The sequence below is a fragment of the Macaca mulatta genome, chromosome 1, assembly GCF_049350105.2.
Source record: "Macaca mulatta isolate MMU2019108-1 chromosome 1, T2T-MMU8v2.0, whole genome shotgun sequence".
Classification (NCBI taxonomy): domain Eukaryota; kingdom Metazoa; phylum Chordata; class Mammalia; order Primates; family Cercopithecidae; genus Macaca; species Macaca mulatta.
This window is the reverse complement of record NC_133406.1, coordinates 102,937,414-103,081,592: the sequence shown is the minus strand read 5'-3', so window position 1 is coordinate 103,081,592 and position 144,179 is coordinate 102,937,414.

Genomic DNA, 144,179 nt, shown 5'->3' with positions numbered 1-144,179 from the left:
ACACAAAGAAGTTTCTCATAAAGCTTCTTTCTCTTTGTTATAAGAGGATATTTCCTTTGGCCCTATAGGCTTCAAAGGGATCCGAAATATCTGTTCTCAGATTCCACAGAAATAAGGCTAGCAAAGAGATCCACGAAATACAAATGTAACACTGTGAGATGAATGAACAGAACACTAAGCATTTTCTCAGAAAGCTTCTTTCCAGATTTCATCTGAGGATAATTCCTTTTTCACCATAGCCCTCTATGGGCTTCCAAATATCACTTTGCCAATTCCACAAGAACTGTCTGAGCGAAAGGCTTCTTGAGGGGAAAGCTGTAACTCTGTGAGATGATTTCACATAACACAAAGAAGTTTCTCAGAAATCTTCTTTCTCTTTGTTTTCGGAGGATATTTCCTTTGGCCCTATAGTCTTCAAAGGGATCCGAAATATCTCTTCTCAGATTCCACAGAAATAAGGCTAGCAAAGAGATCCACGAAATACAGATGTAATTCTGTGAGATGAAATAACAGAACACTTAGCAGTTTCTCAGGAAGCTTCTTTCCAGATTTCATCTGAAGATATTTCCTTTTTCACCATAGCCCTATAGGGGCTTCCAAATATCACTTTGCCAATTCCACAAGAACTGTCTTAGCGAAAAGTTTCTTGAGGGGAAAGCTGTAACTCTGTGAGATGATTTCATAGAACACAAAGATGATTCTCAGAAAGCTTCTTTCTCTTTGTTATCGGAGGATATTTCCTTTGGCCCTATAGTCTTCAAAGGGATCTAAAATATCTGTTCTCAGATTCCACAGAAATAAGGCGAGCAAAGAGATCCACGAAATACAGATGTAACTCTGTGAGATGAATTAACAGAACACTTAGCAGTAGCTCAGAAAGCTTCTTTCCAGATTTCATCTGAGGTTATTTCCTTTTTCACCGTAGCCCACTATGGGCTTTAAAATAATACTTTGCCAATTCCACAAGAACTGTCTTAGCGAAAAGCTTCTTCAGGGGAAAGCTGTAACTCTGTGAGATGATGTCACAGAACACAAAGAACTTTCTTAGAAAGCTTCTTTCTCTTTGTTATCGGAGGATATTTCCTTTGGCCCTATAGTCTTCAAAGGGATCTGAAATATCTGTTCTCAGATTCCACAGAAATAAGGCTAGCAAAGAGATCCACGAAATGCAGATGTAACTCTGTGAGTGGAAGTCACACATCTCAGAGTAGTTTCTCTGAAATCTTCTTTTCAGATTTCATCTGAGGATATTTCCTTTTTCACCATCGCCCTCTATGGGCTTCCAAATATCACTTTGCCAATTCCACAAGAACTGTCTTAGTGAAAGGCTTCTTGAGGAGAAAGCTGTAACTCTGTGAGATGATTTCACAGAACACAAAGAACGTTCTCAGAAAGCTTCTTTCTCTTTGTTATCGGAGGATATTTCCTTTGGCCCTATAGTCTTTAAAAGGATCCGAAATATCTGTACTCATATTCCACAGAAATAAGTCTAGCAAAGAGATCCACGAAACACAGTTGTAACTCTGTGAGTGGAAGTCAAACATCACAGAGCAGTTTCTCAGAAAGCTTCTTTCCAGATTTCATCTGAGGAAATTTTCTTTTTCACCATAGCCCTCTAAGGGCTTCTAAATATCAGTTTGCTAATTCCACAAGAACTGTCTTTTCGAAAGGCTTCTTGAGGGGTAAGCTGTAACTCTGTGAGATGATTTCACAGAACACAAAGAAGTTTCTCAGAAATCTTCTTTCTCTTTGTTATCGGAGGATATTTCCTTTGGCCCTATAGTCTTCAAAGGGATCCGAAATATCTGCTCTCAGATTCCACAGAAATAAGGCTGGCAAAGAGATCCTCGAAATACAGATGTAACTCTGTGAGTGGAAGTCACACATCACAGAGAAGTTTCTCAGAAATCTTCTTTCCAGATTTCATCTGAGGATAATTGCTTTTTCACCATAGCCCTCTATGGGCTTCCAAATATCACTTTGCCAATTCCACAAGAACTGTCTTAGCGAAAGGCTTCTTGAGGGGAAAGCTGTAGCTCTGTGAGATGATTTCACAGAACACAAAGAACTTTCTCAGAAAGCTTCCTTCTCTTTGTTATCAGAGGATATTTCCTTTGGCCCTATAGTCTTCAAAGGGATCTGAAATATCTGTTCTCAGATTCCACAGAAATAAGGCTAGCAAAGAGATCCACGAAATACAGATGTAACTCTGTGAGATGAATTAACAGAACACTTAGCAGTTTCTCAGAAAGCTTCTTTCCAGATTTTATCTGAGGTTATTTCCTTTTTCACCATAGCCCTCATTGGGCTACAAAATATCACTTTACCAATTCCACAAGAACTGTCTTAGAGAAAGGCTTCTTGAGGGGAAAGCTGTAACTCTGTGAGATGATTTCACAGAACACAAAGAACTTTCTCAGAAAGCTTCTTTCTCTTTGTTATCGGAGGATATTTCCTTTGGCCCTATAGTCTTCAAAGGGATCTGAAATATCTGTTGTCAGATTCCACAGAAATAAGGCTAGCAAAGAGATCCACGAAATACAGATGTAACTCTGTGAGTGTAAGTCACACATCTCAGAGTAGTTTCTCTGAAAGCTTCTTTTCAGATTTCCTATGAGGATATTTCCTTTTTCACCATAGCCCTCTAAGGGCTTCCAAATATCACTTTGCCAATTCCACAAGAACTGTCTTAGCGAAAGGCTTCTTGAGGGGAAAGCTGTAACTCTGTGAGATGATTTCACAGAACACAAAGAACGTTCTCAGAAAGCTTCTTTCTCTTTGTTCTCGGAGGATATTTCCTTTGGCCCTATAGTCTTCAAAGGGATCCGAAATATCTGCTCTCAGATTCCACAGAAATAAGGCTAGCAAAGAGATCCACGAAATACAGATGTAACTCTGTGAGCGGAAGTCAAACATCACAGAGCAGTTTCTCAGAAAGCTTCTTTCCAGATTTCATCTGAGGGTATTTCCTTTTTCACCATAGCCCTCTATGGACTTCCAAATATCACTTTGCCAATTCCACAAGAACTGTCTTAGCGAAAGGCTTCCTCAGGGGAAAGCTGTAAATCTGTGAGATGATTTCACAGAACACAAAGAAGTTTCTCAGAAAGCTTCTTTCTCTTTGTTATCGGAGGATATTTCCTTTGGCCCTATAGTCTTCAAAGGGATCTGAAATATCTCTTTTCAGATTCCACAGAAATAAGGCTAGCAAAGAGATCCACGAAATACAGATGTAACTCTGTGAGTGGAAGTCACACATCACAGAACATTTTCTCAGAAAGCTTCTTTCCAGATTTCATCTGAAGATATTTCCTTTTTCACCCTAGCCCTCTATGGGCTTCCAAATACCACTTTGCCAATTCCACAAGAACTGTCTTAGCGAAAGGTTTCTTGAGGGGAGAGCTGTAACTCTGTGGGATGATTTCACAGAACACAAAGAAGTTTCTCATAAAGCTTCTTTCTCTTTGTTATAAGAGGATATTTCCTTTGGCCCTATAGGCTTCAAAGGGATCCGAAATATCTGTTCTCAGATTCCACAGAAATAAGGCTAGCAAAGAGATCCACGAAATACAAATGTAACACTGTGAGATGAATGAACAGAACACTAAGCATTTTCTCAGAAAGCTTCTTTCCAGATTTCATCTGAGGATAATTCCTTTTTCACCATAGCCCTCTATGGGCTTCCAAATATCACTTTGCCAATTCCACAAGAACTGTCTGAGCGAAAGGCTTCTTGAGGGGAAAGCTGTAACTCTGTGAGATGATTTCACATAACACAAAGAAGTTTCTCAGAAATCTTCTTTCTCTTTGTTATCGGAGGATATTTCCTTTGGCCCTATAGTCTTCAAAGGGATCCGAAATATCTCTTCTCAGATTCCACAGAAATAAGGCTAGCAAAGAGATCCACGAAATACAGATGTAACTCTGTGAGATGAATAAACAGAACACTAAGCAGTTTCTCAGAAAGCTTCTTTCCAGATTTCATCTGAGGATTTTCCTTTTTCACCATAGCCCTGTATGGGCTTCCAAATATCACTTTGCCAATTCCAGAATATCTGTCTTAGCGAAAGGCTTCTTGAGGGGAAAGCGGTAACTCTGTGTGATGATTTCACAGAACACAAAGAAGTTTCTCAGAAAGCTTCTTTCTCTTTGTTATCGGAGGATATTTCCTTTGGCCCTATAGTCTTCAAAGGGATCCGAAATATCTGTTCTCAGATTCCACAGAAATAAGGCTAGCAAAGAGATCCACGAAATACAGATGTAACTCTGTGAGATGAAATAACAGAACACTTAGCAGTTTCTCAGGAAGCTTCTTTCCAGATATCATCTGAAGATATTTCCTTTTTCACCATAGCCCTATAGGGGCTTCCAAATATCACTTTGCCAATTCCACAAGAACTGTCTTAGCGAAAAGTTTCTTGAGGGGAAAGCTGTAACTCTGTGAGATGATTTCATAGAACACAAAGATGATTCTCAGAAAGCTTCTTTCTCTTTGTTATCGGAGGATATTTCCTTTGGCCCTATAGTCTTCAAAGGGATCTAAAATATCTGTTCTCAGATTCCACAGAAATAAGGCGAGCAAAGAGATCCACGAAATACAGATGTAACTCTGTGAGATGAATTAACAGAACACTTAGCAGTAACTCAGAAAGCTTCTTTCCAGATTTCATCTGAGGTTATTTCCTTTTTCACCGTAGCCCACTATGGGCTTTAAAATAATACTTTGCCAATTCCACAAGAACTGTCTTAGCGAAAAGCTTCTTCAGGGGAAAGCTGTAACTCTGTGAGATGATGTCACAGAACACAAAGAACTTTCTTAGAAAGCTTCTTTCTCTTTGTTATCGGAGGATATTTCCTTTGGCCCTATAGTCTTCAAAGGGATCTGAAATATCTGTTCTCAGATTCCACAGAAATAAGGCTAGCAAAGAGATCCACGAAATGCAGATGTAACTCTGTGAGTGGAAGTCACACATCTCAGAGTAGTTTCTCTGAAATCTTCTTTTCAGATTTCATCTGAGGATATTTCCTTTTTCACCATCGCCCTCTATGGGCTTCCAAATATCACTTTGCCAATTCCACAAGAACTGTCTTAGCGAAAGGCTTCTTGAGGAGAAAGCTGTAACTCTGTGAGATGATTTCACAGAACACAAAGAACGTTCTCAGAAAGCTTCTTTCTCTTTGTTATCGGAGGATATTTCCTTTGGCCCTATAGTCTTTAAAAGGATCCGAAATATCTGTACTCATATTCCACAGAAATAAGTCTAGCAAAGAGATCCACGAAACACAGTTGTAACTCTGTGAGTGGAAGTCAAACATCACAGAGCAGTTTCTCAGAAAGCTTCTTTCCAGATTTCATCTGAGGAAATTTTCTTTTTCACCATAGCCCTCTAAGGGCTTCTAAATATCAGTTTGCTAATTCCACAAGAACTGTCTTTTCGAAAGGCTTCTTGAGGGGTAAGCTGTAACTCTGTGAGATGATTTCACAGAACACAAAGAAGTTTCTCAGAAATCTTCTTTCTCTTTGTTATCGGAGGATATTTCCTTTGGCCCTATAGTCTTCAAAGGGATCCGAAATATCTGCTCTCAGATTCCACAGAAATAAGGCTGGCAAAGAGATCCTCGAAATACAGATGTAACTCTGTGAGTGGAAGTCACACATCACAGAGAAGTTTCTCAGAAATCTTCTTTCCAGATTTCATCTGAGGATAATTGCTTTTTCACCATAGCCCTCTATGGGCTTCCAAATATCACTTTGCCAATTCCACAAGAACTGTCTTAGCGAAAGGCTTCTTGAGGGGAAAGCTGTAGCTCTGTGAGATGATTTCACAGAACACAAAGAACTTTCTCAGAAAGCTTCCTTCTCTTTGTTATCAGAGGATATTTCCTTTGGCCCTATAGTCTTCAAAGGGATCTGAAATATCTGTTCTCAGATTCCACAGAAATAAGGCTAGCAAAGAGATCCACGAAATACAGATGTAACTCTGTGAGATGAATTAACAGAACACTTAGCAGTTTCTCAGAAAGCTTCTTTCCAGATTTTATCTGAGGTTATTTCCTTTTTCACCATAGCCCTCATTGGGCTACAAAATATCACTTTACCAATTCCACAAGAACTGTCTTAGAGAAAGGCTTCTTGAGGGGAAAGCTGTAACTCTGTGAGATGATTTCACAGAACACAAAGAACTTTCTCAGAAAGCTTCTTTCTCTTTGTTATCGGAGGATATTTCCTTTGGCCCTATAGTCTTCAAAGGGATCTGAAATATCTGTTGTCAGATTCCACAGAAATAAGGCTAGCAAAGAGATCCACGAAATACAGATGTAACTCTGTGAGTGTAAGTCACACATCTCAGAGTAGTTTCTCTGAAAGCTTCTTTTCAGATTTCCTATGAGGATATTTCCTTTTTCACCATAGCCCTCTAAGGGCTTCCAAATATCACTTTGCCAATTCCACAAGAACTGTCTTAGCGAAAGGCTTCTTGAGGGGAAAGCTGTAACTCTGTGAGATGATTTCACAGAACACAAAGAACGTTCTCAGAAAGCTTCTTTCTCTTTGTTCTCGGAGGATATTTCCTTTGGCCCTATAGTCTTCAAAGGGATCCGAAATATCTGCTCTCAGATTCCACAGAAATAAGGCTAGCAAAGAGATCCACGAAATACAGATGTAACTCTGTGAGCGGAAGTCAAACATCACAGAGCAGTTTCTCAGAAAGCTTCTTTCCAGATTTCATCTGAGGGTATTTCCTTTTTCACCATAGCCCTCTATGGACTTCCAAATATCACTTTGCCAATTCCACAAGAACTGTCTTAGCGAAAGGCTTCCTCAGGGGAAAGCTGTAAATCTGTGAGATGATTTCACAGAACACAAAGAAGTTTCTCAGAAAGCTTCTTTCTCTTTGTTATCGGAGGATATTTCCTTTGGCCCTATAGTCTTCAAAGGGATCTGAAATATCTCTTTTCAGATTCCACAGAAATAAGGCTAGCAAAGAGATCCACGAAATACAGATGTAACTCTGTGAGTGGAAGTCACACATCACAGAACATTTTCTCAGAAAGCTTCTTTCCAGATTTCATCTGAAGATATTTCCTTTTTCACCCTAGCCCTCTATGGGCTTCCAAATACCACTTTGCCAATTCCACAAGAACTGTCTTAGCGAAAGGTTTCTTGAGGGGAGAGCTGTAACTCTGTGGGATGATTTCACAGAACACAAAGAAGTTTCTCATAAAGCTTCTTTCTCTTTGTTATAAGAGGATATTTCCTTTGGCCCTATAGGCTTCAAAGGGATCCGAAATATCTGTTCTCAGATTCCACAGAAATAAGGCTAGCAAAGAGATCCACGAAATACAAATGTAACACTGTGAGATGAATGAACAGAACACTAAGCATTTTCTCAGAAAGCTTCTTTCCAGATTTCATCTGAGGATAATTCCTTTTTCACCATAGCCCTCTATGGGCTTCCAAATATCACTTTGCCAATTCCACAAGAACTGTCTGAGCGAAAGGCTTCTTGAGGGGAAAGCTGTAACTCTGTGAGATGATTTCACATAACACAAAGAAGTTTCTCAGAAATCTTCTTTCTCTTTGTTATCGGAGGATATTTCCTTTGGCCCTATAGTCTTCAAAGGGATCCGAAATATCTCTTCTCAGATTCCACAGAAATAAGGCTAGCAAAGAGATCCACGAAATACAGATGTAACTCTGTGAGATGAATAAACAGAACACTAAGCAGTTTCTCAGAAAGCTTCTTTCCAGATTTCATCTGAGGATTTTCCTTTTTCACCATAGCCCTGTATGGGCTTCCAAATATCACTTTGCCAATTCCAGAATATCTGTCTTAGCGAAAGGCTTCTTGAGGGGAAAGCGGTAACTCTGTGTGATGATTTCACAGAACACAAAGAAGTTTCTCAGAAAGCTTCTTTCTCTTTGTTATCGGAGGATATTTCCTTTGGCCCTATAGTCTTCAAAGGGATCCGAAATATCTGTTCTCAGATTCCACAGAAATAAGGCTAGCAAAGAGATCCACGAAATACAGATGTAACTCTGTGAGATGAAATAACAGAACACTTAGCAGTTTCTCAGGAAGCTTCTTTCCAGATTTCATCTGAAGATATTTCCTTTTTCACCATAGCCCTATAGGGGCTTCCAAATATCACTTTGCCAATTCCACAAGAACTGTCTTAGCGAAAAGTTTCTTGAGGGGAAAGCTGTAACTCTGTGAGATGATTTCATAGAACACAAAGATGATTCTCAGAAAGCTTCTTTCTCTTTGTTATCGGAGGATATTTCCTTTGGCCCTATAGTCTTCAAAGGGATCTAAAATATCTGTTCTCAGATTCCACAGAAATAAGGCGAGCAAAGAGATCCACGAAATACAGATGTAACTCTGTGAGATGAATTAACAGAACACTTAGCAGTAGCTCAGAAAGCTTCTTTCCAGATTTCATCTGAGGTTATTTCCTTTTTCACCGTAGCCCACTATGGGCTTTAAAATAATACTTTGCCAATTCCACAAGAACTGTCTTAGCGAAAAGCTTCTTCAGGGGAAAGCTGTAACTCTGTGAGATGATGTCACAGAACACAAAGAACTTTCTTAGAAAGCTTCTTTCTCTTTGTTATCGGAGGATATTTCCTTTGGCCCTATAGTCTTCAAAGGGATCTGAAATATCTGTTCTCAGATTCCACAGAAATGAGGCTAGCAAAGACATCCACGAAATACAGATGTAAATCTGTGAGTGTAAGTCACACATCTCAGAGTAGTTTCTCTGAAAGCTTCTTTTCAGATTTCATCTGAGGATATTTCCTTTTTCACCATAGCCCTCTATGGGCTTCCAAATATCACTTTGCCAATTCCACAAGAACTGTCTTAGCGAAAGGCTTCTTGAGGGGAAAGCTGTAACTCTGTGAAATGATTTCACAGAACACAAAGAACGTTCTCAGAAAGCTTCTTTCTCTTTGTTATGGGAGGATATTTCCTTTGGCCCTATAGTTTTCAAAGGGATCCGAAATATCTGTACTCAGATTCCACAGAAATAAGGCTAGCAAAGAGATCCACGAAATACAGATGTAACTCTGTGAGTGGAAGTCAAACATCACAGATCAGTTTCTCAGAAAGCTTCTTTCCAGATTTCATCTGAGGATATTTCCTTTTTCACCATAGCCCTCTAAGGGCTTCCAAATATCACTTTGCCAATTCCATAAGAACTGTCTTAGCGAAAGGCTTCTTGAGGGGAAAGCTGTAACTCTTTGAGATGATTTCACAGAACACAGAGAAGTTTCTCATAATGCTTCTTTCTCTTTGTTATAAGAGGATATTTCCTTTGGCGCTATAGGCTTCAAAGGGACCTGAAATATCTGTTCTCAGATTCCACAGAAATAAGGCTAGCAAAGAGATCCACGAAATACAAATGTAACACTGTGAGATGAATGAACCGAACACTAAGCATTTTCTCGGAAAGCTTCATTCCAGATTTCATCTGAGGATAATTCCTTTTTCACCATAGCCCTCTATGGGCTTCCAAATATCACTTTGCCAATTCCACAAGAACTGTCTGAGCGAAAGGCTTCTTGAGGTGAAAGCTGTAACTCTGTGAGATGATTTCACATAACACAAAGAAGTTTCTCAGAAATATTCTTTCTCTTTGTTATCGGAGGATATTTCCTTTGGCCCTATAGTCTTCAAAGGGATCCGAAATATCTCTTCTCAGATTCCACAGAAATAAGGCTTGCAAAGAGATCCACGAAATACAGATGTAACTCTGTGAGTGGAAGTCACACATCACAGAGAAGTTTCTCAGAAAGCTTCTTTCCAGTTTTCATCTGAGGATATTTGCTTTTTCACCATAGCCCTCTATGGGCTTCCAAATATCACTTTGCCAATTCCCCAAGAACTGTCTTAGCGAAAGTCTTCTTGAGGAGAAAGCTGTAGCTCTGTGAGATGACTTCACAGAACACAAAGAACTTTCTCAGAAAGCTTCTTTCTCTTTGTAATCGGAGGATATTTCCTTTGGCCCTATAGTCTTCAAAGGGATCCGAAATATCTGTTCTCAGATTCCACAGAAATAAGGCTAGCAAAGAGATCAACGAAATACAGATGTAACTCTGTGAGATGAATTAACAGAACACTAAGCAGTTTCTCAGAAAGCTTCTTTCCAGATTTCATCTTAGGGTATTTCCTTTTTCACCAAAGCCCTCCATGAGCTTCAAAATATCACTTTGCCAATTCCACAAGAACTGTCTTAGCAAAAGGCTTCCTCAGGAGAAGCTGTAACTCTGTGAGATGATTTCACAGAACACAAAGAAGTTTCTCAGAAAGCTTCTTTCTCTTTGTTATCGGAGGATATTTCCTTTGGCCCTATAGTCTTCAAAGGGAACCGAAATATATGTTCTCAGATTCCACAGAAATAAGGCTAGCAAAGAGATCCACGAAATGCAGATGTAACTCTGTGAGTGGAAGTCACATCACAGAACATTTTCTCAGAAAGCTTCTTTCCAGATTTCATCTGAAGATATTTCCTTTTTCACCATAGCCCACTATGGGCTTCAAAATATCACTTTGCCAATTCCACAAGAACTGTCTTAGCGAAAGGCTTCTTGAGGGGAAAGCTGTAACTCTGTGAGATGATGTCACAGAACACAAAGAACTTTCTCAGAAAGCTTCTTTCTCTTTGTTAACGGAGGATATTTCCTTTGGCCCTATAGTCTTCAAAGGGATCTGAAATATCTGTTCTCAGATTCCACAGAAATAAGGCTAGCAAAGAGATCTGCGAAATACAGATGTAACTCTGTGAGTGTAAGTCACACATCTCAGAGTAGTTTCTCTGAAAGCTTCTTTTCAGATTTCATCTGAGGATATTTCCTTTTTCACCATAGCCCTCTATGGGCTTCCAAATATCACCTTGCCAATTCCACAAGAACTGTCTTAGCGAAAGGCTTTTTGAGGGGAAAGCTGTAACTCTGTGAGATGATTTCACAGAACACAAAGAACGTTCTCAGAAAGCTTCTTTCTCTTTGTTATCGGAGGATATTTCCTTTGGCCCTATAGTCTTCAAAGGGATCCGAAATATCTGTACTCAGATTCCACAGAAATAAGGCTAGCAAAGAGATCCACGAAATACAGATGTAACTCTGTGAGTGGAAGTCAAACGTCACAGAGCAGTTTCTCAGAAAGCTTCTTTCCAGATTTTATCTGAGGATATTTCCTTTTTCACCATAGCCCTCTAAGGGCTTCCAAATATCACTTTGCCAATTCCACAAGAACTGTCTTAGCGAAAGGCTTCTGGAGGGGAAAGCTGTAACTCTGTGAGATGATTTCACAGAACACAAAGAAGTTTCTCAGAAAGCTTCTTTCTCTTTGTTATCGGAGGATATTTCCTTTGGCCCTATAGGGTTCAAAGGGATCCGAAATATCTGCTCACAGATTCCACAGAAATAAGGCTAGCAAAGAGATCCACGAAATACAGATGTAACTCTGTGAGTGGAAGTCACACATCACAGAGAAGTTTCTCAGAAAGTTTCTTTCCAGATTTCATCTGAGAATATTTGCTTTTTCACCATAGCCCTCTATGGGCTTCCAAATATCACTTTGCCAATTCCACAAGAACTGTCTTAGCGAAAGGCTTCTTGAGGGGAAAGCTGTAGCTCTGTGAGATGATTTCACAGAACACAAAGAAGTTTCTCAGAAAGCTTCTTTCTCTTTGTTATCGGAGGATATTTCCTTTGGCCCTAAAATCTTCAAAGGGATCCGAAATATCTGTTCTCAGATTCCACAGAAATAAGGCTAGCAAAGAGATCCACGAAATACAGATGTAACTCTGTGAGATGAATTAACAGAACACTAAGCAGTTTCTCAGAAAGCTTTTTTCCGGATTTCATCTGAGGATATTTCCTTTTTCACCGTTGCTCTCTAAGGGCTTCCAAATATCACTTTGCCAATTCCACAAGAACTGTCTTAGCGAAAGGCTTCTTTAGGGGAAAGCTGTAACTCTGTGAGATGATTTCACAGAACACAAAGAAATTTCTCAGAAAGCTTCTTTCTCTTTGTTATCGGAGGATATTTCCTTTGGCCCTATAGTCTTCAAAGAGATCCGAAATATCTGGTCTCAGATTCGACAGAAATAAGGCCAGCAAAGAGATCCACGAAATACACATGTAACTCTGTGAGATGAATTAAGAGAACACTAAGCAGTTTCTCAGAAAGCTTCTTTCCAGATTTCATCTGAGGATATTTCCTTTTTCACCAGAGCCCTCTATGGGCTTCCAAATATCACTTTGCCAATACCAAGAACTGTCTTAGCGAAAGGCTTCTTGAGGGGAAAGCTGAAACTCTGAGTGATGATTTCACAGAACACAAAGAAGTTTCTCAGAAAGCTTCTTTCTCTTTGGTATCGGAGGATATTTCCTTTGGCCCTATAGTCTTCAAAGGGATACGAAATATCTGTTCTCAGATTCCACAGAAATAAGGCTAGCAAAGAGATCCACGAAATACAGATGCAACTCTGTGAGATGAATTATCAGGACACTAAGCAGTTTCTCAGAAAGCTTCTTTCCAGATTTCATCTGAGGATATTTCCTTTTTCACCATCGCCCTCTATGGACTTCCAAATATCACTTTGCCAATTCCACAAGAACTGTCTTAGCGAAAGGCTTCTTGAGGGGAAAGCTGTAACTCTGTGAGATGATTTCACAGAACACAAAGAAGTTTCTCAGAAAGCTTCTTTCTCTTTGTTCTCGGAGGATATTTCCTTTGGCCCTATAGTCTTCAAAGGGATCTGAAATATCTGTTCTCACATTCCACAGAAATAAGGCTAGCAAAGAGATCCACGAAATACAAATTTAACTCTGTGAGATGAATTAACAGAACACTAAGCAGTTTCTCAGAAAGCTTCTTTCAAGATTTCATCTGAGGATATTTCGTTTTTCACCTTATCCCTCTAAGGGCTTCCAAATATCACTTTGCCAATTCCACAAGAACTGTCTTAGTCAAAGGCTTCTTGAGGGGAAAGCTGTAACTCTGTGAGATGATTTCACAGAACACAAAGAAGTTTCTCAGAAAGCTTCTTTCTCTTTGTTATCGGAGGATATTTCCTTTGGCCCTATAGTCTTCAAAGGGATCCGAAATATCTGTTCTCAGATTCCACAGAAATAAGGCTAGCAAAGAGATCAACGAAATACAGATGTAACTCTGTGAGTGGAAGTCACACATCACAGAGCAGTTTCTCAGAAAGCTTCTTTCCAGATTTCATCTGAGGGTATTTCCTTTTTCACCGTAGCACTCTATGGGCTTCCAAATATCACTTTGCCAATTCCACAAGAACTGTCTTAGCGAAAGGCTTCCTCAGGGGAAAGCTGTAACTCTGTGAGATGATTTCACAGAACACAAAGAAGTTTCTCAGAAAGCTTCTTTCTCTTTGTTCTCGGAGGATATTTCCTTTGGCCCTATAGTCTTCAAAGGGATCCGAAATATCTGTTCTTAGATTCCACAGAAATAAGGCTAGCAAAGAGATCCACGAAATACAGATGTAACTCTGTGAGATGAATTAACAGAACACTAAGCAGTTTCTCAGAAAGCTTTTTTCCAGATTTCATCTGAGGATATTTCCTTTTTCACCATAGCCCTCTATGGGATTCCAAATATCACTTTGCCAATACCACAAGAACTGTCTTAGTGAAAGGCTTCTTGAGGGGAAATCTGTAACTCTGAGAGATGATTTCACAGAACACAAAGAAGTTTCTCAGAAAGCTTATTTCTCTTTGTTATCGGAGGATATTTCTTTGGCCCTATAGTCTTCAAAGGGATCCCAAATATCTGTTCTCAGATTCCACAGAAATAAGGCTAGCAAAGAGATCCACGAAATACAGATGTTACTCTGTGAGATGAATTAACAGAACACTAAGCAGTTTCTCAGAAAGCTTCTTTCCAGATTTCATATGAGGATATTTCCTTTTTCACCATCGCAGTCTATAGGCTTCCAAATATCACTTTGCCAATTCCACAAGAACTGTCTTAGCGAAAGACTTCTTGAGGGGAAAGCTGTAACTCTGTGATATGATTTCACAGAACACAAAGAAGTTTCTCAGAAAGCTTCTTTCTCTTTGTTCTCGGAGGATATTTCCTTTGGCCGTATAGTCTTCAAAGGGATCCGAAATATCTGTTCTCTGATTCCACAGAAATAAGGCTAGCAAAGAGATCCACGAAATACAGATGTAACACTGTGAGATGAATTAACAGAACAATAAGCAGTTTCTCAGAAAGCTTCTTTCCAGATTTCATGTGAGGCTATTTCCTTTTTCACCATAGCCCTCTATGGGCTTCCAAATATCACTTTGCCAATTCCACAAGAACTGTCTTAGCGAAATGCTTCTTGAGGGGAAAGCTGTAACTCTGTGAGATGATTTCACAGAACACAAAGAAGTTTCTCATAAAGCTTCTTTCTCTTTGTTCTCGGAGGATATTTCCTTTGGCCCTATAGTCTTCAAAGGGATGCGAAATATCTGTTCTCAGATTCCACAGAAATAAGGCTAGCAAAGAGATCCACGAAATACAGATGTAACTCTGTGAGATGAATTAACAGAACACTAAGCAGTTTCTCAGAAAGCTTCTTTCCAGATTTCATCTGAGGATATTTCCTTTTTCACCATAGCCCTCTAAGGGATTCCAAATATCACTTTGCTAATACCACAAGAACTGTCTTAGTGAAAGGCTTCTTGAGGGGAAAGCTGTAACTCTGAGAGATGATTTCACAGAACACAAAGAAGTTTCTCAGAAAGCTTCTTTCTCTTTGTTATCGGAGGATATTTCCTTTGTCCCTATAGTCTTCAAAGGGATCCCAAATATCTGTTTTCAGATTCCACAGAAATAAGGCTAGCAAAGATATCCACGAAATACAGATATAACTCTGTGAGATGAATTAACAGAACACTAAGCAGTTTCTCAGAAAGCTAGTTTCCAGATTTCATCTGAGGATATTTCCTTTTTCACCATCGCCCTCTATAGGCTTCCAAATATCACTTTGCCAATTCCACAAGAACTGTCTTAGCGAAAGACTTCTTGAGGGGAAAGCTGTAACTCTGTGAGACGATTTCACAGAACACAAAGAAGTTTCTCAGAAAGCTTCTTTCTCTTTGTTATCGGAGGATATTTCCTTTGGCCCTATAGTCTTCAAATGGATCCGAAATATCTGTTCTCAGATTCCACAGAAATAAGGCTAGCAAAGAGATCCACGAAATACAGATGTAACTCTGTGAGTGTAAGTCACACATCTCAGAGCAGTTTCTCTGAAAGCTTCTTTTCAGATTTCATCTGAGCATATTTCCTTTTTCACCATAGCCCTCTACGGGCCTCCAAATATCACTTTGCCAATTCCACAAGAACTGTCTTAGCGAAAGGCTTCTTGAGAGGAAAGCTGTAACTCTGTGAGATGATTTCACAGAACACAAAGAAGTTTCTCAGAAAGCTTCTTTCTCTTTGTTATCGGAGGATATTTCCTTTGGCCCTATAGTCTTCAAAGGGATCCGAAATATCTGTACTCAGATTCCACAGAAATAAGGCTAGCAAAGAAATCCACGAAATACAGATGTAACTCTGTGAGATGAAATAACAGAGCACTTAGCAGTTTCTCAGAAAGCTTCTTTCCAGATTTCATCTGAGGATATTTCCTTTTTCACCATAGCCCTCTATGGGCTTCCAAATATCACTTTGCCAATTCCACAAGAACTGTCTTAGCGAAAGGCTTCTTGAGGGGAAAGCTGTAACTCTGTGAGATGATTTCACAGAACACAAAGAAGTTTCTCAGAAAGCTTCTTTCTCTTTGTTATCGGAGGATATTTCCTTTGGCCCTATAGTCTTCAAAGGGATCCGATATATTTGTACTCAGATTCCACAGAATTAAGGCTAGCAAAGAGATCCACGAAATACAGATGTAACTCTGTGTTTGGAAGTCACACATCACAGAACATTTTCTCAGAAAGCTTCTTTCCAGATTTCATCTGAAGATATTTCCTTTTTCACCATAGCCCTCTATGGTCTTCCATATATCACTTTGCCAATTCCAAAAGCACTTTCTTAGCGAAAGGTTTCTTGAGGGGAATGCTGAAACTCTGTGAGATGATTTCACAGAACACAAAGAAGTTTCTCAGAAAGCTTCTTTCTCTTTGTTATCGGAGGATATATCCTTTGGCCCTATAGTCTTCAAAGGGATCTGAAATATCTGTTCTCAGATTCCACAGAAGTAAGGCTAGCAAAGAGATCCACGAAATACAGATGTAACTCTGTGAGATGAATTAACAGAACACTTAGCAGTTTCTCAGAAAGCTTCTTTCCAGATTTCATCTGAGGTTATTTCCTTTTTCACCATAGCCCACAATGGGCTTCAAAATATCACTTTGCCAATTCCACAAGAACTGTCTTAGGGAAAGGCTTCTTGAGGGGAAAGCTGTAACTCTGTGAGATGATGTCACAGAACACAAAGAACTTTCTCAGAAAGCTTCTTTCTCTTTGTTAACGGAGGATATTTCCTTTGGCCCTATAGTCTTCAAAGGGATCTGAAATATCTGTTCTCAGATTCCACAGAAATAAGGCTAGCAAAGAGATCTGCGAAATACAGATGTAACTCTGTGAGTGTAAGTCACACATCTCAGAGTAGTTTCTCTAAAAGCTTCTTTTCAGATTTCATCTGAGGATATTTCCTTTTTCACCATAGCCCTCTATGGGCTTCCAAATATCACCTTGCCAATTCCACAAGAACTGTCTTAGCGAAAGGCCTTTTGAGGGGAAAGCTGTAACTCTGTGAGATGATTTCACAGAACACAAAGAACGTTCTCAGAAAGCTTCTTTCTCTTTGTTATCGGAGGATATTTCCTTTGGCCCTATAGTCTTCAAAGGGATCCGAAATATCTGTACTCAGATTCCACAGAAATAAGGCTAGCAAAGAGATCCACGAAATACAGATGTAACTCTGTGAGTGGAAGTCAAACGTCACAGAGCAGTTTCTCAGAAAGCTTCTTTCCAGATTTTATCTGAGGATATTTCCTTTTTCACCATAGCCCTCTAAGGGCTTCCAAATATCACTTTGCCAATTCCACAAGAACTGTCTTAGCGAAAGGCTTCTTGAGGGGAAAGCTGTAACTCTGTGAGATGATTTCACAGAACACAAAGAAGTTTCTCAGAAAGCTTCTCTCTTTGTTATCGGAGGATATTTCCTTTGGCCCTATAGGGTTCAAAGGGATCCGAAATATCTGCTCACAGATTCCTCAGAAATAAGGCTAGCAAAGAGATCCACGAAATACAGATGTAACTCTGTGAGTGGAAGTCACACATCACAGAGAAGTTTCTCAGAAAGTTTCTTTCCAGATTTCATCTGAGAATATTTGCTTTTTCACCATAGCCCTCTATGGGCTTCCAAATATCACTTTGCCAATTCCACAAGAACTGTCTTAGCGAAAGGCTTCTTGAGGGGAAAGCTGTAGCTCTGTGAGATGATTTCACAGAACACAAAGAACTTTCTCAGAAAGCTTCTTTCTCTTTGTTATCGGAGGATATTTCCTTTGGCCCTATAGTCTTCAAATGGATCCGAAATATCTGTTCTCAGATTCCACAGAAATAAGGCTAGCAAAGAGATCCACGAAATACAGATGTAACTCTGTGAGTGTAAGTCACACATCTCAGAGCAGTTTCTCTGAAAGCTTCTTTTCAGATTTCATCTGAGCATATTTCCTTTTTCACCATAGCCCTATACGGGCTTCCAAATATCACTTTGCCAATTCCACAAGAACTGTCTTAGCGAAAGGCTTCTTGAGAGGAAAGCTGTAACTCTGTGAGATGATTTCACAGAACACAAAGAAGTTTCTCAGAAAGCTTCTTTCTCTTTGTTATCGGAGGATATTTCCTTTGGCCCTATAGTCTTCAAAGGGATCCGAAATATCTGTACTCAGATTCCACAGAAATAAGGCTAGCAAAGAAATCCACGAAATACAGATGTAACTCTGTGAGATGAAATAACAGAACACTTAGCAGTTTCTCAGAAAGCTTCTTTCCAGATTTCATCTGAGGATATTTCCTTTTTCACCATAGCCCTCTATGGGCTTCCAAATATCACTTTGCGAATTCAACAAGAACTGTCTTAGCGAAAGGCTTCTTGAGGGGAAAGCTGTAACTCTGTGAGATGATTTCAGAGAACACAAAGAAGTTTCTCAGAAAGCTTCTTTCTCTTTGTTCTCGGAGGATATTTCCTTTGGCCCTATAGTCTTCAAAGGGATCCGATATATTTGTACTCAGATTCCACAGAATTAAGGCTAGCAAAGAGATCCACGAAATACAGATGTAACTCTGTGTTTGGAAGTCACACATCACAGAACATTTTCTCAGAAAGCTTCTTTCCAGATTTCATCTGAAGATATTTCCTTTTTCACCATAGCCCTCTATGGTCTTCCATATATCACTTTGCCAATTCCAAAAGCACTTTCTTAGCGAAAGGTTTCTTGAGGGGAATGCTGAAACTCTGTGAGATGATTTCACAGAACACAAAGAAGTTTCTCAGAAAGCTTCTTTCTCTTTGTTATCGGAGGATATTTCCTTTGGCCCTATAGTCTTCAAAGGGATCTGAAATATCTGTTCTCAGATTCCACAGAAGTAAGGCTAGCAAAGAGATCCACGAAATACAGATGTAACTCTGTGAGATGAATTAACAGAACACTTAGCAGTTTCTCAGAAAGCTTCTTTCCAGATTTCATCTGAGGTTATTTCCTTTTTCACCATAGCCCACTATGGGCTTCAAAATATCACTTTGCCAATTCCACAAGAACTGTCTTAGGGAAAGGCTTCTTGAGGGGAAAGCTGTAACTCTGTGAGATGATGTCACAGAACACAAAGAACTTTCTCAGAAAGCTTCTTTCTCTTTGTTAACGGAGGATATTTCCTTTGGCCCTATAGTCTTCAAAGGGATCTGAAATATCTGTTCTCAGATTCCACAGAAATAAGGCTAGCAAAGAGATCTGCGAAATACAGATGTAACTCTGTGAGTGTAAGTCACACATCTCAGAGTAGTTTCTCTAAAAGCTTCTTTTCAGATTTCATCTGAGGATATTTCCTTTTTCACCATAGCCCTCTATGGGCTTCCAAATATCACCTTGCCAATTCCACAAGAACTGTCTTAGCGAAAGGCCTTTTGAGGGGAAAGCTGTAACTCTGTGAGATGATTTCACAGAACACAAAGAACGTTCTCAGAAAGCTTCTTTCTCTTTGTTATCGGAGGATATTTCCTTTGGCCCTATAGTCTTCAAAGGGATCCGAAATATCTGTACTCAGATTCCACAGAAATAAGGCTAGCAAAGAGATCCACGAAATACAGATGTAACTCTGTGAGATGAATTAACAGAACACTAAGCAGTTTCTCAGAAAGCTTTTTTCCGGATTTCATCTGAGGATATTTCCTTTTTCACCATAGCCCTCTATGGGCTACCAAATATCACTTTGCCAATTCCACAAGAACTGTCTTAGCGAAAGGCTTCATGAGGGGAAAGCTGTAACTCTGAGAGATGATTTCACAGAACACAAAGAAGTTTCTCAGAAAGCTTCTTTCTCTTTGTTATCGCAGGATATTTCCTTTCGCCCTATAGTCTTCAAAGGGACCCAAAATATCTGTTCTCAGATTCCACAGAAATAAGGCTAGCAAAGAGATCCTCGAAATACAGATGTACCTCTGTGAGTGGAAGTCACACATCACAGAGCAGTTTCTCAGAAAGCTTCTTTCCAGATTTCATCTGAGGATATTTCCTTTTTCACCGTTGCTCTCTAAGGGCTTCCAAATATCACTTTGCCAATTCCACAAGAACTGTCTTAGCGAAAGGCTTCTTGAGGGGAAAGCTGTAACTCTGTGAGATGATTTCACAGAACACAAAGAAATTTCTCAGAAAGCTTCTTTCTCTTTGTTATCGGAGGATATTTCCTTTGGCCCTATAGTCTTCAAAGAGATCCGAAATATCTGGTCTCAGATTCGACAGAAATAAGGCCAGCAAAGAGATCCACGAAATACACATGTAACTCTGTGAGATGAATTAAGAGAACACTAAGCAGTTTCTCAGAAAGCTTCTTTCCAGATTTCATCTGAGGATATTTCCTTTTTCACCAGAGCCCTCTATGGGCTTCCAAATATCACTTTGCCAATACCAAGAACTGTCTTAGCGAAAGGCTTCTTGAGGGGAAAGCTGAAACTCTGAGTGATGATATCACAGAACACAAAGAAGTTTCTCAGAAAGCTTCTTTCTCTTTGGTATCGGAGGATATTTCCTTTGGCCCTATAGTCTTCAAAGGGATACGAAATATCTGTTCTCAGATTCCACAGAAATAAGGCTAGCAAAGAGATCCACGAAATACAGATGCAACCCTGTGAGATGAATTATCAGGACACTAAGCAGTTTCTCAGAAAGCTTCTTTCCAGATTTCATCTGAGGATATTTCCTTTTTCACCATCGCCCTCTATGGACTTCCAAATATCACTTTGCCAATTCCACAAGAACTGTCTTAGCGAAAGGCTTCTTGAGGGGAAAGGTGTAACTCTGTGAGATGATTTCACAGAACACAAAGAAGTTTCTCAGAAAGCTTCTTTCTCTTTGTTCTCGGAGGATATTTCCTTTGGCCCTATAGTCTTCAAAGGGATCCGAAATATCTGTTCTCACATTCCACAGAAATAAGGCTAGCAAAGAGATCCACGAAATACAAATTTAACTCTGTGAGATGAATTAACAGAACACTAAGCAGTTTCTCAGAAAGCTTCTTTCAAGATTTCATCTGAGGATATTTCCTTTTTCACCTTATCCCTCTAAGGGCTTCCAAATATCACTTTGCCAATTCCACAAGAACTGTCTTAGCGAAAGGCTTCTTGAGGGGAAAGCTGTAACTCTGTGAGATGATTTCACAGAACACAAAGAAGTTTCTCAGAAAGCTTCTTTCTCTTTGTTATCGGAGGATATTTCCTTTGGCCCTATAGTCTTCAAAGGGATCCGAAATATCTGTTCTCAGATTCCACAGAAATAAGGCTACCAAAGAGATCAACGAAATACAGATGTAACTCTGTGAGTGGAAGTCACACATCACAGAGCAGTTTCTCAGAAAGCTTCTTTCCAGATTTCATCTGAGGGTATTTCCTTTTTCACCGTAGCCCTCTATGGGCTTCCAAATATCACTTTGCCAATTCCACAAGAACTGTCTTAGCGAAAGGCTTCCTCAGGGGAAAGCTGTAACTCTGTGAGATGATTTCACAGAACACAAAGAAGTTTCTCAGAAAGCTTCTTTCTCTTTGTTATCGGAGGATATTTCCTTTGGCCCTATAGTCTTCAAAGGGATCCGAAATATCTGTTCTTAGATTCCACAGAAATAAGGCTAGCAAAGAGATCCACGAAATACAGATGTAACTCTGTGAGATGAATTAACAGAACACTAAGCAGTTTCTCAGAAAGCTTTTTTCCTGATTTCATCTGAGGATATTTCGTTTTTCACCATAGCCCTCTATGGGATTCCAAATATCACTTTGCCAATACCACAAGAACTGTCTTAGTGAAAGGCTTCTTGAGGGGAAAGCTGTAACTCTGAGAGATGATTTCACAGAACACAAAGAAGTTTCTCAGAAAGCTTCTTTCTCTTTGTTATCGGAGGATATTTCTTTGGCCCTATAGTCTTCAAAGGGATCCCAAATATCTGTTCTCAGATTCCACAGAAATAAGGCTAGCAAAGAGATCCACGAAATACAGATGTCACTCTGTGAGATGAATTAACAGAACACTAAGCAGTTTCTCAGAAAGCTTCTTTCCAGAATTCATCTGAGGATATTTCCTTTTTCACCATCGCCCTCTATAGGCTTCCAAATATCACTTTGCCAATTCCACAAGAACTGTCTTAGCGAAAGACTTCTTGAGGGGAAAGCTGTAACTCTGTGATATGATTTCACAGAACACAAAGAAGTTTCTCAGAAAGCTTCTTTCTCTTTGTTCTCGGAGGATATTTCCTTTGGCCGTATAGTCTTCAAAGGGATCCGAAATATCTGTTCTCTGATTCCACAGAAATAAGGCTAGCAAAGAGATCCACGAAATACAGATGTAACACTGTGAGATGAATTAACAGAACAATAAGCAGTTTCTCAGAAAGCTTCTTTCCAGATTTCATGTGAGGATATTTCCTTTTTCACCATAGCCCTCTATGGGCTTCCAAATATCACTTTGCCAATTCCACAAGAACTGTCTTAGCGAAATGCTTCTTGAGGGGAAAGCTGTAACTCTGTGAGATGATTTCACAGAACACAAAGAAGTTTCTCATAAAGCTTCTTTCTCTTTGTTCTCGGAGGATATTTCCTTTGGCCCTATAGTCTTCAAAGGGATCCGAAATATCTGTTCTCAGATTCCACAGAAATAAGGCTAGCAAAGAGATCCACGAAATACAGATGTAACTCTGTGAGATGAATTAACAGAACACTAAGCAGTTTCTCAGAAAGCTTCTTTCCAGATTTCATCTGAGGATATTTCCTTTTTCACCATAGCCCTCTATGGGATTCCAAATATCACTTTGCTAATACCACAAGAACTGTCTTAGTGAAAGGCTTCTTGAGGGGAAAGCTGTAACTCTGAGAGATGATTTCACAGAACACAAAGAAGTTTCTCAGAAAGCTTCTTTCTCTTTGTTATCGGAGGATATTTCCTTTGGCCCTATAGTCTTCAAAGGGATCCCAAATATCTGTTTTCAGATTCCACAGAAATAAGGCTAGCAAAGAGATCCACGAAATACAGATATAACTCTGTGAGATGAATTAACAGAACACTAAGCAGTTTCTCAGAAAGCTAGTTTCCAGATTTCATCTGAGGATATTTCCTTTTTCACCATCGCCCTCTATAGGCTTCCAAATATCACTTTGCCAATTCCACAAGAACTGTCTTAGCGAAAGACTTCTTGAGGGGAAAGCTGTAACTCTGTGAGACGATTTCACAGAAGACAAAGAAGTTTCTCAGAAAGCTTCTTTCTCTTTGTTATCGGAGGATATTTCCTTTGGCCCTATAGTCTTCAAATGGATCCGAAATATCTGTTCTCAGATTCCACAGAAATAAGGCTAGCAAAGAGATCCACGAAATACAGATGTAACTCTGTGAGTGTAAGTCACACATCTCAGAGCAGTTTCTCTGAAAGCTTCTTTTCAGATTTCATCTGAGCATATTTCCTTTTTCACCATAGCCCTCTACGGGCTTCCAAATATCACTTTGCCAATTCCACAAGAACTGTCTTAGCGAAAGGCTTCTTGAGAGGAAAGCTGTAACTCTGTGAGATGATTTCACAGAACACAAAGAAGTTTCTCAGAAAGCTTCTTTCTCTTTGTTATCGGAGGATATTTCCTTTGGCCCTATAGTCTTCAAAGGGATCCGAAATATCTGTACTCAGATTCCACAGAAATAAGGCTAGCAAAGAAATCCACGAAATACAGATGTAACTCTGTGAGATGAAATAACAGAACACTTAGCAGTTTCTCAGAAAGCTTCTTTCCAGATTTCATCTGAGGATATTTCCTTTTTCACCATAGCCCTCTATGGGCTTCCAAATATCACTTTGCGAATTCCACAAGAACTGTCTTAGCGAAAGGCTTCTTGAGGGGAAAGCTGTAACTCTGTGAGATGATTTCACAGAACACAAAGAAATTTCTCAGAAAGCTTCTTTCTCTTTGTTCTCGGAGGATATTTCCTTTGGCCCTATAGTCTTCAAAGGGATCCGATATATTTGTACTCAGATTCCACAGAATTAAGGCTAGCAAAGAGATCCACGAAATACAGATGTAACTCTGTGTGTGGAAGTCACACATCACAGAACATTTTCTCAGAAAGCTTCTTTCCAGATTTCATCTGAAGATATTTCCTTTTTCACAATAGCCCTCTATGGTCTTCCATATATCACTTTGCCAATTCCAAAAGAACTTTCTTAGCGAAAGGTTTCTTGAGGGGAATGCTGAAACTCTGTGAGATGATTTCACAGAACACAAAGAAGTTTCTCAGAAAGCTTCTTTCTCTTTGTTATCGGAGGATATATCCTTTGGCCCTATAGTCTTCAAAGGGATCTGAAATATCTGTTCTCAGATTCCACAGAAATAAGGCTAGCAAAGAGATCCACGAAATACAGATGTAACTCTGTGCGATGAATTAACAGAACACTTAGCAGTTTTTCAGAAAGCTTCTTTCCAGATTTCATCTGAGGTTATTTCCTTTTTCACCATAGCCCTCTATTGGCTTCAAAATATCACTTTGCCAATTCCACAAGAACTGTCTTAGCGAAAGGCTTCTTGAGGGGAAAGCTGTAACTCTGTGAGATGATTTCACAGAACACAAAGGAGTTTCTCAGAAAGCTTCTTTCTCTTTGTTATCGGAGGATATTTCCTTTGGCCCTATAGCCTTCAAAGGGATCTGAAATATCTGTTCTCAGATTCCACAGAAATAAGGCTAGCAAAGAGATCCACGAAATACAGATGTAACTCTGTGAGTGTAAGTCACACATCTCAGAGCAGTTTCTCTGAAATCTTCTTTTCAGATTTCATCTGAGCATATTTCCTTTTTCACCATCGCCCTCTACGGGCTCCCAAATATCACTTTGCCAATTCCACCAGAACTGTCTTAGCGAAAGGCTTCTTGAGGGGAAAGCTGCAACTCTGTGAGATGATTTCACAGAACACAAAGAACGTTCTCAGAAAGCTTCTTTCTCTTTGTTATCGGAGGATATTTCCTTTGGCCCTATAGTCTTCAAAGGGATCCGAAATATCTGTACTCAGATTCCACAGAATTAAGGCTAGCGAAGAGATCCAAGAAATAGAGATGTAACTCTGTGAGATGAAATAACAGAACACTTAGCAGTTTCTCAGAAAGCTTCTTTCCAGATTTCATCTGAGGATATTTCCTTTTTCACCATAGCCCTCTATGGGCTTCCAAATATCACTTTGCGAATTCCACAAGAACTGTCTTAGCGAAAGGCTTCTTGAGGGGAAAGCTGTAACTCTGTGAGATGATTTCACAGAACACAAAGAAGTTTCTCAGAAAGCTTCTTTCTTTTTGTTCTCGGAGGATATTTCCTTTGGCCCTATAGTCTTCAAAGGGATCCGAAATATCTGCTCTCAGATTCCACAGAAATAAGGCTAGCAAAGAGATCCACGAAATACAGATGTAACTCTGTGAGTGGAAGTCACACATCACAGAGAAGTTTCTCAGAAATCTTCTTTCCAGATTTCATCTGAGGATATTTGCTTTTTCACCATAGCCCTCTATGGGCTTCAAAATATCACTTTGCCCATTCCACAAGAACTGTCTAAGCGAAAGACTTACTGAGGGGAAAGCTGTAACTCTGTGAGATGATTTCACAGAACACAAAGAAGTTTCTCAGAAAGCTTCTTTCTCTTTGTTATCGGAGGATATTTCCTTTGGCCCTATAGTCTTCAAAGGGATCCGAAATATCGGTTCTCAGATTCCACAAAAGTAAGGCTAGCAAAGAGATCCACGAAATACAGATAAAACTCTGTGAGATGAATTAACAGAACACTAAGCAGTTTCTCAGAAACCTTCTTTCCAGATTTCATCTGAGGATATTTCCTTTTTCACCAGAGCCCTCTATGGGCTTCCAAATATCACTTTGCCAATACCAAGAACTGTCTTAGCGAAAGGCTTCTTGAGGGGAAAGCTGAAACTCTGTGAGATAATTTCACAGAACACAAAGAAGTTTCTCAGAAAGCTTCTTTCTCTTTGTTATCGGAGGATATTTCCTTTGGCCCTATAGTCTTCAAAGGGATCCGAAATATCTGTTCTCAGATTCCACAGAACTATGGCTAGCAAAGAGATAAACGAAATACACATGTAACTCTGTGAGATGAATTAACAGAACACTAAGCAGTTTCTCAGAAAGCTTCTTTCCAGATTTCATCTAAGGATATTTCCTTTTTCACCATAGCCCTCTATGGGCTTCCAAATATCTCTTTGCCAATTGCACAAGAACTGTCTTAGCAAAAGGATTCTTGAGGGGAAAGCTGTAACTCTGTGAGATGATTTCACAGAACACAAAGAAGTTTCTCAGAAAGCTTCTTTCTCTTTGTTATCGGAGGATATTTCCTTTGGCCCTATAGTCTTCAAAGGGATCCGAAATATCTGTTCTCAGATTCCACAGAAATAAGGTTAGCAAAGAGATCCAGGAAATACAGATGTAACTCTGTGAGATGAATTAACAGAACACTAAGCAGTTTCTCAGAAAGCTTTTTTCCAGATTTCATCTGAGGATATTTCCTTTTTCACCATAGCCCTCTATGGGCTTCCAAATATCACTTTCCCAATTCCACAAGAACTGTCTTAGCGAAAGGCTTCTTGAGGTGAAAGCTGTAACTCTGTGAGATGATTTCACAGAACACAAAGAACTTTCTCAGAAAGCTTCTTTCTCTTTGTAATCAGAGGATATTTCCTTTGGCCCTATAGTCTTCAAAGGGATCTGAAATATCTGTTCTCAGATTCCACAGAAATAAGGCTAGCAAAGAGATCCACGAAATACAGATGTAACTCTGTGAGTGTAAGTCACACGTATCAGAGCAGTTTCTCTGAAACCTTCTTTTCAGATTTCATCTGAGCATATTTCCTTTTTTACCATAGCCCTCTACGGGTTTCCAAATATCACTTTGCCAATTCCACAAGAACTGTCTTAGCGAAAGGCTTCTTGAGGGGAAAGCTGTAACTCTGTGAGATGATTTCACAGAACACAAAGAACGTTCTCGGAAAGGTTCTTTCTCTTTGTTATCGGAGGATATTTCCTTTGGCCCTATAGTCTTCAAAGGGATCCGAAATATCTGTACTCAGATTCCACAGAAATAAGGCTACCAAAGAGATCCACGAAATACAGATGTATCTCTGTGAGATGAAATAACAGAACACTTAGCAGTTTCTCAGAAAGCTTCTTTCCAGATTTCATCTGAGGATATTTCCTTTTTCACCATAGCCCTCTATGCGCTTCCAAATATCACTTTGCGAATTCCACAAGAACTGTCTTAGCGAAAGGCTTCTTGAGGGGAAAGCTGTTACTCTGTGAGATGATTTCACAGAACACAAAGAAGTTTCTCAGAAAGCTTCTTTCTCTTTGTTCTCGGAGGATATTTCCTTTGGCCCTATAGTCTTAAAAGGGATCCGATATATTTGTACTCAGATTCCACAGAATTAAGGCTAGCAAAGAGATCCACGAAATACAGATGTAACTCTGTGAGTGGAAGTCACACATCACAGAACATTTTCTCTGAAAGCTTCTTTCCAGATTTCATCTGAAGATATTTCCTTTTTCACCATAGCCCTCTATGGGCTTCCATATATCACTTTGCCAATTCCAAAAGAACTTTCTTAGCGAAAGGTTTCTTGAGGGGAATGCTGAAACTCTGTGAGATGATTTCACAGAACACAAAGAAGTTTCTCAGAAAGCTTCTTTCTCTTTGTTATCGGAGGATATATCCTTTGGCCCTATAGTCTTCAAAGGGATCTGAAATATCTGTTCTCAGATTCCACAGAAATAAGGCTAGCAAAGAGATCCACGAAATACAGATGTAACTCTGTGCGATGAATTAACAGAACACTTAGCAGTTTCTCAGAAATCTTCCTTCCAGATTTCATCTGAGGTTATTTCCTTTTTCACCATAGCCCTCTATTGGCTTCAAAATATCACTTTGCCAATTCCACAAGAACAGTCTTAGCGAAAGGCTTCTTGAGGGGAAAGCGTAACTCTGTGAGATGATTTCACAGAACACAACGAACTTTCTCAGAAAGCTTCTTTCTCATTGTTATCGGAGGATATTTCCTTTGGCCCTATAGTCTTCAAAGGGATCTGAAATATCTGTTCTCAGATTCCAAAGAAATAAGGCTAGCAAAGAGATAAACGAAATACAGATGTAACTCTGCGAGTGGAAGTCACACATCACAGAGCAGTTTCTCAGAAAGCTTCTTTCCAGATTTCATCTGAGGATATTTCCTTTTTCACCATAGCCCTCTAAGGGCTTCCAAATATCACTTTGCCAATTCCACAAGAACTGTCTTAGCGAAAGGCTTCCTCAGGGGAAAGCTGTAACTCTGTGAGATGATTTCACAGAACACAAAGAAGTTTCTCAGAAAGCTTCTTTCTCTTTGTTCTCGCAGGATATTTCCTTTGGCCCTATAGTCTTCAAAGGGATCCGAAATATCTGTTCTCAGATTCCACAGAAATAAGGCTAGCAAAGAGATCCACGAAATACAGATGTAACTCTAGGAGTGGACGTCACACATCACAGAGCAGTTTCTCAGAAATCTAGTTTCCAGATTTCATCTGAGGATATTTCCTTTTTCATCATAGCCCTCTATGGGCTTCCAAATATCACTTTCCCAATTCCACAAGAACTGTCTTAGCGAAAGGCTTCTTGAGGTGAAAGCTGTAACTCTGTGAGATGATTTCAAAGAACACAAAGAAGTTTCTCAGAAAGCTTCTTTCTCTTTGTTATCGGAGGATATTTCCTTTGGCCCTATAGTCTTCAAAGGGATCCGAAATATCTGTTCTCAGATTCCACAGAAATAAGGCTAGCAAAGAGATCCACGAAATACAGATGTAACTCTGTGATTTGAATTAACAGAACACTAAGCAGTTTCTCAGAAAGCTTCTTTCCAGATTTCATCTGAGGATATTTCCTTTTTCACCATAGCCCTCTATGGGCTTCCAAATATCACTTTGCCAATTCCACAAGAACTGTCTTAGCGAAATGCTTCTTGAGGGGAAAGCTGTAACTCTGTGAAATAATTTCACAGAACACAAAGAAGTTTCTCATAAAGCTTCTTTCTCTTTGTTCTCGGAGGATATTTCCTTTGGCCCTATAGTCTTCAAAGGGATCCGAAATATCTGTTCTCAGATTCCACAGAAATTAGGCTAGCAAAGAGATCCACGAAATACAGATGTAACTCTGTGAGATGAATTAACAGAACACTAAGCAGTTTCTCAGAAAGCTTTTTTTCAGATTTCATCTGAGGATATTTCCTTTTTCACCATAGCCCTCTATGGGATTCCAAATATCACTTTGCCAATACCACAAGAACTGTCTTAGTGAAAGGCTTCTTGAAGGGAAAGCTATAACTCTGAGAGATGATTTCACAGAACACAAAGAAGTTTCTCAGAAAGCTTCGTTCTCTTTGTTATCGGAGGATATTTCCTTTGCCCTATAGTCTTCAAAGGGATCCCAAATATCTGTTCTCAGATTCCACAGACATAAGGCTAGCAAAGAGATCCACGAAATACAGATGTAACTCTGTGAGATGAATTAACAGAACACTAAGCAGTTTCTCAGAAAGCTTCTTTCCAGATTTCATCTGAGGATATTTCCTTTTTCACCATCGCCCTCTATAGGCTTCCAAATATCACTTTGCCAATTCCACAAGAACTGTCTTAGCGAAAGACTTCTTGAGGGGAAAGCTGTAACTCTGTGATATGATTTCACAGAACACAAAGAAGTTTCTCAGAAAGCTTCTTTCTCTTTGTTATCGGAGGATATTTCCTTTGGCCGTATAGTCTTCAAAGGGATCCGAAATATCTGTTCTCAGATTCCACAGAAATAAGGCTCGCAAAGAGATCCACGAAATACAGATGTAACTCTGTGAGTGGAAGTCACACATCACAGAACATTTTCTCAGAAAGCTTCTTTCCAGATTTCATCTGAAGATATTTCCTTTTTCACCATAGCCCTCTATGGGCTTCCATATATCACTTTGCCAATTCCAAAAGAACTTTCTTAGCGAAAGGTTTCTTGAGGGGAATGCTGAAACTCTGTGAGATGATTTCACAGAACACAAAGAAGTTTCTCAGAAAGCTTCTTTCTCTTTGTTATCGGAGGATATATCCTTTGGCCCTATAGTCTTCAAAGGGATATGAAATATCTGTTCTCAGATTCCACAGAAATAAGGCTAGCAAAGAGATCCACGAAATACAGATGTAACTCTGTGCGATGAATTAACAGAACACTTAGCAGTTTCTCAGAAAGCTTCTTTCCAGATTTCATCTGAGGTTATTTCCTTTTTCACCATAGCCCTCTACGGGCTTCCAAATATCACTTTGCCAATTCCACAAGAACTGTCTTAGCGAAAGGCTTCTTGAGGGGAACGCTGTAACTCTGTGAGATGATTTAACAGAACACAAAGAACGTTCTCAGAAAGCTTCTTTCTCTTTGTTCTCGGAGGATATTTCCTTTGGCCCTATAGTCTTCAAAGGGATCCGAAATATCTGTACTCAGATTCCACAGAAATAAGGCTAGCAAAGAGATCCACGAAATACAGATGTAACTCTGTGAGATGAAATAACAGAACACTTAGCAGTTTCTCAGAAAGCTTCTTTCCACATTTCATCTGAGGATATTTCCTTTTTCACCATAGCCCTCTATGGGCTTCCAAATATCACTTTGCGAATTCCACAAGAACTGTCTTAGCGAAAGGCTTCTTGAGGGGAAAGCTGCAACTCTGTGAGATGATTTCACAGAACACAAAGAAGTTTCTCAGAAAGCTTCTTTCTCTTTGTTATCAGAGGATATTTCCTTTGGCCCTATAGTCTTCAAAGGGATCCGAAATATCTGCTCTCAGATTCCACAGAAATAAGGCTAGCAAAGAGATCCACGAAATACAGATGTAACTCTGTGAGTGGAAGTCACACATCACAGAGAAGTTTCTCAGAAAGCTTCTTTCCAGATTTCATCTGAGGATATTTGCTTTTTCACCATAGCCCTCTATGGGATTCCAAATATCACTTTGCCAATTCCACAAGAACTGTCTTAGCGAAAGGCTTCTTCAGGGGAAAGCTGTAGCTCTGTGAGATGATTTCACAAAAAACAAAGAACTTTCTCAGAAAGCTTCTTTCTCTTTGTAATCAGAGGATATTTACTTTGGCCCTATAGTCTTCAAAGGGATCCGAAATATCTGTTCTCAGATTCCACAGAAATAAGGGTAGCAAAGAGATCCACGAAATACAGAGGTAACTCTGTGAGATGAATTAACAGAACACTAAGCAGTTTCTCAGAACGCTTCTTTCCAGATTACATCTGAGGGTATTTCCTTTTTCGCCATAGCCCTCAATGGGCTTCCAAATATCACTTAGCCAATTCCACAAGAACTGTCTTACCGAAAGGCTTCCTCACGGGAAAGCTGTAACTCTGTGAGATGATTTCACAGAACACAAAGGAGTTTCTCAGAAAGCTTCTTTCTCTTTGTTATCGGAGGATATTTCCTTTGGCCCTATAGTCTTCAAAGGGATCCGAAATATCTGTTCTCAGATTCCACAGAAATAAGGCTAGCAAGAGGATCCACGAAATGCAGATGTAACTCCGTGAGTGGAAGTCACACATCACGGAACATTTTCTCAGAACGCTTCTTTCCAGATTTCATCTGAAGATATTTCCTTTTTCACCGTAGCCCTCTATGGGCTTCAAAATATCACTTTGCCAATTCCACAAGAACTGTCTTAGCGAAAGTCTTATTGAGGGGAAAGCTGTAACTCTGAGAGATGATTTCACTGAACACAAAGAAGTATCTCAGAAAGCTTCTTTCTCTTTGTTATCGGAGGATATTTCCTTTGGCCCTATAGTCTTCAAAGGGATCCGAAATATCGGTTCTCAGATTCCACAAAAGTAAGGCTAGCAAAGAGATCCACGAAATACAGATAAAACTCTGTGAGATGAATTAACAGAACACTAAGCAGTTTCTCAGAAAGCTTCCTTCAGATTTCATCTGAGGATATTTCCTTTTTCACCATAGCCCTCTATGGCCTTCCAAATATCACTTTGCCAATTCCAGAAGAACTGTCTGAGCAAAAGGCTTCTTGAGGGGAAAGCTGCAACTCTGTGAGATGATTTCACAGAACACAAAGAAGTTTCTCAGAAAGCTTCTTTCTCTTTGTTATCAGAGGATATTTCCTTTGGCCCTATAGTCTTCAAAGGAATCCGAAATATCTGTTCTCAGATTCCACAGAAATAAGGCCAGCAAAGAAATCCACGAAATACAGATGTAACCGTGTGATATGAATTAACAGAACACTAAGCAGTTTCTCAGAAAGCTTCTTTCCAGATTTCATCTGAGGATATTTCCTTTTTCACCATATCACTCTATGGGCTTCCAAATATCACTTTGCCAATTCCACAAGAACTGTCGTAGCGAAAGGCTTCTTGAGGGGAAAGCTGTAACTCTGTGAGATGATTTCACAGAACACAAAGCAGATTATCAGAAAGCTTTTTTCTAGTTGTTATCGGAGGATATTTCCTTTGGCCCTATAGTCTTCAAAGGGATCCGAAATATCTGTTTTCAGAATCCACAGAAATAAGGCTAGCAAAGAGATCCACAAAACACACATGTAATTCTGTGAGATGAATCAACAGAACACTAAGCAGTCTCTCAGAAAACTTCTTTGCAGATTTCATCTGAGGATATTTCCTTTTTCACCATAGCCCTCTATGGGCTTCCAAATATCACTTTGCCAATTCCACAAGAACTGTCTTAGCGAAAGGCTTCTTGAGGGGAAAGCTGTAACACTGTGAGATGATTTCACAGAACACAAAGAAGTTTCTCAGGAAGCTTCTTTCACAAAGAACACAAAGAAGTTTCTCAGAAAGCGTCTTTCTCTTTGTTATGGGAGGATATTTCCTTTGGCCCTATAGTCATCAAAGGGATCCGAAATATCTGTTCTCAGATTCCACAGAAATAAGGCTAGCAAAGAGATCCAAGAAATACAGATGTAACTCTGTGAGATGAATTAACAGAACACTATGCAGTTTCTCAAAAAGCTTCTTTCCAGATTTCATCTGAGGATATTTCCTTTTTCACCATAGCCCTCTATGGGCTACCAAATATCACTTTGCCAATTCCACAAGAACTGTCTTAGCGAAAGGCTTCATGAGGGGAAAGCTGTAACTCTGAGAGATGATTTCACAGAACACAAAGAAGTTTCTCAGAAAGCTTCTTTCTCTTTGTTATCGGAGGATATTTCCTTTGGCCCTATAGTCTTCAAAGGGACCCAAAATATCTGTTCTCAGATTCCACAGAAATAAGGCTAGCAAAGAGATCCTCGAAATACAGATGTACCTCTGTGAGTGGAAGTCACACATCACAGAGCAGTTTCTCAGAAAGCTTCTTTCCAGATTTCATCTGAGGATATTTCCTTTTTCACCGTTGCTATTCAAGGGCTTTCAAATATCACTTTGCCAATTCCACAAGAACTGTCTTAGTCAAAGGCTTCTTGAGGGGAAAGCTGTAACTCTGTGAGATGATTTCACAGAACACAAAGAAATTTCTCGGAAAGCTTCTTTCTCTTTGTTATCGGAGGATATTTCCTTTGGCCCTATAGTCTTCAAAGGGATCCGAAATATCTGTTCTCAGATTCCACAGAAATAAGGCTAGCAAAGAGATCCACGACATACAGATGTAACTCTGTGAGATGAATTAACAGAACACTAAGCAGTTTCTCAGAAAGCTTCTTTCCAGATTTCATCTGAGGATATTTCCTTTTTCACCTTAGCCCTCTATGGTCTTCCAAATATCACTTTGCCAATTCCACAAGAACTGTCTTAGCGAAAGGCTTCTTGAGGGGAAAGCTGTAACTCTGTGGGATGATTTCACAGAACACAAAGAAGTTTCTCAGAAAGCTTCTTTCTCTTTGTTATCGCAGGATATTTCCTTTGGCCCTATACTCTTCAAAGGGATCCGAAATATCTGTTCTCAGATTCCACAGAAATAAGGCCAGCAAAGAGATCCACGAAATACAGATGTAACTCTGTGAGATGAATTAACAGAAGACTAAGCAGTTTCTCAGAAAGCTTCTTTCCAGATTTCATCTGAGGATATTTCCTTTTTCACCATTGCCCTCTATGGACTTCCAAATATCACTTTGCCAATTCCACAAGAACTGTCTTAGCGAAAGGCTTCTTGAGGGGAAAGCTTTAACTCTGTGAGATGATTTCACAGAACACAAAGAAGTTTCTCAGAAAGCTTCTTTTTCTTGGTTATCGGAGGATATTTCCTTTGGCCCTATAGTCTTCAAAGGGATCCTATATATCTGTTCTCAGATTCCACAGAAATAAGGCTAGCAAAGAGATCCACGAAATACAGATGTAACTCTGTCAGATGAATTAACAGAACACTAAGCAGTTTCTCAGAAAGCTTCTTTCCAGATTTCATCTGAGGATATTTCCTTTTTCACCATAGCCCTCTATGGGCTTCCAAATATCACTTTGCCAATTCCACAAGAACTGTCTTAGCGAAAGGCTTCTTGAGGGGAAACCTGTAACTCTGTGAGATGATTTCACAGAACACAAAGATGTTTCTCAGAACGCTTCTTTCTCTTTGTTCTCGGAGAATATTTCCTTTGGCCATATAGTCTTCAAAGGGATCCGAAATATCTGTTCTCAGATTCCACAGAAATAAGGCTAGCAAAGAGATCCACTAAATACAGATGTAACTCTGTGAGATGAATTAACAGAACACTAAGCAGTTTCTCAGAAAGCTTTTTTCCAGATTTCATCTGAGGATATTTCCTTTTTCACCGTAGCCCTCTATGGGATTCCAAATATCACTTTGCCAATACCACAAGTACTGTCTTAGTGAAAGGCTTCTTGAGGGGAAAGCTGTAACTCTGAGAGATGATTTCACAGAACACAAAGAAGTTTCTCAGAAAGCTTCTTTCTCTTTGTTATCGGAGGATATTTCCTTAGGCCCTATAGTCTTCAAAGGGATCCCAAATATCTGTTCTCAGATTCCACAGAAATAAGGATAGCAAAGAGATCCACGAAATACAGATGTAACTCTGTGAGATGAATTAACAGAACACTGAGCAGTTTCTCAGAAAGCTTCTTTCCAGATTTCATCTGAGGGTATTTCCTTTTTCACCATAGCCCTCTATGGGCTTCCAAATATCACTTTGCCAATTCCACAAGAACTGTCTTAGCGAAAGGCTTCCTCAGGGGAAAGCTGTAACTCTGTGAGATGATTTCACAGAACACAAAGAAGTTTCTCAGGAAGCTTCTTTCACAAAGAACACAAAGAAATTTCTTAGAAAGCGTCTTTCTCTTTGTTATGGGAGGATATTTCCTTTGGCCCTATAGTCATCAAAGGGATCCGAAATATCTGTTCTCAGATTCCACAGAAATAAGGCTAGCAAAGAGATCCACGAAATACAGATGTAACTCTGTGAGATGAATTAACAGAACACTATGCAGTTTCTCAAAAAGCTTCTTTCCAGATTTCATCTGAGGATATTTCCTTTTTCACCATAGCCCTCTATGGGCTACCAAATATCACTTTGCCAATTCCACAAGAACTGTCTTAGCGAAAGGCTTCATGAGGGGAAAGCTGTAACTCTGAGAGATGATTTCACAGAACACAAAGAGTTTCTCAGAAAGCTTCTTTCTCTTTGTTATCGGAGGATATTTCCTTTGGCCCTATAGTCTTCAAAGGGACCGAAAATATCTGTTCTCAGATTCCACAGAAATAAGGCTAGCAAAGAGATCCTCGAAATACAGATGTACCTCTGTGAGTGGAAGTCACACATCACAGAGCAGTTTCTCAGAAAGCTTCTTTCCAGATTTCATCTGAGGATATTTCCTTTTTCACCGTTGCTCTCCAAGGGCTTTCAAATATCACTTTGCCAATTCCACAAGAACTGTCTTAGTCAAAGGCTTCTTGAGGGGAATGCTGTAACTCTGTGAGATGATTTCACAGAACACAAAGAAATTTCTCAGAAAGCTTCTTTCTCTTTGTTATCGGAGGATATTTCCTTTGGCCCTGTAGTCTTCAAAGGGATCCGAAATATCTGTTCTCAGATTCCACAGAAATAAGGCTAGCAAAGAGATCCACGACATAGAGATGTAACTCTGTGAGATGAATTAACAGAAGACTAAGCAGTTTCTCAGAAAGCTTCTTTCCAGATTTCATCTGAGGATATTTCCTTTTTCACCTTAGCCCTCTATGGTCTTCCAAATATCACTTTGCCAATTCCACAAGAACTGTCTTAGCGAAAGGCTTCTTGAGGGGAAAGCTGTAACTCTGTGAGATGATTTCACAGAACACAAAGAAGTTTCTCAGAAAGCTTCTTTCTCTTTGTTCTCGGAGGATATTTCCTTTGGCCCTATAGTCTTCAAAGGGATCTGAAATATCTGTTCTCAGATTCCACAGAAATAAGGCCAGCAAAGAGATCCACGAAATACAGATGTAACTCTGTGAGATGAATTAACAGAACACTAAGCAGTTTCTCAGAAAGCTTCTTTCCAGATTTCATCTGAGGATATTTCCTTTTTCACCGTAGCCCTCTATGGGCTTCCAAATATCCCTTTGCCAATTCCACAAGAACTGTCTTAGCGAAAGGCTTCTTGAGGTGAAAGCTGTAACTCTGTGAGATGATTTCACAGAACACAAAGAAGTTTCTCAGAAAGCTTCTTTCTCTTTGTTATCGGAGGATATTTACTTTGGCCCTATAGTCTGCAAAGGGATCCGAAATATCTCTTCTCAGATTCCACAGAAATAAGGCTAGCAAAGAGATCCACGAAATACAGATGTAACTCTGTGAGATGAATTAACAGAACACTAAGCAGTTTCTCAGAAAGCTTCTTTCCAGATTTCATCTGAGGATATTTTCTTTTTCAACATAGCCCTCTATGGGCTTCCAAATATCACTTTGCCAATACCAAGAACTGTATTAGCGAAAGGCTTCTTGAGGGGAAAGCTGAAACTCTGAGAGATAATTTCACAGAACACAAAGAAGTTTCTCAGAAAGCTTCTTTCTCTTTGGTATCGGAGGATATTTCCTTTAGCCCTATAGTCTTCAAAAGAATCCGAAATATCTGTTCTCAGATTCCACAGAAATAAGGCTAGCAAAGAGATCTACGAAATACAGATATAACTCTGTGAGTGGAAGTCACACATCACATAGCAGTTTCTCAGAAAGCTTCTTTTCCGATTTCATCTGAGGATATTTCCTTTTTCACCATAGCCCTCTAAGGGCTTCCACATATCACTTTGCCAATTCCACAAGAACTGTCTTAGCTAAAGGCTTCTTGAGGGGAAAGCTGTAACTCAGAGAGATGATTTCGAAGAACACAAAGAAGTTACTCAGAAAGCTTCTTTCTCTTTGTTATCTGAGGATATTTCCTTTGGCCCTATAGTCCTCAAAGGGATCCGAAATATCTGTTCTCAGATTCCACAGAAATAAGGCTAGCAAAGAGATCCACGAAATACAGATGTAACTCTGTGAGATGAATCAACAGAATACTAAGCAGTTTCTCAGAGAGCTAGTTTCCAGATTTCATCTGAGGATATTTCCTTTTTCACCATCGCCCTCTATGGGCTTCCAAATATCACTTTGCCAATTCCACAAGAACTGTCTTAGCGAAAGGCTTCTTGAGGGGAAAGCTGTAACTCTGTGACATGATTTCACAGAACATAAAGAAGTTTGTCAGAAAGCTTCTTTCTCTTTGTTAACGGAGGATATTTCCTTTGGCCCTATAGTCTTCAAAGGGATCCGAAATATCTGTTCTCAGATTCCACAGAAATGAGGCTAGCAAAGAGATCCACGAAATACAGATGTAACTCTGGGAGATGAATTAACAGAGCACTAAGCAGTTTCTCAGAAAGCTTCATTCCAGATTTCACCGGAATATTTCCTTTTTCACCATAGCCCTCTAAGGGTTTCCAAATATCACTTTGCCAATTCCACAAGAACTGTCTTAGCGAAAGGCTTCTTGAGGTGAAAGCTGTAACTCTGTGAGGTGATTTCAAAGAACACAAAGAAGTTTCTCAGAAAGCTTCTTTCTCTTTCTTATAGGAGGATATTTCCTTTGGCCCTATAGTCTTCAAAGGGATCCGAAATATCTGTTCTCAGATTCGACAGAAATAAGGCTAGCAAAGAGATCCACGAAATACAGATGTAACTCGGTGAGATGAATTAACAGAACACTAAGCAGTTTCTCAGAAAGCTTCTTTCCAGATTTCATCTGAGGATATTTCCTTTTTCACCTTAGCCCTCTAAGGGCTTCCAAATATCACTTTGCCAATTCCACAAGAACTGTCTTAGCGAAAGGCTTCTTGAGGGGAAAGCTGTAACTCTGTGAGATGATTTCACAGAACACAAAGAAGTTTCTCAGAAAGTTTCTTTCTCTTTGTTATCGGAGGATATTTCCTTTGGCCCTATAGTCTTCAAAGGGATCCGAAATATCTGTTCTCAGATTCCACAGAAATAAGGCCAGCAAAGATATCCACGAAATACAGATGTAACTCTGTGAGGTGAATTAACAGAACACTAAGCAGTTTCTCAGAAAGCTTCTTTCCAGATTTCATCTGAGGATATTTCCTTTTTCACCATAGCCTTCTATGGGCTTCCAAATATCCCTTTGCCAATTCCACAAGAACTGTCTTAGCGAAAGGCTTCTTGAGGTGAAAGCTGTAACTCTGTGAGATGATTTCACAGAACACAAAGAAGTTCCTCAGAAAGCTTCTTTCTCTTTGGTATCGGAGGATATTTCTTTGGCCCTATAGCCTTCAAAGGGATCCGAAATATCTGTTCTCAGATTCCACAGAAATAAGGCTAGCAAAGAGATCCACGAAATACAGATGCAACTCTGAGAGATGAATTATCAGGACACTAAGCAGTTTCTCAGAAAGCTTTTTTTCCAGATTTCATCTGAGGATATTTCCTTTTTCACCATCGCCCTCTATGGGCTTCCAAATATCACTTTGCCAATTCCACAAGAACTGTCTTAGCGAAAGGTTCATGAGGGGAAAGCTGTAACTCTGTGAGATGATTTCATAGAACACAAAGAAGTTTCTCAGAAAGATCTTTCTCTTTGTTCTCGGAGGATATTTCCTTTGGCCCTATAGTCTTCAAAGGGATCCGAAATATCTGTTCTCAGATTCCACAGAAATAAGGCTAGCAATGAGAGCCACGAAATACACATGTAACTCTATGAGTGGACGTCACACATCACAGAGCAGTTTCTCAGAAAGATAGTTTCCAGATTTCATCTGAGGATATTTCCTTTTTCACCATAGCCCTCTATGGGCTTCCAAATATCACTTTGCCAATTCCACAAGAACTGTCTTAGCGAAAGGCTTCTTGAGGGGAAAGCTGTAACTCTGTGAGATGATTTCACAGAACACAAACAAGTTTCTCAGAAAGCTTCTTTCTCTTTGTTATCGGAGGATATTTCCTTTGGCCCTATAGTCTTCAAAGGGATCCGAAATATCTGTTCTCAGATTCCACAGAAATAAGGCTAGCAAAGAGATCCACGAAATACAGATGTAACTCTGTGAGATGAAATAACAGTACACTTAGCAGTTTCTCAGGAAGCTTCTTTCCAGATTTCATCTGAGGATATTTCCTTTTTCACCATAGCCCTCTATGGGCTTCCAAATATCACTTTGCCAATTCTATAAGAACTGTCTTAGCGAATGGCTTCTTGAGGTGAAAGCTGTAACTCTGTGAGATGATTTCACAGAACATAAACAAGTTTCTCAGAAAACTTCTTTCTCTTTGTTATCGGAGGATATTTCCTTTGGCCCTATAGTCTTCAAAGGGATCCGAAATATCTGTTCTCATATTCCACAGAAATAACGCTAGCAAAGAGATCCACGAAATACAGATGTAACTCTGTGAGATGAATTAACAAAACACTAAGCAGTTTCTCAGAAAGCTTCTTTCCAGATTTATTTTGAGGGTATTTCCTTTTTCAACATAGCCCTCTATGGGCTTCCAAATATCACTTTGCCAATTCCACAAGAACTGTCTTAGCGAAAGGCTTCCTCAGGGGAAAGCTGTAACTCTGTGAGATGATTTCACAGAACACAAAGAAGTTTCTCAGGAAGCTTCTTTCACAAAGAACACAAAGAAGTTTCTCAGAAAGCGTCTTTCTCTTTGTTATGGGAGGATATTTCCTTTGGCCCTATAGTCATCAAAGGGAACCGAAATATCTGTTCTCAGATTCCACAGAAATAAGGCTAGCAAAGAGATCCACGAAATACAGATGTAACTCTATGAGTGGACGTCACACATCACAGAGCAGTTTCTCAGAAAGCTAGTTTCCAGATTTCATCTGAGGATATTTCCTTTTTCACCATCGCCCTCTATGGGCTTCCAAATATCACTTTGCCAATTCCACAAGAACTGTCTTAGCGAAAGGCTTCTTGAGGGGAAAGCTGTAACTCTGTGAGATGATTTCACAGAACACAAAGAAGTTTCTCAGAAAGCTTCTTTCTCTTTTTTCTCGGAGGATATTTCCTTTGGCCCTATAGTCTTCAAAGGGATCCGAAGTATCTGTTATCAGATTCCACAGAAATAAGGCTAGCAAAGAGATCCACGAAATACAGATGTAACACTGTGAGTGGAAGTCACACATCACGGAGCAGTTTCTCAGAAAGTTAGTTTCCAGATTTCATCTGAGGATATTTCCTTTTTCACCATAGCCCTCTATGGGCTTCCAAATATCACTTTGCCAATTCCACAAGAACTGTCTTAGCGAAAGGTTTCTTTAGGGGAAGGCTGTAGCTCTTGGAGATGACTTCACAGAACACAAAGAAGTTTCTCAGAAATCTTCTTTCTCTTTGTTATCGGAGGATATTTCCTTTGGCCCTATAGTCTTCAAAGGGATCCGAAATATCTGTTCTCAGATTCCACAGAAATAAGGCTAGCAAAGAGATCCACGAAATACAGATGTAACTCTGTGAGATGAGTTAAGAGAACACTAAGCAGTTTCACAGAAAGCTTCTTTCCAGATTTCATCTGAGGATATTTCCTTTTTCACCATAGCCCTCTATGAGCTTCCAAATATCACTTTGCCAATTCCACAAGAACTGTCTTAGCCAAAGGCTTCTTGAGGGGAAAGCTGTAACTCTGTGAGAGGATTTCACAGAACACCAACTAGTTTCTCAGAAAGCTTCTTTCTCTTTGTTATCGGAGGATATTTCCTTTGGCCCTGTAGTCTTCAAAGGGATCCGAAATCTCTGTTCTCAGATTCCACAGAAATAAGGCTAGCAAAGAGATCCACGAAATACAGATGTAACATTGGGAGTGGAAGTCACACATCACAGAGCAGTCTCTCAGAAAGCTTCTTTCCAGATTTCATGTGAGGATATTTCCTTTTTCACCATAGCCCTCTATGGGCTTCCAAATATCACTTTGCGAATTCCACAAGAACTGTCTTAACGAAAGGCTTCTTGAGGGGAAATTGTAACTCTGTGAGATGATTTCACAGAACACAAAGAAGTTTCTAAGAAAGCTTCTTTCTCTTTCTTATCGGAGGATATTTCCTTTGGCCCTATAGTCTTCAAAGGGATCCCAAATATCTGTTCTCAGATACCACAGAAATAAGGCTAGCAAAGAGATCCACGAAATACAGATGTAACTCTGTGAGATGAATTAACAGGACACTAAGCAGTTTCTCAGAAAGCTTCTTTCCCGATTTCATCTGAGGATATTTCCTTTTTCACCATAGCCCTCTAAGGGCTTCCAAATATCACTTTGCCAATTCCACAAGAACTCTCTTAGTGAAAGGCTTCTTGAGGGGAAAGCTGTAACTCAGAGAGATGATTTCAAAGAACACAAAGAAGTTACTCAGAAAGCTTCTTTCTCTTTGTTATCTGAGGATATTTCCTTTGGCCCTATAGTCTTCAAAGGGATCCGAAATATCTGTTCTCAGATTCCACAGAAATAAGGCTAGCAAAGAGATCCACGAAATACAGATGTAACTCTGTGAGATGAATTAACAGAACACTAAGCAGTTTCTCAGAAATCTTCTTTCCAGATTTCATCTGAGGATATTTCCTTTTTCACCTTAGCCCTCTATGGGCTTCTAAATATCACTTTGCCAATTCCACAAGAACTGTCTTAGCGAAAGGTTTCTTTAGGGGAAGGCTGTAGGTCTTGGAGATGACTTCACAGAACACAAAGAAGTTTCTCAGAAAGCTTCTTTCTCTTTGTTATCGGAGGATATTTCCTTTGGCCCTATAGTCTTCAAAGGGATCCGAAATATCTGTTCTCAGATTCCACAGAAATAAGGCTAGCAAAGAGATCCACGAAATACAGATGTAACTCTGTGAGATGAATTAACAGAACACTAAGCATTTTCTAAGAAAGCTCCTTCCAGATTTCATCTGAGGATATTTCCTTTTTCACCTTAGCCCTCTATGGTCTTCTAAATATCACTTTGCCAATTCCACCAGAACTGTCTTAGCCAAAGGATTCTTTGGGAGGAAAGCTGTAAATCTGTGAGATGATTTCACAGAACACAAAGAAGTTTCTCTGAAGTTTTCTTTCTCTTTGTTATCGGAGGATATTTCCTTTGGCCGTATAGTCTTCAAAGGGATCCCAAATATCTGTTCTCAGATTCCACAGATATAAGGCTAGCAAAGAGATCCACGAAATACAGATGTAACTCTGTGAGATGAATCAACAGAACACTAAGCAGTTTCTCAGAAAGCTAGTTTCCAGATTTCATCTGAGGATATTTCCTTTTTCACCATCGCCCTCTATGGGCTTCCAAATATCACTTTGCCAATTCGACAAGAACTGTCTTAGCGAAAGGCTTCTTGAGGGGAAAGCTGTAACTCTGTGAGATGATTTCACAGAACACAAAGAAGTTTCTCAGAAAGCTTCTTTCTCTTTGTTAACGGAGGATATTTCCTTTGGCCCTATAGTCTTCAAAGGGATCCGAAATATCTGTTCTCAGATTCCACAGAAATGAGGCTAGCAAAGAGATCCACGAAATACAGATGTAACTCTGTGAGATGAATTAACAGAGCACTAAGCAGTTTCTCAGAAAGCTTCTTTCCAGATTTCACCGGAATATTTCCTTTTTCACCTTAGCCCTCTAAGGGCTTCCAAATATCACTTTGCCAATTCCACAAGAACTGTCTTAGCGAAAGGCTTCTTGAGGGGAAAGCTGTAACTCTGTGAGATGATTTCACAGAACACAAAGAAGTTTCTCAGAAAGTTTCTTTCTCTTTGTTATCGGAGGATATTTCCTTTGGCCCTATAGTCTTCAAAGGGATCCGAAATATCTGTTCTCAGATTCCACAGAAATAAGGCTAGCGAAGAGATCCACGAAATACAGATGTAATTCTGAGAGACGAATTAAAAGAACACTAAGCAGTTTCTCAGAAAGCTTCTTTCCAGATTTCATCTAAGGATATTTCCTTTTTCACCATATCCCTCTATGGGCTTCCAAATATCACTTTGCCAATTCCACAAGAACTGTCTTAGCGAAAGGCTTCTTGAGGGGAAAGCTGTAACTCTGTGAGATGATTTCACATAACAAAAAGAAGTTTCTCAGAAAGATTCTTTCTCTTTGTTATCGTAGGATATTTCCTTTCACCCTATAGTCTTCAAAGGGATCCGAAATATCTGTTATCAGATTCCATAGAAATGAGGCTAGCAAAGAGATCCACGAAATACAGATGTAACTCTGTGAGATGAAATAACAGTACACTTAGCAGTTTCTCAGGAAGCTTCTTTCCAGATTTCATCTGAGGATATTTCCTTTTTCACCATAGCCCTCTATGGGCTTCCAAATATCACTTTGCCAATTCTATAAGAACTGTCTTAGCGAATGGCTTCTTGAGGTGAAAGCTGTAACTCTGTGAGATGATTTCACAGAACACAAACAAGTTTCTCAGAAAACTTCTTACTCTTTGTTATCGGAGGATATTTCCTTTGGCCCTATAGTCTTCAAAGGGATCCGAAATATCTGTTCTCATATTCCACAGAAATAACGCTAGCAAAGAGATCCACGAAATACAGATGTAACTCTGTGAGATGAATTAACAGAACACTAAGCAGTTTCTCAGAAAGCTTCTTTCCAGATTTATTTTGAGGGTATTTCCTTTTTCAACATAGCCCTCTATGGGCTTCCAAATATCACTTTGCCAATTCCACAAGAACTGTCTTAGCGAAAGGCTTCCTCAGGGGAAAGCTGTAACTCTGTGAGATGATTTCACAGAACACAAAGAAGTTTCTCAGGAAGCTTCTTTCACAAAGAACACAAAGAATTTTCTCAGAAAGCGTCTTTCTCTTTGTTATGGGAGGATATTTCCTTTGGCCCTATAGTCATCAAAGGGAACCGAAATATCTGTTCTCAGATTCCACAGAAATAAGGCTAGCAAAGAGATCCACGAAATACAGATGTAACTCTATGAGTGGACGTCACACATCACAGAGCAGTTTCTCAGAAAGCTAGTTTCCAGATTTCATCTGAGGATATTTCCTTTTTCACCATCGCCCTCTATGGGCTTCCAAAGATCACTTTGCCAATTCCACAAGAACTGTCTTAGCGAAAGGCTTCTTGAGGGGAAAGCTGTAACTCTGTGAGATGATTTCACAGAACACAAAGAAGTTTCTCAGAAAGCTTCTTTCTCTTTTTTCTCGGAGGATATTTCCTTTGGCCCTATAGTCTTCAAAGGGATCCGAAGTATCTGTTATCAGATTCCACAGAAATAAGGCTAGCAAAGAGATCCACGAAATACAGATGTAACACTGTGAGTGGAAGTCACACATCACGGAGCAGTTTCTCAGAAAGCTTCTTTCCAGATTTCATCTGAGGATATTTCCTTTTTCACCATAGCCCTCTTTGGGCTTCCAAATATCACTTTGCCAATTCCACAAGAACTGTCTTAGCGAAAGGCTTCTTGAGGGAAAAGCTGTAGCTCTTGGAGATTATTTCACAGAACACAAAGAAGTTTCTCAGAAAGCTTCTTTCTCTTTGTTATCGGAGGATATTTCCTTTAGCCCTATAGTCTTCAAAAGGGTCCGAAATATCTGTTCTCAGATTCCACAGAAATAAGGCTAGCAAAGAGATCTACGAAATACAGATATAACTCTGTGAGTGGAAGTCACACATCACATAGCAGTTTCTCAGAAAGCTTCTTTTCCGATTTCATCTGAGGATATTTCCTTTTTCACCATAGCCCTCTAAGGGCTTCCAAATATCACTTTGCCAATTCCACAAGAACTGTCTTAGCGAAAGGCTTCCTCAGGGGAAAGCTGTAACTCTGTGAGATGATTTCACAGAACACAAAGAAGTTTCTCAGGAAGCTTCTTTCACAAAGAACACAAAGAAGTTTCTCAGAAAGCGTCTTTCTCTTTTTTATCAGAGGATATTTCCTTTGGCCCTCTAGTCTTCAAAGGGATCCGAAATATCTGTTCTCAGATTCCACAGAAATAAGGCTAGCAAAGAGATCCACGAAATACAGATGTAACTCTGGGAGTGGAAGTCACACATCACAGAGCAGTTTCTCAGAAAGCTTCTTTCCAGATTTCTTCTGAGGATATTTCCTTTTTCACCATAGCCCTCTAAGGGCTTCCAAATATCACTTTGCCAATTCCACAAGAACTGTCTTAGCGGAAGGCTTCTTGAGGGGAAAGCTGTAACTCTGAGAGATGATTTCACAGAACACAAAGGAGATTCTCAGAAAGCTTCTTTCTCTTTGTTATCGGAGAATATTTCCTTTGGCCCTATAGTCTTCAAAGGGATCCGAAATATCTGTTCTCAGATTCCACAGAAGTAAGGCTAGCAAAGAGATCCACGAAATACAGATGTAACTCTGTGAGATGAATTAACAGAACACTAAGCAGTTTCTCAGAAAGCTTCTTTCCAGATTTCATCTGAGGATATTTCCTTTTTCACCATAGCCCTCTAAGGGCTTCCAAATATCACTTTGCCAATTCCACAAGAACTGTCTTAGCGAAAGGCTTCTTGAGGGGAAAGCTGTAGCTTTGTGAGATGATTTCACAGAACACAAAGAAGTTTCTCAGAAAGCTTCTTTCTCTTTTTTATCAGAGGATATTTCCTTTGGCCCTCTAGTCTTCAAAGGGATCCGAAATATCTGTTCTCAGATTCCACAGAAATAAGGCTAGCAAAGAGATCCACGAAATACAGATGTAACTCTGGGAGTGGAAATCACACATCACAGAGCAGTCTCTCAGAAAGCTTCTTTCCAGATTTCATCTGAGGATATTTCCTTTTTCACCATAGCCCTCTATGGGCTTCCAAATATCACTTTGCCAATTCCACAAGAACTGTCTTAACGAAAGGCTTCTTCAGGGGAAATTGTAACTCTGTGAGATGATTTCACAGAACACAAAGGAGTTTCTAAGAAAGCTTCTTTCTCTTTGTTCTCGGAGGATATTTCCTTTGGCCCTATAGTCTTCAAAGGGATCCCAAATATCTGTTCTCAGATACCACAGAAATAAGGCTAGCAAAGAGATCCACGAAATACAGATGTAACTCTGTGAGATGAATTAACAGGACACTAAGCAGTTTCTCAGAAAGCTTCTTTCCCGATTTCATCTGAGGATATTTCCTTTTTCACCATAGCCCTCTAAGGGCTTTCAAATATCACTTTGCCAATTCCACAAGAACTCTCTTAGTGAAAGGCTTCTTGAGCGGAAAGCTGTACCTCAGAGAGATGATTTCAAAGAACACAAAGAAGTTACTCAGAAAGCTTCTTTCTCTTTGTTATCTGAGGATATTTCCTTTGGCCCTATAGTCTTCAAAGGGATCCGAAATATCTGTTCTCAGATTCCACAGAAATAAGGCTAGCAAAGAGATCCACGAATTACAGATGTAAATCTGTAAGTGGAGGTCACACATCACAGAGCAGTTTCTCTGAATTCTTCTTTTCAGATTTCATCTGAGGATATTTCCTTTTTCACCATAGCCCTCTATGGCCTTCCAAACATCACTTTGCCAATTCCAGAAGAACTGTTTTAGCGAAAGGCTTCTTGAGGGGGAAAGCTGTAACTCTGTGAGATGATTTCACAGAACACAAAGAAGTTTCTCAGAAAGCTTCTTTCTCTTTGTTACCGGAGGATATTTCCTTTGGCCCTATAGTCTTCAAAGGGATCCGAAATATCTGTTCTCAGATTCCACAGAAATAAGGCTAGCAAAGAGATCCAAGAACTACAGATGTAACTCTGTGAGATGAATTAACAGAACACTAAGCAGTTTCACAGAAAGCTTCTTTCCAGATTTCATCTGAGGATATTTCCTTTTTCACCATAGCCCTCTATGAGCTTCCAAATATCACTTTGCCAATTCCACAAGAGCTGTCTTAGCGAAAGGCTTCTTGAGGGGAAAGCTGTAACTCTGTGAGATGATTTCACAGAACACAAAGAAGTTTCTCAGAAAGCTTCTTTCTCTTTGTTATCGGAGGATATTTGCTTTGGCCCTCAGGCTTCAAAGGGATCCGAAATATCTATTCTCACATTCCACTGAAATAAGGCTAGCAAAGAGATCCACGAAATACAGATGTATCTCTGTGAGTGGAAGTCACACATCACAGAGCAGTTTCTCAGAAAGCTTCTTTCCAGATTTCATCTGAGGATATTTCCTTTTTCACCATAGCCCTCTAAGAGGTTCCAAATATCACTTTGGCAATTCCAAAAGAACTGTCTTAGCGAAAGGCTTCTTGAGGGGAAAGCTGTAACTCTGTGAGATGATTTCACAGAACACAAAGAAGTTTTTCAGAAAGCTTCTTTCTCTTTGTTCTCGGAGGATATTTCCTTTGGCCCTATAGTCTTCAAACGGATCCGAAATATCTCTTCTCAGATTCCACAGAAATAAGGCTGGCAAAGAGATCCACGAAATACAGATGTAACTCTGTGTGATGAATTAACAGAACACTAAGCAGTTTCTCAGAAAGATTCTTTCCAGATTTCATCTGAGGATATTTCCTTTTTCACCATCGCCCTCGATGGTCTTACAAATATCACTTTGCCAATTCCACAAGAACTGTGTTAGCGAAAGGCTTCCTGAGGGGAAAGCTGTAGCTCTTTGAGATGATTTCACAGAACACAAAGAAGTTTCTCAGAAAACTTCTTTCTCTTTGTTATCGGAGGATATTTCCTTTGGCCCTATAGTCTTCAAAGGGATCCGAAATATCCGTTCTCAGATTCCACAGAAATAAGGCTAGCAAAGAGATCCACGAAATACAGATGTAACTCTGTGAGTGGAAATTACACATCACAGAGCAGTTTCTCAGAAAGCTTCTTTCCAGATTTCATCTGAGGATATTTCCTTTTTCGCCATAACCTTCTAATGGCTTCCAAATATCACTTTGCCAATACCACAGGAACTGTCTTAGCGAAAGGCTTCTTGAGGTGAAAGCTGTAATTCTGTGAGATGATTTCACAGAACACAAAGTAGTTTTCAGAAAGCTTCTTTCTCTTTGTTATGGGAGGATATTTCCTTTGGCCCTATAGTCTTCAAAGGGATCCGAAATATCTGTTCTCAGATTCCACAGAAATAAGGCTAGCAAGGAGATCCACGAAACACAGATGTAACTCTGTGAGATGAATTAACAGAACACTAAGCAGTTTCTCAGAAAGCTTCTTTCCAGATTTCATCTGAGTATATTTCCTTTTACACCGTAGCCCTCAATGGGCTTCCAAATATCACTTTGCCAATTCCACAAGAAGTGTCTTATCGAATGGCTTCTTGAGGGGAAAGATGTAACTCTGAGAGATGATTTCACAGAACACAAAGAAGTTTCTCAGAATGCTTCTTTCTCTTTGTTCTCGGAGGATATCTCCTTTGGCCCTAGAGTCTTCAAAGGGATCCGAAATATCTTTTCTCAGATTCCACAGAAATAAGGCCAGCAAAGAGATCCACGAAATACAGATGTAACTCTGATAGTGGAAGTCACTCATCACAGAGCAGTTTCTCAGAAAGCTTCTTTCCAGATTTCATCTGGGGATATTTCCTTTTTCACCATAGCCCTCTATGGGCTTCCAAATATCACTTTGCCAATAACACAAGAACTGTCTTAGCGAAAGGTTTCTTTAGGGGAAGGCTGTAGCTCTTGGAGATGAATTCACAGAACACAAAGAAGTTTCTCAGAAAGCTTCTTTCTCTTTGTTATCGGAGGATATTTCCTTTGGCCCTATAGTCTTCAAAGGGATCCGAAATATCTGTTCTCAGATTCCACAGAAATAAGGCTAGCAAAGACATCCACGAAATACAGATGTAACTCTGTGAGATGAATTAAGGGAACACTGAGCAGTTTCACAGAAAGCTTCTTTCCAGATTTCATCTGAGGATATTTCCTTTTTCACCATAGCCCTCTATGAGATTCCAAATATCACTTTGCCAATTCCACAAGAACTGTCTTAGCGAAAGGCTTCTTGAGGGGAAAGCTGTAACTCTGTGAGAGGATTTCACAGAACACAAAGTAGTTTCTCAGAAAGCTTCTTTCTCTTTGTTATCGGAGGATATTTCCTTTGGCCCTGTAGTCTTCAAAGGGATCCGAAATATCTGTTCTCAGATTCCACAGAAATAAGGCTAGCAAAGAAATCCACGAAATTCAGATGTAACTCTGTGAGATGAATTAACAGAACACTAGGCAGTTTCTCAGAAAGCTTCTTTCCAGATTTCACCGGAATATTTCCTTTTTCACCATAGACCTCTAAGGGCTTCCAAATATCACTTTGCCAATTCCACAAGAACTGTCTTAGCGAAAGGCTTCTTGAGGGGAAAGCTGTAGCTCTTGGAGATTATTTCACAGAACACAAAGAAGTTTCTCAGAAAGCTTCTTTCTCTTTGTTATCGGAGGATATTTCCTTTAGCCCTATAGTCTTCAAAAGGTTCCGAAATATCTGTTCTCAGATTCCACAGAAATAAGGCTAGCAAAGAGATCTACGAAATACAGATATAACTCAGTGAGTGGAAGTCACACATCACATAGCAGTTTCTCAGAAAGCTTCTTTTCCGATTTCTTCTGAGGATATTTCCTTTTTCACCATAGCCCTCGAAGGGCTTCCAAATATCACTTTGCCAACTCCACAAGAACTGTCTTAGCGATAGGCTTCTTGAGGGGAAAGCTGTAACTCTGTGAGATGATTTCACAGAACACAAAGAAGTTTTTCAGAAAGCTTCTTTCTCTTTGTTCTCGGAGGATATTTCCTTTGGCCCTATAGTCTTCAAACGGATCCGAAATATCTCTTCTCAGATTCCACAGAAATAAGGCTGGCAAAGAGATCCACGAAATACAGATGTAACTCTGTGAGTAGAATTAACAGAACACTAAGCAGTTTCTCAGAAAGATTCTTTCCAGATTTCATCTGAGGATATTTCCTTTTTCACCATCGCCCTCGATGGTCTTACAAATATCACTTTGCCAATTCCACTAGAACTGTCTTAGCGAAAGGCTTCCTGAGGGGAAAGCTGTAGCTCTTTGAGATTATTTCACAGAACACAAAGAAGTTTATCAGAAAGCTTCTTTCTCTTTTTTATCGGAGGATATTTCCTTTGGCCCTATAGTCTTCAAAGGGATCCGAAATATCTGTTCTCAGATTCCACAGAAATAAGGCTAGCAAAGAGATCCACGAAATACAGATGTAACTCTGTGAGTGGAAGTCACACATCACAGAGCAGTTTCTCTGAATTCTTCATTTCAGATTTCATCTGAGGTATTTCCTTTTTCACCATAGCCCTCTATGGGCTTCCAAATATCACTTTGCCAATTCCACAAGAACTGTCTTAGCGAAAGGCTTCTTGAGGGGAAAACTGCAACTCTGTGAGATGATTTCACAGAACACAAAGAAGTTTCTCAGAAAGCTTCTTTCTCTTTGTTATCGGAGGATATTTCCTTTGGCCCTATAGTCTTCAAAGGGATCCGAAATATCTGTTCTCAGATTCCACAGAAATAAGGCTAGCAAAGAGATCCACGAAATACAGATGTTACTCTGTGAGATGAATTAACAGAACACTAAGCAGTTTCTCAGAAAGCTTCTTTCCAGATTTCATCTGAGGATAATTCCTTTTTCACCATAGCCCTCTATGGGCTTCCAAATATAACTTTGCCAATACCACAAGAACTGTCCTAGCGAAAGGCTTCTTGAGGGGAAAGCTGTAGCTCTTGGAGATGATTTCACAGAACACAAAGAAGTTTCTCAGAAAGCTTCTTTCTCTTTATTATCGGAGGATATTTCCTTTGGCCCTATAGTCTTCAAAGGGATCCGAAATATCTGTTCTCAGATTCCAGAGAAAGAAGGCTAGCAAAGAGATCCATGAAATACAGATATAACTCTGTGAGTGGAAGTCACACATCACAGAGCAGTTTCTCTGAATTCTTCTTTTCAGATTTCATCTGAGGATATTTCCTTTTTCACCATAGCCCTCTATGGGCTTCCAAATATCACTCTGCTAATTCCACAAGAACTGTCGTAGCGAAAGGTTTCTTGAGGCGAAAGCTGTAACTCTGAGAGATGATTTCACAGAACACAAAACAGTTTCTCAGAAAGCTTCTTTCTGTTTGTTATCGGAGGATATTTCCTTTGGCCCTATAGTCTACAAAGGGATCCGAAATATCTGTTCTCAGGTTCCACAGAAATAAGGCTAGCAAAGAGATCCACGAAATACTGATGTAACTCTGTGAGATGAATTAACAGAACACTAAGCATTTTCTCAGAAAGCTTCTTTCCAGATTTCACCGGTATATTTCCTTTTTCACCATAGCCCTCTATGGGCTTCCAAATATCACTTTGCCAATTCCACAAGAACTGTCTTAGCGAAAGGCTTCTTGAGGGGAAAGCTGTAGCTCTCTTAGTTTATTTCACAGAACACAAAGACGTTTCTCAGAAAGCTTCTTTCTCTTTGTTATCGGAGGATATTTCCTTTGGCCCTATAGTCTTCAAAGGGATCCGAAATATCTGTTCTCAGATTCCACAGAAATACGGCTAGCAAAGAGATCCACGAAAAACAGATGTAACTCTGTGAGATGAATTAACAGAACACTAAGCAGTTTCTCAGAAAGATTCTTTCCAGATTTCATCTAAGGATATTTCCTTTTTCACCATATCCCTCTATGGGCTTCCAAATATCACTTTGCCAATTCCACAAGAACTGTCTTAGCGAAAGGCTTCTTGAGGGGAAAGCTGTAACTCTGTGAGATGATTTCACAGAACAAAAAGAAGTTTCTCAGAAAGATTCTTTCTCTTTGTTATCGTAGGATATTTCCTTTCGCCCTATAGTCTTCAAAGCGATCCGAAATATCTGTTATCAGATTCCACAGAAATAAGGCTAGCAAAGAGATCCACGAAATACAGATGTAACTCTGTGAGATGAATTAACAGAACACTAAGCAGTTTCTCAGAAAGCTTCTTTCCAGATTTCATCTGAGGATATTTCCTTTTTCACCATAGCCCTCTATGGGCTTCCAAATATCACTTTGCCAATTCCACAAGAACTGTCTTAGCGAAAGGCTTCTTGAGGGAAAAGCTGTAGCTCTTGGAGATTATTTCACAGAACACAAAGAAGTTTCTCAGAAAGCTTCTTTCTCTTTGTTATCGGAGGATATTTCCTTTAGCCCTATAGTCTTCAAAAGGATCCGAAATATCTGTTCTCAGATTCCACAGAAATAAGGCTAGCAAAGAGATCTACGAAATACAGATATAACTCTGTGAGTGGAAGTCACACATCACATAGCAGTTTCTCAGAAAGCTTCTTTTCCGATTTCATCTGAGGATATTTCCTTTTTCACCATACCCCTCTGAGGGCTTCCAAATATCACTTTGCCAATTCCGCAAGAACTGTCTTAGCTAAAGGCTTCGTGAGGGGAAAGCTGTAACTCAGAGAGATGATTTCGAAGAACACAAAGAAGTTACTCAGAAAGCTTCTTTCTCTTTGTTATGGGAGGATATTTCCTTTGGCCCTATAGTCTTCAAAGGGATCCGAAATATCTGTTCTCAGATTCCACAGAAATAAGGCTAGCAAGGAGATCCACGAAACACAGATGTAACTCTGTGAGATGAATTAACAGAACACTAAGCAGTTTCTCAGAAAGCTTCTTTCCAGATTTCATCTGAGGATATTTCCTTTTTCACCGTAGCCCTCAATGGGCTTCCAAATATCACTTTTCCAATTCCACAAGAAGTGTCTTATCGAATGGCTTCTTGAGGGGAAAGATGTAACTCTGAGAGATGATTTCACAGAACACAAAGAAGTTTCTCAGAATGCTTCTTTCTCTTTGTTCTCGGAGGATATCTCCTTTGGCCCTAGAGTCTTCAAAGGGATCCGAAATATCTTTTCTCAGATTCCACAGAAATAAGGCCAGCAAAGAGATCCACGAAATACAGATGTAACTCTGATAGTGGAAGTCACTCATCACAGAGCAGTTTCTCAGAAAGCTTCTTTCCAGATTTCATCTGGGGATATTTCCTTTTTCACCATAGCCCTCTATGGGCTTCCAAATATCACTTTGCCAATAACACAAGAACTGTCTTAGCGAAAGGTTTCTTTAGGGGAAGGCTGTAGCTCTTGGAGATGACTTCACAGAACACAAAGAAGTTTCTCAGAAAGCTTCTTTCTCTTTGTTATCGGAGGATATTTCCTTTGGCCCTATAGTCTTCAAAGGGATCCGAAATATCTGTTCTCAGATTCCACAGAAATAAGGCTAGCAAAGACGTCCACGAAATACAGATGTAACTCTGTGAGATGAATTAAGGGAACACTGAGCAGTTTCACAGAAAGCTTCTTTCCAGATTTCATCTGAGGATATTTCCTTTTTCACCATAGCCCTCTATGAGATTCCAAATATCACTTTGCCAATTCCACAAGAACTGTCTTAGCGAAAGGCTTCTTGAGGGGAAAGCTGTAACGCTGTGAGAGGATTTCACAGAACACAAAGTAGTTTCTCAGAAAGCTTCTTTCTCTTTGTTATCGGAGGATATTTCCTTTGGCCCTGTAGTCTTCAAAGGGATCCGAAATATCTGTTCTCAGATTCCACAGAAATAAGGCTAGCAAAGAAATCCACGAAATTCAGATGTAACTCTGTGAGATGAATTAACAGAACACTAGGCAGTTTCTCAGAAAGCTTCTTTCCAGATTTCACCGGAATATTTCCTTTTTCACAATAGACCTCTAAGGGCTTCCAAATATCACTTTGCCAATTCCACAAGAACTGTCTTAGCGAAAGGCTTCTTGAGGGGAAAGCTGTAGCTCTTGGAGATTATTTCACAGAACACAAAGAAGTTTCTCAGAAAGCTTCTTTCTCTTTGTTATCGGAGGATATTTCCTTTATCCCTATAGTCTTCAAAATGTTCCGAAATATCTGTTCTCAGATTCCACAGAAATAAGGCTAGCAAAGAGAACTACGAAATACAGATATAACTCAGTGAGTGGAAGTCAGACATCACATAGCAGTTTCTCAGAAAGCTTCTTTTCCGATTTCTTCTGAGGATATTTCCTTTTTCACCATAGCCCTCGAAGGGCTTCCAAATATCACTTTGCCAATTCCACAAGAACTGTCTTAGCGATAGGCTTCTTGAGGGGAAAGCTGTAACTCTGTGAGATGATTTCACAGAACACAAAGAAGTTTTTCAGAAAGCTTCTTTCTCTTTGTTCTCGGAGGATATTTCCTTTGGCCCTATAGTCTTCAAACGGATCCGAAATATCTCTTCTCAGATTCCACAGAAATAAGGCTGGCAAAGAGATCCACGAAATACAGATGTAACTCTGTGAGTAGAATTAACAGAACACTAAGCAGTTTCTCAGAAAGATTCTTTCCAGATTTCATCTGAGGATATTTCCTTTTTCACCATCGCCCTCGATGGTCTTACAAATATCACTTTGCCAATTCCACAAGAACTGTCTTATCGAAAGGCTTCCTGAGGGGAAAGCTGTAGCTCTTTGAGATTATTTCACAGAACACAAAGAAGTTTATCAGAAAGCTTCTTTCTCTTTTTTATCGGAGGATATTTCCTTTGGCCCTATAGTCTTCAAAGGGATCCGAAATATCTGTTCTCAGATTCCACAGAAATAAGGCTAGCAAAGAGATCCACGAAATACAGATGTAACTCTGTGAGTGGAAGTCACACATCACAGAGCAGTTTCTCTGAATTCTTCATTTCAGATTTCATCTGAGGATATTTCCTTTTTCACCATAGCCCTCTATGGGCTTCCAAATATCACTTTGCCAATTCCACAAGAACTGTCTTAGCGAAAGGCTTCTTGAGGGGAAAACTGCAACTCTGTGAGATGATTTCACAGAACACAAAGAAGTTTCTCAGAAAGCTTCTTTCTCTTTGTTATCGGAGGATATTTCCTTTGGCCCTATAGTCTTCAAAGGGATCCGAAATATCTGTTCTCAGATTCCACAGAAATAAGGCTAGCAAAGAGATCCACGAAATACAGATGTTACTCTGTGAGATGAATTAACAGAACACTAAGCAGTTTCTCAGAAAGCTTCTTTCCAGATTTCATCTGAGGATAATTCCTTTTTCACCATAGCCCTCTATGGGCTTCCAAATATAACTTTGCCAATACCACAAGAACTGTCCTAGCGAAAGGCTTCTTGAGGGGAAAGCTGTAGCTCTTGGAGATGATTTCACAGAACACAAAGAAGTTTCTCAGAAAGCTTCTTTCTCTTTATTATCGGAGGATATTTCCTTTGGCCCTATAGTCTTCAAAGGGATACGAAATATCTGTTCTCAGATTCCAGAGAAAGAAGGCTAGCAAAGAGATCCATGAAATACAGATATAACTCTGTGAGTGGAAGTCACACATCACAGAGCAGTTTCTCTGAATTCTTCTTTTCAGATTTCATCTGAGGATATTTCCTTTTTCACCATAGCCCTCTATGGGCTTCCAAATATCACTCTGCTAATTCCACAAGAACTGTCGTAGCGAAAGGTTTCTTGAGGAGAAAGCTGTAACTCTGAGAGATGATTTCACAGAACACAAAACAGTTTCTCAGAAAGCTTCTTTCTGTTTGTTATCGGAGGATATTTCCTTTGGCCCTATAGTCTACAAAGGGATCCGAAATATCTGTTCTCAGATTCCACAGAAATAAGGCTAGCAAAGAGATCCACGAAATACTGATGTAACTCTGTGAGATGAATTAACAGAACACTAAGCATTTTCTCAAAAAGCTTCTTTCCAGATTTCACCGGTATATTTCCTTTTTCACCATAGCCCTCTATGGGCTTCCAAATATCACTTTGCCAATTCCACAAGAACTGTCTTAGCGAAAGGCTTCTTGAGGGGAAAGCTGTAGCTCTCTTAGTTTATTTCACAGAACACAAAGACGTTTCTCAGAAAGCTTCTTTCTCTTTGTTATCGGAGGATATTTCCTTTGGCCCTATAGTCTTCAAAGGGATCCGAAATATCTGTTCTCAGATTCCACAGAAATACGGCTAGCAAAGAGATCCAAAAAACAGATGTAACTCTGTGAGATGAATTAACAGAACACTAAGCAGTTTCTCAGAAAGCTTCTTTCCAGATTTCATCTGAGGATATTTCCTTTTTCAACATAGCCCTCTATGGGCTACCAAATATCACTTTGCCAATTCCACAAGAACTGTCTTAGTGAAAGGCTTCTTGATGGGAAAGCTGTAACTCTGTGAGATGATTTCACAGAACACAAAGAAGTTTCTCAGAAAGCTTCTTTCTCTTTGTTATCGGAGGATATTTCCTTTGGCCCAATAGTCTTCAAAGGGATCCGAAATATCTGTTCTCAGATTCCACAGAAATAAGGCCAGCGAAGAGATCCACGAAATACAGATGTAACTCTGAGAGACGAATTAAAAGAACACTAAGCAGTTTCTCAGAAAGCTTCTTTCCAGATTTCATCTAAGGATATTTCCTTTTTCACCATATCCCTCTATGTGCTTCCAAATATCTCTTTGCCAATTCCACAAGAACTGTCTTAGCGAAAGGCTTCTTGAGGGAAAAGCTGTAGCTCTTGGAGATTATTTCACAGAACACAAAGAAGTTTCTCAGAAAGCTTCTTTCTCTTTGTTATCGGAGGATATTTCCTTTAGCCCTATAGTCTTCAAAAGGATCCGAAATATCTGTTCTCAGATTCCACAGAAATAAGGCTAGCAAAGAGATCTACGAAATACAGATATAACTCTGTGAGTGGAAGTCACACATCACATAGCAGTTTCTCAGAAAGCTTCTTTTCCGATTTCATCTGAGGATATTTCCTTTTTCACCATACCCCTCTGAGGGCTTCCAAATATCACTTTGCCAATTCCACAAGAACTGTCTTAGCTAAAGGCTTCGTGAGGGGAAAGCTGTAACTCAGAGAGATGATTTCGAAGAACACAAAGAAGTTACTCAGAAAACTTCTTTCTCTTTGTTATCTGAGGATATTTCCTTTGGCCCTATAGTCCTCAAAGGGATCCGAAGTATCTGTTCTCAGATTCCACAGAAATAAGGCTAGCAAAGAGATCCACGAAATACAGATGTAACTCTGTGAGATGAATTAACAGAACACTAAGCAGTTTCTCAGAAAGCTTCTTTCCAGATTTCATCTGAGGATATTTCCTTTTTCACCTTAGCCCTCTATGGGCTTCTAAATATCACTTTGCCAATTCCACAAGAACTGTCTTAGCGAAAGGTTTCTTTAGGGGAAGGCTGTAGCTCTTGGAGATGACTTCACAGAACACAAAGAAGTTTCTCAGAAAGCTTCTTTCTCTTTGTTATTGGAGGATATTTCCTTTGGCCCTATAGTTTTCAAAGGGATCCGAAATATCTGTTCTGAGATTCCACAGAAATAAGGCTAGCAAAGAGATCCACGAAATACAGATGTAACTCTGTGAGATGAATTAACAGAACACTAAGCATTTTCTAAGAAAGCTCTTTCCAGATTTCATCTGAGGATATTTCCTTTTTCACCATCGCCCTCTATGGGCTTCCAAATATCACTTTGCCAATTCCACAAGAACTGTCTTAGCGAAAGGCTTCTTGAGGGGAAAGCTGTAACTCTGTGATAGGATTTCACAGAACACAATGAAGTTTCTCAGAAAGCTTCTTTCTCTTTGTTAACGGAGGATATTTCCTTTGGCCCTATAGTCTTCAAAGGGATCCGAAATATCTGTTCTCAGATTCCACAGAAATAAGGCTAGCAAGGAGATCCACAAAATACAGATGTAACTGTGTGATGTGAATTAACAGAACACTAAGCAGTTTCTCTGAATTCTTCTTTTCAGATTTCATCTGAGGATATTTCCTTTTTCACCATAGCCCTCTATGGGCTTCCAAATATCACTTTGCCAATTCCACAAGAACTGTCTTAGCGAAAGGCTTCTTGGGGGAAAGCTGTAACTCTGTGAGATGATTTCACAGAACACAAAGAAGTTTCTCAGAAAGCTTCTTTCTCTTTGTTAACGGAGGATATTTCCTTTGGCCCTATAGTCTTCAAAGTGATCCGAAATATCTGTTCTCAGATTCCACAGAAATGAGGCTAGCAAAGAGATCCACGAAACACAGATGTAACTCTGTGAGATGAATCAACAGAACACTAAGCAGTTTCTCAGAAAGCTAGTTTCCAGATTTCATCTGAGGATATTTCCTTTTTCACCATCGCCCTCTATGGGCTTCCAAATATCACTTTGCCAATTCCACAAGAACTGTCTTAGCGAAAGGCTTCTTGAGGGGAAAGCTGTATCTCTGTGAGATGATTTCACAGAACACAAAGAAGTTTCTCAGAAAGCTTCTTTCGCTTTGTTAACGGAGGATATTTCCTTTGGCCCTATAGTCTTCAAAGGGATCCGAAATATCTGTTCTCAGATTCCACAGAAATGAGGCTAGCAAAGAGATCCACGAAATACAGATGTAACTCTGTGATATGAATTAACAGAACACTATGCAGTTTCTCAGAAAGCTTCTTTCCAGATTTCACCGGAATATTTCCTTTTTCACCATAGCCCTCTAAGGGTATCCAAATATCACTTTGCCAATTCCACAAGAACTGTCTTTGCAAAAGGCTTCTTGAGGTGAAAGCTGTAACTCTGTGAGGTGATTTCAAAGAACACAAAGAAGTTTCTCAGAAAGCTTCCTTCTCTTTCTTATAGGAGGATATTTCCTTGGCCCTAGAGTTTTCAAAGGGATCCGAAATATCTGTTCTCAGATTCCACAGAAATAAGGCTAGCAAAGAGATCCACGAAATACAGATGTAACTCTGAGAGACGAATTAAAAGAACACTAAGCAGTTTCTCAGAAAGCTTCTTTCCAGATTTCATCTGAGGATATTTCCTTTTTCACCATCGCCCTCTATGGGCTTCCAAATATCACTTTGCCAATTCCACAAGAACTGTCTTAGCGAAAGGTTTCTTTAGGGGAAGGCTGTAGCTCTTGGAGATAACTTCACAGAACACAAAGAAGTTTCTCAGAACGCTTCTTTCTCTTTGTTATCGGAGGATATTTCCTTTGGCCCTATAGTCTTCAAAGGAATCTGAAATATCTGTTCTCAGATTCCACAGAAATAAGGCTAGCAAAGAGATCCACGAAATACAGATGTAACTCTGTGAGATGAATTAAGAGAACACTAAGCAGTTTCACAGAAAGCTTCTTTCCAGATTACATCTGAGGATATTTCCTTTTTCACCATAGCCCTCTATGAGCTTCCAAATATCACTTTGCCAATTCCACAAGAACTGTCTTAGCGAAAGGCTTCTTGAGGTGAAAGCTGTAACTCTGTGAGAGGATTTCACAGAACACAAAGTAGTTTCTCAGAAAGCTTCTTTCTCTTTGTTATCGGAGGATATTTCCTTTGGCCCTGTAGTCTTCAAAGGGATCCGAAATATCTGTTCTCAGATTCCACAGAAATAAGGCTAGCAAAGAGATCCACGAAATACCGATGTAACTCTGTGAGATGAATTAACAGAACACTAGGCAGTTTCTCAGAAAGCTTCTTTCCAGATATCACCGGAATATTTCCTTTTTCACCATAGCCCTCTAAGGGCTTCCAAATATCACTTTGCCAATTCCACAAGAACTGTCTTAGCGAAAGGCTTCTTGAGGGGAAAGCTGTAGCTCTTGGAGATTATTTCACAGAACACAAAGAAGTTTCTCAGAAAGCTTCTTTCTCTTTGTTATCGGAGGATATTTCCTTTAGCCCTATAGTCTTCAAAAGTTTCCGAAATATCTTTTCTCAGATTCCACAGAAATAAGGCTAGCAAAGAGATCTACGAAATACAGATATAACTCAGTGAGTGGAAGTCACACATCACATAGCAGTTTCTCAGAAAGCTTCTTTTCCGATTTCTTCTGAGGATATTTCCTTTTTCACCACAGCCCTCTAAGGGCTTCCAAATATCACTTTGCCAATTCCACAAGAACTGTCTTAGCGAAAGGCTTCTTGAGGGGAAAGCTGTAACTCTGTGAGATGATTTCACAGAAAACAAAGAAGTTTTTCAGAAAGCTTCTTTCTCTTTGTTCTCGGAGGATATTTCCTTTTGCCCTATAGTCTTCAAACGGATCCGAAATATCTCTTCTCAGATTCCACAGAAATAAGGCTGGCAAAGAGATCCACGAAATACAGATGTAACTCTGTGAGATGAATTAACAGAACACTAAGCAGTTTCTCCGAAAGATTCTTTCCAGATTTCATCTGAGGATATTTCCTTTTTCACCATCGCCCTCGATGGTCTTACAAATATGACTTTGCAAATTCCACAAGAACTGTCTTAGCGAAAGGCTTCCTGAGGGGAAAGCTGTAGCTCTTTGAGATTATTTCACAGAACACAAAGAAGTTTATCAGAAAGCTTCTTTCTCTTTTTTATCGGAGGACATTTCCTTTGGCCCTATAGTCTTCAAAGGGATCCGAAATATCTGTTCTCAGATTCCACAGAAATAAGGCTAGTAAAGAGATCCACGAAATACAGATGTAACTCTGTGAGTGGAAGTCACACATCACAGAGCAGTTTCTCTGAATTCTTCTTTTCAGATTTCATCTGAGGATATTTCCTTTTTCACCATAGCCCTCTATGGGCTTCCAAATATCACTTTGCCAATTCCACAAGAACTGTCTTAGCGAAAGGCTTCCTGAGGGGAAAGCTGTAGCTCTTTGAGATTATTTCACAGAACACAAAGAAGTTTCTCAGAAAGCTTCTTTCTGTTTGTTATCGGAGGATATTTCCTTTGGCCCTATAGTCTTCAAAGGGATCCGAAATATCTGTTCTCAGATTCCACAGAAATAAGGCTAGCAAAGAGATCCACGAAATACAGATGTAACTCTGTGAGATGAATTAACAGAACACTAAGCATTTTCTCAGAAAGCTTCTTTCCAGATTTCACCGGTATATTTCCTTTTTCACCATAGCCCTCTATGGGCTTCCAAATATCACTTTGCCAATTCCACAAGAACTGTCTTAGCGAAAGGCTTCTTGAGGCGAAAGCTGTAGCTCTCTTAGTTTATTTCACAGAACACAAAGACGTTTCTCAGAAAGCTTCTTTCTCTTTGTTATCGGAGGATATTTCCTTTGGCTCTATAGTCTTCAATGGGATCCGAAATATCTGTTCTCAGATTCCACAGAAATACGGCTAGCAAAGATATCCACGAAAAACAGATGTAACTCTGTGAGATGAATTAACAGAACACTAAGCAGTTTCTCAGAAAGCTTCTTTCCAGATTTCATCTGAGGATATTTCCTTTTTCACCATAGCACTCTAAGGGCTTGCAAATATCACTTTGCCAATACCACAAGAACTGTTTTAGCGAAAGGCTTCTTGAAGGGAAAGCTGTAACTCTGAGAGATGATTTCACAGAGCACAAAGAAGTTTCTCAGAAAGCTTCTTTCTCTTTGTTAACGGAGGATATTTCCTTTGGCCCTAGAGTTTTCAAAGGGATCCGAAATATCTGTTCTCAGATTCCACAGAAAAAAGGCTAGCAAAGAGATCCACGAAATACAGATGTAACTCTGTGAGATGAATTAACAGAACAATAACCAGTTTCTAAGAAAGCTTCTTTCCAGATTTCATCTGAGGATATTTCCTTTTTCAACATAGCCCTCTATGGGCTTCCACATATCACTTTGCCAATTCCAGAAGAACTGTCATAGGGAAACGCTTCTTGAGGGGAAAGCTGTAACTCTGTGAGATGATTTCACAGAACACAAAGAAGTTTCTCAGAAAACTTCTTTCTCTTTGTTATCGGAGGATATTTCCTTTGGCCCTATAGTCTTCAAAGGGATCCGAAATATCTGTTCTCAGATTCCACAGAAATAAGGCTAGCAAAGAGATCCACGAAATACAGATGTAACTCTGTGAGATAAATTAAGAGAACACTAAGCAGTTTCTCAGAAAGCTTCTTTCCAGATTTCATCTGAGGATATTTCCTTTTTCACCGTAGCCCTCTAAGGGCTTCCAAATATCAATTTGCCAATTCCACAAGAACTGTCTTAGCGAAAGGCTTCTTCAGGGGAAAGCTGTAACTCTGTGAGATGATTTCACAGAAGACAAAGAAGTTTCTTAGAAATCTTCTTGCTCTTTGTTCTCGGAGGATATTTCCTTTGGCCCTATAGTCCTCAAAGGAATCCGAAATATCTGTTCTCAGATTCCACAGAAATAAGGCTTGCAAAGAGATCCACGAAATACAGATGTAACTCTGTGAGTGGAAGTTACACATCACAGAGCAGTTTCTCAGAAAGCTTCTTTCCAGATTTCATCTGAGGATATTTCCTTTTTCGCCATAGCCCTCTAATGGCTTCCAAATATCACTTTGCCAATACCACAAGAACTGTCTTAGCGAAAGGCTTCTTGAGGGGAAAGATGTAACTCTGAGAGATGATTTCACAGAACACAAACAAGTTTCTCAGAATGCTTCTTTCTCTTTGTTCTCGGAGGATATTTTCTTTGGCCCTAGAGTCTTCAAAGGGATCCGAAATATCTTTTCTCAGATTCCACAGAAATAAGGCCAGCAAAGAGATCCACGAAATACAGATGTAACTCTGAGAGTGGAAGTCACTCATCACAGAGCAATTTCTCAGAAAGCTTCTTTCCAGATTTCATCTGGGGATATTTCCTTTTTCACCATAGCCCTCTATGGGCTTCCAAATATCACTTTGCCAATACCACAAGAACTGTCTTAGCGAAAGGTTTCTTTAGGGGAAGGCTGTAGCTCTTGGAGAAGACTTCACAGAACACAAAGAAGTTTCTCAGAAAGCTTCTTTCTCTTTGTTATCGGAGGATATTTCCTTTGGCCCTATAGTCTTCAAAGGGATCCGAAATATCTGTTCTCAGATTCCACAGAAATAAGGCTAGCAAAGAGATCCACGAAATACAGATGTAACTCTGTGAGATGAATTAAGAGAACACTAAGCAATTTCACAGAAAGCTTCTTTCCAGATTTCATCTGAGGATATTTCCTTTTTCACCATAGCCCTCTATGAGATTCCAAATATCACTTTGCCAATTCCACAAAAACTGTCTTAGCGAAAGGCTTCTTGAGGTGAAAGCTGTAACTCTGTGAGAGGATTTCACAGAACACAAAGTAGTTTCTCAGAAAGCTTCTTTCTCTTTGTTATCGGAGGATATTTCCTTTGGCCCTGTAGTCTTCAAAGGGATCCGAAATATCTGTTCTCAGATTCCACAGAAATAAGGCTAGCAAAGAAATCCACGAAATACAGATGTAACTCTGTGAGATGAATTAACAGAACACTAGGCAGTTTCTCAGAAAGCTTCTTTCCAGATTTCACCGGAATATTTCCTTTTTCACCATAGCCCTCTAAGGGCTTCCAAATATCACTTTGCCAATTCCACAAGAACTGTCTTAGCGAAAGGCTTCTTGAGGGGAAAGCTGTAGCTCTTGGAGATTATTTCACAGAACACAAAGAAGTTTCTCAGAAAGCTTCTTTCTCTTTGTTATCGGAGGATATTTCCTTTAGCCCTATAGTCTTCAAAATGTTCCGAAATATCTGTTCTCAGATTCCACAGAAATAAGGCTAGCAAAGAGATCTACGAAATACAGATATAACTCAGTGAGTGGAAGTCACACGTCACATAGCAGTTTCTCAGCAAGCTTCTTTTCCTATTTCTTCTGAGGATATTTCCTTTTTCACCATAGCCCTCTATGGGCTTCCAAATATCACTTTGCCAATTCCACAAGAACTGTCTTAGCGAAAGGCTTCTTGAGGGGAAAGCGGTAACTCTGTGAGACGATTTCACAGAACACAAAGAAGTTTCTCAGAAAGCTTCTTTCTCTTTGTTATCGGAGGATATTTCCATTGGCCCTATAGTCTTCAAAGGGATCCGAAATATCTGTTCTCAGATTCCACAGAAATCAGGCTAGCAAAGAGATCCACGAACTACAGATGTAACTCTGTGAGTGGAAGTCACACTTCACGGAGCAGTTTCTCAGAAAGCTTCTTTCCAGATTTCATCTGAGGATATTTCCTTTTTCACCATAGCCCTCTAGGGGCTTCCAAATATCACTTTGCCAACTCCACAAGAACTGTCTTAGCGAAAGGCTTCTTGAGGGGAATGCTGTAACTCTGTGAGATGATTTCACAGAACACAAAGAAGTTTCTCAGAAAGCTTCTTTCTCTTTGTTCTCGGAGGATATATGCTTTGGCCCTATAGGCTTCAAAGGGATCCGAAATATCTGTTCTCAGATTCCACAGAAATAAGGCTAGCAAAGTGATCCACCAAATACAGATGTAACTCTGTGAGATGAATTAACAGAACCCTAAGCAGTTTCTCAGAAAGTTTCTTTCCAGATTTCATCTGAGGATATTTCCTTTTTCACCATAGCCCTCAAAGGGCTTCCAAATATCACTTTGCCAATTCCAAAAGAGCAGTCTTAGCGAAAGGCTTCTTGAGGGGAAAGCTGTAACTCTGAGAGTTGATTTCACAGAACACAAAGAAGTTTCTCAGAAATCTTCTTTCTCTTTGTTCTCTGAGGATATTTCCTTTGGCCCTATAGTCTTCAAAGGGATCCGAAATATCTGTTCTCAGAGTCCACAGAAATAAGGCTAGCAAAGAGATCCACGAAACACAGATGTAACTCTGTGAGATGAATTAACAGAACACTAAGCAGATTCTCAGAAAGCTTCTTTCCAGATTTCATCTGAGGATATTTCCTTTTTCACCATTGCCCTCTATGGGCTTCCAAATATCACTTTGCCAATTTCACAAGAATTGTCTTAGCGAAAGGCTTCTTTAGGGGAAAGCTGTAACTCTGTGAGACGATTTCACAGAACACAATGAAGTTTCTCAGAAAGCTTCTTTCTCTTTGTTATCGGAGGATAATTCCATAGGCCCTAAACTGTTCAAAGGGATCCGAAATATCTGTTGTCAGATTCCACAGAAATAAGGCTCGCAAAGAGATCCACGAAATAAAGATGTAATTCTGTGAGTGGCAGTCACACATCACAGAGCAGTTTCTGAGAAAGCTTCTTTCCAGATTTTATCTGAGGATATTTCCTCTTTCACCATAGCCCTGCATGGGCTTCAAAATATCAATTGCCAATTCCACAAGAACTGTCTTAGCGGAAGGATTCTTAAGGGGAAAGCTGTAATTCTGAGAGATGATTTCACAGAACACAAAGGAGATTCTCAGAAAGCTTCTTTCTCTTTGTTATCGGAGGATATTTCCTTTGGCCCTATAGTCTTCAAAGGAATCCGAAATATCTGTTCTCAGATTCCACAGAAATAAGGCTAGCAAAGAGATCCACGAAATTCAGATGTAACTCTGTGAGATGAATTAGCAGAACACTAAGCAGTTTCTCAGAAAGCTTCTTTCCAGATTTCATCTGAGGATATTTGCTTTTTCACCATAGCCCTCTATGGGCTTCCAAATATCACTTTGCCAATTCCACAAGAACTGTCTTAGCGAAAGGCTTCTTGAGGGGAAAGCTGTAACTCTGTGAGACGATTTCACAGAAAACAAAGAAGTTTCTCAGAAAGCTTCTTTCTCTTTGTTATCGGAGGATATTTCCATTGGCCCTATAGTCTTCAAAGGGATCCGAAATATCTGTTCTCAGATTCCACAGAAATAAGGCTAGCAAAGAGATCCACGAACTACAGATGTAACTCTGTGAGTGGAAGTCACACTTCACGGAGCAGTTTCTCAGAAAGCTTCTTTCCAGATTTCATCTGAGGATATTTCCTTTTTCACCATAGCCCTCTAGGGGCTTCCAAATATCACTTTGCCAACTCCACAAGAACTGTCTTAGCGAAAGGCTTCTTGAGGGGAATGCTGTAACTCTGTGAGATGATTTCACAGAACACAAAGAAGTTTCTCAGAAACCTTCTTTCTCTTTGTTCTCGGAGGATATATGCTTTGGCCCTATAGGCTTCAAAGGGATCCGAAATATCTGTTCTCAGATTCCACAGAAATAAGGCTAGCAAAGTGATCCACCAAATACAGATGTAACTCTGTGAGATGAATTAACAGAACCCTAAGCAGTTTCTCAGAAAGTTTCTTTCCAGATTTCATCTGAGGATATTTCCTTTTTCACCATAGCCCTCAAAGGGCTTCCAAATATCACTTTGCCAATTCCAAAAGAGCAGTCTTAGCGAAAGGCTTCTTGAGGGGAAAGCTGTAACTCTGAGAGTTGATTTCACAGAACACAAAGAAGTTTCTCAGAAATCTTCTTTCTCTTTGTTCTCTGAGGATATTTCCTTTGGCCCTATAGTCTTCAAAGGGATCCGAAATATCTGTTCTCAGAGTCCACAGAAATAAGGCTAGCAAAGAGATCCACGAAACACAGATGTAACTCTGTGAGATGAATTAACAGAACACTAAGCAGATTCTCAGAAAGCTTCTTTCCAGATTTCATCTGAGGATATTTCCTTTTTCACCATTGCCCTCTATGGGCTTCCAAATATCACTTTGCCAATTTCACAAGAACTGTCTTAGCGAAAGGCTTCTTTAGGGGAAAGCTGTAACTCTGTGAGACGATTTCACAGAACACAAAGAAGTTTCTCAGAAAGCTTCTTTCTCTTTGTTATCGGAGGATAATTCCATAGGCCCTAAACTGTTCAAAGGGATCCGAAATATCTGTTGTCAGATTCCACAGAAATAAGGCTCGCAAAGAGATCCACGAAATAAAGATGTAATTCTGTGAGTGGCAGTCACACATCACAGAGCAGTTTCTGAGAAAGCTTCTTTCCAGATTTTATCTGAGGATATTTCCTCTTTCACCATAGCCCTGCATGGGCTTCAAAATATCAATTGCCAATTCCACAAGAACTGCCTTAGCGGAAGGATTCTTGAGGGGAAAGCTGTAATTCTGAGAGATGATTTCACAGAACACAAAGGAGATTCTCAGAAAGCTTCTTTCTCTTTGTTATCGGAGAATATTTCCTTTGGCCCTATAATCTTCAAAGGGATCCGAAATATCTGTTCTCAGATTCCACAGAAATAAGGCTAGCAAAGAGATCCACGAAATTCAGATGTAACTCTGTGAGATGAATTAACAGAACACTAAGCAGTTTCTCAGAAAGCTTCTTTACAGATTTCATCTGACGATATTTCCTTTTTTACCATAGCCTTCTATGGGCTTCCAAATATCACTTTGCCAATTCCACAAGAACTGTCTTAGCGAAAGGCTTCTTGAAAGGAAAGCTGTAACTCTGTGTGATGATTTCACAGAACATAAAGAAGTTTCTCAGAAAGCTTCTTTCTCTTTGTTATTTGAGGATATTTCCTTTAGCCCTATAGTCTTCAAAGGGATCCGAAATATCTGTTCACAGATTCCAGAGAAATAAGGTTAGCAAAGAGATTCACGAAATACAGATGTAACTCTGTGAGTGGAAGTCACACATCACAGAGCAGTTTTGAGAAAGCTTCTTTCCAGATTTCATCTGAGGATATTTCCTTTTTCACCATAACACTCTATGGGCTTCAAAATATCACTTTGCCAATTCCAGAAGAACTGTCTTAGCGAAAGGCTTCTTGAAGGGAAAGCTGTAACTCTGTGAGATGATTTCACAGAACACAAAGAAGTTTCTCAGAAAGCTTCTTTCTCTTTGTTATCGGAGGATATTTCCTTTGGCCCTATAGTCTTCAAAGGGATCCGAAATATCTGTTCTCAGATTCCACAGAAATAAGGCAAGCAAAGAGATACACGAAATACAGATGTAACTCTGTGAGTTGAATTAACAGAACACTAAGCAGTTTCTCAGAAAGCTTCTTTCCAGATTTCATCTGAGGATATTTCCTTTTTCACCATAGCCCTATAGGGGCTTCCAAATATCACTTTCCCAATTCCACAAGAACTGTCTTAGCGAAAGGCTTCTTGAGGGGAAAGCTGTAACTCTGTGAGACGATTTCACAGAACACAAAGAAGTTTCTCAGAAAGCTTCTTTCTCTTTGTTATCGGAGGATATTTCCATTGGCCCTGTAGACTTCAAAGGGATCCGAAATATCTGTTCTCAGATTCCACAGAAATAAGGCTAGCAAAGAGATCCACGAAATACAGATGTAACTCTGTGAGTGGAAGTCACACATCACGGAGCAATTTCTCAGAAAGCTTCTTTCCAGATTTCATCTGAGGATATTTCCTTTTTCACCATAGCCCTCTAGGGGCTTCCAAATATCACTTTGCCAATTCCACAAGAAATGTCTTAGCGAAAGTCTTCTTGAGGGGAAAGCTGTAACTCTGTGAGATGATTTCACAGAACACAAAGAAGTTTCTCAGAAAGCTTCTTTCTCTTTGTTATCGGAGGATATTTCCTTTGGCCCTATAGTCTTCAAAGGGATCCGAAATATCTGTTCTCAGATTCCACAGAAATAAGGCTAGCAAAGAGATCCACGAAATACCGAAGTAACTCTAAGAGTGGAAGTCACACATCACAGAGTAGTTTCTGAGAAAGCTTCTTTCCAGATTTCATCTGAGGATATTTCCTCTTTCACCATAGCCCTGCATGGGCTTCAAAATATCAATTGCCAATTCCACAAGAACTGTCTTAGCGAAAGGCTTCTTGAGGGGAAAGCTGTAACTCTGTGAGATGATTTCACAGAACACAAAGATGTTTCTCAGAAAGCTTCTTTCTCTTTGTTCTCGGAGGATATTTGCTTTGGCCCTATAGGCTTCAAAGGGATCCGAAATATCTGTTCTCAGATTCCACAGAAATAAGGCTAGCAAAGTGATCCACCAAATACAGATGTAACTCTGTGAGATGAATTAACAGAACACTAAGCAGTTTCTCACAAAGCTTCTTTCCAGATTTCATCTGAGGATATTTCCTTTTTCACCATAGCCCTCAAAGGGCTTCCAAATATGACTTTGCCAATTCCACAAGAACAGTCTTAGCGAAAGGCTTCTTGAGGGGAAAGCTGTAACTCTGAGCGTTGATTTCACAGAACACAAAGAAGTTTCTCAGAAATCTTCTTTCTCTTTGTTCTCTGAGGATATTTCCTTTGGCCCTAAAAGTCTTCAAAGGGATCCGAAATATCTGTTCTCAGAGTCCTCAGAAATAAGGCTAGCAAAGAGATCCACGAAATACAGATGTAACTCTGTGAGATGAATTAACAGAACACTAAGCAGTTTCTCAGAAAGCTTCTTTCCAGATTTCATCTGACGATATTTCCTTTTTTAACATAGCCTTCTATGGGCTTCCAAATATCATTTTGCCAATTCCACAAGAACTGTCTTAGCGAAAGGCTTCTTGAAAGGAAAGCTGTAACTCTGTTTGATGATTTCACAGAACACAAAGAAGTTTCTCAGAAAGCTTCTTTCTCTTTGTTATCGGAGGATATTTCCTTTAGCCCTATAGTCTTCAAAGGGATCCGAAATATCTGTTCACAGATTCCACAGAAATAAGGCTAGCAAAGAGATCCACGAAATACAGATGTAACTCTGTGAGTGGAAGTCACACATCACAGAGCAGTTTTGAGAAAGCTTCTTTCCAGATTTCATCTGAGGATATTTCCTTTTTCACCATAACACTCTATGGGCTTAAAAATATCACTTTGCCAATTCCAGAAGAACTGTCTTAGCGAAAGGCTTCTTGAGGGGAAAGCTGTAACTCTGTGAGATGATTTCACAGATCACAAAGAAGTTTCTCAGAAAGCTTCTTTCTCTTTGTTATCGGAGGATATTTCCTTTGGCCCTATAGTCTTCAAAGGGATCCGAAATATCTGTTCTCAGAGTCCACAGAAATAAGGCTAGCAAAGAGATCTACGAAATACAGATGTAACTCTGTGAGATGAATTAACAGAACACTAAGCAGTTTCTCAGAAAGCTTCTTTCCCGATTTCATCTGAGGATATTTCCTTTTTCAACATAGCCCTCTAAGGGCTTCCAAATATCACTTTGACAATTCCACAAGAACTGTCTTAGCGAAAGGCTTCTTCAGGGGAAAGCTGTAACTCTGTGAGATGATTTCACAGAACACAAAGAACTTTCTCAGATAGCTTTTTTCTCTTTGTTATCAGAGGATATTTACTTTGGGCCTATAGTCTTCAAAGGGATCCGAAATATCTGTTCTCAGATTCCACAGAAATAAGGCTAGCAAAGAGATCCACGAAATACAGATGTAACTCTGTGAGTGTAAGTCACACATCACAGAGCAGTTTCTCTGAAAGCTTCTTTTCAGATTTCGTCTGAGGATATTTCCTTTTTCACCATAGCCCTCTATGGGCTTCCAAATATCACTTTGCCAATTCCACAAGAACTGTCTTAGCGAAAGGCTTCTTGAGGGGAAAGCTGTAACTCTGTGTGATGATTTCACAGAACACAAAGAACTTTCTCAGAAAGCTTCTTTCTCTTTGTTTTCCGAGGATATTTCCTTTGGCCCTATAGTCTTCAAAGGGATCCGAAATATCTGTACTCAGATTCCACAGAAATAAGGCTAGCAAAGAGATCCACGAAATACAGATGTAACTTTGTGAGTGGAAGTCACACATCACAGAGCAGTTTCTCAGAAAACTTCTTTCCAGATTTCATCTGAGGATATTTCCTTTTTCACGATAGCCCTCTTTGGGATTCCAAATATCACTTTGCCAATTCCACAAGAACTGTCTTAGCGAAAGGCTTCTTGAGGGGAAAACTGTACCTCTGTGACATGATTTCACAGAACACAAAGAAGTTTCTCAGAAAGCTTCTTTCTCTTTGTTATCGGAGGATATTTCCTTTGGCCCTATAGTCTTCAAAGGGATCCGAAATATCTGTTCTCAGATTCCACAGCAATAAGTCTAGCAAAGAGATCTACGAAATACAGATGTAACTCTGTGATATGAATTTACAGAACACTAAGTAGTTTCTCAGAAAGCTTCTTTCCAGATTTCATCTGAGTATATTTGCTTTTTCACCATAGCCCTCTAAGGACTTCCAAATATCACTTTGCCAATTCCACAAGACCTGTCTTAGCGAAAGGCTTCTTGAGAGGAAAGCTGTAACTCTTTGAGATGTTTTGACAGAACACAAAGAAGTTTCTCAGAAAGCTTCTTTCTCTTTGTTATCGGAGGATATTTCCTCTGGCCCTATAGTCTTCAAAGGGATCCGAAATATCTTTTTTCAGATTCCACAGAAATAAAGTTAGCAAAGAGATCCACGAAATACAGATGTAACTCTGTGAGTGGAAGTCACACATCACAGAGCAGTTTCTCAGAAAACTTCTTTCCAGATTTAATCTGAGGATATTTCCTTTTTCACCATAGCCCTCTATGGGCTTCCAAATATCACTTTCCCAATTCCACAAGAACTGTCTTAGCGAAAGGCTTCTTGAGGGGAAAGCTGTACCTCTGTGACATGATTTCACAGAACACAAAGAAGTTTCTCAGAAAGCTTCTTTCTCTTTGTTATCGGAGGATATTTCCTTTGGCCCTATAGTCTTCCAAGGGATCCGAAATATCTGTTCTCTGATTCCACAGAAATAAGTCTAGCAAAGAGATCCACGAAATACAGATGTAACTCTGTGAGATGAATTAAAAGAACACTAAGCAGTTTCTCAGAAAGGTTCTTTCCCGATTTCATCTGAGGATATTTCCTTTTTCACCATAGCCCTCTATGGGCTTCCAAATATCAATTTGCCAATTCCACAAGAACTGTCTTAGCGAAAGGCTTCTTGAGGGGAAAGCTGTAACTCTGTGAGGTGATTTCACAGAACACAAAGAAATTTCTCAGAAAGCTTCTTTCTCTTTGTTATCGGAGGATATTTCCTTTGGCCCTATAGTCTTCAAAGGGATCCGAAGTATCTGTTCTCAGATTCCAGAGCAATAAGTCTAGCAAAGAGATCTACGAAATACAGATGTAACTCTGTGATATGAATTTACAGAACACTAAGTAGTTTCTCAGAAAGCTTCTTTCCAGATTTCATCTGAGGATATTTGCTTTTTCACCATAGCCCTCTAAGGGCTTCCAAATATCACTTTGCCAATTCCACAAGAACTGTCTTAGCACAAGGCTTCTTGAGGGGAAAGCTGCAAATGGGTGAGATGATTTCACAGAACACAAAGAAGTTTCTCAGAAAGCTTCTTTCTCTTTGTTTTCCGAGGATATTTCCTTTGGCCCTATAGTCTTCAAAGGGATCTGAAATACCAGTTTTCAGATTCCACAGAAATAAGGCTAGCAAAGAGATCCACGAAATACAGATGTAACTCTGAGAGTGGAAGTCACATATCACAGAGCAGTTTTGAGAAAGCTTCTTTCCAGATTTCATCTGAGGATATTACCTTTTTCACCATAACACTCTATGGGCTTCAAAATATCAGTTTGCCAATTCCAGAAGAACTGTCTTAGCGGAAGGCTTCTTGAGGGGAAAGCTGTAACTCCGTGAGATGATTTCACATAACACAAAGAAGTTTCTCAGAAAGCTTCTTTCTCTTTGTTATCGGAGGATATTTCCATTGGCCCTATAGTCTTTAAAGGGATCCGAAATATCTGTTCTCAGATTCCAAAGTTATAAGGCTAGCAAAGAGATCCACGAAATACAGATGTAACTCTGTGAGTGGAAGTCACACATCACAGAGCAGTTTCTCAGAAAGCTTCTTTCCAGATTTCATCTGAGGATATTTCCTTTTTCACCATAGCCCTCTAAGGACTTCCAAATATCACTTTGCCAATTCCACAAGACCTGTCTTAGCGAAAGGCTTCTTGAGAGGAAAGCTGTAACTCTTTGAGATGATTTCACAGAACACAAAGAAGTTTCTCAGAAAGCTTCTTTCTCTTTGTTATCGCAGGATATTTCCTCTGGCCCTATAGTCTTCAAAGGGATCCGAAATATCTTTTTTCAGATTCCACAGAAATAAAGTTACCAAAGAGATCCACGAAATACAGATGTAACTCTGTGAGTGGAAGTCACACATCACAGAGCAGTTTCTCAGAAAACTTCTTTCCAGATTTAATCTGAGGATATTTCCTTTTTCACCATAGCCCTCTATGGGCTTCCAAATATCACTTTGCCAATTCCACGAGAATTGTCTTAGCGAAAGGCTTCTTGAGGGGAAAGTTGTAGCTCTGTGAGATGATTTCACAGAACACAAAGAACTTTCTCAGAAAGCTTCTTTCTCTTTGTTATCGGAGGATATTTCCTTTGGCCCTATAGTCTTCATAGGGATCCGAAATATCTGTTCTCAGATTCCACAGAAATAAGGCTAGCAAAGAGATCCACGAAATACCGATGTAACTCTGTGAGATGAATTAACAGAACACTAAGCAGTTTCTCAGAAAGCTTCTTTCCAGATTTCATCTGAGGATATTTCCTTTTTCACCATGGCCCTCTATGGGCTTCCAAATATCACTTTGCCAATTCCACAAGAACTGTCCTAGCGAAAGGCTTCTTGAGGGGAAAGCTGTAACTCTGTGAGATGATTTCACAGAACACAAAGAAGTTTCTCAGAAACCTTCTTTCTCTTTGTTATCGGAGGATATTTCCTCTGGCCCTATAGTCTTCAAAGGGATCAGAAATATCTGTTTTTAGATTCCACAGAAATAAGGTTAGCAAAGAGATCCACGAAATACAGATGTAACTCTGTGAGTGGAAGTCACACATCACAGAGCAGTTTCTCAGAAAACTTCTTTCCAGATTTCATCTGAGGATATTTCCTTTTTCAAGATAGCCCTCTATGGGCTTCCAAATATCACTTTGCCAATTCCACAAGAACTGTCTTAGCGAAAGGCTTCTTGAGGGGAAAGCTGTAACTCTGTGAGATGATTTCACAGAACACAAAGAACTTTCTCAGAAAGCTTCTTTCTCTTTGTTCTCGGAGGATATTTCCTTTGGCCCTATAGTCTTCAAAGGGATCCGAAATATCTTTTCTCAGATTCCACAGAAATAAGGCTAGCAAAGAGATCCACGAAATACAGATGTAAGTCTGTGAGTGGAAGTCACACATCACAGAGAAGTTTGTCAGAAAGCTTCTTTCCAGATTTCATCTGAGGATATTTGCTTTTTCACTATAGCCCTCTATGGGCTTCCAAATATCACTTTGCAAATTCCACAAGAACTGTCTTAGCGAAAGGCTTCTTGAGGAGAAAGCTGTAGCTCTGTGAGATGATTTCACAGAACACAAAGAACTTTCTAAGAAAGCTTCTTTTTCTTTGTTATCGGAGGATATTTCCTTTGGCCCTATAGTCTTCAAAGGGATCCGAAATATCTGTTCTCAGATTCCACAGAAATAAGGCTAGCAAAGAGATCCACGAAATACAGATGTAACTCTGTGAGATGAATTAACAGAACACTAAGCAGTTTCTCAGAAAACTTCTTTCCAGATTTCATCTGAGGGTATTTCCTTTTTCACCATGGCCCTCTATGGGCTTCCAAATATCACTTTGCCAATTCCACAAGAACTGTCTTAGCGAAAGGCTTCTTGAGGCGAAAGCTGTAGCTCTCTGAGATGATTTCACAGAACACAAAGAAGTTTCTCAGAAAGCTTCTTTCTCTTTGTTATCGGAGGATATTTCCTTTGGCCCTATAGTCTTCAAAGGGATCCGAATTATCTGTTCTCAGATTCCACAGAAATAAGGCTAGCAAAGAGATCCACGAAATACCGATGTAACTCTGTGAGATGAATTAACAGAACACTAAGCAGTTTCTCAGAAAGCTTTTTTCCAGATTTCATCTGAGGATATTTCCTTTTTCACCATAGCCCTCTATGGGCTTCCAAATATCACTATGCCAATTCCACAAGAACTGTCTTAGCGAAAGGCTTCTTGAGGGGAAAGCTGTAACTCTGTGAGATGATTTCACAGAACACAAAGAACTTTCTCAGAAAGCTTCTTTCTCTTTGTTCTCGGAGGATATTTCCTTTGGCCCTATAGTCTTCAAAGGGATCCTAAATCTCTGTTCTCAGATTCCACAGAAATAAGGCTAGCAAAGAGATCCACGAAATACAGATGTAACTCTGTGAGATGAATTAACAGAACACTAAGCAGTTTCTCAGAAAACTACTTTCCAGATTTCATCTGAGGGTATTTCCTTTTTCACCATAGCCCTCTATGGGCTTCCACATATCACTTTGCCAATTCCACCAGAACTGTCTTAGCGAAAGGCTTCTTGAGGGGAAGTTGTAACTCTGTGAGATGATTTCATAGAACACGAGGAAGTTTCTCAGAAAGCTTCTTTCTCTTTCTTATCGGAGGATATTTCCTTTGGCCTTATAGTCTTCAAAGGGATCCGAAATATCTGTTCTCAGATTCCACAGAAATAAGGCTAGCAAAGAGATCCACGAAATACAGATGTTACTCTGTGAGATGAATTAACAGAACACTAAGCAGTTTCTCAGAAAGCTTCTTTCCAGATTTCATCTGAGGATAATTCCTTTTTCACCATAGCCCTCTAAGGGCTTCCAAATATCACTTTGCCAATTCCACAAGAACTGTCTTAGCGAAAGTCTTCTTGAGGGGAAAGCGGTAACTCTGTGAGATGATTTCACAGAACACAAAGAACTTTCTCAGAAAGCTTCTTTCTCTTTGTTATCGGAGGATTTTTCCTTTGGCCATATAGTCTTCAAAGGGATCCGAAATATCTGTTCTCAGATTCCACAGAAATAAGGCTAGGAAAGAGATCCTCGAAATACAGATGTAAGTCTGTGAGTGGAAGTCACACATCACAGAGCACTTTCTCTGAAAGCTTCTTTTCAGATTTTATCTGAGGATATTTCCTTTTTCAACAAAGCCCTCTATGGGCTTCCAAATATCACTTTGCCAATTCCACAAGAACTGTCTTACGAAAGGCTTCTTGAGGGGAAAGCTGTAACTCTGTGAGATGATTTCACAGAACACAAAGAACTTTCTCAGAAAGCTTCTTTCTCTTTGTTATCGGAGGATATTTCCTTTGGCCCTATAGTCTTCAAAGGGATCCGAAATATCTGTTCTCAGATTCCACAGAAATAAGGCTAGCAATGGATCCACGAAATACAAATGTAACTCTGTGAGATGAATGAACAGAACACTAAGCATTTTCTCTGAAAGCTTCTTTCCAGATTTCATCTGAGGATATTTCCTTTTTCAACATAGCCCCCTATGGGCTTCCAAATATCACTTTGCCAATTCCACAAGAACTGTCTTAGCGAAAGGCTTCTTGAGGGGAAAGCTGTAACTCTGTGAGATGATTTCACAGAACACAAAGAACTTTCTCAGAAAGCTTCTTTCTCTTTGTTATCGGAGGATATTTCCTTTGGCCGTATAGTCTTCAAAGGGATCCGAAATATTTGTTCTCAGATTCCACAGAAATAAGGCTAGCAAAGAGATTCACGGAATACAGATGTAACTCTGTGAGATGAATTAACAGAACACTAAGCAGTTTCTCAGAAAACTTCTTTCCAGATTTCATCTGAGGGTATTTCCTTTTTCACCATAGCCCTCTATGGGCTTCCAAATATCACTTTGCCAATTCCACAAGAACTGTCTTAGCGAAAGGCTTCCTCAGGGGAAAGCTGTAATTCTGTGAGATGATTTCACTGAATACAAAGAAGTTTCTCAGAAAGCTTCTTTCTCTTTGTTATCGGAGGATATTTCCTTTGGACCTATAGTCTTCAAAGGGATCTGAAATATTTGTTCTCAGATTCCAAATAATTAAGGCTAGCAAAGAGATCCACGAAATACAGATGTAACTCTGTGAGTGAAAGTCACACATCACAGAGAAGTTTCTCAGAAATCTTCTTTCCAGATTTCATCTGAGGATATTTGCTTTTTCACCATAGCCCTCTATGGGCTTCCAAATATCACTTTGCCAATTCCACAAGAACTGTCTTAGCGAAAGGCTTCCTGAGGGGAAAGCTGTAGCTCTGTGAGATGATTTCACAGAACACAAAGAACTTTCTCAGAAAGCTTCTTTTTCTTTGTTATCGGAGGATATTTCCTTTGGCCCTATAGTCTTCAAAGGGATCCGAAATATCTGTTCTCAGATTCCACAGAAATAAGGTTAGCAAAGAGATCCACGAAATACAGATGTAACTCTGTGAGTGGAAGTCACACATCACAGAGCAGTTTCTCAGAAAACTTCTTTCCAGATTTCATCTGAGGATATTTCCTTTTTCAAGATAGCCCTCTATGGGCTTCCAAATATCACTTTGCCAATTCCACAAGAACTGTCTTAGCGAAAGGCTTCTTGAGGGGAAAGCTGTAACTCTGTGAGATGATTTCACAGAACACAAAGAACTTTCTCAGAAAGCTTCTTTCTCTTTGTTCTCGGAGGATATTTCCTTTGGCCCTATAGTCTTCAAAGGGATCCGAAATATCTGTTCTCAGATTCCACAGAAATAAGGCTAGCAAAGAGATCCACGAAATACAGATGTAAGTCTGTGAGTGGAAGTCACACATCACAGAGAAGTTTGTCAGAAAGCTTCTTTCCAGATTTCATCTGAGGATATTTCCTTTTTCACTATAGCCCTCTAAGGGCTTCCAAATATCACTTTGCAAATTCCACAGGAACTGTCTTAGCGAAAGGCTTCTTGAGGGGAAAGCTGTAGCTCTGTGAGATGATTTCACAGAACACAAAGAACTTTCTAAGAAAGCTTCTTTTTCTTTGTTATCGGAGGATATTTCCTTTGGCCCTATAGTCTTCAAAAGGGATCCGAAATATCTGTTCTCAGATTCCACAGAAATAAGGCTAGCAAAGAGATCCACGAAATACAGATGTAACTCTGTGAGATGAATTAACAGAACACTAAGCAGTTTCTCAGAAAACTTCTTTCCAGATTTCATCTGAGGGTATTTCCTTTTTCACCATAGCCCTCTATGGGCTTCCAAATATCACTTTGCCAATTCCACAAGAACGGTCTTAGGGAAAGGCTTCTTGAGGGGAAAGCTGTAACTCTGTGAGATGATTTCACAGAACACAAAGAAGTTTCCCAGAAAGCTTCTTTCTCTTTGTTATCGGAGGATATTTCCTTTGGACCTATAGTCTTCAAATGGATCTGAAATATCTGTTCTCAAATTCCACAGAAATAAGGCTAGCAAAGAGATCCACGAAATACAGATGTAACTCTGTGAGTGGAAGTCACACATCACAGAGCAGTTTCTCAGAAAATTTCTTTCCAGATTTCATCTGAGGATATTTCCTTTTTCAAGATAGCCCTCTATGGGCTTCCAAATATCACTTTGCCAATTCCACAAGAACTGTCTTAGCGAAAGGCTTCTTGAGGGGAAAGCTGTAACTCTGTGAGATGATTTCACAGAACACAAAGAACTTTCTCAGAAAGCTTCTTTCTCTTTGTTCTCGGAGGATATTTCCTTTGGCCCTATAGTCTTCAAAGGGATCCGAAATATCTGTTCTCAAATTCCACAGAAATTAGGCTAGCAAAGAGATCCACGAAATACAGATGTAACTCTGTGAGATGAATTAACAGAACACTAAGCAGTTTCTCAGAAAACTTCTTTCCAGATTTCATCTGAGGGTATTTCCTTTTTCACCATAGCCCTCTATGGGCTTCCACATATCACTTTGCCAATTCCACCAGAACTGTCTTAGCGAAAGGCTTCTTGAGGGGAAGTTGTAACTCTGTGAGATGATTTCACAGAACACAAGGAAGTTTCTCAGAAAGCTTCTTTCTCTTTCTTATCGGAGGATATTTCCTTTGGCCTTATAGTCTTCAGAGGGATTCGAAATATCTGTTCTCAGATTCCACAGAAATAAGGTTAGCAAAGAGATCCACGAAATACAGATGTTACTCTGTGAGATGAATTAACAGAACACTAAGCAGTTTCTCAGAAAGCTTCTTTCCAGATTTCATCTTAGGATAATTCCTTTTTCACCATAGCCCTCTAAGGGCTTCCAAATATCACTTTGCCAATTCCACAAGAACTGTCTTAGCGAAAGTCTTCTTGAGGGGAAAGCGGTAACTCTGTGAGATGATTTCACAGAACACAAAGAACTTTCTCAGAAAGCTTCTTTCTCTTTGTTATCGGAGGATATTTCCTTTGGCGCTATAGTCTTCAAAGGGATCCGAAATATCTGTTCTCAGATTCCACAGAAATAAGGCTAACAAAGAGATCCTCGAAATACAGATGTAACTCTGTGAGTGGAAGTCACACATCACAGAGTAGTTTCTCTGAAACTTCTTTTCAGATTTTATCTGATGATATTTCCTTTTTCAACAAAGCCCTTTATGGGCTTCCAAATATCACTTTGCCAATTCCACAAGAACTGTCTTAACGAAAGGCTTCTTGAGCGGAAAGCTGTAACTCTGTGAGATGATTTCACAGAACACAAAGAAGATTCTCAGAAAGCTTCATTCTCTTTGTTATCGGAGGATATTTCCTTTGGCCCTAGAGTCTTCAAAGAATCCGAAATATCTGTTCTCAGATTCCACAGAAATAAGGCTAGCAAAGAGATCCATGAAATACAGATGTAACTCTTGGAGATAAATTAACAGAACACTAAACAGTTTCTCAGAAAGCTTCTTTCCAGATTTCATCTGAGGATATTTCCTTTTTCATCGTAGCCCTCTAAGGGCTTCCAAATATCACTTTGCCAATTCCACAAGAACTGTCTTAGCGAAAGGCTTCTTGAGGGGAAAGCTGTAACTCTGTGAGATGATTTCACAGAACACAAAGAACTTTCTCAGAAAACTTCTTTCAATTTGTTATCGGAGGATATTTCCTTTGGCCCTATAGTCTTCAAAGGGATCCGAAATATCTGTTCTCAGATTCCACAGAAATAAGGCTAGCAAAGAGATCCTCGAAATATAGATGTAACTCTGTGAGCGGAATTCACACATCACAGAGCAGTTTCTCTGAAAGCTTCTTTTCAGATTTCATCTGAGGATATTTCCTTTTTCAACATAGCCCCCTATGGGCTTCCAAATATCACTTTGCCAATTCCACAAGAACGGTCTTAGCGAAAGGCTTCTTGAGGGGAAAGCTGTAACTCTGTGAGATGATTTCACAGAACACAAAGAACTTTCTCAGAAAGCTTCTTTCTCTTTGTTATCGGAGGATATTTCCTTTGGACCTATAGTCTTTAAAGGGATCTGAAATATTTGTTCTCAAATTCCACATAATTAAGGCTAGCAAAGAGATCCACGAAATACAGATGTAAGTCTGTGAGTGGAAGTCACACATCACAGAGAAGTTTCTCAGAAAGCTTCTTTCCAGATTTCATCTGAGGATATTTGCTTTTTCACCATAGCCCTCTATGGGCTTCCAAATATCACTTTGCCAATTCCACAAGAACTGTCTTAGCGAAAGGCTTCTTGAGGGGAAAGCTGTAGCTCTGTGAGATGATTTCACAGAACACAAAGAACTTTCTCAGAAAGCTTCTTTTTCTTTGTTATCGGAGGATATTTCCTTTGGCCCTATAGTGTTCAAAGGGATCCGAAATATCTGTTCTCAGATTCCACAGAAATAAGGCTAGCAAAGAGATCCACAAAATACAGATGTAACTCTGTGAGTTGAATTAACAGAACACTAAGCAGTTTCTCAGAAAACTTCTTTCCAGATTTCATCTGAGGGTATTTCCTTTTTCACCATAGCCCTCTATGGGCTTCCAAATATCACTTTGCCAATTCCACAAGAACGGTCTTAGGGAAAGGCTTCTTGAGGGTAAAGCTGTAACTCTGTGAGATGATTTCACAGAACACAAAGAAGTTTCTCAGAAAGCTTCTTTCTCTTTGTTATCGGAGGATATTTCCTTTGGACCTATAGTCTTCAAATGGATCTGAAATATCTGTTCTCAAATTCCACAGAAATAAGGCTAGCAAAGAGATCCACGAAATACAGATGTAACTCTGTGAGTGTAAGTCACACATCTCAGAGCAGTTTCTCTGAAAGCTTCTTTTCAGATTTCATCTGAGGATATTTCCTTTTTCACCATAGCCCTCTATGGGCTTCCAAATATCACTTTGCCAATTCCACAAGAACTGTCTTAACGAAAGGATTCTTGAGGGGCAAGCTGTAACTCTGTGAGATGATTTCACGGAACCCAAAGAAGTTTCTCAGAAAGCTTCTTTCTCTTTGTTATCGGAGGATATTTCCTTTGCCCCTATAGTCTTCAAAGGGATCCGAAATATCTGTACTCAGATTCCACAGAAATAAGGCTAGCAAAGAGATCCACGAAATACAGATGTAACTCTGTGAGTGGAAGTCAAACATCACAGAGCAGTTTCTCAGAAAGCTTCTTTCCAGATTTCATCTGAGGATATTTCCTTTTTCACCATATCCCTCTATGGGCTTCCAAATATCACTTTGCCAATTCCACAAGAACTGTCTTAGCTAAAGGCTTCTTGAGGGGAAAGCTGTAACTCTATGAGATGATTTCACAGAACACAAAGCAGTTTCTCAGAAAGCTTCTTTCTCTTTGTTATCGGAGGATATTTCCTTTGGCCCTATAGTCTTCAAAGGGATCCGAAATATCTGTTCCCAGATTCCACAGAAATAAGGCTAGCAAAGAGATCCACGAAATACAGATGTAACTCTGTGAGATGAATTAACAGAACACTTAGCAGTTTCTCAGAAAACTTCTTTCCAGATTTCATCTGAGGATATTTCCTTTTTCAACATAGCCCTCTAGGGGCTTCCAAATATCACTTTGCCAATTCCACAAGAACTGTCTTAGCGAAAGGCTTCTTGAGGGGAAAGCTGTAACTCTGTGAGATGATTTCACAGAACACAAAGAAGTTTCTCACAAAGATTCTTTCTCTTTGTTATAAGAGGATATTTCCTTTGGCCCTATAGTCTTCAAAGGGATCCGAAATATCTGTTCTCAGATTCCACAGAAATAAGGCTAGCAAAGAGATCCACGAAATACAGATGTAACTCTGTGAGATGAAATAACAGAACACTTAGCAGTTTCTCAGAAAGCTTCTTTCCAGATTTCATCTGAGGATAATTCCTTTTTCACCCTAGCCCTCTATGGGCTTCCAAATATCACTTTGCCAATTCCACAAGAACTGTCTTAGCGAAAGGCTTCTTGAGTTGAATGCTGTAACTCTGTGAGATGATTTCACAGAACACAAAGAAGTTTCTCAGAAAGCTTCTTTCTCTTTGTTATCGGAGGATATTTCCTTTGGCCCTCTAGTCTTCAAAGGGATCCGAAATATCTGATCTCAGATTCCACAGAAATAAGGCTAGCAAAGAAATACACGAAATACAGATGTAACTCTGTGAGATGAATTAAAAGAACACTAAACAGTTTCTCAGAAAGCTTCTTTCCAGATTTCATTTGAGGATATTTCCTTTTTCACCATATCCCTCTATGGGCTTCCAAATATCACTTTGCCAATTCCACAAGAACTGTCTTAGCGAAAGGCTTCTTGACGGGAAAGCTGTAACACTGTGAGATGATTTCACAGAACACAAAGCAGTTTCTCAGAGAGATTCTTTCTCCTTGTTATCGGAGGATATTTACTTTGGACCTATAGTCTTCAAAGGGATCCGAAATATCTGTACTCAGAATCCACAGAAATAAGGCTACCAAAGAGATCCACGAAATACAGATGTAACTCTGTGAGTGGAAGTCACACATCACAGTTCAGTTTCTCAGAAAGCTTCTTTCCAGATTTCATCTGAGGATATTTCCTTTTTCAACATAGCCCCCTATGGGCTTCCAAATATCACTTTGCCAATTCCACAAGAACTGTCTTAGCGAAAGGCTTCTTCAGGTTAAAGCTGTAACTCTGTGAGACGATTTCAGAGAACACCAAGAACTTTCTCAGAAAGCTTCTTTCTCTTTGTTATCGGAGGATATTTCCTATGGACCTATAGTCTTCAAAGGGATCCGAAATATCTGTACTAAGATTCCACAGAAATAAGGCTAGCAAAGAGATCCACGAAATACAGATGTAACTCTGTGAGTGGAAGTCACACATCACAGAGCAGTTTCTCAGAAAGCTTTTTTCCAGATTTCATCTGAGGATATTTCCTTTTTCACCATAGCCCTCTAAGGGCTTCCAAGTATCACTTTGCCAATTCCACAAGAACTGTGTTAGCGAAAGGCTTCTTGAGGGGAAAACTGTAACTCTGTGAGATGATTTCACAGAACACAAAGAAGTTTCTCAGAAAGCTTCTTTCTCTTTGTTATCGGAGGATATTTCCCCTGGCCCTATAGTCTTCAAAGGGATCTGAAATATCTGTTCTAAGATTCCACAGAAATAAGGCTAGCAAAGAGATCCACGAAATGCAGATGTAACTCTGTGAGTGTAAGTCACACATCTCAGAGCAGTTTCTCTGAAAGCTTCTTTTCAGATTTCATCTGAGGATATTTCCTTTTTCAATATAGCCCTCTATGGGCTTCCAAATATCACTTTGCCAATTAAACAAGAACTGTCTTAGCGAAAGGCTTATTGAGTTGAAAGCTGTAACTCTGTTAGATGATTTCACAGAACACAAAGAAGATTCTCAGAAAGCATCTTTCTCTTTGTTATTGGAGGGTATTTCCTTTGGCCCTATAGTCTTCAAAGGGATCCGAAATATCTGTTTTCAGATTCCACAGAAATGAGGCTAGCAAAGTAATCCACGAAATACAGATGTAACTCTGTGAGATGAATTAACAGAACACTAAGCGGTTTCTCAGAAAGCTTCTTTCCAGGTTTCATCTGAGGATATTTCCTTTTTCACCATATCCCTCTATGGGCTTCCAAATATCTCTTTGCCAATTCCACAAGAACTGTCTTAGCGAAAGGCTTCTTGAGGGGAAAACTGTAACTCTGTGAGATGATTTCACACAACACAAAGAAGTTTCTCAGAAAGCTTCTTTCTCTTTGTTATCGGAGGATATTTCCTCTGGCCCTATAGTCTTCAAAGGGATCTGAAATATCTGTTCTCAGATTCCACAGAAATAAGGCTAGCAAAGAGATCCACGAAATACAGATGTAACTCTGTGAGATGAATTAACTGAACACTTAGCAGTTTCATAGAAAGCTTCTTTCCAGATTTCATCTGAGATTATTTCCTTTTTCACCATAGCCCTCTATGGGCTTCCAAATATGACTTTGCCAATTCCACAAGAACTGTCTTAGCGAAAGGCTTCTTGAGGGGAAAGCTGTAACTCTGTGAGATGATTTCACAGAACACAAACAACTGTCTCAGAAAGCTTCTTTCTCTTTCTTATCGGAGGATATTTCCTTTGGCCCTATAGACTTCAAAGGGATCTGAAATATCTGTTCTCAGATTCCACAGAAATAAGGCCAGCAAAGAGATCCACGAAATGCAGATGTAATTCTGTGAGTGTAAGTCACACATCTCAGAGCAGTTTCTTTGAAAGCTTCTTTTCAGATTTCATCTGAGGATATTTCCTTTTTCACCATAGCCCTCTATGGGCTCCCAAATATCACTTTGCCAATTCCACAAGAACTGTCTTAGCGAAAGGCTTCTTGAGGGGAAAGCTGTAACTCTGTGAGATGATTTCACAGAACACAAAGCAGTTTCTCAGAAAGCTTCTTTCTTTTTGTTATCGGAGGATATTTCCTTTGGCCCTATAGTCTTCAAAGGGATCCGCAATATCTGTTCCCAGATTCCACAGAAATAAGGCTAGCAAAGAGATCCACGAAATACAGATGTAACTATGTGAGATGAATTAACAGAACACTAAGCAGTTTCTCAGAAAGCTTCTTTCCAGATTTCAACTGAGGATATTTCCTTTTCCACCATAGCCTTCTAAGGGCTTCCAAATATCACTTTGCCAATTCCACAAGAACTGTCTTAGGGAAATGCTTCTTCAGGGGAAAGCTGTAACTCTGTGAGATGATTTCACAGAACACAAAGAACTGTCTCAGAAAGCTTCTTTCTCTTTGTTATCGGAGGATATTTCCTTTGGCCGTATAGTCTTCAAAGGGATCCGTAATATCTGTTCTCAGATTCCACAGAAATAAGGCTAGCAAAGAGATCCACGAAATACAGATGTAACTCTGTGAGTGGAAGTCACACATCACAGAGCAGTTTCTCTGAAAGCATCTTTTCAGATTTCATCTGAGGATATTTCCTTTTTCAACATAGCCCTCTATGGGCTTCCAAATATCACTTTGCCAATTCCACAAGAACTGTCTTAGCGAAAGGCATCTTCAGGGGAAAGCCGTAACTCTGTGAGATGATTTCACAGAACACAAAGTACTTTCTCAGATAGCTTCCTTCTCTTTGTTATCGGAGGATATTTCCTTAGGCTCTATAGTCTTCAAAGGGATCCGAAATATCTGGTCTCAGATTCCACAGAAATAAGGCTAGCAAAGAGATCCACGAAATACAGATGTAACTCTGTGAGTGTAAGTAACACATCACAGAGCTGTTTCTCCGAAAGCTTCTTTTCAGATTTCGTCTGAGAATATTTCCTTTTTCACCATAGCCCTCTATGTGCTTCCACATATCACTTTGCCAATTCCACAAGAACTGTCTTAGCGAAAGGCTTCTTGAGGGGAAAGCTGTAACTCTGTGAGATGATTTCACAGAACACAAAGAACTTTCTCCGAAAGCTTCTTTCTCTTTGTTATCGGAGGATATTTCCTTTGGCCCTATAGTCTTCAAAGGGATCCGAAATATCTGTACTCAGATTCCACAGAAATAAGGCTAGCAAAGATATCCACGAAATACAGATGTAACTCTGTGAGTGGAAGTCACACATCACAGAGCAGTTTCTCAGAAAGCTTCTCTGCAGATTTCATCTGAGGATATTTCCTTTTTCACCATAGCCCTCTAAGGGCTTCCAAATATCACTTTGCCAATTCCACAAGAACTGTCTTAGCGAAAGGCTTCTTGAGAGGAAAGCTGTAACTCTTTGAGATGATTTCACAGAACACAAAGAAGTTTCTCAGAAAGCTTCTTTCTCTTTGTTATCGGAGGATATTTCCTCTGGCCCTATAGTCTTCAAAGGGATCCGAAATATCTTTTTTCAGATTCCACAGAAATAAAGTTAGCAAAGAGATCCACGAAATACAGATGTAACTCTGTGAGTGGAAGTCAGACATCACAGAGCAGTTTCTCAGAAAACTTTTTTCCAGATTTCATCTGAGGATATTTCCTTTTTCACGATAGCCCTCTATGGGCTTCCAAATATCACTTTGCCAATTCCACAAGAACTGTCTTAGCGAAAGGCTTCTTGAGGGGAAAGCTGTAGCTCTGTGCGATGATTCCACAGAACACAAAGAAGTTTCTCAGAAAGCTTCTTTCTCTTTGTTATCGGAGGATATTTCCTTAGGCCCTATAGTCTTCAAAGGGATCCGAAATATCTGTTCTCAGATTCCACACAAATAAGGGTAGCAAAGAGATCAAAGAAATACCGATGTAACTCAGTGAGATGAATTAACAGAACACTAAGCAGTTTCTCAGAAAGCTTCTTTCCAGATTTCATCTGAGGACATTTCCTTTTTCACCGTTGCCCTGTATGGGCTACCAAATATCACTTTGCCAATACCACAAGAACTGTCTTATCGAAAGGCTTCTTTAGGGGAAAGCTGTAACTCTGTGAGACGATTTCACAGAACACAAAGAACTTTCTCAGAAAGCTCCTTTCTCTTTGTTATCGGAGGATATTTCCTTTGGCCCTATAGTCTCAAAAGGGATCCGAAATATCTGTTCTCAGATTCCACAGAAATAAGGCTAGCATAGAGATCCACGAAATACAGATGTAATTCTGTGAATGGAAGTCACACATCACAGAGCAGTTTCTCAGAAGCTTCTTTCCAGATTTCATCTGAGGATATTTCCTATTTCAACATAGCCCTCTATGGGCTTCCAAATATCACTTTGGCAATTCCACAAAAACTGTCTTAGCGAAAGGCTTCTTGAGGGGAAAGCTGTAACTCTGTGAGATGACTTCACTGAACACAAAGAAGTTCCTCAGAAAGCTTCTTTCTCTTTGTTATCGGAGGATATTTCCTTTGGCCCTATAGTCTTCAAAGGGATCCGGAATATTTGTTCTCAGATTCCACAGAAATAAGTCTAGCAAAGAGATGCACGAAATACAGATGTAACTCTGTGAGATGAATTAACAGAACACTAAGCAGTTTCTCAGAGGGCTTCTTTCCAGATTTCATCTGAGGATATTTCCTTTTTCACCATAGCCCTCTAAGGGCTTCCAAATATCACTTCGCCAATTCCACAAGAACTGTCTTATCGAAAGGCTTCTTGAGGAGAAAGCTGTAACTCTGTGAGATGATTTCACAGAACACAAAGAAGTTTCTCAGAAAGCTTCTTTCTCTTTGTTATCGGAGGATATTTCCTTTGGCCCTATAGTCTTCAAAGGGATCCGAAATATCTGTTCTCAGATTCCACAGAAATAAGGCTAGCAAAGAGATCCACGAAATACAGATGTAACTCTGTGAGTGGAAGTCGCACATCACAGAGCAGTTTCTCTGAAAGCTTCTTTCCAGATTTCATCTGAGGATAGTTCCTTTTTCACCATAGCCCTCTATGGGTTTCCAAATATCACTTTGCCAATTCCACAAGAACTGTCTACCTGAAAGGCTTCTTGAGGGGAAAGCTGTAACTCTGTGAGACGATTTCACAGAACACAAAGAAGTTTCTCAGAAAGCTTCTTTCTCTTTGTTATCGTAGGATTTTTCCTTTGGCCCTGTAGTCTTCAAAGGGATCCGAAATATCTGTTCTCAGATTCCACAGAAATAAGGCTAGCAAAGAGATCCACGAAATACAGATGTAACTCTGTGAGATGAATTAACAGAACACTAAGCAGTTTCTCAGAAAGCTTCTTTTCAGATTTCATCTGAGGATATTTCCTTTTTCACCATAGCCCTCTATGGGCTTCCAAATATCACTTTGCCAATTCCACAAGAACTGTCTTAGCGAAAGGCTTCTTGAGGGGAAAGCTGTAACTCTGTGTGATGATTTCACAAAACACAAAGAAGTTTATCAGAAATCCTCTTTCTCTTTATTATCAGAGGCTAATTCCTTTGGCCGTATAGTCTTCAAAGGGATCCGAAATATCTGTTCTAACATTCCACAGAAATAAGGCTAGCAAAGAGATCCGCGAAATGCAGATGTAACTCTGTGAGATGAATTAACAGAACACTAAGCAGTTTCTCAGAAAGCTAGTTTCCAGATTTCATCTGAGGATATTTCCTTTTTCAACATCGCCCTCTATGGACTTCCAAATATCACTTGCCAATTCCACAAGAACTGTCTTAGCGAAAGGTTTCTTGAGGGGAAACCTGTAACTCTGTGAGATGATTTCACAGAACACAAAGAAGTTTCTCAGAAAGCTTCTTTCTCTTTGTTGTCGGAGGATATTTCCTTTGGCCCTATAGTCTTAAAAGAGATCCGAAATATCTGTTCTCAGATTCCACAGAAACAAGGCTAGCAAAGAGATCCACGAAATAGAGACGTAACTCTGTGAGATGAATAAACAGAACACTAAGCAGTTTCTCAGAAAGCTTCTTTCCAGATTTGCTCTGAGGATATTTCCTTTTTCACCATTGCCCTCTAAGGGGTTCAAAATATCACTTTGCCAATTCCACAAGAACTGTCTTAGCGAAAGGCTTCTTGAGGGGAAAGCTGTAACTCTGTTTGATGATTTCACAAAACACAAAGAAGTTTCTCAGAAAGCTTCTTTCTCTTTGTTATCGGAGGATAATTCCTTTGGCCCTATATTCTTCAAAGGGATACGAAATATCTGTTTTCACATTCCACAGAAATAAGGCTAGCAAAGAGATCCACGAAATGCAGATGTAACTCTGTGAGATGAATTAACAGAACACTAAGCAGTTCCTCAGAAAGCTAGTTTCCATATTTCATCTGAGGATATTTCCTTTTTCACAATCGCCCCCTATGGGCTTCCAAATATCACTTTGCCAATTCCACAAAAACTGTCTTAGCGAAAGGTTTCTTGAGGGGAATGCTGTAACTCTCTGAGATGACTTCACAGAACACAAAGAAGTTTCTCAGAAAGCTTCTTTCTCTTTGTTCTCGGAGGATATTTCCTTTGGCCCTATAGTCTTCAAAGGGATCCGAAATATCTGTTCTCAGATTCCACAGAAATAAGGCTAGCAAAGAGATCCACGAAATACAGATGTAACTCGGTGAGATGAATTAACAGAACACTAAGCAGTTTCTCAGAAATCTTCTTTCCAGATTTCATCTCAGGATATTTCCTTTTTCACCATAGCCTTCTATGGGCTTCCAAATATCACTTTGCCAATTCCACAAGAACTGTCTTAGCGAAAGGCTTCTTGAGGGGAAAGCTGTAACTCTGTGAGATGATGTCATAGAACACAAAGAAGTTTCTCAGAAAGCTGCTTTCTCTTTGTTATCGGAGTATATTTCCTTTGGCCCTATAGTCTTCAAAGGGATCCGAAATCTCTGTTCTCAGATTCCACAGAAATAAGGCTAGCAAAGAGATCCACGAAATGCAGATGTAACTCTGTGAGATGAATTAACAGAACACTAAGCATTTCCTCAGAAAGCTAGTTTCCAGATTTCATCTGAGGATATTTCCTTTTTCAACATCGCCCCCTATGGGCTTCCAAATATCACTTTGCCAATTCCACAGGAACTGTCTTAGCGAAAGGTTTCTTGAGGGGAAAGCTGTAACTCTGTGAGATGATTTCACAGAACACAAAGAAGTTTCTCAGAAAGCTTCTTTCTCTTTGTTCTCGGAGGATATTTCCTTTGGCCCTATAGTCTTCAAAGGGATCCGAAATATCTGTTCTCAGATTCCACAGAAATAAGGCTAGCAAAGAGATCCACGAAATACGGATGTAACTCGGTGAGATGAATTAACAGAACACTAAGCAGTTTCTCAGAAAGCTTCTTTCCAGATTTCATCTGAGGATATTTCCTTTTTCACCATAGCCTTCTATGGGCTTCCAAATATCACTTTGCCAATTCCACAAGAACTGTCTTAACGAAAGGCTTCTTGAGGGGAAAGCTGTAACTCTGTGAGATGATGTCATAGAACACAAAGAAGTTTCTTAGAAAGCTTCTTTCTCTTTGTTATCGGAGGATATTTCCTTTGGCCCTATAGTCTTCAAAGGGATCCGAAATATCTGTTCTCAGATTCCACAGAAATAAGGCTAGCAAAGAGATCCACGAAATACAGATGTACGTCTGTGAGTGGAAGTCACACATCACAGAGAAGTTTGTCAGAAAGCTTCTTTCCAGATTTCATCTGAGGATATTTGCTTTTTCACTATAGCCCTCTATGGGCTTCCAAATATCACTTTGCCAGTTCCACAAGAACGTTTATAGCGAAAGGCTTCTTGAGGGGAAAGCTGTAACTCTGTGAGAAGATTTCACAGAACACAAAGAAGTTTCTCAGAAAGCTTCTTTCTCTTTGTTATCGGAGGATATTTCCTTTGGCCCTATAGTCTTCAAAGGGATCCTAAATCTCTGTTCTCAGATTCCACAGAAATAAGGCTAGCAAAGAGATCCACGAAATTCAGACGTAACTCTGTGAGATGAATTAACAGAACACTAAGTAATTTCTTAGAAAGCTTCTTTCCAGATTTCATCTGAGGATAGTTCCTTTTTCACCATAGCCCTCTATGGGTTTCCAAATATCACTTTGCCAATTCCACAAGAACTGTCTACCTGAAAGGCTTCTTGAGGGGAAAGCTGTAACTCTGTGAGACGATTTCACAGAACACAAAGAAGTTTCTCAGAAAGCTTCTTTCTCTTTGTTATCGGAGGATTTTTCCTTTGGCCCTGTAGTCTTCAAAGGGATCCGAAATATCTGTTCTCAGATTCCACAGAAATAAGGCTAGCAAAGAGATCCACGAAATACAGATGTAACTCTGTGAGATGAATTAACAGAACACTAAGCAGTTTCTCAGAAAGCTTCTTTTCAGATTTCATCTGAGGATATTTCCTTTTTCACCATAGCCCTCTATGGGCTTCCAAATATCACTTTGCCAATTCCACAAGAACTGTCTTAGCGAAAGGCTTCTTGAGGGTAAAGCTGTAACTCTGTGTGATGATTTCACAAAACACAAAGAAGTTTATCAGAAAGCCTCTTTCTCTTTATTATCGGAGGCTAATTCCTTTGGCCCTATAGTCTTCAAAGGGATCCGAAATATCTGTTCTAACATTCCACAAAAATAAGGCTAGCAAAGAGATCCGCGAAATGCAGATGTAACTCTGTGAGATGAATTAACAGAACACTAAGCAGTTTCTCAGAAAGCTAGTTTCCACATTTCATCTGAGGATATTTCCTTTTTCACCATCGCCCACTATGGACTTCCAAATATCACTTGCCAATTCCACAAGAACTGTCTTAGCGAAAGGCTTCTTGAGGGGAAAGCTGTAACTCTGTGAGATGATTTCACAGAACACAAAGAAGTTTCTCAGAAAGCTTCTTTCTCTTTGTTATCAGAGGATATTTCCTTTGGCCCTATAGTCTTCAAAGGGATCCGAAATCTCTGTTCTCAGATTCCACAGAAATAAGGCTAGCAAAGAGATCCACGAAATGCAGATGTAACTCGGTGAGATGAATTAGCAGAACACTAAGCAGTTTCTCAGAAAGCTTCTTTCCAGATTTCATCTGAGGATATTTCCTTTTTCACAATCGCCCCCTATGGGCTTCCAAATATCACTTTGCCAGTTCCACAAGAACTGTCTTAGCGAAAGGCTTCTTGAGGGGAAAGCTGTAACTCTGTGAGAAGATTTCACAGAACACAAAGAAGTTTCTCAGAAAGCTTCTTTCTCTTTGTTATCGGAGGATATTTCCTTTGGCCCTATAGTCTTCAAAGGGATCCTAAATCTCTGTTCTCAGATTCCACAGAAATAAGGCTAGCAAAGAGATCCACGAAATTCAGACGTAACTCTGTGAGATGAATTAACAGAACACTAAGCAGTTTCTCAGAAAGCTAGTTTCCAGATTTCATCTGAGGATATTTCCTTTTTCACCATAGCCCTCTATGGGTTTCCAAATATCACTTTGCCAATTCCACAAGAACTGTCTTCCTGAAAGGCTTCTTGAGGGGAAAGCTGTAACTCTGTGAGACGATTTCACAGAACACAAAGAAGTTTCTCAGAAAGCTTCTTTCTCTTTGTTATCGGAGGATATTTCCTTTGGCCCTGTAGTCTTCAAAGGGATCCGAAATATCTATTCTCACATTCCACGGAAATAAGGCTAGCAAAGAGATCCACGAAATACAGATGTAACTCTGTGAGATGAATTCACAGAACACTAAGCAGTTTCTCAGAAAGCTTCTTTCCAGATTTCATCTGAGGATATTTCCTTTTTCACCATTGCCCTCTAAGGGGTTCCAAGTATCACTTTGCCAATTCCACAAGAACTGTCTTAGCGAAAGGATTCTTGAGGGGAAAGCTGTAACTCTGTGAGACGATTTCGCAGAACACAAAGAAGTTTCTCAGAAAGCTTCTTTCTCTTTGTTCTCGGAGGATAATTCCTTTGGCCCTATAGTCTTCAAAGGGATACGAAATATCTGTTCTCAGATTCCACAGAAATAGGGCTAGCAAAGAGATCCACTAAATACAGATGTAACTCTGTGAGTGGAAGTCACACATCACAGAGCAGTTTCTCTGAAACCTTCTTTTCATATTTCATCTGAGGATATTTCCTTTTTCACGATAGCCCTCTATGGGCTTCCAAATATCACTTTGCCAATTCAACAAGAACTGTCTTAGCGAAAGGCTTCATGAGGGGAAAGATGTAACTCTGTGAGATGATTTCACAGAACACAAAGAAGTTTCTCAGTAAGCTTCTTTCTCTTTGTTATCGGAGGATATTTCCTTTGGCCCTGTAGTCTTCAAAGTGATCCGAAATATCTGTTCTCAGATTCCACAGAAATAAGACTAGGAAAGAGATCCACGAAATACAAATGTAACTCTGTGAGATGAATTAACAGAACCCTAAGCAGTTTCTCAGAAAGCTTCTTTCCAGATTTCATCTGAGGATATTTCCTTTTTTACCATAGCCCTCTATGGGCTTCCAAATAACACTTTGCCAATTCCACAATAACTGTCTTAGCGAAAAGCTTCTTGGGGGGAAAGCTGTAACTCTGTGAGATGATTCAGAGAACGCAAAGAAGGTTCTCAGAAAGCTTCTTTCTCTTTGTTATCGGAGGATATTTCCTTTGGCCCTATAATCTTCAAAGGGATCCGAAATATCTGTTCTCAGACTCCACAGAAATAAGGCTAGCAAAGAGATCCACGAAATACAGATGTAACTCTATGAGATGAATTAACAGAACATTAAGCAGTTTCTCAGAAAGCTTCTTTTCAGATTTCTTCTGAGGATATTTCCTTTTTCACCATAGCCCTCTATGGGCTTCCAAATATCACTTTGCCAATTCCACAAGAACTGTCTTAGCGAAAGGCTTATTGAGGGGAAAGCTGTAACTCCGTGTGATGATTTCACAAAACACAAAGAAGTTTATCAGAAATCCTCTTTGTCTTTATTATCAGAGGCTAATTCCTTTGGCCCTATAGTCTTCAAAGGGATCCGAAATATCTGTTCTAACATTCCACAGAAATAAGCCTAGCAAAGAGATCCGCGAAATGCAGATGTAACTCTGTGAGATGAATTAACAGAACACTAAGCAGTTTCTCAGAAAGCTAGTTTCCAGATTTCATCTGAGGATATTTCCTTTTTCAACATCGCCCTCTATGGACTTCCAAATATCACTTGCCAATTCCACAAGAACTGTCTTAGCGAAAGGTTTCTTGAGGGGAAACCTGTAACTCTGTGAGATGATTTCACAGAACACAAAGAAGTTTCTCAGAAAGCTTCTTTCTCTTTGTTGTCGGAGGATATTTCCTTTGGCCCTATAGTCTTTAAAGGGATCCGAAATATCTGTTCTCAGATTCCACAGAAATAAGGCTAGCAAAGAGATCCACGAAATAGAGACGTAACTCTGTGAGATGAATTAACAGAACACTAAGCAGTTTCTCAGAAAGCTTCTTTCCAGATTTGCTCTGAGGATATTTCCTTTTTCACCATTGCCCTCTAAGGGGTTCAAAATATCACTTTGCCAATTCCACAAGAACTGTCTTAGCGAAAGGCTTCTTGAGGGGAAAGCTGTAACTCTGTTTGATGATTTCACAAAACACAAAGAAGTTTCTCAGAAAGCTTCTTTCTCTTTGTTATCGGAGGATAATTCCTTTGGCCCTATAGTCTTCAAAGGGATACGAAATATCTGTTTTCACATTCCACAGAAATAAGGCTAGCAAAGAGATCCACGAAATGCAGATGTAACTCTGTGAGATGAATTAACAGAACACTAAGCAGTTCCTCAGAAAGCTAGTTTCCATATTTCATCTGAGGATATCTCCTTTTTCACAATCGCCCCCTATGGGCTTCCAAATATCACTTTGCCAATTCCACAAGAACTGTCTTAGCGAAAGGTTTCTTGAGGGGAATGCTGTAACTCTGTGAGATGATTTCACAGAACACAAAGAAGTTTCTCAGAAAGCTTCTTTCTCTTTGTTCTCGGAGGATATTTCCTTTGGCCCTATAGTCTTCAAAGGGATCCGAAATATCTGTTCTCAGATTCCACAGAAATAAGGCTAGCAAAGAGATCCACGAAATACAGATGTAACTCGGTGAGATGAATTAACAGAACACTAAGCAGTTTCTCAGAAAGCTTCTTTCCAGATTTCATCTCAGGATATTTCCTTTTTCACCATAGCCTTCTATGGGCTTCCAAATATCACTTTGCCAATTCCACAAGAACTGTCTTAGCGAAAGGCTTCTTGAGGGGAAAGCTGTAACTCTGTGAGATGATGTCATAGAACACAAAGAAGTTTCTCAGAAAGCTGCTTTCTCTTTGTTATCGGAGTATATTTCCTTTGGCCCTATAGTCTTCAAAGGGATCCGAAATCTCTGTTCTCAGATTCCACAGAAATAAGGCTAGCAAAGAGATCCACGAAATGCAGATGTAACTCTGTGAGATGAATTAACAGAACACTAAGCATTTCCTCAGAAAGCTAGTTTCCAGATTTCATCTGAGGATATTTCCTTTTTCACCATCGCCCCCTATGGGCTTCCAAATATCACTTTGCCAATTCCACAAGAACTGTCTTAGCGAAAGGTTTCTTGAGGGGAAAGCTGTAACTCTGTGAGATGATTTCACAGAACACAAAGAAGTTTCTCAGAAAGCTTCTTTCTCTTTGTTCTCGGAGGATATTTCCTTTGGCCCTATAGTCTTCAAAGGGATCCGAAGTATCTGTTCTCAGATTCCACAGAAATAAGGCTAGCAAAGAGATCCACGAAATACGGATGTAACTCGGTGAGATGAATTAACAGAACACTAAGCAGTTTCTCAGAAAGCTTCTTTCCAGATTTCATCTGAGGATATTTCCTTTTTCACCATAGCCTTCTATGGGCTTCCAAATATCACTTTGCCAATTCCACAAGAACTGTCTTAACGAAAGGCTTCTTGAGGGGAAAGCTGTAACTCTGTGAGAAGATTTCACAGAACACAAAGAAGTTTCTCAGAAAGCTTCTTTCTCTTTGTTATCGGAGGATATTTCCTTTGGCCCTATAGTCTTCAAAGGGATCCTAAATCTCTGTTCTCAGATTCCACAGAAATAAGGCTAGCAAAGAGATCCACGAAATTCAGACGTAACCCTGTGAGATGAATTAACAGAACACTAAGCAGTTTCTCAGAAAGCTAGTTTCCAGATTTCATCTGAGGATATTTCTTTTTTCACCATAGCCCTCTACGGGTTTCCAAATATCACTTTGCCAATTCCACAAGAACTGTCTTCCTGAAAGGCTTCTTGAGGGGAAAGCTGTAACTCTGTGAGACGATTTCACAGAACACAAAGAAGTTTCTCAGAAAGCTTCTTTCTCTTTGTTATCGGAGGATTTTTCCTTTGGCCCTGTAGTCTTCAAAGGGATCCGAAATATCTGTTCTCAGATTCCACAGAAATAAGGCTAGCAAAGAGATCCACGAAATACAGATGTAACTCTGTGAGATGAATTAACAGAACACTAAGCAGTTTCTCAGAAAGCTTCTTTCCAGATTTGCTCTGAGGATATTTCCTTTTTCACCATTGCCCTCTAAGGGGTTCAAAATATCACTTTGCCAATTCCACAAGAACTGTCTTAGCGAAAGGCTTCTTGAGGGGAAAGCTGTAACTCTGTTTGATGATTTCACAAAACACAAAGAAGTTTCTCAGAAAGCTTCTTTCTCTTTGTTATCGGAGGATAATTCCTTTGGCCCTATATTCTTCAAAGGGATACGAAATATCTGTTTTCACATTCCACAGAAATAAGGCTAGCAAAGAGATCCACGAAATGCAGATGTAACTCTGTGAGATGAATTAACAGAACACTAAGCAGTTCCTCAGAAAGCTAGTTTCCATATTTCATCTGAGGATATTTCCTTTTTCACAATCGCCCCCTATGGGCTTCCAAATATCACTTTGCCAATTCCACAAGAACTGTCTTAGCGAAAGGTTTCTTGAGGGGAATGCTGTAACTCTGTGAGATGACTTCACAGAACACAAAGAAGTTTCTCAGAAAGCTTCTTTCTCTTTGTTCTCGGAGGATATTTCCTTTGGCCCTATAGTCTTCAAAGGGATCCGAAATATCTGTTCTCAGATTCCACAGAAATAAGGCTAGCAAAGAGATCCACGAAATACAGATGTAACTCGGTGAGATGAATTAACAGAACACTAAGCAGTTTCTCAGAAAGCTTCTTTCCAGATTTCATCTCAGGATATTTCCTTTTTCACCATAGCCTTCTATGGGCTTCCAAATATCACTTTGCCAATTCCACAAGAACTGTCTTAGCGGAAGGCTTCTTGAGGGGAAATCTGTAACTCTGTGAGATGATGTCATAGAACACAAAGAAGTTTCTCAGAAAGCTGCTTTCTCTTTGTTATCGGAGTATATTTCCTTTGGCCCTATAGTCTTCAAAGGGATCCGAAATCTCTGTTCTCAGATTCCACAGAAATAAGGCTAGCAAAGAGATCCACGAAATGCAGATGTAACTCTGTGAGATGAATTAACAGAACACTAAGCATTTCCTCAGAAAGCTAGTTTCCAGATTTCATCTGAGGATATTTCCTTTTTCACCATCGCCCCCTATGGGCTTCCAAATATCACTTTGCCAATTCCACAAGAACTGTCTTTGCGAAAGGTTTCTTGAGGGGAAAGCTGTAACTCTGTGAGACGATTTCACAGAACACAAAGAAGTTTCTCAGAAAGCTTCTTTCTCTTTGTTCTCGGAGGATATTTCCTTTGACCCTATAGTCTTCAAAGGGATCCGAAATATCTGTTCTCAGATTCCACAGAAATAAGGCTAGCAAAGAGATCCACGACATACAGATGTAACTCTGTTAGTGGAAGTCACACAACACAGAGCAGTTTCTCTGAAACCTTTTTTTCATGTTTCATCTGAAGATATTTCCTTTTTACCATAGCCCTCTATGGGCTTCCAAATATCACTTTGCCAATTCCACAAGAACTGTCTTAGCGAAAGGCTTCTTGAGGGGAAAGCTGTAACTCTGTGAGATGATTTCACAGAACACAAAGAAGTTTCTCAGAAAGCTTCTTTCTCTTTGTTTTCGGAGGATATTTCCTTTGGACCTACAGTCTTCAAAGGGATCCGAAATATCTGTTCTCACATTCCACAGATTTAAGGCTAGCAAAGAGATCCACGAAATACATATGTAACTCTGTGAGATGAATTAACAGAACACTAAGCAGTTTCTCAGAAAGCTAGTTTCCAGATTTCATCTGAGGATATTTGCTTTTTCACCTTCGCCCACTATGGGCTTCCAAATATGACTTTGCCAATTCCACAAGAAAAGTCTTAGCGAAAGGCTTCTTGAGGGGAAAGCTGTAACTCTGTGAGATGATTTCACAGAACACAAAGAACGTTCTCAGAATGCTTCTTTCTCTTTGTTCTCGGAGGATATTTCCTTTGGCCCTATAGTCTTCAAAGGGATCCGAAATATCTGTTCTCAGATTCCACAGAAATAAGGCTAGCAAAGAGATCCACGACATACAGATGTAACTCTGTTAGTGGAAGTCACACAACACAGAGCAGTTTCTCAGAAAGCTTCTTTCCAGATTTCATCTGAGGATATTTCCTTTTTCAGCATAGCCCTCTATGGGCTTCCAAATATCACTTTGCCTAATCCAAAAGAACCGTCTTAGCGAAAGGCTTCTTGAGGGGAAAGCTGTAACTCTGTGAGATGATTTCACAGAACACAAAGAAGTTTCTCAGAAAGCTTCTTTCTCTTTGTTATCGGAGGATATTTCCTTTGGACCTATAGTCTTCCAAGGGATCCGAAATATCTGTTCTCAGATTCCACAGAAATAAGGCTAGCAAAGAGATCCACGAAATACAGATGTAACTCAGTGAGTGGAAGTCACACATCACAGAGCAGTTTCTCAGAAAGCTTCTTTCCAGATTTCATCTGAAGATATTTCCTTTTTTACCATAGCCCTCTAAGGGCTTCCAAATATCACTTTGCCTATTCCACAAGAACTGTCTTAGCGAAAGGCTTCTTGAGGGGAAAGATGTAACTCTGTGAGATGATTTCAGAGAACACAAAGAAGTTTCTCAGAAAGCTTCTTTCTCTTTGTTATCGGAGGATATTTCCTTTGGCCCTATAGTCTTCAAAGGGATCCGAAATATCTGTTCTCAGATTCCAAAGAAATAAGGCTAGCAAAGAGATCCACGAAATACAGATGCAACTCTGTGAGTGGAAGTCACACATCACAGAGCAGTTTCTCTGAAAGCTTCTTTTCAGATTTCATCTGAGGAAATTTCCTTTTTCACCATAGCCCTCTATGGGCTTCCAAATATCACCTTGCCAATTCCACAAGAACTTTCTTAGCGAAAGGCTTCTTGAGGGGAAAGCTGTAACTCTGTGTGATGATTTCACAAAACACAAAGAAGTTTCTCAGAAAGCTTCTTTCTCTTTGTTCTCAGAGGATAATTCCTTTGGCCCTATAGTCTTCAAAGGGATCCGAAATATCTGTTCTCAGATTCCACAGAAATAAGGCTAGCAAAGAGATCCACGAAATGCAGATGTAACTCGGTGAGATGAATTAACAGAACACTAAGCAGTTTCTCAGAAAGCTTCTTTCCAGATTTCATCTGAGGATATTTCCTTTTTCACAATCGCCCCCTAAGGGCTTCCAAATATCACTTTGCCAGTTCCACAAGAACGGTTTTAGCGAAAGGCTTCTTGAGGGGAAAGCTGTAACTCTGTGAGATGATTTCAAAGAACACAAAGAAGTTTCTCAGAAAGCTTCTTTCTCTTTGTTATCGGAGGATATTTCCTTTGGCCCTATAGTCTTCAAAGGGATCCGAAATCTCTGTTCTCAGATTCCACAGAAATAAGGCTAGCAAAGAGATCCACGAAATACAGATGTAACTCGGTGAGATGAATTAACAGAACACTAAGCAGTTTCTCAGAAAGCTAGTTTCCAGATTTCATCTGAGGATATTTCCTTTTTCACCATAGCCCTCTATGGGCTTCCAAATATCACTTTGCCAATTCCACAAGAACTGTCGTAACGAGTGGCTTCTTGAAGGGAAAGCTGTAACTCTGTGAGATGATTTCACAGAACACAAAGAAGTTTCTCAGAAAGCTTCTTTCTGTTTGTTATCGGAGGATATTTCCTTTGGCTCTATAGTCTTCAAAGGGATCCTAAATCTCTGTTCTCAGATTCCACAGAAATAAGGCTAGCAAAGAGATCCACGAAATACAGATGTAACTCTGTGAGATGAATTAACAGAACACTAAGCAGTTTCTCAGAAAGCTAATTTCCAGATTTCATCTGAGGATATTTCCTTTTTCACCATCGCCCCCTATGGGCTTCCAAATATCACTTTGCCAATTACACAAGAACTGTCTTAGCGAAAGGCTTCTTGAGGGGAAAACTGTAACTCTGTGAGAGGATTTCACAGAACACAAACAAGTTTCTCAGAAAGCTTCTTTCTCTTTCTTATCGGAGGATATATTCCTTTGGCCCTATAGTCTTCAAAGGGAACCGAAATATCTCTTCTCAGATTCCACAGAAATAAGGCTAGCAAAGAGATTCACGAAATACAGATGTAACTCTGTGAGATGAATTAACAGAACACTAAGCAGTTTCTCAGAAAGCTTCTTTCCAGATTTCATCTGAGTATATTTCCTTTTTCACCATAGCACTCTATGGGCTTCCAAATATCACTTTGCCAATTCCACAAGAAATGTCTTAGCGAAAGGCTTCTTGAGGGGAAAGCTGTAACTCCGTGAGATGATTTCAGAGTACACAAAGAAGTTTCTCAGAAAGCTTCTTTCTCTTTGTTATCGGAGGATATTTCCTTTGGCCCTATAGTCTTCAAAGGGATCCGAAATATCTGTTCTCAGATTCCACAGAAATAAGGCTAGCAAAGAGATCCACGAAATACAGATGCAACTCTGTGAGGGGAAGTCACACATCACAGACCAGTTTCTCTGAAAGCTTCTTTTCAGATTTCATCTGAGGAAATTTCCTTTTTCACTATAGCCCTCTATGGGCCTCCAAATATCACCTTACCAATTCCACAAGAACTTTCTTAGCGATAGGCTTCTTGAGGGGAAAGCTGTAACTCTGTGTGATGATTTCACAAAACACAAAGAAGTTTCTCAGAAAGCTTCTTTCTCTTTGTTCTCGGAGGATAATTCCTTTGGCCCTATAGTCTTCAAAGGGATCCGAAATATCTGTTCTCAGATTCCACAGAAATAAGGCTAGCAAAGAGATCCACGAAATGCAGATGTAACTCGGTGAGATGAATTAACACAACACTAAGCAGTTTCTCAGAAAGCTAGTTTCCAGATTTCATCTGAGGATATTTGCTTTTTCACCATCACCCCTAAGGGCTTCCAAATATGACTTTGCCAATTCCACAAGAAATGTCTTAGCGAAAGGCTTCTTGAGGGGAAACCTGTAACTCTGTGAGATGATTTCAGAGAACACAAAGAAGTTTCTCAGAAAGCTTCTTTCTCTTTGTTATCGGAGGATATTTACTTTGGCCCTATAGTCTTCAAAGTGATCCGAAATATCTGTTCTCAGATTCCAAAGAAATAAGGCTAGCAAAGAGATCCAAGAAATACAGATGCAACTCTGTGAGTGGAAGTCACACATCACAGAGCAGTTTCTCTGAAAGCTTCTTTTCAGATTTCATCTGAGGAAATTTCCTTTTTCACCATAGCCCTCTATGGGCTTCCAAATATCACCTTGCCAATTCCACAAGAACTTTCTTAGCGAAAGGCTTCTTGACGGGAAAGCTGTAACTCTGTGTGATGATTTCACAAAACACAAAGAAGTTTCTCAGAAAGCTTCTTTCTCTTTGTTCTCGGAGGATAATTCCTTTGGCCCTATAGTCTTCAAAGGGATCCGAAATATCTGTTCTCAGATTCCACAGAAATAAGGCTAGCAAAGAGATCCACGAAATGCAGATGTAACTCGGTGAGATGAATTAACACAACACTAAGCAGTTTCTCAGAAAGCTTCTTTCCAGATTTCATCTGAGGATATTTCCTTTTTCACAATCGCCCCCTAAGGGCTTCCAAATATCACTTTGCCAGTTCCTCAAGAACGGTTTTAGCGAAAGGCTTCTTGAGGGGAAAGCTGTAACTCTGTGAGATGATTTCACAGAACACAAAGAAGTTTCTCAGAAAGCTTCATTCTCTTTGTTATCGGAGGATATTTCCTTTGGCCCTATAGTCTTCAAAGGGATCCGAAATCTCTGTTCTCAGATTCCATAGAAATAAGGCTAGCAAAGAGATCCACGAAATACAGATGTAACTCGGTGAGATGAATTAACAGAACACTAAGCAGTTTCTCAGAAAGCTAGTTTCCAGATTTCATCTGAGGATATTTCCTTTTTCACCATAGCCCTCTAGGGCTTCCAAATATCACTTTGCCAATTCCACAAGAACTGTCGTAACGAGAGGCTTCTTGAAGGGAAAGCTGTAACTCTGTGAGATGATTTCACAGAACACAAAGAAGTTTCTCAGAAAGCTTCTTTCTCTTTGTTATCGGAGGATATTTCCTTTGGCTCTATAGTCTTCAAAGGGATCCGAAATCTCTGTTCTCAGATTCCACAGAAATAAGGCTAGCAAAGAGATCCACGAAATACAGATGTAACTCTGTGAGATGAATTAACAGAACACTAAGCAGTTTCTCAGAAAGCTTCTTTCCAGATTTCATCTGAGTATATTTCCTTTTTCACCATAGCCCTCTATGGGCTTCCAAATATCACTTTGCCAATTCCACAAGAAATGTCTTAGCGAAAGGCTTCTTGAGGGGAAAGCTGTAACTCTGTGAGATGATTTCACAGAACACAAAGAAGTTTCTCAGAAAGCTTCTTTCTCTTTGTTCTCGGAGGATATTTCCTTTGGCCCAATAGTCTTCAAAGGGATCCGAAATATCTGTTCTCAGATTCCACAGAAATAAGGCTAGCAAAGAGATCCACGACATACAGATGTAACTCTGTTAGTGGAAGTCACACAACACAGAGCAGTTTCTCTGAAACCTTTTTTTCATATTTCATCTGAAGATATTTCCTTTTTACCATAGCCCTCTATGGGCTTCCAAATATCACTTTGCCAAATCCACAAGAACTGTCTTAGCGAAAGGCTTCTTGAGGGGAAAGCTGTAACTCTGTGAGATGATTTCACAGAACACAAAGAAGTTTCTCAGAAAGCTTCTTTCTCTTTGTTATCGGAGGATATTTCCTTTGGACCTATAGTCTTCAAAGGGATCCGAAATATCTGTTCTCAGATTCTACAGAAATAAGGCTAGCAAAGAGATCCACGAAATACAGATGTAACTCTGTGAGTGGAAGTCACACATCACAGAGCAGTTTCTCAGAAAGCTTCTTTCAAGATTTCATCTGAGGATATTACCTTTTTTACCATAGCCCTCTAAGGGCTTCCAAATATCACTTTGCCAATTCCACAAGAACTGTCTTAGCGAAAGGCTTCTTGAGGGGAAAGCTGTAACTCTGTGAGATGATTTCAGAGAACACAAAGAAGTTTCTCAGAAAGCTTCTTTCTCTTTGTTATCGGAGGATATTTCCTTTGGCCCTATAGTCTTCAAAGGGATCCGAAATATCTGTTCTCAGATTCCACAGAAATAAGGCTAGCAAAGAGATCCACGAAATACAGATGCAACTCTGTGAGTGGAAGTCACACATCACAGAGCAGTTTCTCTGAAAGCTTCTTTTCAGATTTCATCTGAGGAAATTTCCTTTTTCAGCATAGCCCTCTATGGGCTTCCAAATATCACCTTGCCAATTCCACAAGAACTTTCTTAGCGAAAGGCTTCTTGAGGGGAAAGCTGTAACTCTGTGTGATGATTTCACAAAACACAAAGAAGTTTCTCAGAAAGCTTCTTTCTCTTTGTTCTCGGAGGATAATTCCTTTGGCCCTATAGTCTTCAAAGGGATCCGAAATATCTGTTCTCAGATTCCACAGAAATAAGGCTAGCAAAGAGATCCACGAAATGCAGATGTAACTCGGTGAGATGAATTAACACAACACTAAGCAGTTTCTCAGAAAGCTTCTTTCCAGATTTCATCTGAGGATATGTCCTTTTTCACAGTCGCCCCCTAAGGGCTTCCAAATATCACTTTGCCAGTTCCACAAGAACGGTTTTAGCGAAACGCTTCTTGACGGGAAAGCTGTAACTCTGTGAGATGATTTCACAGAACACAAAGAAGTTTCTCAGAAAGCTTCTTTCTCTTTGTTATCGGAGGATATTTCCTTTGGCCCTATAGTCTTCAAAGGGATCCGAAATCTCTGTTCTCAGATTCCATAGAAATAAGGCTAGCAAAGAGATCCACGAAATACAGATGTAACTCGGTGAGATGAATTAACAGAACACTAAGCAGTTTCTCAGAAAGCTAGTTTCCAGATTTCATCTGAGGATATTTCCTTTTTCACCATAGCCCTCTTAGGGCTTCCAAATATCACTTTGCCAATTCCACAAGAACAGTCGTAACGAGAGGCTTCTTGAAGGGAAAGCTGTAACTCTGTGAGATGATTTCACAGAACACAAAGAAGTTTCTCAGAAAGCTTCTTTCTCTTTGTTATCGGAGGATATTTCCTTTGGCTCTATAGTCTTCAAAGGGATCCGAAATCTCTGTTCTCAGATTCCACAGAAATAAGGCTAGCAAAGAGATCCACGAAATACAGATGTAACTCTGTGAGATGAATTAACAGAACACTAAGCAGTTTCTCAGAAAGCTAATTTCCAGATTTCATCTGAAGATATTTCCTTTTTCACCATCGCCCCCTATGGGCTTCTAAATATCACTTTGCCAATTACACAAGAACTGTCTTAGCGAAAGGCTTCTTGAGGGGAAAGCTGTAACTCTGTGAGAGGATTTCACAGAACACAAACAAGTTTCTCAGAAAGCTTCTTTCTCTTTCTTATCGGAGGATATATTCCTTTGGCCCTATAGTCTTCAAAGGGAACCGAAATATGTCTTCTCAGATTCCACAGAAATAAGGCTAGCAAAGAGATCCACGAAATACAGATGTAACTCTGTGAGATGAATTAACAGAACACTAAGCAGTTTCTCAGAAAGCTTCTTTCCAGATTTCATCTGAGTATATTTCCTTTTTCACCATAGCCCTCTATGGGCTTCCAAATATCACTTTGCCAATTCCACAAGAAATGTCTTAGCGAAAGGCTTCTTGAGGGGAAAGCTGTAACTCTGTGAGATGATTTCACAGAACACAAAGAAGTTTCTCAGAAAGCTTCTTTCTCTTTGTTCTCGGAGGATATTTCCTTTGGCCCTATAGTCTTCAAAGGGATCCGAAATATCTGTTCTCAGATTCCACAGAAATAAAGCTAGCAAAGAGATCCACGACATACAGATGTAACTCTGTTAGTGGAAGTCACACAACACAGAGCAGTTTCTCTGAAACCTTTTTTTCATATTTCATCTGAAGATATTTCCTTTTTACCATAGCCCTCTATGGGCTTCCAAATATCACTTTGCCAATTCCACAAGAACTGTCTTAGCGAAAGGCTTCTTGAGGGGAAAGCTGGAACTCTGTGAGATGATTTCACAGAACACAAAGAAGTTTCTCAGAAAGCTTCTTTCTCTTTGTTATCGGAGGATATTTCCTTTGGACCTATAGTCTTCAAAGGGATCCGAAATATCTGTTCTCAGATTCCACAGAAATAAGGCTAGCAAAGAGATCCACGAAATACAGATGCAACTCTGTGAGGGGAAGTCAAACATCACAGACCAGTTTCTCTGAAAGCTTCTTTTCAGATTTCATCTGAGGAAATTTCCTTTTTCACTATAGCCCTCTATGGGCCTCCAAATATCACCTTACCAATTCCACAAGAACTTTCTTAGCGATAGGCTTCTTGAAGGGAAAGCTGTAACTCTGTGAGATGATTTCACAGAACACAAAGAAGTTTCTCAGAAAGCTTCTTTCTCTTTGTTATCGGAGGATATTTCCTTTGGCCCTATAGTCTTCAAAGGGATCCGAAATATCTGTTCTCAGATTCCACAGAAATAAGGCTAGCAAAGAGATCCACGAAATACAGATGTAACTCTGTGAGATGAATTAACAGAACACTAAGCAGTTTCTCAGAAAGCTTCTTTCCAGATTTCATCTGAGGATATTTCCTTTTTCACGATAGCCCTCTATGGGCTTCCAAATATCACTTTGCCATTTCCACAAGAACTGTCTTAGCGAAAGGCTTCTTGAGGGAAAGCTGTAACTCTGAGAGATGATTTCACAGAACACAAAGAAATTTATCAGAAAGCTTCTTTCTCATTGTTATCGGAGGATATTTCCTTTGGACCTATAGTCTTCAAAGGGATCCGAAATATCTGTTGTCACATTCCACAGAAATAAGGCTAGCAAAGAGATCCACGAAATACAGATGTGACTCTGTGAGATGAATTAACAGAACACTAAGCAGTTTCTCAGAAAGCTAGTTTCCAGATTTCATCTTAGGATATTTCCTTTTTCACCATCGCCCTCTATGGGGTTCCAAATATCACTTGCCAATTCCATAAGAACTGTCTTAGCGAAAGGCTTCTTGAGGGGAAAGCTGTAACTCTGTGAGATGATTTCACAGAAGGCAAAGAAGTTTCTCAGAAAGCTTCTTTCTCTTTGTTATCGGAGTATATTTCCTTTGCCCCTATAGTCTTCAAAGGGATCCGAAATATCTGTTCTCAGATTCCACAGAAATAAGGCTAGCAAAGAGATCCACGAAATTCAGACGTAACTCTGTGAGATAAATTAACAGAACACTAAGTAGCTTCTTAGAAAGCTTCTTTCCAGATTTCATCTGAGGATATTTCCTTTTTCACCATAGCCCTCTATGGGCTTCCAAATATCACTTTGCCAATTCCACAAGAACTATCTTCGCGAAAGGCTTCTTGAGGGGAAAGCTGTAACTCTGTGAGAGGATTTCACAGAACACAAACAAGTTTCTCAGAAAGCTTCTTTCTCTTTGTTATCGGAGGATATTTCCTTTGACCCTATAGTCTTCAAAGGGATCCGAAATATCTCTTCTCAGATTCCACAGAAATAAGGCTAGCAAAGAGATTCACGAAATACCGATGTAACTCTGTCAGATGAATTAACAGAACACTAAGCAGTTCCTCAGAAAGCTTCTTTCCCGATTTCATCTGAGGATATTTCCTTTTTCAGCATAGCCCTCTATGGGCTTCCAAATATCACTTTGCCATTTCCACAAGAACTGTCTTAGCGAAAGGCTTCTTGAGGGGAAAGCTGTAACTCTGAGAGATGATTTCACAGAACACAATGAAATTTATCAGAAAGCTTCTTTCTCATTGTTATCGGAGGATATTTCCTTTGACCCTATAATCTTCAAAGGGATCCGAAATATCTGTTCTCAGATTCCACAGAAATAAGGCTAGCAAAGAGATCCACGAAATATAGATGTAACTCTGTGAGATGAATTAACAGAACACTAAGCAGTTTCTCAGAAAGCTCCTTTCCAGATTTCATCTTAGGATATTTCCTTTTTCACCATAGCCCTCTATGGGCTTCCAAATATCACTTTGCCAATTCCACAAGAACTATCTTCGGGAAAGGCTTCTTGAGAGGAAAGCTGTAACTCTGTGAGACGATTTCACAGAACACAAAGAAGTTTCTCAGAAAGCTTCTTTCTCTTTGTTATCCGAGGATATTTCCTTTTGCCCTGTAGTCTTCAAATGGATCCGAAATATCTATTCTCACATTCCACGGAAATAAGGCTAGCAAAGAGATCCACGAAATACAGATGTAACGCTGTGAGATGAATTAACAGAACACTAAGCAGTTTATCAGAAAGCTTCTTTCCAGATTTCATCTGAGGATATTTCCTTTTTCCCCATAGCCTTCTAGGGGTTCCAAATATCACTTTGCCAATTCCACAAGAACTGTCTTAGCGAAAGGCTTCTTGAGGGGAAAGCTGTAACTCTGTGAGACGATTTCACAGAACACAAAGAAGTTTCTCAGAAAGCTTCTTTCTCTTTGTTATCGGAGGATATTTCCTTTGGCCCTGTAGTCTTCAAAGGGATCCGAATTATCTATTCTCAGATTCCATAAAAATAAGGCTAGCAAAGAGATCCACGAAATACAGATGTAACTCTGTGAGATGAATTAACAGAACACTAAGCAGTTTCTCAGAAAGCTTCTTTACAGATTTCCTCTGAGGATATTTCCTTTTTCACCATTGCCCTCTAAGGGTTTCCAAATATCACTTTGCAAATTCCACAAGAACTGTCTTAGCGAAATCTTCTTGAGGGGAAAGCTGTAACTCTGTGAGACGATTTCACAGAACACAAAGAAGTTTCTCAGAAAGCTTCTTTCTCTTTGTTCTCGGAGGATATTTCCTTTGACCCTAAAGTCTTCAAAGGGATCCGAAATATCTGTTCTCAGATTCCACAGAAATAAGGCTAGCAAAGAGATCCACGACATACAGATGTAACTCTGTTAGTGGAAGTCACAAAACACAGAGCAGTTTCTCTGAAACCTTTTTTTCATATTTCATCTGAAGATATTTCCTTTTTAAAATAGCCCTCAATGGGCTTCCAAATATCAATTTGCCAATTCCACAAGAACTGTCTTAGCGAAAGGCTTCTTGAGGGGAAAGCTGCAACTCTGTGAGATGATTTCACAGAACACAAAGAAGTTTCTCAGAAAGCTTCTTTCTCTTTGTTTTCGGAGGATATTTCCTTTGGACCTACAGTCTTCAAAGGTATCCGAAATATCTGTTCTCACATTCCACAGAAATAAGGCTAGCAAAGAGATCCACGAAATACAGATGTAACTCTGTGAGATGAATTAACAGAACACTAAGCAGTTTCTCGGAAAGCTAGTTTCCAGATTTCATCTGAGGATATTTGCTTTTTCACCATCACCCCTATGGGCTTCCAAATATGACTTTGCCAATTCCACAAGAACTGTCTTAGCGAAAGGCTTCTTGAGGGGAAAGCTGTAACTCTGTGAGATGATTTCACAGAACACAAAGAATTTTCTCAGAAAGCTTCTTTCTCTTTGTTCTCGGAGGATATTTCCTTTGGCCCTATAGTCTTCAAAGGGATCCGAAATATCTGTTCTCAGATTCCACAGAAATAAGGCTAGCAAAGAGATCCACGCAATACAGATGTAACTATGTGAGATGAATTAACAGAACACAAAGCAGTTTCTCAGAAAGCTTCTTTCCAGATTTCATCTGAGGATATTTCCTTTTTCACCATAGCCCTCTATGGGCTTCCAAATATCACTTTGCCAAATCCACAAGAACTGTCTTAGCGAAAGGCTTCTTGAGGGGAAAGCTGTAACTCTGTGAGATGATTTCACAGAACACAGAGAAGTTTCTCAGAAAGCTTCTTTCTCTTTGTTATCGGAGGGTATTTCCTTTGCACGTATAGTCTTCAAAGGGATCCGAAGTATCTGTTCTCACATTCCACATAAATAAGGCTAGCAAAGAGATCCACGAAATACAGATGCAACTCTGTGAGTGGAAGTCACACATCACAGAGCAGTTTCTCTGAAAGCTTCTTTTCAGATTTCATCTGAGGAAATTTCCTTTTTCACCATAGCCCTCTATGGGCTTCCAAATATCACCTTGCCAATTCCACAAGAACTTTCTTAGCGAAAGGCTTCTGGAGGGGAAAGCTGTAACTCTGTGTGATGATTTCACAAAACACAAAGAAGTTTCTCAGAAAGCTTCTTTCTCTTTGTTCTCGGAGGATAATTCCTTTGGCCTTATAGTCTGCAAAGGGATCCGAAATATCTGTTTTCAGATTCCACAGAAATAAGGCTAGCAAAGAGATCCACGAAATGCCGATGTAACTCGGTGAGATGAATTAACAGAACACTAAGCAGTTTCTCAGAAAGCTTCTTTCCAGATTTCATCTGAGGATATTTCATTTTTCACAATCGCCCCTAAGGGCTTCCAAATATCACTTTGCCAGTTCCACAAGAACGGTTTTAGCGAAAGGCTTCTTGAGGGGAAAGCTGTAACTCTGTGAGATGATTTCACAGAACACAAAGAAGTTTCTCACAAAGCTTCTTTCTCTTTGTTATCGGAGGATATTTCCTTTGGCCCTATAGTCTTCAAAGGGATCCGAAATCTCTGTTCTCAGATTCCTCAGAAATAAGGCTAGCAAAGAGATCCACGAAATACAGATGTAACTCTGTGAGATGAATTAACAGAACACTAAGCAGTTTCTCAGAAAGCTAGTTTCTAGATTTCATCTGAGGATATTTCCTTTTTCACCATCGCCCCCTAGGGGCTTCCAAATATCACTTTGCCAATTCCACAAGAACTGTCTTAGCGAAAGGCTTCTTGAGGGGAAAGCGGTAACTCTGTGAGATGATTTCACAGAAGACAAAGAAGTATCTCAGAAAGCTTCTTTCTCTTTGTTATCGGAGGATATTTCCTTTGGACCTATAGTCTTCAAAGGGATCCGAAGTATCTGTTCTCAGATACCACAGAAATAAGGCTAGCAAAGAGATCCACGAAATACAGATGTAACTCTGTGAGTGGAAGTCACACATCACAGAGCAGTTTCTCTGAAAGCTTCTTTTCAGATTTCATCTGAGGAAATTTCCTTTTTCACCATAGCCCTCTATGGGCTTCCAAATATCACCTTGCCAATTCCACAAGAACTTTCTTAGCGAAAGGCTTCTGGAGGGGAAAGCTGTAACTCTGTGTGATGATTTCACAAAACACAAACAAGTTTCTCAGAAAGCTTCTTTCTCTTTCTTATCGGAGGATATTTCCTTTGGCCCTATAGTCTTCAAAGGGATGCGAAATCTCTCTTCTCAGATTCCACAGAAATAAGGCTAGCAAAGAGATCCACGAAATACAGATGTAACTCTGGGAGTGGAAGTCGCACATCACAGAGCAGTTTCTCAGCAAGCTTCTTTCCAGATTTCATCTGAGGATATTTCCTTTTTCACCATCGGCCCCTATGGGCTTCCAAATATCACTTTGCCAATTCCACAAGAACTCTCTTAGCGAAAGGCTTCTTGAAGGGAAAGTTGTTACTCTGTGAGAGGATTTCACAGAACACAAAGAAGTTTCTCAGAAAGCTTCTTTCTCTTTGTTACCGGAGGATATTTCCTTTGGCCCTATAGTCTTCAAAGGGATCCGAAATATCTGTTCTCAGATTCCACAGAAATAAGGCTAGCAAAGAGATCCACGAAATACAGATGTAACTCTGCGAGATGAATTAACAGAACACTAAGCAGTTTCTCAGAAAGCTTCTTTCCAGATTTCATCTGAGGATATTTCCTTTTTCACCATAGCCCTCTATTGGCTTCCAAATATCACTTTGCCAATTCCACAAGAACTGTCTTAGCGAAAGGCTTCTTGAGGGGAAAGCTGTAACTCTGAGAGATGATTTCACAGAACACAAAGAAATTTCTCAGAAAGCTTCTTTCTCTTTGTTATCGGAGGATATTTCCTTTGGCCCTATAGTCTTCAAAGGGACCCGAAGTATCTGTTGTCACATTCCACAGAAATAAGGTTAGCAAAGAGATCCACGAAATACAGATGTAACTCTGTGAGATGAATTAACAGAACACTAAGTAGTTTCTTAGAAAGCTTCTTTCCAGATTTCATCTGAGGATATTTCCTTTTTCACCATAGCCCTCTATGGGCTTCCAAATATCACTTTGCCAATTCCACAAGAACTGTCTTAGCGAAAGGCTTCTTGAGGGTAAAGCTGTATCTCTGTGAGATGATGTCATAGAACACAAAGAAGTTTCTCCGAAAGCTTCTTTCTCTTTGTTATCGGAGGATATTTCCTTTGGCCCTCTAGTCTTCAAAGGGATCCGAAATATCTGTTCTCAGATTCCACAGAAATAAGGCCAGCAAAGAGATCCACGAAATACAGATGCAACTCAGTGAGTGGAAGTCACACATCACAGAGCAGTTTCTCTGAAAGCTTCTTTTCAGATTTCATCTGAGGATATTTCCTTTTTCACCGTAGCCCTCTATGGACTTCAAAATATCAATTTGCCAATTCCACAAGAACTGTCTTAGCGAAAGGCTTCTTGAGGGGAAAGCTGTAACTCTGTGTGATGATTTCACAAAACACAAAGAAGTTTCTCAGAAAGCTTCTTTCTCTTTGTTATCGGAGGATAATTCCTTTGGCCCTATAGTCTTCAAAGGGATCCGAAATATCTGTTCTCACATTCCACAGAAATAAGGCTAGCAAAGAGATCCACTAAATGCAAATGTAACTCTGTGCGATGAATTAACGGAACACTAAGCAGTTTCTCAGAAAGCTAGTTTCCAGATTTCATTTGAGGATATTTCCTTTTTCACAATCGCCCCCTATGGGCTTCCAAATAACACTTTGCCAATTCCACAAGAACTGTCTTAGCGAAAGGCTTCTTGAGGGGAAAGCTGTAACTCTGTGAGATGATTTCACAAAACACAAAGAAGTTTCTCAGAAAGCTTCTTTCTCTTTGTTATCGGAGGATATTTCCTTTGGCCCTATAGTCTTCAAAGGGATCCGAAATATCTTTTCTCAGATTCCACAGAAATAAGGCTAGCAAAGAGATCCACGAAATACAGATGTAACTCTGTGAGTGGAAGTCACACATCACAGAGCAGTTTCTCAGAAAGCTTCTTTCCAGATTTCGTCTGAGGATATTTCCTTTTTCACCATAGCCCTCTATGGGCTTCCAAACATCACTTTGCCCATTCCACAAGAACTGTCTTAGCGAAAGGCTTCTTGAGGGACAACCTGTAACTCTGTTAGATGATTTCAAAGAACACAAAGAAGTTTCTCAGAAAGCTTCTTTCTCTTTGTTATCGGAGGATATTTCCTTTGGCCCTGTAGTCTTCAAAGGGATCCGAAATATCTGTTCTCAGATTCCACAGAAATAAGGCTAACAAAGAGATCCACGAAATACAGATGTAACTCTGTGAGATGAATTAACAGAACACTAAGCAGTTTCTCAGAAAGCTTCTTTCCAGATTTCATCTGAGGGTGTTTCCTTTTTCACCATAGCCCTCTATGGGCTTCCAAATATCACGTTACCAATTCCACAAGAACTGTCTTAGCCAAAGATTCTTGAGGGGAAAGCTGTAACTCTGAGATTTGATTTCACAGAACACAAAGGAATTTCTCAGAAAGCTTCTTTCTCTTTGTTATCGGAGGATATTTCCTTTGGCCCTGTGGTCTTCAAAGGGATCCGAAATATCTATTCTCAGATTCCACGGAAATAAGGCTAGCATAGAGATGCACGAAATACAGATGTAACTCTGTGAGATGAATTAACACAACACCAAGCAGTTTCTCAGAAACCTTCTTTCCAGATTTTCTCTGAGGATATTTCCTTTTTCACCATTGCCCTCTAAGGGGTTCCAAATATCACTTTGCCAATTCCACAAGAACTGTCTTAGCGAAAGGCTTCTTGAGGGGAAAGCTGTAACTCTGAGATTTGATTTCACAGTACACAAAGAAATTTCTCAGAAAGCTTCTTTCTCTTTGTTATCAGAGGATATTTCCTTTGGCCCTGTGGTCTTCAAAGGGATCCGAAATCTCTGTTCTCAGATTCCACAGAAGTAAGGCTAGCAAAGAGATCCACGAAATACTGATGTAACTCTGTGAGTGGAAATCACCCATCACAGAGCAGTTTCTCTGAAATCTTCTTGTCATATTTCATCTGAAGATATTTCCTTTTTACCATAGCCCTCTATGGGCTTCCAAATATCACTTTGCCAATTCCACAAGAACTGTCTTAGTGAAAGGCTTCTTGAGGAAAAACCTGTAACTCTGTGAGATGATTTCACAGAACACAAAGAAGTTTCTCAGAAAGCTTCTTTCTCTTTGTTATCGGAGGATATTTCCTTTGGCCCTATAGTCTTCAAAGGGATCCGAAATATCTGTTCTCAGATTCCACAGAAATAAGGCTAGCAAAGAGATCCACGAAATACAGATGTTACTCTGTGAGATGAATTAACAGAACACTAAGCAGTTTCTCAGAAAGTTTCTTTCCAGATTTCATCTGAGGATATTTCCTTTTTCACCATAGCCCTCTATGGGCTTCTAAATATCACTTTGCCAATTCCACAAGAACTGTCTTAGCGAAAGGCTTCCTGAGGGGAAAGCTGTAACTCTGTGAGACGATTTCACAGAACACAAAGAAGTTTCTCCGACAGCTTCTTTCTCTTTGTTATCGGAGGATATATCCTTTGGCCCTATAGTCTTCAAAGGGATCCGAAATATCTGTTCTCAGATTCCACAGAAATAAGGCTAGCAAAGAGATCCACGAAATACAGATGCAACTCTGTGAGTGGAAGTCACACATCACAGAGCAGTTTCTCTGAAAGCTTCTTTCCAGATTTCATCTGAGGATATTTCCTTTTTCACCATAGCCCTCTATGGGCTTCCAAATATCACTTTGTCAATTCCACAAGAACTGTCTTAGCGAAAGGCTTCTTGAGTGGAAAGTTGTAACTCTGTGAGATGATTTCCCAGAACACAAAGAAGTTTCTCAGAAAGCTTCTTTCTCTTTCTTATCGGAGGATATTTCCTTTGGCCCTATAGTCTTCAAAGGGATCCGAAATATCTGTTCTCAGATTCCACAGAAATAAGGCTAGCAAAGAGATCCACGAAATACAGATGTAACTCTGTGAATGGAAGTCACACATCACAGAGCAGTTTCTCAGAGAGCTTCTTTCCAGATTTCATCTGAGGATATTTCCTTTTTCACCATAGCCCTCTATGGGTTTCCAAATATCACTTTGCCAATTCCACAAGAACTGTCTTAGTGAAAGGCTTCTTGAGGGGAAAGCTGTAACTCTCTGAGGTGATTTCACAGAACACAAAGAAGTTTCTCAGAAAGCTTCTTTCTCTTTGTTATCGGAGGATATTTCCTTTGGCCCTATAGTCTTCAAAGGCATCCGAAATATCTGTTCTCAGATTCCACAAAAATAAGGCTAGCAAAGAGATCCACGAAATACAGATGTAACTCTGTGAGTGGAAGTCACACATCACAGAGCATTTTCTCTCAAAGCTTCTTTTCAGATTTCATCTGAGGATATTTCCTTTTTCACCATCGCCCCCTATGGGCTTCCAAATATCACTGTGCCAATTCCACAAGAACTGTCTTATCGAAAGACTTCTTGAGAGGAAAGCTGTAACTCTGTGAGACGATTTCACAGAACACAAAGAAGTTTCTCAGAAAGCTTCTTTCTCTTTGTTATCGGAGGATATTTCCTTTGGCCCTATAGTCTTCAAAGGGATCCGACATATCTGTTCTCAGATTCCACAGAAATAAGGCTAGCAAAGAGATCCACGAAATACAGATGTAACTCTGTGAGATGAATTAACAGAACACTAAGCAGTTTCTCAGAAAGCTTCTTTCCAGATTTCATCTGAGGATATTTCCTTTTTCATCATAGCCCTCTCTGGGCTTCCAAATATCACTTTGCCAATTCCACAAGAACTGTCTTAGCGAAAGCCTTATTGAGGGGAAATCTGTAACTCTGAGAGATGATTTCACAGAACACAAAGAAATTTCTCAGAAAGCTTCTTTCTCTTTGTTATCGGAGGATATTTCCTTTGGCCCTATAGTCTTCAAAGGGATCGGAAGTATCTGTTCTCACATTCCACAGAAATAAGGCTAGCAAAGAGATCCACGAAATACAGATGTAACTCTGCGAGATGAATTAACAGAACACTAAGAAGTTTCTCAGAAAGCTATTTTCCAGATTTCATCTTAGGATATTTCTTTTTTCACCATCGCTCTCTATGGGTTCCAAATATCACTTGCCAATTACACAAGAACTGTCTTAGCGAAAGGCTTCTTGAGGGGAAAGCTGTAACTCTGTGAGACGATTTCACAGAACACAAAGAAGTTTCTCCGACAGCTTCTTTCTCTTTGTTATCGGAGGATATTTCCTTTGGCCCTATAGTCTTCAAAGGGATCCGAAATATCTGTTCTCAGATTCCACAGAAATAAGGCTAGCAAAGAGATCCACGAAATACAGATGCAACTCTGTGAGTGGAAGTCACACATCACAGAGCAGTTTCTCTGAAAGCTTCTTTCCAGATTTCATCTGAGGATATTTCCTTTTTCACCATAGCCCTCTAAGGGCTTCCAAATAGCACTTTGTCAATTCCACAAGAACTGTCTTAGCGAAAGGCTTCTTGAGTGGAAAGTTGTAACTCTGTGAGATGATTTCCCGGAACACAAAGAAGTTTCTCAGAAAGCTTCTTTCTCTTTGTTATCGGAGGATATTTCCTTTAGCCCTATAGTCTTCAAAGGGATCCGAAATGTCTGTTCTCAGATTCCACAGAAATAAGGCTAGCAAAGAGATCGACGAAATACAGATGTAACTCTGTGAATGGAAGTCACCCATCACAGAGCAGTTTCTCAGAGAGCTTCTTTCCAGATTTCATCTGAGGATATTTAGTTTTTCACCATAGCCCTCTATGGGTTTCCAAATATCACTTTGCCAATTCCACAAGAACTGTCTTAGCGATAGGCTTCTTGAGGGGAAAGCTGTAACTCTGTGAGGTGATTTCACGGAACACAAAGAACTGTCTCAGAAAGCTTCTTTCTCTTTGTTATCGGAGGATATTTCCTTTGGCACTATAGTCTTCAAAGGGATCCGAAATATCTGTTCTCAGATTCCACAAAAATAAGGCTAGCAAAGAGATCCACGAAATACAGATGTACCTCTGTGAGTGGAATTCACACATCACAAAGCAGTTTCTCAGAAAGCTTCTTTCCAGATTTCGTGTGAGGATATTTCCTTTTCCACCATAGCCCTCTATGGGCTTCCAAATATCACTTTGCCAATTCCACAAGAACTGTCTTAGCGAAAGGCTTCTTGAGGGAAAAGCTGTAACTCTGTGAGATGATTTCACAGAACACAAAGAAGTTTCTCAGAAAGCTTCTTTCTCTTTGTTATCAGAGGATATTTCCTTTGGCCCTATAGTCTTCAAAGGGATCCGAAATCTCTGTTCTCAGATTCCACAGAAATAAGGCTAGCAAAGAGATCCACGAAATACAGATGTAACTCTGTGAGTGGAAGTCACACATCACAGAGCAGTTTCTCTGAAACCTTCTTTTCATATTTCATCTGAAGATATTTTCTTTTTACCATAGCCCTCAATGGGCTTCTAAATATCACTTTGCCAATTCCACAAGAACTGTCTTAGCGAAAGGCTTCTTGAGGGGAAGGCTGTAACTCTGTGAGATGATTTCAAAGAACACAAGGAAGTTTCTCAGAAAGCTTCTTTCTCTTTGTTATCGGAGGACATTTTCTTTGGCCCTATAGTCTTCAAAGGGATCCGAAATATCTGTTCTCAGATTCCACAGAAATAAGGCTAGCAAAGAGATCCACGAAATACAGTTGTACCTCTGTGAGATGAATTAACAGAACACTAAGCAGTTTCTCAGAAAGGTTCTTTGCAGATTTCATCTGAGGATATTTCCTTTTTCACCATAGCCCTCTAAGGGCTTCCAAATATCACTTTGCCAATTCCACAAGAACTGACTTAGCGAAAGGCTTCTTGAGGGGAAAGCTCTAACTCTGTGAGATGATTTCACAGAACACAAAGAAGTTTCTCAGAAAGCTTCTTTCTCTTTGTTATCGCAGGATATTTCCTTTGGCCCTATAGTCTTCAAAGGGATCCGAAATATCTGTTCTCAGATTCCACAGAAATAAGGTTAGCAAAGAGATCCACGAAATACAGATGAAACTCTGTGAATGGAAGTCACACATCACAGAGTAGTTTCTCAGAAAGCTTCTTTCCAGATTTCATCTGAGGATATTTCCTTTTTCACCATAGCCCTCTATGGGCTTCCAAATATCAATTGGCCAATTCCACAAGAACTGTCTTAGCGAAAGGCTTCTTGAGGGGAAAGCTGTAAGTCTGTGGGATGATTTCACAGAACACAAAGAAGTTTCTCAGAAAGCTTCTTTCTCTTTGTTATCGGAGGATATTTCCTTTGGCCCTACAGTCATCAAAGGGATCCGAAATATCTGTTCTCAGATTTCACAGAAATAAGGATAGCAAAGAGATCCACGAAATACAGATGTAACTCTGTGAATGGAAGTCACACATCACAGAGCAGTTTCTCAGAGAGCTTCTTTACAGATTTCATCCGAGGATATTTCCTTTTTCACCATAGCCCTCTATGGGTTTCCAAATATCACTTTGCCAATTCCACAAGAACTGTCTTAGCGAAAGGCTTCTTGAGGGGAAAGTTGTAACTCTGTGAGATGATTTCCCGGAACACAAAGAAGTTTCTCAGAAAGCTTCTTTCTCTTTGTTATCGGAGGATATTTCCTTTGGCCCTATAGTCTTCAAAGGGATCCGAAATGTCTGTTCTCAGATTCCACAGAAATAAGGCTAGCAAAGAGATCGACGAAATACAGATGTAACTCTGTGAATGGAAGTCACCCATCACAGAGCAGTTTCTCAGAGAGCTTCTTTCCAGATTTCATCTGAGGATATTTCCTTTTTCACCATAGCCCTCTATGGGTTTCCAAATATCACTTTGCCAATTCCACAAGAACTGTCTTAGCGAAAGGCTTCTTGAGGGGAAAGCTGTAACTCTGTGAGGTGATTTCACAGAACACAAAGAACTGTCTCAGGAAGCTTCTTTCTCTTTGTTATCGGAGGATATGTCCTTTGGCCCTATAGTCTTCAGAGGGATCCGAAGTATCTGTTCTCAGATTCCACAAAAATAAGACTAGCAAAGAGATCCACGAAATACAGATGTAACTCTTTGAGTGGAATTCACACATCACAAAGCAGTTTCTCAGAAAGCTTCTTTCCAGATTTCGTGTGAGGATATTTCCTTTTTCACCATAGCCCTCTATGGGCTTGCAAATATCACTTTGCCAATTCCACAAGAACTGTCTTAGCGAAAGGCTTCATGAGGGAAAAGCTGTAACTCTATGAGATGATTTCACAGAACACAAAGAAGTTTCTCAGAAAGCTTATTTCTCTTTGTTGTCGGAGGATATTTCCTTTGGCCCTATAGTCTTCAAAGGGATCCGAAATATCTCTTCTCAGATTCCACAGAAATAAGGCTAGCAAAGAGATCCACGAAACACAGATGTAACTCTGTGAGATGAACTAACAGAACATTAAGAGGTTTCTCAGAAAGCTTCTTTCCAGATTTCATCTGAGGATATTTCCTTTTTTACCATAGCCTTCTATTGGCTTCCAAATATCACTTTGCCAATTCCACAAGAACTGTCTTAGCGAAAGGCTTCTTGAGGGGAAAGCTGTAACTCTGTGAGATGATTTCACAGAACACAAAGAAGTTTCTCAGAAAGCTTCTTTCTCTTTGTTATCAGAGGATATTTCCTTTGGCCCTATAGTCTTCAAAGGGATCCGAAATCTCTGTTCTCAGATTCCACAGAAATAAGGCTAGCAAAGAGATCCACGAAATACAGATGTAACTCTGTGAATGGAAGTCACACATCACAGAGCAGGTTCTCAGAGAGCTTCTTTCCAGATTTCATCTGAGGATATTTCCTTTTTCACCATAGCCCTCTATGGGTTTCCAAATATCACTTTGCCAATTCCACAAGAACTGTCTTAGCGAAAGGCTTCTTGAGGGGAAAGATGTAACTCTGTGAGGTGATTTCACAGAACACAAAGAAGTTTCTCAGAAAGCTTCTTTCTCTGTGTTCTCGGAGGATATTTCCTTTGGCCCTATAGTCTTCAAAGGGATCCGAAATATCTGTTCTCAGATTCCACAGAAATAAGGCTAGCAAAGAGATCCACGAAATACAGTTGGAACTCTGTGAGATGAATTAACAGAACACTAAGCAGTATCTCAGAAACGTTCTTTCCAGATTTCATCTGAGGTTATTTCCTTTTTCACCATAGCCCTCTATGGGCTTCCAAATATCACTTGGCCAATTCCACAAGAACTGACTTAGCGAAAGGCTTCTTGAGGGGAAAGCTCTAACTCTGTGAGATGATTTCACAAAACACAAAGAAGTTTCTCAGAAAGCTTCTTTCTCTTTGTTATCGGAGGATATTTCTTTTGGCCTTATAGTCTTCAAAGGGATCCGAAATATCTGTTCTCAGATTCCACAGAAATAAGGTTAGCAAAGACATCCACGAAATACAGATGAAACCCTGTGAATCGAAGTCACACATCACAGAGTAGTTTCTCAGAAATCTTCTTTCCAGATTTCATCTGAGGATATTTCCTTTTTCACCATAGCCCTCTATGGGCTTCCAAATATCACTTGGCCAATTCCACAAGAACTGTCTTAGCGAAAGGCTTCTTGAGGGGAAAGTTGTAAGTCTGTGGGATGATTTCACAGAACACAAAGAAGTTTCTCAGAAAGCTTCTTTCTCTTTGTTATCGCAGGATATTTACTTTGGCCCTATAGTCTTCAAAGGGATCCGAAATATCTGTTCTCAGATTTCACAGAAATAAGGATAGCAAAGAGATCCACGAAATACAGCTGTAACTCTGTGAGATGAATTAACAGAACACTGAGCAGTTTCTCAGAAAGCTTCTTTCCAGATATCATCTGAGGATATTTCCTTTTTCACCATCGCCCCCTATGGGCATCCAAATATCACTTTGCCAATTCCACAAGAACTGTCTTAGCGAAAGGCTTCTTGAGGGGAAAGCTTTAGCTCTCTGAGATGATTTCACAGAACACAAAGAAGTTTCTCAGAAAGCTTCTTTCTCTTTGTTATGGGAGGATATTTCCTTTGGCCCTATAGTCTTCAAAGGGATCCGAAATATCTGTTCTCAGATTCCACAGAAATAAGGCTAGCAAAGAGATCCACGAAATACACATGTAATTCTGTGAGATGAATTAACAGAACACTAAGCAGTTTCTCAGAAAGCTTCTTTCCAGATTTCATCTGAGGATATTTCCTTTTTCACCATAGCCCTCTATGGGCTTCCAAATATCACTTTGCCAATTCCAGAAGAACTGTCTTAGCGAAAGGCTTCTTGAGGGGAAAGCTGTAACTTTGTGAGATGATTTCAGAGAACACAAAGAAGTTTCTCAGAAAGCTTCTTTCTCTTTGCTATCGGAGGATATTTCCTTTGGCCCTATAGTCTTCAAAGGGATCCGAAATATCTGTTCTCAGATTCCACAGAAATAAGGCTAGCAAAGCGATCCACGAAATACAGATGTAACTCTGTGAGTGAAAGTCACACATCACAGAGCAGTTTCTCAGAAAGCTTCTTTCCAGATTTCATCTGAGGATATTTCCTTTTTCACCATAGCCCTCTATGGGCTTCCAAATATCACTTTGCCAATTCCACAAGAACTGTCTTAGCGAAAGGCTTCTTGAGGGGAAAGCTGTAACTCTGTGAGATGATTTCACAGAACACGAAGAAGTTTCTCAGAAAGCTTCTTTCTCTTTGTTATCGGAGGATATTTCCTTTGGCCCTGTAGTCTTCAAAGGGATCCGAAATACCTGTTCTCAGATTCCACAGAAATAAGGCTAGCAAAGAGATCCACGAAATACAGATGTAACTCTGTGAGATGAATTAACAGAACACTAAGCAGTTTCTCAGAAAGCTTCTTTCCAGATTTCATCTGAGGATATTTCCTTTTTCATCATAGACCTCTATGGGCTTCCAAATATCACTTTGCCAATTCCACAAGAACTGTCTTAACGAAAGGCTTCTTGAAGGGAAAGCTGTAACTCTGTGAGATGATTTCACAGAACACAAAGAAGTTTCTCAGAAAGCTTCTTTCTCTTTGTTATCGGAGGATATTTCCTTTGGCCCTATAGTCTTCAAAGGGATCCGACATATCTGTTCTCAGATTCCACAGAAATAAGGCTAGCAAAGAGATCCACGAAATACAGATGTAACTCTGTGAGTGGAAGTCACACATCACAGAACAGTTTCTCAGAAAGCTTCTTTCCAGATTTCATCTGAGGATATTTCCTTTTTCACCGTAGCCCTCTATGGGCTTCCAAATATCACTTTGCCAATTCCACAAGAACTGTCTTAGCGAAAGGCTTCTTGACGGGAAAGCTGTAACTCTGTGAGATGATTTCACAGAACACAAAGAAGTTTCTCAGAAAGCTTCTTTCTCTTTGTTATCGGAGGATATTTCCTTTGGCCCTATAGTCTTCAAAGGGATCCGAAATATCTGTTCTCAGATACCACAGAAATAAGGCTAGCAAAGAGATCCACGAAACACAGATGTAACTCTGTGAGATGAATTAACAGAACAATAAGCAGTTTCTCTGAAAGCTTCTTTCCAGATTTCATCAGAGGATATTTCCTTTTTCACCATAGCCCTCTGTGTTCTTCCAAATATCACTTTGCCAATTCCACAAGAACAGTCTTAGCCAAAGGCTTCTTGAGGGGAAAGCTGTAACTTTGTGAGATGATTTCACAGAACACAAAGAAGTTTCTCAGAAAGCTTCTTTCTCTTTGTTATCGGAGGATATTTCCTTTGGCCCTATAGTCTTCAAAGGGATCCGAAATATCTGTTCTCAGATTCCACAGAAATAAGGCTAGCAAAGAGATCCACGAAATACAGATGTAACTCTGTGAGATGAATTAACAGAACACTAAGCAGTTCCTCAGAAAGCTTCTTTCCAGATTTCATCTGAGGATATTTCCTTTTTCAACATAACCCTCTATGGGCTTCCAAATATCACTTTGCCAATTCCACAAGAACTGTCTTAGCGAAAGGCTTTTTGAGGGGAAAGCTGTAACTCTGGGAGATGATTTCACAGAACACGAAGAAGTTTCTCAGAAAGCTTCTTTCTATTTGTTATCGGAGGATATTTCCTTTGGCCCTGTAGTCTTCAAAGGGATCCGAAATACCTGTTCGCAGATTCCACAGAAATAAGGCTAGCAAAGAGATCCACGAAATACAGATGTAACTCTGTGAGATGAATTAACAGAACACTAAGCAGTTTCTCAGAAAGCTTCTTTCCAGATTTCATCTGAGGATATTTCCTTTTTCACCGTAGCCCTCTATGGGCTTCCAAATATCACTTTGCCAATTCCACAAGAACTGTCTTAGCGAAAGGCTTCTTGAGGGGAAAGCTGTAACTCTGTGTGATGATTTCACAAAACACAAAGAAGTTTCTCAGAAAGCTTCTTTCTCTTTGTTATCGGAGGATAATTCCTTTGGCCCTATAGTCTTCAAAGGGATCCGAAATATCTGTTCTCACATTCCACAGAAATAAGGCTAGCAAAGAGATCCACTAAATGCAAATGTAACTCTGTGCGATGAATTAACGGAACACTAAGCAGTTTCTCAGAAAGCTAGTTTCCAGATTTCATTTGAGGATATTTCCTTTTTCACAATCGCCCCCTATGGGCTTCCAAATAACACTTTGCCAATTCCACAAGAACTGTCTTAGCGAAAGGCTTCTTGAGGGGAAAGCTGTAACTCTGTGAGATGATTTCACAAAACACAAAGAAGTTTCTCAGAAAGCTTCTTTCTCTTTGTTATCGGAGGATATTTCCTTTGGCCCTATAGTCTTCAAAGGGATCCGAAATATCTTTTCTCAGATTCCACAGAAATAAGGCTAGCAAAGAGATCCACGAAATACAGATGTAACTCTGTGAGTGGAAGTCACACATCACAGAGCAGTTTCTCAGAAAGCTTCTTTCCAGATTTCGTCTGAGGATATTTCCTTTTTCACCATAGCCCTCTATGGGCTTCCAAACATCACTTTGCCCATTCCACAAGAACTGTCTTAGCGAAAGGCTTCTTGAGGGACAACCTGTAACTCTGTTAGATGATTTCAAAGAACACAAAGAAGTTTCTCAGAAAGCTTCTTTCTCTTTGTTATCGGAGGATATTTCCTTTGGCCCTGTAGTCTTCAAAGGGATCCGAAATATCTGTTCTCAGATTCCACAGAAATAAGGCTAACAAAGAGATCCACGAAATACAGATGTAACTCTGTGAGATGAATTAACAGAACACTAAGCAGTTTCTCAGAAAGCTTCTTTCCAGATTTCATCTGAGGGTGTTTCCTTTTTCACCATAGCCCTCTATGGGCTTCCAAATATCACGTTACCAATTCCACAAGAACTGTCTTAGCCAAAGGCTTCTTGAGGGGAAAGCTGTAACTCTGAGATTTGATTTCACAGAACACAAAGGAATTTCTCAGAAAGCTTCTTTCTCTTTGTTATCGGAGGATATTTCCTTTGGCCCTGTGGTCTTCAAAGGGATCCGAAATATCTATTCTCAGATTCCACGGAAATAAGGCTAGCATAGAGATGCACGAAATACAGATGTAACTCTGTGAGATGAATTAACACAACACCAAGCAGTTTCTCAGAAACCTTCTTTCCAGATTTTCTCTGAGGATATTTCCTTTTTCACCATTGCCCTCTAAGGGGTTCCAAATATCACTTTGCCAATTCCACAAGAACTGTCTTAGCGAAAGGCTTCTTGAGGGGAAAGCTGTAACTCTGAGATTTGATTTCACAGTACACAAAGAAATTTCTCAGAAAGCTTCTTTCTCTTTGTTATCAGAGGATATTTCCTTTGGCCCTGTGGTCTTCAAAGGGATCCGAAATCTCTGTTCTCAGATTCCACAGAAGTAAGGCTAGCAAAGAGATCCACGAAATACTGATGTAACTCTGTGAGTGGAAATCACCCATCACAGAGCAGTTTCTCTGAAATCTTCTTGTCATATTTCATCTGAAGATATTTCCTTTTTACCATAGCCCTCTATGGGCTTCCAAATATCACTTTGCCAATTCCACAAGAACTGTCTTAGTGAAAGGCTTCTTGAGGAAAAACCTGTAACTCTGTGAGATGATTTCACAGAACACAAAGAAGTTTCTCAGAAAGCTTCTTTCTCTTTGTTATCGGAGGATATTTCCTTTGGCCCTATAGTCTTCAAAGGGATCCGAAATATCTGTTCTCAGATTCCACAGAAATAAGGCTAGCAAAGAGATCCACGAAATACAGATGTTACTCTGTGAGATGAATTAACAGAACACTAAGCAGTTTCTCAGAAAGCTTCTTTCCAGATTTCATCTGAGGATATTTCCTTTTTCACCATAGCCCTCTATGGGCTTCTAAATATCACTTTGCCAATTCCACAAGAACTGTCTTAGCGAAAGGCTTCCTGAGGGGAAAGCTGTAACTCTGTGAGACGATTTCACAGAACACAAAGAAGTTTCTCCGACAGCTTCTTTCTCTTTGTTATCGGAGGATATATCCTTTGGCCCTATAGTCTTCAAAGGGATCCGAAATATCTGTTCTCAGATTCCACAGAAATAAGGCTAGCAAAGAGATCCACGAAATACAGATGCAACTCTGTGAGTGGAAGTCACACATCACAGAGCAGTTTCTCTGAAAGCTTCTTTCCAGATTTCATCTGAGGATATTTCCTTTTTCACCATAGCCCTCTATGGGCTTCCAAATATCACTTTGTCAATTCCACAAGAACTGTCTTAGCGAAAGGCTTCTTGAGTGGAAAGTTGTAACTCTGTGAGATGATTTCCCAGAACACAAAGAAGTTTCTCAGAAAGCTTCTTTCTCTTTCTTATCGGAGGATATTTCCTTTGGCCCTATAGTCTTCAAAGGGATCCGAAATATCTGTTCTCAGATTCCACAGAAATAAGGCTAGCAAAGAGATCCACGAAATACAGATGTAACTCTGTGAATGGAAGTCACACATCACAGAGCAGTTTCTCAGAGAGCTTCTTTCCAGATTTCATCTGAGGATATTTCCTTTTTCACCATAGCCCTCTATGGGTTTCCAAATATCACTTTGCCAATTCCACAAGAACTGTCTTAGTGAAAGGCTTCTTGAGGGGAAAGCTGTAACTCTCTGAGGTGATTTCACAGAACACAAAGAAGTTTCTCAGAAAGCTTCTTTCTCTTTGTTATCGGAGGATATTTCCTTTGGCCCTATAGTCTTCAAAGGCATCCGAAATATCTGTTCTCAGATTCCACAAAAATAAGGCTAGCAAAGAGATCCACGAAATACAGATGTAACTCTGTGAGTGGAAGTCACACATCACAGAGCATTTTCTCTCAAAGCTTCTTTTCAGATTTCATCTGAGGATATTTCCTTTTTCACCATCGCCCCCTATGGGCTTCCAAATATCACTGTGCCAATTCCACAAGAACTGTCTTATCGAAAGACTTCTTGAGAGGAAAGCTGTAACTCTGTGAGACGATTTCACAGAACACAAAGAAGTTTCTCAGAAAGCTTCTTTCTCTTTGTTATCGGAGGATATTTCCTTTGGCCCTATAGTCTTCAAAGGGATCCGAAATATCTGTTCTCAGATTCCACAGAAAGAAGGCGAGCAAAGAGATCCACGAAATACACATGTAACTCTGTGAGATGAATTAACAGAACACTAAGCAGTTTCTCAGAAAGCTTCTTTCCAGATTTCATCTGAGGATATTTCCTTTTTCATCATAGCCCTCTCTGGGCTTCCAAATATCACTTTGCCAATTCCACAAGAACTGTCTTAGCGAAAGCCTTATTGAGGGGAAATCTGTAACTCTGAGAGATGATTTCACAGAACACAAAGAAATTTCTCAGAAAGCTTCTTTCTCTTTGTTATCGGAGGATATTTCCTTTGGCCCTATAGTCTTCAAAGGGATCGGAAGTATCTGTTCTCACATTCCACAGAAATAAGGCTAGCAAAGAGATCCACGAAATACAGATGTAACTCTGCGAGATGAATTAACAGAACACTAAGAAGTTTCTCAGAAAGCTATTTTCCAGATTTCATCTTAGGATATTTCTTTTTTCACCATCGCTCTCTATGGGTTCCAAATATCACTTGCCAATTACACAAGAACTGTCTTAGCGAAAGGCTTCTTGAGGGGAAAGCTGTAACTCTGTGAGACGATTTCACAGAACACAAAGAAGTTTCTCCGACAGCTTCTTTCTCTTTGTTATCGGAGGATATTTCCTTTGGCCCTATAGTCTTCAAAGGGATCCGAAATATCTGTTCTCAGATTCCACAGAAATAAGGCTAGCAAAGAGATCCACGAAATACAGATGCAACTCTGTGAGTGGAAGTCACACATCACAGAGCAGTTTCTCTGAAAGCTTCTTTCCAGATTTCATCTGAGGATATTTCCTTTTTCACCATAGCCCTCTAAGGGCTTCCAAATAGCACTTTGTCAATTCCACAAGAACTGTCTTAGCGAAAGGCTTCTTGAGTGGAAAGTTGTAACTCTGTGAGATGATTTCCCGGAACACAAAGAAGTTTCTCAGAAAGCTTCTTTCTCTTTGTTATCGGAGGATATTTCCTTTAGCCCTATAGTCTTCAAAGGGATCCGAAATGTCTGTTCTCAGATTCCACAGAAATAAGGCTAGCAAAGAGATCGACGAAATACAGATGTAACTCTGTGAATGGAAGTCACCCATCACAGAGCAGTTTCTCAGAGAGCTTCTTTCCAGATTTCATCTGAGGATATTTAGTTTTTCACCATAGCCCTCTATGGGTTTCCAAATATCACTTTGCCAATTCCACAAGAACTGTCTTAGCGATAGGCTTCTTGAGGGGAAAGCTGTAACTCTGTGAGGTGATTTCACGGAACACAAAGAACTGTCTCAGAAAGCTTCTTTCTCTTTGTTATCGGAGGATATTTCCTTTGGCACTATAGTCTTCAAAGGGATCCGAAATATCTGTTCTCAGATTCCACAAAAATAAGGCTAGCAAAGAGATCCACGAAATACAGATGTAACTCTGTGAGTGGAATTCACACATCACAAAGCAGTTTCTCAGAAAGCTTCTTTCCAGATTTCGTGTGAGGATATTTCCTTTTCCACCATAGCCCTCTATGGGCTTCCAAATATCACTTTGCCAATTCCACAAGAACTGTCTTAGCGAAAGGCTTCTTGAGGGAAAAGCTGTAACTCTGTGAGATGATTTCACAGAACACAAAGAAGTTTCTCAGAAAGCTTCTTTCTCTTTGTTATCAGAGGATATTTCCTTTGGCCCTATAGTCTTCAAAGGGATCCGAAATCTCTGTTCTCAGATTCCACAGAAATAAGGCTAGCAAAGAGATCCACGAAATACAGATGTAACTCTGTGAGTGGAAGTCACACATCACAGAGCAGTTTCTCTGAAACCTTCTTTTCATATTTCATCTGAAGATATTTTCTTTTTACCATAGCCCTCAATGGGCTTCTAAATATCACTTTGCCAATTCCACAAGAACTGTCTTAGCGAAAGGCTTCTTGAGGGGAAGGCTGTAACTCTGTGAGATGATTTCAAAGAACACAAGGAAGTTTCTCAGAAAGCTTCTTTCTCTTTGTTATCGGAGGACATTTTCTTTGGCCCTATAGTCTTCAAAGGGATCCGAAATATCTGTTCTCAGATTCCACAGAAATAAGGCTAGCAAAGAGATCCACGAAATACAGTTGTACCTCTGTGAGATGAATTAACAGAACACTAAGCAGTTTCTCGGAAAGGTTCTTTGCAGATTTCATCTGAGGATATTTCCTTTTTCACCATAGCCCTCTAAGGGCTTCCAAATATCACTTTGCCAATTCCACAAGAACTGACTTAGCGAAAGGCTTCTTGAGGGGAAAGCTCTAACTCTGTGAGATGATTTCACAGAACACAAAGAAGTTTCTCAGAAAGCTTCTTTCTCTTTGTTATCGCAGGATATTTCCTTTGGCCCTATAGTCTTCAAAGGGATCCGAAATATCTGTTCTCAGATTCCACAGAAATAAGGTTAGCAAAGAGATCCACGAAATACAGATGAAACTCTGTGAATGGAAGTCACACATCACAGAGTAGTTTCTCAGAAAGCTTCTTTCCAGATTTCATCTGAGGATATTTCCTTTTTCACCATAGCCCTCTATGGGCTTCCAAATATCAATTGGCCAATTCCACAAGAACTGTCTTAGCGAAAGGCTTCTTGAGGGGAAAGCTGTAAGTCTGTGGGATGATTTCACAGAACACAAAGAAGTTTCTCAGAAAGCTTCTTTCTCTTTGTTATCGGAGGATATTTCCTTTGGCCCTACAGTCATCAAAGGGATCCGAAATATCTGTTCTCAGATTTCACAGAAATAAGGATAGCAAAGAGATCCACGAAATACAGATGTAACTCTGTGAATGGAAGTCACACATCACAGAGCAGTTTCTCAGAGAGCTTCTTTCCAGATTTCATCCGAGGATATTTCCTTTTTCACCATAGCCCTCTATGGATTTCCAAATATCACTTTGCCAATTCCACAAGAACTGTCTTAGCGAAAGGCTTCTTGAGGGGAAAGTTGTAACTCTGTGAGATGATTTCCCGGAACACAAAGAAGTTTCTCAGAAAGCTTCTTTCTCTTTGTTATCGGAGGATATTTCCTTTGGCCCTATAGTCTTCAAAGGGATCCGAAATGTCTGTTCTCAGATTCCACAGAAATAAGGCTAGCAAAGAGATCGACGAAATACAGATGTAACTCTGTGAATGGAAGTCACCCATCACAGAGCAGTTTCTCAGAGAGCTTCTTTCCAGATTTCATCTGAGGATATTTCCTTTTTCACCATAGCCCTCTATGGGTTTCCAAATATCACTTTGCCAATTCCACAAGAACTGTCTTAGCGAAAGGCTTCTTGAGGGGAAAGCTGTAACTCTGTGAGGTGATTTCACAGAACACAAAGAACTGTCTCAGGAAGCTTCTTTCTCTTTGTTATCGGAGGATATGTCCTTTGGCCCTATAGTCTTCAGAGGGATCCGAAGTATCTGTTCTCAGATTCCACAAAAATAAGACTAGCAAAGAGATCCACGAAATACAGATGTAACTCTTTGAGTGGAATTCACACATCACAAAGCAGTTTCTCAGAAAGCTTCTTTCCAGATTTCGTGTGAGGATATTTCCTTTTTCACCATAGCCCTCTATGGGCTTGCAAATATCACTTTGCCAATTCCACAAGAACTGTCTTAGCGAAAGGCTTCATGAGGGAAAAGCTGTAACTCTATGAGATGATTTCACAGAACACAAAGAAGTTTCTCAGAAAGCTTATTTCTCTTTGTTGTCGGAGGATATTTCCTTTGGCCCTATAGTCTTCAAAGGGATCCGAAATATCTCTTCTCAGATTCCACAGAAATAAGGCTAGCAAAGAGATCCACGAAACACAGATGTAACTCTGTGAGATGAACTAACAGAACATTAAGAGGTTTCTCAGAAAGCTTCTTTCCAGATTTCATCTGAGGATATTTCCTTTTTTACCATAGCCTTCTATTGGCTTCCAAATATCACTTTGCCAATTCCACAAGAACTGTCTTAGCGAAAGGCTTCTTGAGGGGAAAGCTGTAACTCTGTGAGATGATTTCACAGAACACAAAGAAGTTTCTCAGAAAGCTTCTTTCTCTTTGTTATCAGAGGATATTTCCTTTGGCCCTATAGTCTTCAAAGGGATCCGAAATCTCTGTTCTCAGATTCCACAGAAATAAGGCTAGCAAAGAGATCCACGAAATACAGATGTAACTCTGTGAATGGAAGTCACACATCACAGAGCAGGTTCTCAGAGAGCTTCTTTCCAGATTTCATCTGAGGATATTTCCTTTTTCACCATAGCCCTCTATGGGTTTCCAAATATCACTTTGCCAATTCCACAAGAACTGTCTTAGCGAAAGGCTTCTTGAGGGGAAAGATGTAACTCTGTGAGGTGATTTCACAGAACACAAAGAAGTTTCTCAGAAAGCTTCTTTCTCTGTGTTCTCGGAGGATATTTCCTTTGGCCCTATAGTCTTCAAAGGGATCCGAAATATCTGTTCTCAGATTCCACAGAAATAAGGCTAGCAAAGAGATCCACGAAATACAGTTGGAACTCTGTGAGATGAATTAACAGAACACTAAGCAGTATCTCAGAAACGTTCTTTCCAGATTTCATCTGAGGTTATTTCCTTTTTCACCATAGCCCTCTATGGGCTTCCAAATATCACTTGGCCAATTCCACAAGAACTGACTTAGCGAAAGGCTTCTTGAGGGGAAAGCTCTAACTCTGTGAGATGATTTCACAAAACACAAAGAAGTTTCTCAGAAAGCTTCTTTCTCTTTGTTATCGGAGGATATTTCTTTTGGCCCTATAGTCTTCAAAGGGATCCGAAATATCTGTTCTCAGATTCCACAGAAATAAGGTTAGCAAAGACATCCACGAAATACAGATGAAACCCTGTGAATCGAAGTCACACATCACAGAGTAGTTTCTCAGAAATCTTCTTTCCAGATTTCATCTGAGGATATTTCCTTTTTCACCATAGCCCTCTATGGGCTTCCAAATATCACTTGGCCAATTCCACAAGAACTGTCTTAGCGAAAGGCTTCTTGAGGGGAAAGTTGTAAGTCTGTGGGATGATTTCACAGAACACAAAGAAGTTTCTCAGAAAGCTTCTTTCTCTTTGTTATCGCAGGATATTTACTTTGGCCCTATAGTCTTCAAAGGGATCCGAAATATCTGTTCTCAGATTTCACAGAAATAAGGATAGCAAAGAGATCCACGAAATACAGCTGTAACTCTGTGAGATGAATTAACAGAACACTGAGCAGTTTCTCAGAAAGCTTCTTTCCAGATTTCATCTGAGGATATTTCCTTTTTCACCATCGCCCCCTATGGGCTTCCAAATATCACTTTGCCAATTCCACAAGAACTGTCTTAGCGAAAGGCTTCTTGAGGGGAAAGCTTTAGCTCTCTGAGATGATTTCACAGAACACAAAGAAGTTTCTCAGAAAGCTTCTTTCTCTTTGTTATCGGAGGATATTTCCTTTGGCCCTATAGTCTTCAAAGGGATCCGAAATATCTGTTCTCAGATTCCACAGAAATAAGGCTAGCAAAGCGATCCACGAAATACAGATGTAACTCTGTGAGTGAAAGTCACACATCACAGAGCAGTTTCTCAGAAAGCTTCTTTCCAGATTTCATCTGAGGATATTTCCTTTTTCACCATAGCCCTCTATGGGCTTCCAAATATCACTTTGCCAATTCCACAAGAACTGTCTTAGCGAAAGGCTTCTTGAGGGGAAAGCTGTAACTCTGTGAGATGATTTCACAGAACACGAAGAAGTTTCTCAGAAAGCTTCTTTCTCTTTGTTATCGGAGGATATTTCCTTTGGCCCTGTAGTCTTCAAAGGGATCCGAAATACCTGTTCTCAGATTCCACAGAAATAAGGCTAGCAAAGAGATCCACGAAATACAGATGTAACTCTGTGAGATGAATTAACAGAACACTAAGCAGTTTCTCAGAAAGCTTCTTTCCAGATTTCATCTGAGGATATTTCCTTTTTCATCATAGACCTCTATGGGCTTCCAAATATCACTTTGCCAATTCCACAAGAACTGTCTTAACGAAAGGCTTCTTGAAGGGAAAGCTGTAACTCTGTGAGATGATTTCACAGAACACAAAGAAGTTTCTCAGAAAGCTTCTTTCTCTTTGTTATCGGAGGATATTTCCTTTGGCCCTATAGTCTTCAAAGGGATCCGACATATCTGTTCTCAGATTCCACAGAAATAAGGCTAGCAAAGAGATCCACGAAATACAGATGTAACTCTGTGAGTGGAAGTCACACATCACAGAACAGTTTCTCAGAAAGCTTCTTTCCAGATTTCATCTGAGGATATTTCCTTTTTCACCGTAGCCCTCTATGGGCTTCCAAATATCACTTTGCCAATTCCACAAGAACTGTCTTAGCGAAAGGCTTCTTGACGGGAAAGCTGTAACTCTGTGAGATGATTTCACAGAACACAAAGAAGTTTCTCAGAAAGCTTCTTTCTCTTTGTTATCGGAGGATATTTCCTTTGGCCCTATAGTCTTCAAAGGGATCCGAAATATCTGTTCTCAGATACCACAGAAATAAGGCTAGCAAAGAGATCCACGAAACACAGATGTAACTCTGTGAGATGAATTAACAGAACAATAAGCAGTTTCTCTGAAAGCTTCTTTCCAGATTTCATCAGAGGATATTTCCTTTTTCACCATAGCCCTCTGTGTTCTTCCAAATATCACTTTGCCAATTCCACAAGAACAGTCTTAGCCAAAGGCTTCTTGAGGGGAAAGCTGTAACTTTGTGAGATGATTTCACAGAACACAAAGAAGTTTCTCAGAAAGCTTCTTTCTCTTTGTTATCGGAGGATATTTCCTTTGGCCCTATAGTCTTCAAAGGGATCCGAAATATCTGTTCTCAGATTCCACAGAAATAAGGCTAGCAAAGAGATCCACGAAATACAGATGTAACTCTGTGAGATGAATTAACAGAACACTAAGCAGTTCCTCAGAAAGCTTCTTTCCAGATTTCATCTGAGGATATTTCCTTTTTCAACATAACCCTCTATGGGCTTCCAAATATCACTTTGCCAATTCCACAAGAACTGTCTTAGCGAAAGGCTTTTTGAGGGGAAAGCTGTAACTCTGGGAGATGATTTCACAGAACACGAAGAAGTTTCTCAGAAAGCTTCTTTCTATTTGTTATCGGAGGATATTTCCTTTGGCCCTGTAGTCTTCAAAGGGATCCGAAATACCTGTTCGCAGATTCCACAGAAATAAGGCTAGCAAAGAGATCCACGAAATACAGATGTAACTCTGTGAGATGAATTAACAGAACACTAAGCAGTTTCTCAGAAAGCTTCTTTCCAGATTTCATCTGAGGATATTTCCTTTTTCACCATAGCCCTCTATGGGCTTCCAAATATCACTTTGCCAATTCCACAAGAACTGTCTTAGCGAAAGGCTTCTTGAGGGGAAAGCTGTAACTCTGTGAGATGATTTCACAGAACACAAAGAAGTTTCTCAGAAAGCTTCTTTCTCTTTGTTATCGGAGGATATTTACTTTGGCCCTATAGTCTTCAAAGGGATCCGAAATATCTCTTCTCAGATTCCACAGAAATAAGGCTAGCAAAGAGATCCACAAAACACAGATGTAACTCTGTGAGTGAATTAACAGAACACTAAGCAGTTTCTCAGAAAGCTTCTTTGCAGATTTCATCTGAGGATATTTCCTTTTTCACCATAGCCCTCTATGGGCTTCCAAATATCACTTTGCCAATTCCACAAGAACTGTCTTAGCGAAAGGCTTCTTGGGGGGAAAGCTGTAACTCTGTGAGATGATTTCACAGAACACATAGAAGTTTCTCAGAAAGCTTCTTTCTCTTTGTTATCGGAGGATATTTACTTTGGCCCTATAGTCTTCAAAGGGATCCGAAATATCTGTTCTCAGATTCCACAGAAATAAGGCTAGCAAAGAGATCCACGAAACACAGATGTAACTCTATGAGATGAATTAACAGAACACCAGGCAGTTTCTCAGAAAGCTTCTTTCCAGATTTCATCTGAGGATATTTCCTTTTTCACCATAGCCCTCTATGGGCTTCCAAATATCACTTTGCCAATTCCACAAGAACTGTCTTAGCGAAAGCCTTCTTGGGGGGAAAGCTGTAACTCTGTGAGATGATTTCACAGAACACAAAGAAGTTTCTCAGAAAGCTTCTTTCTCTTTGTTATCGCAGGATATTTACTTTGGCCCTATAGTCTTCAAAGGGATCCGAAATATCTGTTCTCAGATTCCACAGAAATAAGGCTAGCAAAGAGATCCACGAAACACAAATGTAACTCTGTGAGATGAATTAACAGAACACTAAGCAGTTTCTCAGAAAGCTTCTTTCCAGATTTCATCTGAGGATATTTCCTTTTTCACCATAGCCCTCTATGGGCTTCCAAATATCACTTTGCCAATTCCACAAGAACTGTCTTAGCGAAAGGCTTCTTGAGGGGAAAGCTGTAACTCTGGGAGATGATTTCACAGAACACAAAGAAGTTTCTCAGAAAGCTTCTTTCTCTTTGTTATCGGAGGATATTTCCTTTGGCCCTATAGTCTTCAAAGGGATCCGAAATATCTGTTCTCAGATTCCACAGAAATAAGGCTAGCAAAGAGATCCACGAAATACAGATGTAACTCTGTGAGATGAATTAAGAGAACACCAAGCAGTTTCTCAGAAAGCTTCTTTCCAGATTTCATCTGAGGATATTTCCTTTTTCATCGTAGACCTCTATGGGCTTCCAAATATCACTTTGCCAATTCCACAAGAACTGTCTTAGCGAAAGGCTTCTTGAGGGGAAAGCTGTAACTCTGTGAGATGATTTCACAGAACACAAAGAAGTTTCTCAGAAAGCTTCTTTCTCTTTGTTATCGGAGGATATTTCCTTTGGCCCTATAGTCTTCAAAGGGATCCGAAATATCTGTTCTCAGATTCCACAGAAATAAGTCTAGCAAAGAGATCCACGAAATACAGATGTAACTCTGTGTGTGGAAGTCACACATCACAGAGCAGTTTCTCAGAAAGCTTCTTTCCAGATTTCATCTGAGGATATTTCCTTTTTCACCATAGCCCTCTAGGGTTCCAAATATCACTTTGCCAATTCCACAAGAACTGTCTTAGCGAAAGGCTTCTTGAGGGGAAAGCTGTAACTATGTGAGATGATTTCACAGAACACACAGAAGTTTCTCAGAAAGCTTCTTTCTCTTTGTTATCGCAGGATATTTACTTTGGCCCTATAGTCTTCAAAAGGATCCGAAATATCTGTTCTCAGATTCCACAGAAATAAGGCTAGCAAAGAGATCCACAAAACACAGATGTAACTCTGTGAGATGAATTAACAGAACACTAAGCAGTTTCTCAGAAAGCTTCTTTCCAGATTTCATCTGAGGATATTTCCTTTTTCACCATAGCCCTCTATGGGCTTCCAAATATCACTTTGCCAATTCCACAAGAACTGTCTTAGCGAAAGGCTTCTTGAGGGGAAATCTGTAACTCTGTGAGATGATTTCACAGAACACAAAGAAGTTTCTCAGAAAGCTTCTTTCTCTTTGTATCGCAGGATATTTACTTTGGCCCTATAGTCTTCAAAGGGATCCGAAATATCTGTTCTCAGATTCCACAGAAATAAGGCTAGCAAAGAGATCCACGAAACACAGATGTAACTCTGTGAGATGAATTAATAGAACACTAAGAAGTTTCTCAGAAAGCTTCTTTCCAGATTTCATCTGAGGATATTTCCTTTTTCACCATAGCCCTCTATGGGCTTCTAAATATCACTTTGCCAATTCCACAAGAACTGTCTTAGCGAAAGGCTTCTTGAGGGGAAAACTGTAACTCTGTGAGATGATTTCACAGAACACAAAGAAGTTTCTCAGAAAGCTTCTTTCTCTTTGTTATCGCAGGATATTTACTTTGGCCCTATAGTCTTCAAAGGGATCCGAAATATCTGTTCTCAGATTCCACAGAAATAAGGCTAGCAAAGAGATCCACGAAACACAGATGTAACTCTGTGAGATGAATTAACAGAACACTAAGCAGTTTCTCAGAAAGCTTCTTTCCAGATTTCATCTGAGGATATTTCCTTTTTCACCATAGCCCTCTATGGGCTTCCAAATATTACTTTGCCAATTCCACAAGAACTGTCTTATCGAAAGGCTTCCTGAGGGGAAAGCTGTAACTCTGTGAGATGATTTCACAGAACACAAAGAAGTTTCTCAGAAAGCTTCTTTCTCTTTGTTATGGGAGGATATTTCCTTTGGCCCTATAGTCTTCCAAGGGATCCGAAATATCTGTTCTCAGATTCCGCAGAAATAAGGCTAGCAAAGAGATCCACGAAATACAGATGTAACTCTGTGAGATGAATTAACAGAACACTAAGCAGTTTCTCAGAAAGCTTCTTTCCAGATTTCATCTGAGGATATTTCCTTTTTCACCATAGCCCTCTATGGGCTTCCAAATATCACTTTGCCAATTCCACAAGAACTGTCTTAGCGAAAGGCTTCTTGAGGGGAAAGCTGTAACTCTGTGAGATGATTTCACGGAACACAAAGAAGTTTCTCAGAAAGCTTCTTTCTCTTTGTTATCGGAGGATATTGCCTTTGGCCCTATAGTCTTCAAAGGGATCCGAAATATCTGTTCTCAGATACCACAGAAATAAGGCTAGCAAAGAGATCCACGAAACACAGATCTAACTCTGTGAGATGAATTAACAGAACACTAAGCAGTTTCTCAGAAAGCTTCTTTCCAGATTTCATCTGAGGATATTTCCTTTTTCACCATAGCCCTCTAAGGGCTTCCAAATATCACTTTGCCAATTCCGCAAGAACAGTCTTAGCCAAAGGCTTCTTGAGGGGAAAGCTGTAACTCTGTGAGATGATTTCACAGAACACAAAGAAGTTTCTCAGAAAGCTTCTTTCTCTTTGTTATCGGAGGATATTTCCTTTGGCCCTATAGTCTTCAAAGGGATCCGACATATCTGTTCTCAGATTCCACAGAAATAAGGCTAGCAAAGAGATCCACGAAATACAGATGTAACTCTGTGAGATGAATTAACAGAACACTAAGCAGTTCCTCAGAAAGCTTCTTTCCAGATTTCATCTGAGAATATTTCCTTTTTCACCATAGCCCTCTAGGGGTTCCAAATATCACTTTGCCAATTCCACAAGAACCTTGTTAGCGAAAGGCTTCTTGAGGGGAAAGCTGTAACTCTGTGAGATGATTTCATAGAACACAAAGAAGTTTCTCAGAAAGCTTCTTTCTCTTTGTTATCGCAGGATATTTACTTTGGCCCTGGAGTCTTCAAAGGGATCCGAAATATCTGTTCTCAGATTCCACAGAAATAAGGCTAGCAAAGAGATCCACGAAACACAAATGTACCTCTGTGAGATGAATTAACAGAACACTAAGCAGTTTCTCAGAAAGCTTCTTTCCAGATTTCATCTGAGGATATTTCCTTTTTCACCATAGCCCTCTATGGGCTTCCAAATATCACTTTGCCAATTCCACAAGAACTGTCTTAGCGAAAGGCTTTTTGAGGGGAAAGCTGTAACTCTGTGAGATGATTTCACAGAACACGAAGAAGTTTCTCAGAAAGCTTCTTTCTCTTTGTTATCGGAGGATATTTCCTTTGGCCCTATAGTCTTCAAAGGGATCCGAAATACCTGTTCGCGGATTCCACAGAAATAAGGCTAGCAAAGAGATCCACGAAATACAGATGTAACTCTGTGAGATGAATTAACAGAACACTAAGCAGTTTCTCAGAAAGCTTCTTTCCAGATTTCATCTGAGGATATTTCCTTTTTCACCGTAGCCCTCTATGGGCTTCCAAATATCACTTTGCCAATTCCACAAGAACTGTCTTAGCGAAAGGCTTCTTGAGGGGAAAGCTGTAACTCTGTGAGATGATTTCACAGAACACAAAGAAGTTTCTCAGAAAGCTTCTTTCTCTTTGTTATCGCAGGATATTTACTTTGGCCCTATAGTCTTCAAAAGGATCCGAAATATCTGTTCTCAGATTCCACAGAAAAAAGGCTAGCAAAGAGATCCACAAAACACAGATGTAACTCTGTGAGATGAATTAACAGAACACTAAGCAGTTTCTCAGAAAGCTTCTTTCCAGATTTCATCTGAGGATATTTCCTTTTTCACCATAGCCCTCTATGGGCTTCCAAATATCACTTTGCCAATTCCACAAGAACTGTCTTAGCGAAAGGCTTCTTGAGGGGAAATCTGTAACTCTGTGAGATGATTTCACAGAACACAAAGAAGTTTCTCAGAAAGCTTCTTTCTCTTTGTATCGCAGGATATTTACTTTGGCCCTATAGTCTTCAAAGGGATCCGAAATATCTGTTCTCAGATTCCACAGAAATAAGGCTAGCAAAGAGATCCACGAAACACAGATGTAACTCTGTGAGATGAATTAACAGAACACTAAGAAGTTTCTCAGAAAGCTTCTTTCCAGATTTCATCTGAGGATATTTCCTTTTTCACCATAGCCCACTATGGGCTTCCAAATATCACTTTGCCAATTCCACAAGAACTGTCTTAGCGAAAGGCTTCTTGAGGGGAAAGCTGTAACTCTGTGAGATGATTTCACAGAACACAAAGAAGTTTCTCAGAAAGCTTCTTTCTCTTTGTTATCGCAGGATATTTCCTTTGGCCCTATAGTCTTCCAAGGGATCCGAAATATCTGTTCTCAGATTCCACAGAAATAAGGCTAGCAAAGTGATCCACGAAATACAGATGTAACTCTGTGAGATGAATTAACAGAACACTAAGCAGTTTCTCAGAAAGCTTCTTTCCAGATTACATCGGAGGATATTTCCTTTTTCACCATAGCCCTCTATGGGCTTCCAAATATCACTTTGCCAATTCCACAAGAACTGTCTTAGCGAAAGGCTTCTTGAGGGGAAAGCTGTAACTCTGTGAGATGATTTCACAGAACACAAAGAAGTTTCTCAGAAAGCTTCTTTCTCTTTGTTATCGGAGGATATTTCCTTTGGCCCTATAGTCTTCAAAGGGATCCGAAATATCTGTTCTCAGATACCACAGAAATAAGGCTAGCAAAGAGATCCACGAAACACAGATCTAACTCTGTGAGATGAATTAACAGAACACTGAGCAGTTTCTCAGAAAGCTTCTTTCCAGATTTCATCTGAGGATATTTCCTTTTTCACCATAGCCCTCTAAGGGCTTCCAAATATCACTTTGCCAATTCCGCAAGAACAGTCTTAGCCAAAGGCTTCTTGAGGGGAAAGCTGTAACTCTGTGAGATGATTTCACAGAACACGAAGAAGTTTCTCAGAAAGCTTCTTTCTCTTTGTTATCGCAGGATATTTCCTTTGGCCCTGTAGTCTTCAAAGGGATCCGAAATATCTGTTCTCAGATTCCACAGAAATAAGGCTAGCAAAGAGATCCACGAAATACAGATGTAACTCTGTGAGATGAATTAACAGAACACTAAGCAGTTTCTCAGAAAGCTTCTTTCCAGATTTCATCTGAGGATATTTCCTTTTTCATCATAGACCTCTATGGGCTTCCAAATATCACTTTGCCAATTCCACAAGAACTGTCTTAGCGAAAGGCTTCTTGAGGGGAAAGCTGTAACTCTGTGAGATGATTTCACAGAACACAAAGAAGTTTCTCAGAAAGCTTCTTTCTCTTTGTTATCGGAGGATATTTCCTTTGGCCCTATAGTCTTCAAAGGGATCCGAAATATCTGTTCTCAGATTCCACAGAAATGAGGCTAGCAAAGAGATCCACGATATACAGATGTAACTCTGTGAGTGGAAGTCACACATCACAGAGCAGTTTCTCAGAAAGCTTCTTTTCAGATTTCATCTGAGGATATTTCCTTTTTCACCGTAGCCCTCTATGGGCTTCCAAATATCACTTTGCCAATTCCACAAGAACTGTCTTAGCGAAAGGCTTCTTGAAGGGAAATCTGTAACTCTGTGAGATGATTTCACAGAACACAAAGAAGTTTCTCAGAAAGCTTCTTTCTCTTTGTTATCGCAGGATATTTCCTTTGGCCCTATAGTCTTCAAAGGGATCCGAAATATCTGTTCTCAGATTCCACAGAAATAAGGCTAGCAAAGAGATCCACGAAATACAGATGTAACTCTGTGAGATGAATTAACAGAACACTAAGCAGTTTCTCAGAAAGCTTCTTTCCAGATTTCATCTGAGGATATTTCCTTTTTCACCATAGCCCTCTATGGACTTCCAAATATCACTTTGCCATTTCCACAAGAACTGTCTTAGCGAAAGGCTTCTTGAGGGGAAAGGTGTAACTCTGTGAGATGATTTCACAAAAAACAAAGAAGTTTCTCAGAAAGCTTCTTTCTCTTTGTTATCGGAGGATATTTACTTTGGCCCTATAGTCTTCAAAGGGATCCGAAATATCTCTTCTCAGATTCCACAGAAATAAGGCTAGCAAAGAGATCCACGAAACACAGATGTAACTCTATGAGATGAATTAACAGAACACTAAGCAGTTTCTCAGAAAGCTTCTTTCCAGATTTCATCTGAGGATATTTCCTTTTTCACCATAGCCCTCTAAGGGCTTCCAAATATCACTTTGCCAATTCCGCAAGAACAGTCTTAGCCAAAGGCTTCTTGAAGGGAAAGCTGTAACTCTGTGAGATGATTTCACAGAACACAAAGAAGTTTCTCAGAAAGCTTCTTTCTCTTTGTTATCGGAGGATATTTCCTTTGGCCCTATAGTCTTCAAAGGGATCCGAAATATCTGTTCTCAGATTCCACAGAAATAAGGCTAGCAAAGAGATCCACGAAATACACATGTAACTCTGTGAGATGAATTAACAGAACACTAAGCAGTTCCTCAGAAAGCTTCTTTCCAGATTTCATCTGAGGATTTCCTTTTTCACCATAGCCCTCTAGGGGTTCCAAATATCACTTTGCCAATTCCACAAGAACTGTGTTAGCGAAAGGCTTCTTGAGGGGAAAGCTGTAACTCTGTGAGATGATTTCATAGAACACAAAGAAGTTTCTCAGAAAGCTTCTTTCTCTTTGTTATCGCAGGATATTTACTTTGGCCCTGGAGTCTTCAAAGGGATCCGAAATATCTGTTCTCAGATTCCACAGAAATAAGGCTAGCAAAGAGATCCACGAAACACAAATGTAACTCTGTGAGATGAATTAACAGAACACTAAGCAGTTTCTCAGAAAGCTTCTTTCCAGATTTCATCTGAGGATATTTCCTTTTTCACCATAACCCTCTATGGGCTTCCAAATATCACTTTGCCAATTCCACAAGAACTGTCTTAGCGAAAGGCTTTTTGAGGGGAAAGCTGTAACTCTGTGAGATGATTTCACAGAACACGAAGAAGTTTCTCAGAAAGCTTCTTTCTCTTTGTTATCGGAGGATATTTCCTTTGGCCCTATAGTCTTCAAAGGGATCCGAAATACCTGTTCGCAGATTCCACAGAAATAAGGCTAGCAAAGAGATCCACGAAATACAGATGTAACTCTGTGAGATGAATTAACAGAACACTAAGCAGTTTCTCAGAAAGCTTCTTTCCAGATTTCATCTGAGGATATTTCCTTTTTCACCGTAGCCCTCTATGGGCTTCCAAATATCACTTTGCCAATTCCACAAGAACTGTCTTAGCGAAAGGCTTCTTGAGGGGAAAGCTGTAACTCTGTGAGATGATTTCACAGAACACAAAGAAGTTTCTCAGAAAGCTTCTTTCTCTTTGTTATCGCAGGATATTTACTTTGGCCCTATAGTCTTCAAAGGGATCCGAAATATCTCTTCTCAGATTCCACAGAAATAAGGCTAGCAAAGAGATCCACAAAACACAGATGTAACTCTTTGAGATGAATTAACAGAACACTAAGCAGTTTCTCAGAAAGCTTCTTTGCAGATTTCATCTGAGGATATTTCCTTTTTCACCATAGCCCTCTATGGGCTTCTAAATATCACTTTGCCAATTCCACAAGAACTGTCTTAGCGAAAGGCTTCTTGTGGGGAAAGCTGTAACTCTGTGAGATGATTTCACAGAACACATAGAAGTTTCTCAGAAAGCTTCTTTCTCTTTGTTATCGCAGGATATTTACTTTGGCCCTATAGTCTTCAAAGGGATCCGAAATATCTGTTCTCAGATTCCACAGAAATAAGGCTAGCAAAGAGATCCACGAAACACAGATGTAACTCTATAAGATGAATTAACAGAACACTAAGCAGTTTCTCAGAAAGCTTCTTTCCAGATTTCATCTGAGGATATTTCCTTTTTCACCATAGCCCTCTATGGGCTTCCAAATATCACTTTGCCAATTCCACAAGAACTGTCTTAGCGAAAGGCTTCTTGAGGGGAAAGCTGTAACTCTGGGAGATGATTTCACAGAACACAAAGAAGTTTCTCAGAAAGCTTCTTTCTCTTTGTTATCTCAGGATATTTACTTTGGCCCTATAGTCTTCAAAGGGATCCGAAATATCTGTTCTCAGATTCCACAGAAATAAGGCTAGCAAAGAGATCCACGAAATACAGACGTAACTCTGTGAGATGAATTAAGAGAACACCAAGCAGTTTCTCAGAAAGCTTCTTTCCAGATTTCATCTGAGGATATTTCCTTTTTCATCATAGACCTCTATGGGCTTCCAAATATCACTTTGCGAATTCCACAAGAACTGTCTTAGCGAAAGGCTTCTTGAGGGGAAAGCTGTAACTCTGTGAGATGATTTCACAGAACACAAAGAAGTTTCTCAGAAAGCTTCTTTCTCTTTGTCATCGGAGGATATTTCCTTTGGCCCTATAGTCTTCAAAGGGATCCGAAATATCTGTTCTCAGATTCCACAGAAATAAGTCTAGCAAAGAGATCCACGAAATACAGATGTAACTCTGTGAGTGGAAGTCACACATCACAGAGCAGTTTCTCAGAAAGCTTCTTTCCAGATTTCATCTGAGGATATTTCCTTTTTCACCATAGCCCTCTAGGGGTTCCAAATATCACTTTGCCAATTCCACAAGAACTGTCTTAGCGAAAGGCTTCTTGAGGGGAAAGCTGTAACTATGTGAGATGATTTCACAGAACACACAGAAGTTTCTCAGAAAGCTTCTTTCTCTTTGTTATCGCAGGATATTTACTTTGGCCCTATAGTCTTCAAAAGGATCCGAAATATCTGTTCTCAGATTCCACAGAAATAAGGCTAGCAAAGAGATCCACAAAACACAGATGTAACTCTGTGAGATGAATTAACAGAACACTAAGCAGTTTCTCAGAAAGCTTCTTTCCAGATTTCATCTGAGGATATTTCCTTTTTCACCACAGCCCTCTATGGGCTTCCAAATATCACTTTGCCAATTCCACAAGAACTGTCTTAGCGAAAGGCTTCTTGAGGGGAAATCTGTAACTCGGTGAGATGATTTCACAGAACACAAAGAAGTTTCTCAGAAAGCTTCTTTCTCTTTGTATCGCAGGATATTTACTTTGGCCCTATAGTCTTCAAAGGGATCCGAAATATCTGTTCTCAGATTCCATAGAAATAAGGCTAGCAAAGAGATCCACGAAACACAGATGTAACTCTGTGAGATGAATTAACAGAACACTAAGAAGTTTCTCAGAAAGCTTCTTTCCAGATTTCATCTGAGGATATTTCCTTTTTCACCATAGCCCTCTATGGGCTTCCAAATATCACTTTGCCAATTCCACAAGAACTGTCTTAGCGAAAGGCTTCTTGAGGGGAAAGCTGTAACTCTGTGAGATGATTTCACAGAACACAAAGAAGTTTCTCAGAAAGCTTCTTTCTCTTTGTTATCGGAGGATATTTCCTTTGGCCCTATAGTCTTCAAAGGGATCCGAAATATCTGTTCTCAGATACCACAGAAATAAGGCTAGCAAAGAGATCCACGAAACACAGATCTAACTCTGTGAGATGAATTAACAGAACACTGAGCAGTTTCTCAGAAAGCTTCTTTCCAGATTTCATCTGAGGATATTTCCTTTTTCACCATAGCCCTCTAAGGGCTTCCAAATATCACTTTGCCAATTCCGCAAGAACAGTCTTAGCCAAAGGCTTCTTGAGGGGAAAGCTGTAACTCTGTGAGATGATTTCACAGAACACGAAGAAGTTTCTCAGAAAGCTTCTTTCTCTTTGTTATCGCAGGATATTTCCTTTGGCCCTGTAGTCTTCAAAGGGATCCGAAATATCTGTTCTCAGATTCCACAGAAATAAGGCTAGCAAAGAGATCCACGAAATACAGATGTAACTCTGTGAGATGAATTAACAGAACACTAAGCAGTTTCTCAGAAAGCTTCTTTCCAGATTTCATCTGAGGATATTTCCTTTTTCATCATAGACCTCTATGGGCTTCCAAATATCACTTTGCCAATTCCACAAGAACTGTCTTAGCGAAAGGCTTCTTGAGGGGAAAGCTGTAACTCTGTGAGATGATTTCACAGAACACAAAGAAGTTTCTCAGAAAGCTT